Below are 144,179 nucleotides of genomic sequence, written 5' to 3'. Positions count from 1 at the left end.
CTGCTAACTATTCCCCTGATCCCACCCATGCTTCTCTACAGTCTGTGTTCCACATGTTTCCTACATATTTCAGCAATCTTATGTGCATTTTATTCATTTGGCAGACAAGGAAACTTGCATAGATAATTCTAGTTCACCTCATCTCACAACCCCTTGGTCCTCCCAACCCCCAACCAAGGGGGGAAAAACACCCGAAAGTGCATGAGCCTAAGTTGAACCATTCCCCACCAATAGGACTTGGGCCTTGCTCAGGCCTGGATGGGAAAGTGAGCCTGACCATTGTCTCAACCACCTTCAAGAGTCTCACTCACTTTCTTTGCTCAATTCCCAGCCTGCCAGGTGGAGAAAAAAACGCTTCATTTTGTTTTTTGTTCCATAAATCTTGATTGTCTCTTTTGGGACAGGTGCTGTCCTATTTACAAGAGACAGGATGGTGACATAAATGGTCCTTGTATTTTGGAGCTTACATTCTAATGAGGGATACTGACAAAGCAAGAAAATAAACAAGTAGAGAGTTCACATAGTGCAATAAGCACTAGGAAGAAAGAGTGTTGTGTTAGACTAGAAAAGAATAGGGAGAAGGGGCACCTGGGTGGCTCAGTCGGTTGAGCGTCTGACTTTGGCTCAGGTCATGATCTCACAGCTCGTGAGTTCGAGCCCCGCGTCGGGCTCTGTGCTGACAGCTCAGAACCTGGAGCCTGCTTCGGATTCTGTGTCTCCCTCTCTCTCTGCCCCTAACCCACTGGCATTCTGTCTCTGTCTCTCTCAAAAATAAATAAACATTAAAAAATTTTTTTAAAAAAAGAAAATAGGGAGGGGGCCAACTTAGACGGAGTGGTTGGCAAAGATCTCCCTGGGAAAATGACGTATAAGCTGTGACTCAAAGGAAGAGAAGGAGGGGTGGGGTTGGTGTATGGAGAGGCAGAAAGAGAACAGTTAAGTTCAAAGGCCCTGAGGTAGAACAAAAAAATTTGGCAAGTTCAGTAAACTGAAAGAAGAACAGAATGTTCTTGGTATGCAGTGTGCATGAAATGTGCCTGAGAGGTAGTCAGGAATCCGATTATGTAAGGCCTTAGTGACTATGGTAATAAGTTTGTATTTTATTCAAGTTACAATGGGAAGGTATTCAAGACTTAAGTAAGAAAGAGATATAGTCAAATATCTCTAGATGGTGTGTGGGAAGTAAATTAGAATGGTTAAGGATGACAGTGGGAGACCGGGTAGGCGCTCTGGTCAGGTATGTGATAATGGTGGTTGGGACTAGGCTGGAAGCCATCAAGATGGAAAGGATTGAAGGGATCTGAAGATATATTTTGAAGGTAGAATCAAAGGAAATTGCTAGAAAAAATCCACTTTTTAAAAAAAAATTTTTTTTAAGTTTATTCATTTTTCAGAGAGAGAGAGACAGAGTATGAGCAGGGGAGGGGTAGAGAGAGAGGGAGACACAGAATCCGAAGTAGGCTCCAGGCTCCGAGCTGTCAGCACAGAGCCTGATGCGGGGCTTGAACTCACAAACTGTGAGATCATGACCTGAGCTGAAGTCGGACGCTCAACTGACTGAGCCACCCAGGCGCCCCGAAAAAATCCACTTTTATCAAATAGTAATAGACTCATTTGTTTCATTAATAATAAAAACCCATGAAATGCCCCTAGGTCAAAATGGCAGAAAAATATATGTAAAGTGTATTCTAGAAAGAAAAATTATATTGCTCTTTGTGATTTAAATTTAAAGAAATTTAAAAAAAATTTTTAACTTTTTTTTTAACGTTTTTATTTTTGAGACAGAGAGAGACAGAGCATGAACGGGGAGGGGCAGAGAGAGAGGGAGACACAGAATCCGAAGCAGGCTCCAGGCTCTGAGCCGTCAGCCCAGAGCCCGACACGGGGCTCGAACTCAGGGACCGCGAGATCGTGACCTGAGCTGAAGTCGGACGCTTAACCGACTGAGCCACCCAGGCGCCCCTAAAAAAATGTTTAATAAAGAAATTATTCTGAAGGGTTTAGATGAAATATGGTATAAAAATCTGTATGAACCCTTGTATAATTGCCATCAGATTTGGAAAGAGATATCATTCTAATTCCTCTGAAATGAGAAAAAAGTTATATTCAGGCACTTACAATTAGAAAACTGATGACTCACAAACAAAATCAGTCAAATATTTGATCACTTCAAACATTTTTTCATTTAAAACATTTTTTTAAGTAGACTCTACCCCCACTCCCCCCCCCCAAAACGTGGGGCTCAAACTCACGGAGATCAAGAGTCCCATGCCCTACTGACTGAGACAGCTATGCTCCTCCATTTAACACATTTTAAAGAAATTGCTGATGGATTAGATGTAGAAAGAATCACAAATGACTTCAAAGTTTCTGGTTAGACAATCAGTTGGTTGGTACTAACTTTTTAAAAAAAAGTTTATTTATTGGGGTACCTGAGTGGCTCAGTCAGTTTAACGGCCAACTTTGGCTCAGGTCACGATCTCACGGTTCCTGAGTTTGAGCCCCACATGGGGCTCGCTGCTGTCAGCACAGAGCCTGTTTGCGATCTTCTGTCCCTCTCTCTTTCTTCCCTCCCCCTGCTTTCTCTCAAAAATAAATAAACACTAAAAAATTATATCTACAGGGGCGCCTGGGTGGCTCAGTTGGTTAAGCACCAACTTTGGCTCAGGCCATGATCTCGCGTTTCGTGAGTTTGAGCCCCACATCAGGCTCTGTGCTGACATCTCAGAGCCTGGAGCCTGCTTCAGATTCTGTGTCTCCCTCTGTCTCTGCTCCTTCCCCACTCGTGTTCTGTCTCTCTCTGCCTCTCAAAAATAAAAAAAAAAACATTAAAAAAATATATATCTACAAAAAAATGTTTATTTATGTGTTTTGAGAGAGAGAGAGAGCAGGGGAAGGGCAGAAAGGGAGAAAGAGAATCCCAAGTAGGCTCTGCACTGTCAGCACAGAGCCTGGCATGAGGCTTGATCCCACGAACCATGAGATTGTGACCTGAGCTGAAATCAAGAGTCGGCTGCTTAACCGACTGAGGCACCCAGGTGCCCCCCCCCACCCCAGTATTGACTTTTAATGAGATCAAGACAGCTGAACAGGACGTGAGGTAAAGGTTGTACACCGGGATTAAAAGTTCAGTTCTGGACATGGTAAGTTTCAGATGGGCTTAACCTTCTTGACTCTGGATAAGGTAAGCACAAGATGGTTCTCTGTGAAAATATACGTGACCTAAATTGGCACAACAACAAATTGGGAACCAATAAGAGGAGGGGGGAGAAGGAGGGAAATTTGTAAAAGACTTTCAGAAAATAAAACCACCCAGAACTGTTGTGGTTCTTAGAGTTTATCTGAAACTTTCAAATAAGACTATGAGGTAGGTACAGAATTATTGCTCTCCTATGTATGAGTAAACAAAAGGAAAGGAAGCTTAAGAAAACTCATCCAAACCACACAGCTAATAAGGGGAAAGAGTTAGTATTATATAAATTGTAATAATTTATGGTAAATGTAGGAAAAGATTACCTTATTTTTCTATGACCTTGTATCAAACAGTAAGTTATTGTCCCCAGCTCCAGACCAATCCTTCTATATTCTGGCTGATGATGCCAGGCCTTGGGACTCTGTAAACCACACATCTGCCAGCAAGGGGAGTGAGAGAGAAAGAGAGACAGAGACAAAAACAGAGATAGAGACAGAGACAGAGACTGTAAGGCTGGAAAAGGAGGAAGAAACTCGCCCTCCCTATCTGCTCCCTATAGCTTGGCAGCCGGAGTTCCTTCCTACAGGACCATCTGAATTCGCCTGGAAACTCTTCCAACATTTGCAGAACTAGCTTCATTGTTGCTGCCTCTCACTTCCAGAGATAGCAGCCCCAGTTAGCAGCACCCCTCCCCTGAAGTCTGGGTCCCTGTCCCCTCCTCTAAGTTTCTAAGTTGTTTTTTAAAACATATTTTATTTATTTATTTATTTTAAGTAAACTCTACACCCAACATGGGGCTTGAACTCATGACCCTGAGATCAAGAGTCCCAGGCTCCACCAACTGAACCGGCCAGGCGCCCCTCTAAGTTTTAATAATTCCAACTTCTTCCTTTGTTCACTCAGCCATGACACCTTAGAGTGTCTTTACCGTTTCATAGTTAACATTTATGTTAAATGTTTTTTTTCAAATTCTAACCTATTATTTATTTTAGAATGGAAAATGGAATTATAGGATGTCCCTTTAACAGTGATTTTCCCAGGTTCTCTTAAAGCTAAAGAGATAATTACAAGTTTTCAAGAAAATGTATTGGATAAAAGCTTTTTTTGCCCAACTGATTTAACACGACTCAGTTTGGATTCCAAAGGAGAGCCCTCTTCCAGAGACAGGTTTTTCCCTCCAGAACTTATTTATTTTGCATGAGTTTTTTGTACCCTTTGACCAACACCTCCCTGTGTCCCCCTCCTCCTAGCCCCTGGCAACGACCCTTTTGCTCTCTGCTTCTACATGTTTGGCTGTTTTAGATTGCACATATAAGTCAGACCATGCAGTCTTTTGTTTAAACAACCAGTGTGGTTTCTGTCTCCTAAATGACCCTGGTTGACACAGGCTTGAAAAATGATCATTACCAGCCAATGTCACTTATGAATACAGATGCTAAATCTTAAATAAGATTTTAGTAAACTCAGAAGGAAAAACGGTTAGAGGAACAGCCTGTGGGCGTGAAATGGATCATCCTGCTGATGCAGGCCTAATTGGCTAACCCGTTGATTTTGATACATTCTTATGGAGAACCACCTATAGGCAAGATGCCATCAGGAACAGGCCACAAGACTGGGAGAAAATGTTTGCAAATCATATGTCAGATGAAGAATTTGTATCTAGAATATATAAATAACTCCTACAACTCAGTAGTAAGAAGCGAAATAACCCAATTTAAAAACGGGCAGAGGATCTGAATAGACATTTCAGCAAAGAAGATAAATGAATGACCAATAAGCACATGAAAAGATGCTTAACCTCATTAGGGAAGTAGAAATTAAAACCACAGGGATATATCACTTCAACCCATAAAAATGGGTGTAATCAAAAAGACAGACAATAACAAGTATTGGCGAGATTGCGGAGAAAGTGGAACCCTCAGAGAATCCTGGTGGGAGTGTAAAATGGTGCAGCTGCTTTGGAAAATAATATGGCAGTTGATTAAAACATTAAACATAAATGTACCATATGGCCCACCGATTCCATTCCTATGTGAATACCCAATAGAAATTAAAATATGTCTATACCAAGACTTGCATTTGACTATTCATAGCAGCATTTTTTTAAAGATTTTCTTTTTAAGTAATCCCTGCACCCAACATAGAGCTCAAACTCACAACCCCGAGATAGAATTGCACACTCTAACGACCGAACCAGCCAGGCACTCCTATTTACCAGTTTTTAAAATACTCATTTAATTTTCTAACATGCACTAAAGATGACCAACGAGTTTTTCAGTGTTACATTTTTTTCAAGTAATCGTGATGAATTTATTAATTGATGAATGTATGATGTGTTTAGTTTCTATTCTTTTTTTAAGTTTATTTATCTTGAGAGGGAGAAAGATAGTAGGGAAAGGAACAGAGAGAGAGAGAGGGAGAGAGAGAATCCCAAGCAGGCTCCATGCTATCAGTGCAGAGCCCAATGAGGGGCTCAAACCCACGCACCATGAGATCATGACTTGAGCCGAAACCAAGAGTCTGAAAACACTCAATGGACTGAGCCACCCAGGCACCCCTGGTTTCTATTCTTAATAGCTTTCAAGTTGATACATACGCATGTAAAATACAGAAGAGAAGAAAAAAGTCATCCATAATCATATGCACAGAGGCAACCACTTAACATTTTGATTCATTTCCTTCCAGTCTTTTTTCTATGCGTATAGTTTTATTGGGTGTGAACATACTAGATTCCAAATACTTTAGCATTTATTCAACACAAATATGAACACTGCCTCATGCCAGTAGCACTAGAGAAAGGGCTAAAGACCGGTTTCTGGCCTTCTAAGAGCTCAGCACAGTGGTCCTGTTAGCTTGACAACAGTACAGTCATTTTCCCATGAATCCTGTGATCCAGGAGTCTGCACCCTAGCAAGGAAGAAAATATACAACTAACTATAATTCAAGGTAAAAACTATTCAGTGGCATGAAATGAAAATCATATGGGAGTTGAGAGGAAGGAGAGATGACTTCTACTGACCATGTCTCCTTCCCATGACACTGCCTTCCCAAGTGGAGCCACCTCTGCTCTGCGGCCGGCATCCCTTAAGATGTTACTATGATTATCCAGAAAAGAAACGAAGGACTCTAGATCAGTTCTTCCCCTTAGCCATATGTAAGATCACCTGCGGTGCTTTTAAAGCTCTTAGGGTGCACCACAAAACCAATTATGTCAAATTCTGAGCGGGGGAGAGACCCAAGCTTCAGCATTTAAAAAAAACTCCCAGGATGAGGGGCGCCTGGGTGGCTCAGTCCGTTGGGCGTCCAACTCTTGATTTCAGCTCAGGTCATGAGCTCACGGTTTGTGGGTTTGAGTTCCACGTCGTCGGGTTCTGTGCTGACAGCAAGGTGCCTGCTTGGGATTCTCTCTCCCTCTGCCCCTTACCCCCCCCCTGCCCTGCTTGCGCGCTCTCTCTCTCTCTCTCTCTCAAAATAAATAAATAAACATTTACAAAAAACTTCCCCAGATGATTCTCCAGATGCAAAGCCCTATGCCAAAGCCCTATGCCAAATTCCGTGCAGTGCTGTAGAAAAATATAAAATACATACCTGTATATGAAGGCACTTTTCTCTTTAATAACAGGCTGCTGTTACATAAAGTTATTTTCCTTGTGCATTTCTGTCCATTCAAGCAATTAAAGAGAAATACTTTAGCCATCGGAATTCATAACTATGTGTACCTTATTAATTGCCCACTCTGACAGAACAAGTTCAAAGCTATCAAAAAGTTAATGATTTATCCTTCCCCCTATTGCAGAAAGATGACTCCTTGATTACAAGTGTTTATTTTGAAAGCAAAGGATTGATACCTGCTATAAAGAACGATTCCTGGGGCGCCTGGGTGGCTCAGTAGGTTGAGCGTCTGACTTCGGCTCAGGTCATGATCTCACAGCTCATGAGTTCTAGCCCCGCGTCGGGCTCTGTGCTGACAGCTCAGAGCCTGGAGCCTGCTTCCGATTCTGTGTCTCCCTCTCTCTCTGCCCCAACCCACTCACATTCTGTCTCTGTCTCTCTCAAAAATAAACATTAAAAAAAATTTTTTTAAAAAAAAGAACGATTCCTATCTCCATTCCCTTCATCTAGAAGCCTAAAATTGTAGCCACCTTTTAAAAATGGTTTTATTGTGAAATAATTTCAAACTTACAGAAAAGTTGCAAAAACAGTACAAAGAAATCCCATATTCACCCCAATTGATCCATTGTTAACATTTTACCACATTTCCTTTATGATTGTCTCGATAGATAGATAGATAGTAGTAGATGGTAGATTGATGTAGATAGAAAACAAAATTCTTGACCCTTCGTAGAATAAATTTATCGTGTCCCTATTCCCCCTAAATATGTCAAAGTGTATTTCCCAATAATAAAAAACATTCTCTCATATAACCACAGTTCAATCACAAGAATCGGGAAATTTACTATTGATACAATACTATTATCCAATCTACAGTTCAGATTCACATTTTCTCTACTGTCGCCATAATGTCCTTTCAAGCCCTTTGTTTCCAGTCCAGGACCCAGTCCAGGAGTACTCTGCATGGCATTTAGCTGTCCTCTCTCTCCAGTCAGTTCCTCGGCCTCCTTTGCCTTTCGTGACATTGATAGTTGTAAAGAGGACAGGCCAGTCATGTTATGGAAGGTCCCTCAATCTAGGTTCGTCCGATGTTTTCACATGATCAGATAGAGTTTTGCATTTTGGGATGGGGATGCCACATAAAAGATCTTGTGTCCTCCTCAGGGTACGACACGGGGTCAGCTTGTCCCGTTACTGGTGAGGGTAACGTGGATCACCTGGAGAAGGAGGTGTCTCGTGTCTGCCAGTCTTCTCTGCTGTGAAGTTACTGATTTTCCCTTTCTAATGTCATTTTTGGGGACTTGCCGGGCCAGGACTAAGATGTGGTGAGTGAGGCACCTGAGGCACAAGACGCAAGGAGACACCCACTCTCAGAGGCATGTGAGCGTTAGCCCAGGCCCTGCTAGGGAGATACTATTCTCCCGTTATGAAAACATCTTCTCACGTTAGCAATTCATCTGCCGTTTCTCCTCAGGTTCAGGAGGAAATCTTGCAATCTTAACGTTATTATGTCATATTTGAAAATTAAAATTGAAGTCAAATTCTGACATCAAATTTAGTCTACTCGAGAAGAGGAAGCAGGAAGCACAATCTAGGTGGGTGAGGATAAAAACACCAAAAGCCAAAGCAGGTGGGAAAGAGTATGCTGGGCAAGATGTCACTGGTGCTCAGAGCAGTGAGCGTGACTCCGGATCCCTGTGCGGGCCTCCTCACTGGACACCTAAGTGCATCTCTGTCCCCTTTCAGCCCAACTCAACGCAGAAACTTGAAGCGCCATCCTGGCGATGGTCATGCTCTCCCACTGAAAGGTAAGGGCTCACCAGCCCGCCCCCGTCCACCTTTCTAACCTCTTCTCCCACCTGTGCCGGAGCTCGCTCGAGGTGCCGCTCTTTGCACGCTCCCTCCACTTGGCCTCAGGGACTTTGTGCTAGCTCCCTGGCCAGGGACACTGTGTCTCAGATAGCCACGTGGCTCCCTCCGTCCCCTCATCCAGATCTCTGCTCAACCTCCTGAGAGATGCCTTCTCTGACCACCCCCAGGATCCCTCCCTGCTCACGCCCACTCCCTAGCTCCCTCCCCCACTTGACTCCTCTCCAGAGCACATGCAGCCACCTGACGCACAAACGTGTTTCTCTGTTTTAGCTAGTTCAGCCCGCTGCAAGGTGGGCTCCACCAGGGGACAGATTTTTGTCAGTTTTGCTCACTTCTGGATCCCCAGTGCCTAGAATATGCCTGGCATGGAAGAGCTCAGTGAATATGTGTGTGTGTGCGTGCGAGAGAGAGAGAGAGAGAGAGAGAGAGACCGAGAGTGAGAAAGAAGATCCCAGAAGGCTGACGTGGGTTGGACCCTCTAACAGGATGTTTAGCGTGAAGCTAATGAGGCTTAAGGAAAGTTCCAGCAACGTGTTTACAGGGCCCTGTGTTTACATTTGCAAAACCAAAATGCATGAGCTGAAATCAGTTAAAAACACGGTCTCCTTCCATTCCAGTGTCCCTCCTGTCACACTTCCTGTGATGGCTTTGTCCTGCCTCAACGTAGCTAAGCTGGAGCTATGTTCTCTTCCCTAGATGGTTCCAAGTTCGCACTGGCCACTAGAGACATTTTGTGGGCGGCCGGTGTTAACTAGCAGTCACATTTTTGAAGGTCTGAAGGTCCAGGGTGCCAGGCACTGTGGCAGCTTGCATGCAGTGTCACTGATCTGACGCCCACTTAGCTGGGCCTGGGCAGCGCTCAGGCCCACAGCTCCTTCTGTCATCACCAGATGCCCTCCTACTTTCAGCTCTCTTTCCCACCTGCTGGTCCAGATGTCCTTATAGAAACTTCAGGTTGGACCACAGACACAGCGGCAGCCGCCTCCACAGCCTTGTCACCCAGCTGCCAGAGCTGCCAAAGATCTGACCCTATAACGTGTCCCTTACTGTATATCATCCATGGCAGTTCCCCTTCCTCCATGAACCCTGACTGATAACACTTCCCATCATGCTTAGTGGCACTGGAGCGGCCACAGGCATTTGGGGGCCCAGCTAAGGGGAAGTTGAGTTGGAGACATATTTTGCTAGGATTTGGAGAGACGTACTTACTTGGTTTATAATTGCTTCCATGAATGGTTAGGTCACTGATAGCCACCCCAAGTGGGAATGGCTCCCAGGATACTCCCATGGCCCACTGCAGAGGGCCCAGAGGGCATATGGTGATGTGATCATCTTAGAGCACCTGGCACCAGAAGTACATGGGTAGTGGAGAAGAAACAAGATTTAAAAAGTCCAGAGCCAGGGACATCTGGCTGGCTCAGTCGGGAGAGCATGTGACTCTTGCTCTCAGGGTTGTGAGTTCAAGCCCCATGTTAGGTATGGAGCCTACTTTTAAAAAAAGTTAAAAAAAAGATAAAATGTCCAGAGCCAGAAGCATGTCTGTGGAAAGTTCTTCCAATCATATCATGTGATTCTTTTTTTCAGATTTTTGTGATGTTTCTGGTATCTGTCGGCTTTTTAACATTTGTAATTTGCTATGATTTCTTCTCTCATTCCAAACAATTATTCACTTGTGTACCTGATGTTATGCTATTACGTCTGTATTACTGTTCTTTAAGAGGGCCCCCAAACGGCTTTGTCTTTGGGATCCGTGAGACCTGGATCATCCCCTACTTTTATTTATATATGTAGCTGGAGTAGTTAGCTTTTATCCCAGAGGCAATCAGGAACCATCATAGGACTGTGGCAAAAGAATGGGATAACCAGATCTGTATCAAGCAGTGGTAGGCTGGAGCAGGGTCCTATTGGCCTATGAGAACTAACCATTAAATTTTCAGGATTTAAAAAAAAAATTTTTTTTAATGTTTATTTATTTTTGACAGAGAGAGAGAGATAGAGCATGAGCAGGGGAGGGGCAGAGAGAGAGGGAGACACAGAATCCGAAATGGGCTCCAGGCTCTGAGCTGTCAGCACAGAGCCCAACGCAGGGCTCGAACTCACAGCCCGCCAGATCATGACCTGAGCTGAAGTCGGAAGCTCAACCGACCGAGCCAGCCAGGCGCCCCTAAAACTTCAGAATTTTTACAAAGCACTCGATGTCATATCAGTAGCTTAAAATCAGCAGCAGCTACTGTGGGTATATTTATGCCACAGGAATTGGCAAATGCTACAAATCGGGCCTTCCTCCACCCCCACCCACAGAGAGCTGGTTGTTAAACATACACCAACGCACCACTGGCACCAAGTGATCTCCTTGGCCGTGTATCTTTATGAGAAAATATACCTGTAATTAATTTACTCTCAAGTGTAGTTGATAGAGACGGGGGTTGGGGCAGAAGAAAGGAAAGAAGGCATCACGGAGGAGAAGTACTTCAGAGCTTTGAGTACCTAAAGAAGAAAAAAAAAAAACAAGAAGGATGGGACACCCGCGAGACAAACAAAACTGCACCCACCCCCAACTTCGCCTACGATTAATGCTGCTGATGGATTCTATGGGGTGTGGGTTATCACTGCAGCTGGAGTTTTGAGTGTGTGTGTTGCATGCCGTGTTTTAGCCACTTGGGGCAGCACTGATTTCGACTTATGCAATTTAATATTCTAAACTGGACTTAGAATCACATTAGAATGTCATTGTCTTCGCCTCTGGGAGGATTTCAAAATGTATACTCAAATAAATTTCAAGATAAATATTTTTACTGATACTCTAAAATTACACAGACCATATTTCATCTAGTCTAATGTGTCATGATTATAAAACACACCACTATTTCATATATATAACTAAGAAAAATTGCTGCCAACTATACTGTGAAGTGCCACTGACCATTAGATGAAACCTGGTGACAAAATGTAAGTCTCAGAATCAGTGAAATATGAAATAGCCCTTGGGGATCTCTTAGGCTAAAAGTGTTGTTTGAGAAATGAAGAAATCCTAGCCTTGGAAGGGCAAACTATCTACTTAAGGTTACATACAGGCCTAGTTAGTGACATAATTGGAGATGGAACCCAGTTATCCCTCTACCTAGGTCAGAGCTCATAGTGCTAGTTTCCTGCATCAGAGACAGTGCTAGCCGTCAGTCTGGAGGTCCCTTCCAACTCTGAGAAGATGATATGCAAAAACGTGCAAGTATAGAACAGAATGATAGCCTTTTCTAAAACGGCTTCTGTATCAAGCACTGGTTCCTAGTATAGATTTCCAGGGTCTATAATAGTGCCTAGCTGATATATTGATTGACACATTGCAGGCTCTCAAAAAATATTAGATGGGTATTTCTGGCTGGACGACTATCTCTGATGACTTTGGACCATGTACTTCATTTCTCCGGAGTCTGCCTCTTCCTTCATAAAATTGATATAGTAATATCCATCTCTTAGGTGCATAGTAAGGGTCAAGTGAGGTGGGTATATAAGTATGCCTGGCACAGTAGCTGGCCAGTGGTGGGAACATCTCAAGCTAGCGTTGTTAGGTCCAAAGTTATTTAAATGTCAGCACATAGGGACGCCTGGCTGGCTTAGTCAGTAGAGCATGCGACTCTTGATCTCGGGGTTGTAAGTTCGAGCCCCACGCTGGGTGTAGAGATTACCTTAAAAAAAAATAAAAATTTTAAATAAATAAAGTTTAAAAAAAATATATCAACACTTAAGCCACTCAGAAAAACCAATATTCCTATGGAGTCCAGTGCTCTAGACTTGCGTGGTCCAATATGGTAGCCACCGGGCACATGTGACTATTTAAATGTGTAAATTAAAATTAAAAACTCATTTCCTCAGTCACCTCGGCCACATTTCAAGGGTTCAATACCCCCATGTGGCTAGTGGCTGATGTACGGGACAGCACAGATACAGAACATTTCCGTCACCGCAGAAAGTTCTGTCAGACTGTGCTGCTCTAACAAGTGTATACAACACAGCACACGGTTTTTTTCTCAACCGAAGTCGGGATCGGCCCTAATTTTTTATACCGCACCTCACTTGATTAATGTATTTGTGCGCCCTCCTGTGGCTAGAGATGAAAACTAGCCTGTGAGGTGGAGCAGCACATTTGTAAAAGAGAGAGTTTGGAAAGCTTTAGTAATCTTGACCGCTACAAAGAAAAGGGACGTAAAACAGCGCCTGCACTTTGAGATCTCTAGAGACTACTAAAGAAAATCTGTTCGAGAAGGTCTGATCGTGTAATAATATTGGTCTTAAATCTCAGTATTTCGTGAACACTTGTGATATGGACACTGTGTTGAAACAAAGGACAGTACTATAAATCCGTTTAAAAGTGAGGGGAGACAAGCAGGATTATTCCATGAATGATCCCAAGAACTCTGTACGTGGCAGCTGGCAAGTAACTGAAACCTAAGGTTCCTCCTGTGTGGATGGTGGGGGAGGTGCGGTGGGGAGGGTGGAGGCCTGGGGGTGCTAAACCGAGCCTCCTCCCTTCCCACTGGATGAAGGAGACGCCTGTTTCTGGGAGCCGGCAGGTGGTCCTTCCTGGCACTCCCTTATACAGCTGGCACCTGGGCTCAGCCTGCTTAGCGTCTGATCCCCAAAGTTTATTCCCCACCTCCTCATCGGCCCTGCCAGAGTGTTCTCACGCTTGCACAATCAAAAGGGAGAACCGAGGCTGCCGTGGGGTAGGGCCTCTCCTGGAACAGTGAGCCCCGCCCAAGCTCCCTCTCCACTGCCCCGGGTTCCAGCCTCACCACTGAATCTCCTGGTGTGGGGAAAAAAAAAAAAAAGCGCTAAATTCTTTATAGAGGTTTATTTTCTCTTTCCTTCTTCTTTTTAAATTTTTGAAATGGTAATCTCTACACGCAACGTAGGGCTCAAACTCACCACCCCAAGATCGAGGGTCACAGGCTCTACTGACTGAGCCAGCCAGGAACTCCAAGGTTTGTTTTTTTCCGAAGACAACATTAATATATCATTTCCATCCAAAAAAACAAAAACAAAAATCAGAGAGCTTCTGGGTTGGTGAACAGGAGGAAGTGCTGTGAGGGTTGCTCTCTGAGAGGGAGCATGGAAACCCAACGTCCCTTTCCCCATACCTTGCCCTACACACCTCTTCCATCTGGTTGTTCCTGAGTTATATCCTTTCATAACAAAGCTGGAATCTATAACAGGTTTTTCCTATACTCAACTAACAGTTCCAGGTTATAGAAAAGCATGGAAAACTCTCTAATTCATTGTATGAGAACACTACAACCCTTAAATCCAATCTTGAAGAATATAGTGGGGGGCGGGGGGGGGGGGGAGAGGGAAGAACCAAGGCACTAGATGAAAAGCTATAAATAAAATTATAGCAGATGAGATTCAGTTTGACGTTCATAGAATCATTCACCATGACTACGTGGGATTTAGCCCAGGAATGCAAATTTGTGTTGTTGTTTTTCAAATAATTTTATCATAAACTAAGTAAAACCTTATCGATTACACAAATCAGAAAATACAGAGAAGTATAAAAAGAAAATACAGATCATCTGGAATTCTGTCACCCAAAGTGAATCACTTACCAATATAGCTAAACATAAGGTTGCGCTACACATTGTGGTATTTCTCCTTACACGCTAGTTTACATAGCTTTAACAGACACGCAGCAGGCCTTGCGCGTGCCAAAAAGCAGCTGCCTCCCGGGCTTGGGCCACGCAGTGAGGCGCCGCTTCCGGGTCCCTCCACTACACTGAGCATGCTCAGTGGAGAGCGTTGCGTTGAACCAGCGCAGAGTAACTTCAACTCGAGGCAGCCGCTCCTGCAATTTAGCAGCTCGGTGAACACTACGCTTTGGTGCATTGTCTCTGAACGCGAGTGCCAAGTCACATCCCTCCTAGTGCAGCTGCGACTCATCATCAATCAGGGTTTTCACAAACAATGTTTTTGGAAACCAGGTACAAACTGACCCGCTGAAGTTCCACAATTACTCTAGCTCACTACATTCTAGGGAGGAAATACCCCAGTGTTGCTTTTGTTTTTTTCTTTTCCTAAAGTAGCTTTATTGAGATATCATTAGCACACCGTCCAATTCATTTAAAATGTACACCTGGGGGCACCTGGGGGGCTCAGTCGGTTAAGCCTCCCACTTGGACTCGGGTCATGATCTCACAGCTCTGTGGGTTCGATCCCCACATTGGGCTCTTTGCTGACAGCTCAGAGCCTGGAGCCTGCTTCGGATTCTGGGTCTTCCTCTTTCTGCCCCTCCCCCGCTCATGCTCTCTGTGTCTCTCTCTCCCTCTCCTTCTCCCCCCCCTCTCAAAATTAAACATTAAAAAATTAAGATGTACAATTGACTGGGTGTTAGTATATTTACAGGTTTGTGCAACTATCGCCACAATCTAATTTTATTTCTTTATTCATTTATTTATTTTTAAATATTTTATTTTTCAGGTAATCTCTACACCCAACGTGGGCCTTGAACTTACAACCCCGAGATCAAGAGTCTCACGCTTCACCAACTGAGCCAGCCAGGTAATCTTAGAACATTCTTATCCTCCATAAAAGGAACACAGACCTATTAACACTCACTCCCCACTTCCTCCCAAACCTTTCAAATCTGGGCAGTCACTAACCTACTTTGTGTCTCTAATGGATTTGCCTATTCTAGACATTTCATATAAAGAGAAGCATACAGGGGCGCCTGGGTGGCTCAGTCAGTTAAGCATCCAACTTTGACTCAGGTCATGATCTCACATCTCTGTGGGTTCAATCCCCACATCAGGCTCTGTGCTGACAGCTCAGAGCCCGGAGCCTGCTTCGGATTCTGGGTCTCTCTCTCTCTCTCTCTCCTTCTCTCTCTCTCTCTCTCTCTCTCTCTCTCTCTCTCAATCCCCCCCTGCCCCTCCCCCACTCACACTCTTTCTCTCCTTCAAAAACAAATAAACATTAAAAAATTTTTTAAATAAAGAGAAGCTTGCTTCTTTCACTTATCATAGTATTTTCAGGGTTCATCCATGGTGTAAGACACAGAGAGCCTTCATTTGTTTTTATTGCCAAATAATACTCCATTGCATAGATACCACGTTTTATTTATCCATTCATCGATTGATGGGCACTTGGTTGTTTCCACTTTTTGGCTAATATGAACAAAGCCAGCCCTTCTTGGGGGTGTGAAGTGGCATCTTGTTGTGGTTTTATTTCTATTTTCCTCTTCACGTGCCTGTTGGTGACAGAACATTCATACCCTTTTTGTTTCATCACAGTTTTCCACGATTGTCCATTTTTCATCAAACCTAGCATAAAAGTACTCGGCTTTAACTGCTTCTTCAGGTCTGTGTTTCCTTACAAAAGTATTTGTGTGACATGAAACCTATATTAAATAAATTCGTATGCTTTTCTCTTGCCAATCTGTCTTTTGTTACAGGGCCCTGGTAGAAAATTCAGAAGGGCAGAGGGAAATTTTTTTTTCTTCCCCTACATCAGCCATTTATGCATCTTTATTCGAGAAATGTCTATTGAGATCCTTTGCCCATTTTGAAAATTGGGTTTTCTCTTATTATTGAGCTGTAAGGGTCCTTTGTATAGTCTGGATACATTTATCAGATATATGATTTCCAATTTTTTTTTTCACATTCATTGGGTTGTCTTTCCCCTGTCATTATGGTATCATTAGCACAGAAGTTTTTGATTTTTTTTAAATTTTTTTTTCAACGTTTTTTATTTATTTTTGGGGCAGAGAGAGACAGAGCATGAACGGGGGAGGGTCAGAGAGAGAGGGAGACACAGAATCGGAAACAGGCTCCAGGCTCCGAGCCATCAGCCCAGAGCCTGACGCGGGGCTGGAACTCACGGACCGCGAGATCGTGACCTGGCTGAAGTCGGACGCCCAACCGACTGAGCCACCCAGGTGCCCCAGAAGTTTTTGATTTTGATGAAGTCCAGTTTATCTTTTGTCACTTGTACTTTTGGTATCATATCTAAGAAATTGCCTAAGTCAAGGCCACAAAGACGTGGTCCTATAATTTATTCTGAGAGTTCTGCAGTGTGAGTCTTTCAACTTTGTTCACGATTGTTTTGGCTTTTCCAGTTCTCTTGGCCTTCCTTCCATCTGCATTTGAGGGTCAGCTTATCAATTTCTGCAAAGAAGTTTGCTAAGATTGGATAGGAATTGCACTGAATCTGGAGATCACTCATACTATTTTGTAACCTTTTTTTCCCCGTTAAATATATTGCAAGCATCTTTCCATTTCAATAATTACAGTCATGATATCTTTTTCTTATGTAATAATTCAACAAATATTTATTCAACAATTACAAGGCATAAAGTGGTCTGGTTGCTGGTTTATAGTGAGATGAACCAGGCACATATCCCATCTGTGAAAAGGAGCTTTCTACCTAGAAAGGAAAATAAGACATGAACATAAATATCTCTATTCCAAGTATGAGGAAGAGAGAAAATGCTTCAAAAACAGCTAGTTACAGATATGTAGGAAGGAGGTAAAGCTTCCACAGAGATACAGACATTTGGTTAGACTAGGGTCTGTCAACCTTAGCACTACTGATATTTGGGAACTATTCTTTGCATTGGGGGCTGTCCTGTGCACTGTAGGATGGGAATTAGCAGCCCTGGGCTGTACCCACTAGATGTCAGTAGCACTCCCCTCCCCCAGTCATGACAATCCAAAAATGTCTCTGGACGTTGCCAAATGTCCCTTGGGAGGCAAAACCGCCCCAGGTTAAGAACCACTGAGCTAGAACTTATATCATCATTTTTAAGGGTGGTGTAGTACATCCACAGGCAATCTACAATCTATACAACTGATACTTAATTTCGCGTTCTTGTTGTGTTCAATTGGCAAAGATGAAGTCAAGCTTTCGCTTTTTGCAGATGACATGATATTATACATGGAAAATCCGATAGACTCCACCAAAAGTCTGCTAGAACTGATACATGAATTCAGCAAAGTTGCAGGATACAAAATCAATGTACAGAAATCAGTTGCATTCTTATACACTAACAATGAAGCAATAGAAAGACAAATAAAGAAACTGATCCCATTCACAATTGCACCAAGAAGCATAAAATACCTAGGGATAAATCTAACCAAAGATGTAAAAGATCTGTACGCTGAAAACTATAGAAAGCTTATGAAGGTAATTGAAGAAGATATAAAGAAATGGAAAGACATTCCGTGCTCATGGATTGGAAGAATAAATATTATCAAAATGTCAATACTACCCAAAGCTATCTACACATTCAATGCAATCCCAATCAAAATTGCACCAGCATTCTTCTCGAAACTAGAACAAGCAATTCTAAAATTCATATGGAACCACAAAAGGCCCCGAATAGCCAAAGTAATTTTGAAGAAGACCAAAGCAGGAGGCATCACAATCCCAGACGTTAGCCTCTACTACAAAGCTGTAATCATCAAGACAGCATGGTATTGGCACAAAAACAGACACATAGACCAATGGAATAGAATAGAAACGCCAGAACTAGACCCACAAACGTATGGCCCACTAATCTTTGACAAAGCAGGAAAGAACATCCAATGGAAAAAAGACAGTGTCTTTAACAAATGGCGCTGGGAGAACTGGACAGCAACATGCAGAAGGTTGAAACTAGACCACTTTCTCACACCATTCACAAAAATAAACTTAAAATGGATAAAGGACCTGAATGTGAGACAGGAAACCATCAAAACCCTGGAGGAGAAAGCAGGAAAAGACCTCTCTGACCTCAGCCGTAGCAATCTCTTACTCGACACATCCCCAAAGGCAAGGGAATTAAAAGCAAAAATGAATTACTGGGACCTTATGAAGATAAAAAGCTTCTGCACAGCAAAGGAAACAACCAACAAAACTAAAAGGCAACCAACGGAATGGGAAAAGATATTTGCAAATGACACATCGGACAAAGGGCTAGTATCCAAAATCTATAAAGAGCTCACCAAACTCCACACCCGAAAAACAAATAACCCAGTGAAGAAATGGGCAGAAAACATGAATAGACACTTCTCTAAAGAAGACATCCGGATGGCGAACAGGCACATGAAAAGATGCTCAACGTCGCTCCTCATCAGGGAAATAGAAATCAAAACCACACTCAGATATCACCTCACGCCAGTCAAAGTGGCCAAAATGAACAAATCAGGAGACTATAGATGCTGGAGAGGATGTGGAGAAATGGGAACCCTCTTGCACTGTTGGTGGGAATGCAAATTGGTGCAGCCACTCTGGAAAGCAGTGTGGAGGTTCCTCAGAAAATTAAAAATAGACCTACCCTATGACCCAGCAATAGCACTGCTAGGAATTTACCCAAGGGATACAGGAGTACTGATGCATAGGGGTACTTGTACCCCAATGTTTATAGCAGCACTCTCAACAATAGCCAAATTGTGGAAAGAGCCTAAATGTCCATCAACTGATGAATGGATAAAGAAATTGTGGTTTATATACACAATGGAGTACTACGTGGCAATGAGAAAGAATGAAATATGGCCCTTTGTAGCAACGTGGATGGAACTGGAGAGTGTGATGCTAAGTGAAATAAGCCATACAGAGAAAGACAGATACCATATGGTTTCACTCTTATGTGGATCCTGAGAAACTTAACAGAAACCCATGGAGGAGGGGAAGGAAAAAAAAAAAAGAGAGAGAGGTTAGAGTGGAAGAGAGCCAAAGCATAAGAGACTCTTAAAAACTGAGAACAAACTGAGGGTTGATGGGGGGTGGGAGGGAGGGGAGGGTGGGTGATGGGTATTGAGGAGGGCACCTTTTGGGATGAGCACTGGGTGTTGTATGGAAACCAATTTGACAATAAATTTCATATACTGAAAAATAAAAAAAATAAATAAATGGCAAAAAAATAAATGAATAAACAGAAAATCTGAAAAAAAAAATAAAATTTAAAATAAATAAATAAATAGTCACCAAAGGGCGCCTGCGTGACTCAGTCGGTTGAGCATCTGATTCTTGATTTCACCTCAGGTCATGATCCCGGGGTCCTGGAATCGAGCCCCGTGTGGGGCTCCCTGCTGTGCATGGAGCCTGCTTTAGATTCTCTTCCTCTCTCTCTCTCTCTCCCTCTTCCCCACTTGCTCTCTCTCTCTACAATAAAAAAAAAAAATCACCAAAAAGACTTGATAAAGGAAACCTCTGCGTGAGTCTCTTTGCCAGAACACGCACAGCAAGTGATGCTGGCTCCACTGATCTGTCAGTGCAATCGCTAGAACGATCCTCAAGTACACACTGGGAAGTGCAGGGGGTGGCGATCATTCATCGCTACTTCCAAGGACCAAATTTCATTCTGAGATCTAGTCTAATTCCTCACTTTTGAGATGAGGAAACTGAGGCTTGCAGAGGATAACACTTTAATTAATAGACATTAGTTTTTTGAACAGTTTTAGGCTTATAGAACAATGAAGTCCAAGTTATCCGTTTTTTCTTTCGTGGATCATGCTTTTGGTATTATATCTAAGAGGTCATCGCTAAGTCCAAAGTCACCTAGATTTTCTCCTATGTTGTCTTCTAGCATTTTCCCCCAAACTTTGTTGAGGCATCATCGACAAAATTTTAAACTATTTAAAGTGTACAGTGGGGTGATTCTATACATATACATTGTGGAAGGACTTCCCCACACCGAGTTAACACGTTCATTACATATTTACCGTTTTAACTTTTTTGGTGAGAACATTTAAGTCCTACTCTCTTAGCAAATTTCAAATATACAATACAGTGTTATTAACCACGTTGTACATTAGATCCTCAAAACTCATTCATCTCATATCAGAAAGTTTGTACCCTTGACCAACTTCTCCCTATTTCGCCCACCCTCAGCTCATAGCAACCACTTTTCTACTCTCCGTTTCTATGATGTTAACTTTTTAATTTCTTTTTTAAAATTTTAAAAATTTTTATTAGAGTATTATTTTGTTTATTTATTTTGAGAGAGTAGTGGAAAGGCATAGAGAGAATCCCAAGCGGGCCCCACACTGTCAGCACAGATCCTGACATGGAGCTCGATCCCACGACCATGAGATCATGACCTGAATGGAAACCAAGAGTCAGACACTCAACTAAATAGGTGCAGTTTATTGTACATAAATTAAGCTAAAGCATACACTTTTATTAAGAGAAAGTCAATAAATATAAATGCTGGCTGGATATTGATATCAAGGAATAGCTACATTTTTTTTTGTATGTGAGAATGTATTGTTATTTTGAAGTTTTTCAAAAAAGGAACTTGGAGTGCCTGGCTACCTGGCTGCCTCTGTCAGTAGAGCACACGCCTCTTGATCTTGGGGTCGTGAGTTCAAGCCCCACGTTGGGCATAGAGATTACTTTTTAAAAATGTCAAACTTGGGGCACCTGGGTGGCTCAGTCGGTTAAGCATCCAACTTCGCCTCAGGTCATGATCTCGTGGTTCACAAGTTCAAGCCCCACATCAGGCTCTGTGCTGACAGCTCAGAGCCTGGAGCCTGCTTTGGATTCTGTGCCTCCCTCTCTCTCTGCCCCTTCCCCACTTGTACTCTGTCTCTCTCTCATAAATAAATAAAACATTTAAAAAAATGTAAAACCCCTATAACACAACATCCTTGGTAAAAAAAAAAAAAAAAAAGGAACTCTTACTTTTTTTTTTAAGGTTTATTTATTTTTGACAGAGAGAGAGAGAGAGAGAGAGAGAGAGAGAGAGAATAAGTGGGAGAGGGGCAGAGAGAGGGAGACATAGAACCCGAAGCAGGCTCCAGGCTCTGAGCTGTCAGCCCAGAGCCCAATGTGGGGCTCGAACTCACAGACCACGAGATCATGACCTGAGCCAAAGTCAGACGCTTAACTGACTGAGCCACCCAGGCGCCCCAGGAACTCTTACATTTTAGAGATGCATAAAGAAATATTTACAGATGACATAATATGAGATGTGATATGTACATCAAAATAATGAGGGATGGCAGGAGTGGATGGGGGTACAGACGAAACACCTTTGACCATGAGTGATAATTATCAAAGCTGGATGGTGTGCACATGGGGGTTCATTCAATTATTTTCTTTTGTATTTGTTTTCAATTGTCCATAATTAAAAAGTTTTAAAAAATCACACACGTAGAAACTATTGTCTTTACTTCAGTTAATAAATGGAACAAGACTGAAAGCATTGCTAAGGTTTTTTTATTGTTACTGCACACCATTTTTAATTTTAAGTTTTAATTAACAATTTTTAAGTTTATTTGTTTTGAAAAAGAGAGAGAGAGAGAGAGAGAGAGAGTGTGTGTGTGTGTGTGTGCGCGCGCGTGCAAGTGAGGGAGGGAAAGAGAGGGAAGGAGAGAGAGAATCCCAAGCAGGCTCCTTGCTGTCACCGCAGAGCGCAACTTGGGGCTTGATCTCAGGAACCATGAGATCATGACCTGAGCCAAGATAAGAGTCAGATGCTTAACTGCTTAACCAACTGAACCACCCAGGTGCCCCAACACTTTGTCCTTTTATAGTCACATTCACATCACATTCCTGAACCCCCACCCCCAATCCCTAACCCCTGGCAACTAGTGATCTCTCCTCAATTCCTAAAATTTTGTCATTTCAGAAATGCCATATGAATGGAATCATAAGGTACATAATCTTCTGCGATTGGCTTTCTCATGCAACATAATTCCCTAGAGATTCGTCCAAGTTGTGTCTATCAGTAGATTCTTTCCTTTTATTGCTGAGTGGAAATCCGTGGTATGGATGTGCCACAGTTGAACTCTCCATCTGTCGAGGGACATCTAGGCTGATTTCAGCTTTTGTCTATTACAGATAAAGCTTCCATGAACATTCATAGATGCATTTTTCATATAACATTTTGTTTTGCTACTAGTATAGTAATTTCCTCTTCTATTCATTAATCTTAGAAGACTAGTAATTTTGCAAACTTTCAAAATAAAATCTGTTGGCTTAATCAGTCTATACTTTTGAAGCATGTGTAATTTCCCTTAAGTGAAATTATAAAGTATCTTCTCAATGCTATAATGAATTTCTCTGGCTTTTCTCCTAGCATATTTTGAAAAGCAATTCTCAATAGGAATTTGTAAATGACCTTACAATAATAGACCTTTTGATGACTAAGATAGGTCTACATCAAAGCTGGTTTCCTCTTTGTAATAATCAAAGGGAACAATCTTGCTGTACCTCTTGTACCTCATAAATATGTATTAGGAGACAAATTTTCCAACTGATACATCCATATGCCATCACTAAGGGCCAGAGAACATGTTACAGGTTTGAAATTTGTGCCCTTTGTCTTTCAGCATAAAGTACACTAATGATGCAATTTACGTTTAGTCACAGATATATTGAAAATTTCCAATTGTCTAGGGAGTTCTATTTTCAAAAACCACTACTGATCCTCTTAAAAGCAAAGCATGCTTTTGTCGTGGTTATTTACCTGCCACCATCTCTCAGCTCTAAACTAACCCTTTTTCACTCTACTGCGTGATGCCAGGGCTGAGACTCTGCAAACTGCTTTTCCCAAACTCCTAAGCCCGTTGCCTCTCTACTAGGTTCTGTCAATGGAAGGTTCTGATGGGAGACAGGAAGGAAGAAGGGACCTCTGGTTGCTGGCTTCTGTGAACAGCCTCCCTCCATAGCTCCAGTCTCCAGCTTCTTTCTTTCCAGACTCTTTCAATCTTCCCAGCATACCACACCAGATCCCCACAGAGGCACCAACGCTCACTGGCCACCCCTTCCTTGGTGGTCTGACCTTGAGCTCCCCAGTACATCTGATCTGGGGCTGTGTGGAGTGCCTCCACCAAAGGTCCAAGAGCCAGCCAGAGCAAGACCTCTCCTTCACACTCCCCATTCTGGTAACCCCACTTCTTTCCTTTTGTTCTCCCAGCCCTGAGCGTGATAACTGCTTGCAGTCACTATATCAGCCCTAGGGGCACAGGAAGCAGTGACAAATATCTGGGTCACCTTGTCGTCCCCTCTTTCATCTAACATCGATGTACTCAATTCTTTGTATTGAATATGCTTTTTGAAATACTTAGCATGGCTTTGTCTTTCTGTAGCTTCTACACAATTGCAAACAAAATGTTGCCAACTTTTTTTTTTAATTTTCCCGCAACTTTTTAGTATCTTTTCTAGTTCCTTTCCAACTATAAGGGTCACATTCCTTATTCATGAGAATCTGTGGTTGAATTCAGGACTTGGAGCTGGAAGGGGATAGGGTTAGGTGACGATCGGGGATTCTGTTTGCATGCAACAAATGGACTCAGGCTACCTCAGGCAAAAAGGAAATCTATGGAAAGATATGAGGAACTCACAGAATCAAAGGAATCCATTTGGGAAGGGTGAGAACCAGAGCCATTCCAGAGATCTGGGAAGTGGGAACCAATGGAAGGCACCTTGAGGTATTTACAAGCATGAATCTATGGAATCCACATTCCAGGAAGGGTGTGGCTGACTGGCCCCACTGGGGTTAAGTGCCTACCGTTAGGCTGGTTGAGGGTGGGGTATCTTTTTTTTAATGTTTATTTATTTTGAGAGAGAGAGAGCTCTCCAAAGTGGGGGAGGGACAGAGAGAGAGAGAGTGAGAGAGAGGGAGAGAGAGAACCCCAAGCAGGTTCTGTGCTGTGAGTGCAGAGCAGAAACCAAGAGTCAGACGCTGAAGCGACTGAGCCACCCAGGCAATCAAATTGGGGCCCCAACATGGAGCTTGATCTCACAAACTGTGAGATCATGACCTGAGCTGATATCAAGAGTTGGATGCTTAACTGACTAAGCTACCCAGGTGCCCCCACTGTGGGGTATCTTGATAAACAATCCTACCAGCCTGTAAGAAGTGTGAAGGAGGAAGAGGAGCTCAGTCAAAGAAATTTAGCATGCTACTTCCTGGAGAAGGAAGAATGGATGATGGCTAGCAATTACAACCAATTTTCACTATTTTGAACTTCAGAAGCAGTCTTTCCTTGTAAATTACAATGCATTGTGTACTAAAAGGTTGAATAAAAGAACAATGATCTTAGGGTGGAATACTCAAAGCAATTTTTCTAAAACAAGGTTCTATGTGTGAAGTCTTGTCATCACTACTTATGGACTGGGACAGACCAGGAGGAGTTTCCTATTCAATATTTTTCGTTTGACAAATATTTATTTACTCCGCCCCAGTGATTCTAAGTCTAAGCCCCAGGGATTCTGGTCTAGGTCATTTCCTTTACTCACTGTCACCAATGCAGAGCTCATGTTGCTTAACATTAACAGCCAGTACAACGGGATAAGCTAGCCTTTCAGAAATCCAGAGGGACACCCACAAAGGTTAAATATTAACACATTTATAAGTATAAAACAATGACTTCACTTTCCCTAATATCACAATAGTAAATGAAAACAAAAGTACAAGTTCAAACAAGTACAGTGTATTCTATTTTATAATTATTTTCCTTCAACGTCCTCTTACACAAGTGCATTAAACAATATTTTAAGAGAAATTAGTTAGAATTCTATCACACCAAGACCATTCATTTGTGTGCATTACTCGTCAACCATTTTTTAATATTTTTTTCTAAAATGGGGGGGGGTGTTCCTGCTTTTAAGAGTAATGTCTGTCCATTGGAGATTTTTTTTTTAATATTTATTTATTTTGAGAGAGAGAGAGAGTGAGCACACAAGCTGGGGGAAAGGCAGAGAAAGAGGAAAGAGAATCCCAAGCAGGCTCAGTGCTGTCGCTGCAGTGACCGACGTGGAGCTCGACCTCATGAAACTGTGATATCAGTGTGTGAGCAGAAACCACGAGTCAGACGCAACCGAGCCACCCAGGCGCCCCTGGAGAAGTTTTCAAAATAGAGCAATATATGAATAATAAAATAACCATCATTCAAAATACCAGTAACCAAGACATGATAGTTATTAATGTTTTCTGTATCTTCTTCTGCTCCTAACAATTTGGATGAAATCGGTATTCTTTATGCTCCCTTTTGCTTGTGTGATTTTCAGATTTTTCTGTGACGAGCTTTGTTTTTGTAATAAGAAAAAAAAACAATAAAAGAATGTATAAAATAGAAGGGATATATGTACAAAAATAAAGGAATACAGAGCAGGAGCTCTGTATGTCTTATTTCAGGTATCTTCAGTTCCCAGAACAATGCATGACACACAGTAGGTATTCCACAATTTTTTTGAATGGGTAAGATTTTCACCAAAAATGAGTGAAGATTGCTTATGAACACAGAATATCCAGGTATTATTTCCCTCTCTTGTTTCTTTTGGTAAACAGTTCATTCTATCACATAGGATCAATTTTGCTGTCTTAATATAAGGCCAATTGAATTCAAATTCCAAGTCCAACACTCACTAGCTATGTGACCTTGGCGAGAAACCACCATTCTCTGCCTGAGCTTCCTCACGTGGTAAGCACTGGTCCAGGTTGGGAATATAAAAAAACACAGATCCTGCAATTTATATTTTTTAGTGTAGGGGGAATAACATATGAACAAACATTTGTCAGGTGGTGATAAGCGCTATGAGAAAAAAGAAGATAAAGGGGTTAGAATGTGATTACCTGTGGGGGTGGATGAGGGCGTGTTGCTATTTTATAAAAGCCAGGGACTGGCTAAAGGTTTCAAAAATATCCAAGTGTCCCTGTTTTTCAAACTTCAAGTTGTGACTAAGTGCGATCACAAAAATCAATGTATAGGGTGATCTGTATATTTCTCCAACAAAAGAAAATATCAGATTATATCACACATAGTAAAGGTCAGTACGGTTCTGTGTAACTCATTTCAGTTTATACACAAGTATAATAGTCTGTAAAACACTGTAAGCATGGAGAAAGTGGCAGCTGACAATACAGCCACTTTGATGTCAACAGTCTTAGAGAAAGTTACCTAAACAGAGCATCTTCAGTAAGAGAGCATACTTTGTGCATGCACCTGTTGGTGCCTTACTCATTTAGCAGACCTAGTTGAGTGGGAGACAAAGTGGGAGAAAAGATTAGGACTGGAGCTAAAAAGTTGGGGTGAAAAACAAAAGCAAAACTGAACAGTTCAGCAATTTGAAGGGAAACATTAATTACTGAGGCAAAAAGATACCTGGCCAGAAAAACAAAAGACCAAAAAAATTAGAGAAACAGAATCAACAGATTCTACTTAACAACAACAAAAAATCCAGTTAATAAAATATGTTGTACATGATACTTTTGGATTAGGTGTATGATAGTGCCTGAATATTTTCAGAAACTCCCAAAATATCTGCTTCATACTCCCCTCTCTGACCCTCAGGTGGACGGTATAAAGATTTTAAAGCCATATGGTCTGGGAAGATTTCTTTCAACCCTCTACACATGTAATAGGTTTTGGAAATCATGCCTACCCATCAGATATAAGTAAAATAGATTAAAGGGAGACTGGAAATTGTCCGCCAAGCCTTCTCTTGCCGTGCACATGAGGATGTTCCCATTGAAGCAAAGCCATAAGACAATTATTCTAGAACAAGGTGGGCAAACTAGGGTCCTCTGGCTAAATATAACCTACCACCTGCTCTAGTATGACCCACGAGCTAAGAATGATTTTTCCATGTTGATGTAGTTGAAAAATAAATCAATATTTTGTGGCACGTGAAATTGATGTGAAAATTATTTATATGAAATTTCGGTGTCTATAAAGTTTTATTGGAATAGAGCCAGGTTCATCCATATTGGCTGGGGCTGCTTTCTCACTATAAGGTGGCAGAGCTGACTGAGTAGTTGCTTCCAACGCCTGAAATATTTACTCTCCTGGCCCCTTGCAGAAAAACTTTTGCCAACCACTGTTCTAGAATATGAAAACTGTACTATTTAAACACCCTTCCAACCCTCGTCCCTTTCCAGCCGCGGCCCCCCCTCCCCCGCCCGGCCCTGCCCCAGCTTTAGTCTCTTAGGCCCGACACGAAGGCAGAGTGTTATAATAATGAATTGTAACCTACTGGAAAGCAGAGGCACCACACAATAAATTTCTATATAAGGTAATATTACTGGTTCTGCCATCGAGTACAGTAACGTCTGAGTGTGTTTCCCAATCAGAAAAGTGGGCATCACAGGGGCAACTGAACAATTTCGCTTGAGAATCACCATGGTCGCACTTGGAAAATATAAAGGCAGCAAATGTTCCGGGGTGCTTTTGCAGGGGGAGCCTCTCCCAGAGTCTGGATGCACACTGAGGTTCCCTATGCACGTAGGCATCTCGGCCACCTACCCCTACCCCGTACCCTGTGCTCCTGGCCCATCTGGCCTTGCAGCCCACTTTCTCCTCACCCCCGCGCCCGAACGCACTCCTCCAGGGCTACCAAGTTCCAAGGTAGAGCAGGGCTCAAAGCAAGCCATCCCGGGTCAGCTTAGGGCAGCTCTCCCCAGCTTCGCCAATCGTGGAGAGGGGTTGCCCTGGGACCCCTGCAGGTGACAAGAATGACTCAGCAGGGTCCCGGCCTGGGACGGAGACAAGAACGCCGGGGTAGGGACAAAATTCTCTGCAGTTGGAGAGGCCGCAAATCATTTTAAAGACCCAAATACGCGAACAAACGAAAATGTAATTCAAGTCAACTTCGGGCCGTTGGCGGCCTGTGCCAGCACAGGCCGCAGGTTTAGCCTAACAGGGAGGCCCGGCGGCTTCAGCAGTCGAAAACGCCCGCGGCCTCTCTGTAAAAGATTCCCTTCGCCTCCAACGAACCCCACCTCCACTCGACCGGGCCCCAGGAAAAGTCAGTCGGCTGGAAAGGAAACCTTTCAGGGTGCACCGAATTGCATGCCCGTGATTATCGGGGAGGCTTTGAGGGCACAGTAATCTCTCGAGACTAGAAACCATTTTCCTCTCTCGCTGTGAGATTTTGCTTGGCTAAGCGGCGGCAGTCTCCCTACCCCCCTCCCACCCCATCGCTTCGGCCTCTGCAAGCAGCCACGCCCCGTGGCCTCAGGGCTCGCGGCCCCCGCGCCGCTCGCACGCCGCGCCCCCATCCGCCCCACCCCCGCGCGCCCCCATCCGCCCCCGCGCCGGGCCCTGGGAGCGCTGGGCGAGTCCTCGCGCCTGCGCTTCGCCAACTTCCTGCCGCGGAACGCCCCGCCCACCCCCAGAAGCCCGCCTCCAAACGCCGCGTGAACCCGCCTGCCGCACCTCATTGGTCAAAAGCATGGAGCCGTTGGCTCCCAGGCCCGCCTCTCCACCGCCTCTCACTTTTCCCAGGGCGGATGCGCCTGCGCTCAGCTGCCTGGGCGGGCTGGGAGGCGCGGGTTGAAAAGTCTCGTTCCAAGTTTGGAGAGAGAGAGAAGAGCGCCTCAGACCTCGGTACCCGCGAGCGGGGAGGAGGCAGGAGAGAAGGACGCAGCGTCTGGGGAGCACCCAGGCTGTAAGACGGAGCTCCCGCTTCGAGAGCTAGAAGTGTGTGACGCGCCTGGGCGAGGCAGGAACGCCTGTGGTTGGGCTGCTGTTGGCTAGCGAGGGGAGTCCGAGGCGGCGGCGAGGGGCGAACGACCCGACGCAAGATGGCGAGTAAAGAGAGTAAGAGGCCCTGCGGGGCGGCGCGCGCCGGGACTGCGGGGGGCGGCGGGCGCGCGAGGCCGCGGCACGCGCCGGCGAAAGGCGCGAATTGGCGTGAGGAGCAGGGGGCGGGGCCGGGCGCGAGGCTAGGCGCGCGCCTCGAGGGGCCTACGCTGGACGGGACCGCGGCGCGGAGGGCTCCGAGCACTTCCGGAGCCGGGCGCGGGGCCGCGGGTTGGGCCCCCTTCCCTCCCCCGCCCCCCCAACTCCCCTCCCCCCTCCGGCGGCGGCGCTCCCTCCGGCGCCCTTGGCTCTCGGGCGGAGGCGGCCTCCACCGCCGGAAAGCGGGCACGGCAGCTCCTTCCACGCGCGCGCGTCGATCTCTTCAGGGTCGCGGCCCTTGTCCGGGGGATTCTGGAACACGCCGGCCTATGGCTGCTGACGCGGGCTTCGTGGGAGCGGAGGCCGCTCCTGGTGGGGGATGGAGGGAGCGGGCCGAGGGGTTTCTGCTACACGTGGATTCGGCTCCCCGGGTGGGTCGTGGAGCCCCTGTACGTACGAGTCGTCATCTTAGAACAGGTGCGAGCAGCTGTAACTGGCAAAACAGAATCGTTGTCCGTGTAATTACTCAATTCTGTACACACAAGCGGTATTGACTTCTAGGTGCAAAAAATAAGCTTCCTGGTGTTAATAAATATTTTCTCCGCGTTCTGGAAGAGCAGTTAGTTTGCGTCCAAATTAGATGTAAAGCTAAAGAGTAGGTTAGGTGTGGCCATCTCGAGGTGACCTCCAGCATCTGTGTACAGATTCTGACTTCGATTTTTCTCAGCCGCTTAACTGTATGGGCTTTCTCCAAATTTCAGTGTTTGAAGATACTGTGGAGGAGCGTGTCATCAATGAAGAGTATAAAATCTGGAAGAAGAATACGCCGTTTCTGTATGACCTGGTTATGACCCATGCTCTTCAGTGGCCGAGTCTTACCGTTCAGTGGCTTCCTGAAGTGACTAAGTAAGGGTTTCTGGCAACTTTTACTTTGCGTAAATTTAGCTATTGTCCTGAATTTCCAAATTTCAGCATTTTACACATAGAACATGAGCGTGTAATCAATTTAGCCCTTGGATGAACTGGCAGGTGATTTTTATTCTCAAAACTTGAGTGATTAGTGGGATGATTTCTGACATGTAAGCATGGGTGTAAAAGGGGGTAAAGAATGTGTGCGTTTAATGATATTTGTAGAAAACACCTAACATTGTTTCTTGGGTTTCAATACAGAGCAGCATTTTGGGGGGCCCTAGACTAATGGAGTTCTTTAAAACTTTATTGAAAAATAGAATATTTACAGGAAAAGTGCACAAATCGTAAGCATACGGCTTGATGGATTTTTACAAAGCGAGCACACTCATGTAATCAGCCCCCAATATGAATAGGTTTTAATGGACAAAGGGGAAAAGAATTTAGCAACAGTTCACTGAAGAAAAGAGGTTATTGGCTAATAGCGTGGAAAACACTTTGAGGTTGTTGTTGGTCTTCGTAAGAGTGTTCTTTTCGGCTGTTTCTTAAATTTCTCTGGCAATAATTGCTGTCATTATTGAACATTTAGAATAGGGTATGGTCCATGTGAAGAGTTTTGTGTCCTGCTAATTTGGTTTAATACTCAGAACAGTACTGTGATTTTATCCTCCTTTTACTGTGGTGGAAACTGGGATAGAGCTAAGTAACATGCCCAAGATCACACAACTGGTAAGTGGTGAAGTGGGATTCTGAGCCCAATCTGGGTGCCCCAAAGTTGAGGTAACTCCTGTACTAGACTACCTTTCTCATATGCTTGCACTTTTTCTAGTAGGAATTTGGCCATGAACTTTAAAACTATTCAATTTAGGTAATGTGAGTATATGACTTAATGAGGATTGACGACACTAGTCTATGAAGGGGATTTTGTGACAAGTTATGAAAATATGAGCAAGTTAATTGTATTTAATGTTTTTAAGTTTATTTTGAGAGAGGGGGGAAAAACATGAGTGGGGGAGGGGCAGAGAGAGAAAACTCCAAAGCAGGCTCCACACCATCAGCACAGAGCCCAGTGCAGGGCTGGAACCCACGAAACTGTTAGACCATGAGCCGAGCCGAAATCAAGAGTCTGACACTCCACCGACTGAGCCACTGAGGCACTTCAAGACCCAGTTAATCTTATAAGATAAAATAAAGGTCAGACTCCCATATGCAAACATTGTCCTACATACAGGTAGGGGCTTCCATTGGGGTTCCCAAAAATCACAGTGTAAATATACAGATGTGGGAAGAGTAGCCAAGAAATAAATAATGGAGACTTCTAAGCATTGACATAACACTTTTGAGCATCAAATACCTGAAGGTATTCAGGTTCTCTTTTAGAGTACCATGTACATTTGACTCTGTGTATTTCTGTTAAGTAAATTAAAAACTTTAACAGCTTAATTTATATTCTCTTGGATCTTTCTGACCTACCTGAACAGTAGAAAACAGTGGGGGTGGGTGAGACTGTAAGGTTAGAGACCTGAGTTCGAATCCTGCCCCCTACTTCTTAGTACCCAAATTAGGGCAGGTTGGTCAGCATTCATTCCCAAGTCGTCTGATGTGTAAATGGAGGTGCTTGAGGTTCTGACTGCCTGTATTTGAGGGCATTAAATGAGATTAGGCACTGTTAAAGTGCTGGCACAGAGTAAGTACACAGTAAGTGGTGACTGATGCTGATTTTCCCATCCCATTGTTGAGAAATAATTTATTAGAGTGTAGTAACTTTCTCCATTTGGATTTCAGTGCAAACTGCTTACTCGAGTCTTTTAAAAATGTTATCTGTGATATGTTTTGTGTAACAATTTTAAAAATGATCTCTATGTTCTTAGCCCAGATACTGCTTTTTTTTTTAAGATTTTTATTTTCTTGGGTTTTTTTATAATATAGTTTGGGGGGAGGGGCAGAGAGAGAGGGAGAGAGAATATCAAGCAGGCTCTGGGACTTCGGCACAGAGCCTGATGTGGAGCTCCCTCCCACCAGCTGTGAGATCACGATCTGAGCCAAAATCAAGAGTCAGACGCTTAACCAACTGAGCCACCCAGGTGCCCCAAGATTTTTAAGTAATCTCTACACCCAATGTGAGGCTCGAACTTACAACTCTCAAGATCGAGAGTTGCATGTCCCACTGACTAAGCCAGCTAGGCATCCTCCCAGATACTGCTTGCATATGAACACTTAGGAACAGAACAGAAAATACCTTAAATTATCTATTCCATGGTATTCTTTGCATTACAAAGAAAAGTGGGGTCTGGTTGTGGGGTGTGCAGTGGCTCTGGGAATGCAAGAAAATGCAGCCAGCCTGCCTACATTCTTGGATGTTGAGGATAGCTGTGTGGTGCTTTGCAGGATTCTGTTTGGGTATAAGGGAATGTGACTATGTTTTGTTACTATATGGAACAGTGGAAATATTGGCTGCTCTTACTGCCTGGGTCTTTGAGGAACTAGACTCTGGTCAACCTCATAAGGAAGGCCTGCCTTCTACCTACATACTTCCCAGTAACTACTTGTACTTTCTAAGCTATTGTCCTTAAACTGAGTTCGTTAGTTGTCCACATAGTGGATTTGCCTTGTAAAAATTTTCATTTAGGTATTTTTAAGAAATAATTTTAGGGGCGCCTGGGTGGCTCAGTTGGTCGGGCGTCCGACTTCAGCTCAGGTCATGATCTCAGTCTGTGGGTTTGAACCCCGCGTCGGGCTCTGTGCTGACAGCTCAGAGCCTGGAGCCTGCTTCAGATTATGTGTCTCCCTCTCCCTTTGCCCCTCCCCTGCTCATGCTCTATCTCTTTCTGTCTCAAAAGTAAATAAAAACATTAAAAAAATTTTAATAAAAGAAAATAATTTTATTCTGTATCTTTTATTCTTTTTAATTTTTTTTTAAATATTTACTTATTTTGAGACAGAGGGGGAGACACAGAATCTGAAGCAGGCTCCAGGCTCCGAGCTGTCAGCACAGAGCCTGACACAGGCCTTGAACTCAAGAATCGCGAGATCATTCCCTGAGCCGAAGTCGGACACTTAACCGACTGAGCCACCCAGGCACCTCTAACCCATATCTTTTATTAGATAATTTCTTAAACATATTGAGACTAACTTAAGTCTTTACCTAAAACGCTTTGTAATCATTCAAATTCAGATGGTACGAAGTGCATAGAGTAAAAAAAAATAAATCCCCTTTCCATGTCCCCTATTCTCTTGGTCTCATTACCCAGAGCAGAGACCGTCATTTTTTTTTTTTTAACTCTTCCTGCCAGAATAAAATACATTATACATATCTCCCCTCCATCTTTTTTATAAATTTTTAAAAATGTTTTTATTTATTTTTGAGACCCAGAGAGCATGAGCAGGGGAGGGGCAGAGAGAGAGGGAGGGAGGGAGGGAGAGAGAGAGAGAGAGAGAGAGAGAGAGACAGACAGACACAGAATCTGAAGCAAGCTCCAGGCTCTGAGCTGTCAGCACAGAGCCCGAACTCGCAGACTGTGAGATGACTTGAGCTGAAGTTGGACGCTTAACCGACTGAGCCACCCAGGTGCCTCTCCCCTCCATCTTTTTTTATGTAGCAAGTTATTCACTTGACTTTTCAATTGGTGGTTTACATGGGAGACTTTTTCCTATCAGCATGCTTAAATATACTCTTGGGTTTTGGTGGGTTTTTTTAAGTTTGTTTCTTTTTGAGACAGGGAGTGAGAGCCTGTGGGGGGTAGAGAGAATCCCAAGCAGGCTCCGCATTGACAGCACGAGGAACCGAATGAGGGGCTTGAACCCACAAACCTGGGAGATCATGACCTGAGCCGAAATCAAGAGTCTGACACCTAACTGACCACCCTGGCTCCCCAATACACTCTCCTGTTTTAAGGCCTCCACAGAATTCCATTTATGGATATACTATAATTTATGTCACCAGTGCCTTATTGATGGATATTTAGGTTGTTGTCAGTCTTTTGCCGCTAAGACAGTGCTTCTGAGAATAATAACCTTGTGACAATCTGTTATTGTTAGAGAAATTTCTTAGCAGTGAAGTCAGAGTGATCAAAAGATGCTGGCGCTGCAGAAGGACAAGGTCTTTTAACATTAGTGCTTCTGTGGCTTTAGGTGCCTCCAGCCTTGGAGGGAAACCTTGTAATATTGATTGGTTCAGGAAAATAGGTTTGTATTTTAATGATGGAGATGAAAAGATTTACAGGAAAAAAGAAAAATCCTTATATGGTTATAGTGTTAGGGAAAACCCAAATTGAATTTAGAGTCGAGGAATTTTTCAGGTCCTCCATTCCATGTTGGGACCGTGCTCCTTAGAACCTGTTATTTCTGTTTAACCCTATGAAAAGTGACTTCCTTTTATGTCAGCCTTAACATTGCTCTGTGGTGCCTCCTTTCTCCCAAGCATTTCCATTTCTTTTCAAATGGTTCTACTGAGATCTGTTGAAGTTCCCTTTTGTTTTGAATTAGTATTCCCTGTACAGAACAGATTTCGTTTTGTCTAAGTCCTCCTAAAGTACAGTTGCTTTGAGTCTATTTTCTAGGTATGTTTTTTTTTTTCATTTAAACTTAAGTGGGTGAGTGCTCCCATGCATTGCCTCTCCCTCCCCATGTAAGTTCACCTAAGATGGAACTATCTTTTTTGATAGCCATATGCTGTTCTTGGGCACTGAACATACATCAACTAAGACTCTTGTCTTTTTTCAAACAAGCTGTTATTGCTTAACCATGGTTGCTTTGTTCTGGTTTTGGAGTTGTATATGTATTTATTGTTCTTTTTTATTTTAAGCCAAATCTTAGTAAAATCTCACCATTTTAAAATTTAAAAAAAATTTTTTTTAATGTTTATTTTTGAGAGAGAGAGAGAGAAAGACAGTGTGAGCGGGGGAGGGGCAGAGAGACACAGAATCCAAAGTAGGCTCCAGGCTCTGAGCTGTCAGCGCAGGGACAGACATGGGGCTCGAACTCAAACTGTGAGATAATGACCTGAGCTGAAGTCGGACACCTTACTGGGGTGCCTGGGTGGCGCAGTCGGTTGAGCGTCCGACTTCGGCTCAGGTCATGATCTCGCAGTCTGTGAGTCTGAGCCCCGCATCGGGCTCTGTGCTGATGGCTCAGAGCCTGGAGCCTGCTTCAGATTCTGTGTCTCCCTCTCTCTCTGACCCTCCCCCGCTCATGCTCTGTCTCTCTCTCTCTCTGTCAAAAATAAATAAAACATTAAAAACAATTTAAAAAATTAAGTTATTACTAAATTACATTCATAGAAGCAACCCTCACACCTCTTTTAAAAACCACTAAATCCTTTCAACAACTAAAATTTAGGAACAAATATAAATAGCCTAACTTGTCTAGTGTTGGGGCCCAGAGCTGTACATCTTGGTCCTCCAACATTAAGCACCGTGAACGTCAATAAAGCGTTTTCTCATTATGCCATTTGCCCTCATAACCTGTTTTTTAGGTGAAGACACTGAGGCCCACAGGAAGTTGTGATTTAAGGAATTGCATATAGCTAATTTTAGTTTGATTCAGGATTTAAACCCAGTTTTTTGGACTCGATGCTTAAACTTAACATTCTATCTTGTCTCTTACTGGAAAATTAGGAATATCTAATGTACTAAGTTGGAAGATATTTTTTAAGTGAGAAGTCATGATCATGGGTATGGAGATTGGTAATGGATTGCATTTGTTAGTAACTGGTTTCCTGTAGGATTAGTGTGACTTATTTTCTTTCCTAAACAGACCGGAAGGAAAGGATTATGCCCTTCATTGGCTAGTGCTGGGGACTCACACGTCTGATGAGCAGAATCATCTTGTGGTTGCTCGAGTCCATATTCCGAACGATGATGCACAGTTTGATGCTTCCCACTGTGACAGTGAGAAGGGTGGTAGGTATACCATATATTCTATTGGTGTCTGAGGGAGTGTGCCTTTTTCTAGTTATAGGTTATTACAGTTTTCTACTAATCTCTTTTGGCTCAGCAGTTTAACTTTTAGGACTTTATCGCATAGAACTACTTGCTCACATGTGCACAAAGATTTCATGATATAACATTATTTGCAAGATGGAAAAATTAGGATCAATTTAGCAACCCAGATGTTAGTTCATAGGGAATTGGTTAAACACATTATGGTATGTTTGAAATACCATGCAGCAATTGTTAAGAATGAGGTAAATCTGAAATTTTACATAGACTCACAAAGAATGAGGCAAGTCTATATGCTCTTGTATGGAAAGATGTCCAAGATAAATCAAGTAACTTCTGTGTGATTATAGTACCAATTTTGGTAAAAGGAATAATATGTGTTGCGTGTGCATAGGAAAAAGCAGGCATACATACCAAACAGTTAACAGTGGTTTTTCTATGGAAGCTATTGACTTCCTTTTTTACCCTGTCAAACCTATATTCCCTTGATTTGGTATTCCCACCATCACCCAAGTTTGGTCATTGTGCTAGAGGGACTCACAATACTCCATAGCAAATTATACTCATGGCTAAAATTTGTTACAGTAAAGAATACAGAGGAGAAGCAACAGGAAAAAGATACGCATCAGGGAGTCTAGGGAGGTCTGGCACAAGTCTCGTCCAGGACCGCACACAATGTACTTTCTCTCTGGCAGCAGACGACAAGGACATGTGCGGAATCTCTCTCTCCTGCCCAGAGAAACCCATTTGAGTGTCTGGATGTGAGGCCGGGGTGGGGGGCGGTTCACAGGCACATCCTGCTGGCAGCCAGTTAAGACAGCTGAAACTCAGGACCCCAGTAATGAAACCAGGTGCATATCGTCAATCTTGATGTTTGTGCACAGCGACCCTGACAGACTGGTACAGCATGGTCTGTTGCTCCAGGTGTACACCACAGAACCATCAGTCCATCAGTAACGGAAAGAACATTCTGAGGTCTGTGTTCCCAGGACTCGGCCAGGGGTCATTCATGGTCCCAGTGTCCCTCAGAGCGGCGAGGGCTCAGCAGCCAGACCTGCTGGGTTAGTGCTTTCTGCACAGCCCTAAAAGGTTTCATCTTAACATTTTAAGGAATTTGCTTTAATTTTTTTCTTATTGAAAATAAAATATTTTATAGCTAAAGTCTTGCCACCCCATACCCCTTTCCTGACCCGCTTTCCTTGAAGACTTTATCACTGTGTCCTGAAAATCAGTGTGCCATTTTTAACTGTTATTACTCATACAGTAGTAAATATGAAGGGTTTTTTTTACAGCTTGTTTCATTCGATAATGTGTGTGTGTGCCATGTAGATGCCTGTCTTCTTTGAACTGCTGTTTGATGTTCCACTGTGATTAAACCTTACTTTATTCATTGTTCAACTGGGGGCAGTTGGATTACGTGTATGTGGTATTTTGCATTTACAAATGGTGCTTCGGTGAACATCCTTGCCATGTCCCCTTATACACATGTGGGAAGATTTATCTAGTGGAGTGGAATTGCTGAGTCGTATGGTGTATTCACTGTCCACTTAAAATAGTAGAAAACTATCTTCCAAAATGATTTACTCCATTTGCCACTCCCATAATTCACAGTCCGTTTCCCTATAACTTTATGCGTTATTTCTGTAAATATTGTTATAATCAGAAATTTCTAGTGGCTTTTAATCCTGAAGTATGTGTTTATTGGACCCTTGGCTTAAGAATTAGTCCCTCTGCATAACCTATGGATATATGAAGTTACTGAAGTCACTTGTTCAGTATATTCTAACAAGTGACTGAAGTAATTCAGTTAATACCTGTTTCTGTTTTCAGTTACAGTATTTTGTAATGGATACTAGTATTAAAATAGTGGGTTTTTTTTTTTCAAATTTTTAAGTTTGAGAAAACAAAGCCCTGTGTTCGAAGTAAATCTTACCTAGAAATCCATTTTTTTTTTTTTTAAAAAAGGAGAGCTGTTCAGGTTGTAATAAGTAAAGGAATTGGGGGACTTGAGTGTCTTTATATAGAAGTGTTAGAGCTGTTAGAGTCCACAAAGGGAGGGGGGTTGGGTGGTGGGTTGAAAATCAAAGTTGGGGCAGGTTTGGAACAGCGTCAGGATCAGGAGGGGTGGTCTTTGCTAGGGAACATTTCTCCCATTGACACGATGGAAAGGGAAGTGCTGAGAGGGAAAGAGGCGATTGTATATGGTTGTGTGGGAGTAGCTGTGGGGAATGAGAGATGATTTTCAGCCACACAGAGTAGTAAGCTCTGTTTGCCACGGAGAAGAATGGCTGAACACCAATACTAAACCATGGGAGCCAGTGTTCATTAAGCATTCCCATATAGCAAGAGCTGGCTGAAACAGAAATGGTTTGCTGCTTTCGGTTTGTTTCCTCCAGGCCCTGGCCAGTCTGTTTTACTTGTTACCTCCCTGGCTCCATTAGGCATTTGAGTTGTGATTCCCTAACCCGAGACACAGGGTGAACAAAAAAGGAATGGACAAGGAAGTAGCAATATAGGTCAGGAAGAAATGATACAGTTATAATGAGCCTCCCAACGTTTTAAGTGTCAGCAACTATTCAAGTTTTTAATCTATGGGCACAAAAAAGAAAATGTTCTCATTTGTCCTTATCTGCTTAGATGTTCTCTACTTGTATTCTTTCTGCTATCATCTTGCTGCTTTCTCAGAGGTTCTTCTACTTTTTATGTGACTTTGTTACTTTTCCAAGGCCTTTTTAATAACTACTCAACACTATAGTCTTATTCACACGCCAGGTAGGTTAGCCCCCTCGTTTTAGCTTTGGCACTCCACTAGCAGTTGAATTAGGTATGCTGGTGGAGCCAGCATATTTGTGTCTTAGAGTTGAGTTGGGGGTTAGCTAGTATGGATTTCTGATTTTAGGAATAATTACATCCTCTTCACAACTGAAAGAGGCCAGTTTTTAATTATTCTAAATCCAAGGTGAAACTTGCAGAAAATAGCGTTACCATTTTCCATTCCAAATGGGCTTTGAGAATAAATTAATTTCAAAGTGGCAACTGAACCCCTATTTTTGTGTTCTCTGGTTATGTTGTATTCTGTTAAAATCTGTTGGGTGTATTAAACTAAATGACTGGTGAATTTTAATCGTAAGTGTATGTTTATTTCTTTCTTCTCACATTAGAATTTGGTGGCTTTGGTTCTGTAACAGGAAAAATCGAATGTGAAATTAAAATTAACCATGAAGGAGAAGTAAACCGTGCTCGTTACATGCCGCAGAACCCTCACATCATTGCTACAAAAACACCATCTTCTGATGTGCTGGTTTTTGACTATACAAAGCACCCTGCTAAGCCAGGTATGTAGTAATGAAATCAGGCCATTGCTCCAACATTTTTGAAACTAGTGTACTGTATGGTTTTTAAAGGTTTAAACATTTTGGGACTCTATTAACCGTCCTCAAAATTCAGTTGATTGAACAGAAGGACCTCCCGGCAGGTTATGCTCCTGGCTAGGGTTTATCACCGCAGAAGATACAGAGCAAAAAGCAGGAAGAAAAGATACATATCAGGCAGAGTCCAGAGAGGTCAGGCGCAGGCTTCTGAGTCCTTCCCCACCAGGGCCATACGGAACGTGCTTTTTCTCTAGCAGCAGACCACAGGGGCATGTGATAAATGTCTCTGCTCAGGGAATCCTGTTTGAGTCTCCGGATCTGGCGTTTTTTATAGAGGTCTGGTCACATAGGCACATCCTGCTCTGACCTGCCATGCTGAGGGAAACTCGGGACCCTAGCAGTGAAGCCAGGTACATCATGAATCGCCAAACAATCCTGCAAGTCTTGACAAGCTGCTGCCGCATGCCTCACTGCCCTGGGCGTACACAACTTCATGTCAGTGATGACGATTTTTGTGAGGGTCACATTCCTAGGGGGTGGCTAAGGGTCAGTCATGGTTGTGGGCTACCCTGGATACGTGCAAGGGCTGAGCAACCAGACCTGCCGTGTTAACTCTTTCCTCACAAGAAAGTTGTAAACAATTTGATCCGTGGGAGGGTTGCTGCCACTCACATTTGAGGGAACAGCTGTAGTTTTCAGGGTTTTGTGTCGGAGCTAGTACTAGGTTTTGCAGAGGAACTAGTCATTTTATGGTCATGAGTCTTGGTTTGCATTGAGTATTTGCAATGAAGCACAGAACAGCTTTTCAGGGTGGCTGGGGGTCAGACCAAGTCCTAAGTCGTCATTCATATGTGGTGTTTTCCAGGCATTATAATGAACGTTACGGCTCATTCAGTGAGGAATGAAAATCGCTTTTACTAGTTCTGATAAACAGAAAATCACTTAGTAGTTAATGTGTTTCTTTTTCTCTTTAGACCCAAGTGGAGAATGTAATCCCGATCTTCGGTTAAGAGGCCACCAAAAGGAAGGCTATGGTCTTTCCTGGAATTCTAATTTGAGTGGACATCTCCTGAGTGCATCAGACGACCATGTGAGAAACTTACTCTTCCCAATCTCCTGTCTTTAAAGACTGTCAGGGAGAGTTCTGCACTGCAGGAGGTGTTCTAAGATAGTGCTGCTGATTATTGTGATAACATTTTTACAGGATTTAGAGCAATGGTTATCATATCGCCCTGGTGGAGCCTTGGGATTCCACAGAGCTCTTTTGAAGCAGCCTTAGACTAGAAGGAAGGTGGGCAAAAGGTGTCCCATTATTTAAAAGTATATCTAATGGAAACAGTGAAGTGTGAGACCTGACAAATAGAAATTACATTGAAAAAACTTTTTTATTTAAGAGTACATTTCAGTGGGTTTTAGTATATTCACAAAGCTGTGCAATCTTCACTACTAACTCAAACATTTTCATCGAATGTCACAAAAAGAAACTCTTGACCCATTAAGTAGTCACTCCCCACTTCCCTCAGCTCCTGCCAACCACTAATTTACTTTCTCTATAGAGTTGTCTATTTTTTTATTTTTATAATTTTTTAAATGTGTATTTATTTTTGAGAGAGAGCGTGAACAGGGGAGAGGCAGAGAGAGAGAGGGAGACACAGAATCCAAAGCAGGCTCCAGGCTCCAAGCTGTCAGCACAGAGCCTGATGGAGGGCAGGGCTCGAACTCCCAAACCTCGAGATCATGACCTTGAGCCGAAGTCAGACACTTAACTGAATGAGCCACCCAGGCACCCCCAGAGTTGTCTATTCTTGATAATTCACATAAATGGAATATGTGCTTTTTTTCTGTCTGGTTTCTTTTTTTTAGCATAAGTTTTTCAAGGTTGATCCATGTTGAAGTATAGGTCAGTACGTCGCTCCTTTTCATGGCTGAACAACCAGTTCATCAGTTGATGGACATTTGGGTTGTTTCTACTTTGGGCTTTGTTTTTTTTGTTTGTTTGTTTTGCTTTGCTTTGGGGCTATTTTGAACGATGTTGGCTGTGAACATTTTTGTACAAGTTTTTGTGTGGATGTAGGTTTTCATTACCTAGGGGTGGAAATACTGGGTCATATGGTAATTCTGTGTTTAACTTTTTGAAAAACTGCCATGCTTTCCCACGGCAGCTGCATCACTTCACATTCCTACCAGCAGTGTGTACCCCAGGGTTCCAGTTTCTTCACATCTTCCTCAGCACTTGTTATTGTCTCTTTTTTCTTAGAGCCATCCTTGTTGGTGTGAAGTGGTATCTCCTTGTGGTTTTGATTTATATTTCTCTGATGGCTAATGATTTTGAGTATCTTTTTATGTTTTTATTGGCTATTTATAGATCTTCTTTGGAGAAGTATTGTATTCAAATTCCTTGTCGAATTTTAAATTTTGTGGTTTTGTTTCGTTTTGTTTTTTTTATTAGAGAGCACAAGCGGGGTAGGGGCAGGGAGAGAGAGGGGGAGACCCAGAATCTGAAGCAGGCTCCAGGCTCCAAGCTGTCAGTGCAGAGCCTGACGTGGGGCTCGAACCCACAGAATGTGAGATCATGACCTGAGCTGAAATTGGACACTCAACTGACTGAGTCACCCCGTGCCCCTTAAATATCGGGTTTTTTCTTTTAGTGAGTTGTCAGAATTGTTTTTATTCTGGATACCAGTCCTTTATCAGATGAGATTTGAAAAGATTTTCTCCCACTCTGTGGCTTGTCTTTTCACTTTTTTGGTGATGTCCTCCAAAGCACAGAAATAATTTTGAGTCCAGTTTAGTTTTTATTTTTGTTACTTGTGCTTTTGGTATCCTAAGAAACCATTACATATAATCCAACATCACAAAGATTTACATCTATGTTTTCTTCTAAGAATTGCATACTTTTAAATCTTGCGTATAGGTGGGTCCTTTATCCATTTTGAGTTTAGTTTTGTGTGTGGGGTAGGGGTTCATGTTCCTTTTCTGCATGTGATTATCCTGTTTTTCTGGCACTGTTTGTTGAGGAGACTAATATTTACCTATTGAGTTGTCTTGGCATCCTTCATACAAGTATCTTAAAGGTACCACACAAATGCAAAGTGATCCTGTTATTATTGTAGATCAGTGTTTGTAGCATTCTTTTTTTAAATTTTTTTTTAATTGTTTATTTTTGAGAGAGACAGAGCACATGAGAGGCAGAGGGGCAGAGAGAGAAGGAAACACAGAATCTGAAGCAGGCTTCAGGCTCTGAGCTGTCAGCACAGAGCCCGACATGGGGCTCAAACTCACCGCGAGATCATGATCTGAGCCGAAGTCGGTGGCTTACCCAACTGAGCCACCCAGGCGCCCCCAGTGTTTGTAGCATTCTTGCCACCTGCAGCTCCATACATTCCTTCATGGAACACATACTGTAAGCAAAACGTGTTTGCTATGACTCCCCCCAGAGTTGAGAGTAGACTTCTGGAGCTTTTGAAATCTTTTATAACTTGGCCACAGGTTCTTTGCCTTCTTCCTTAGTATATCCTCCTGCCTAGAACAGGACCTGTCACATCACAGACCTTCTTTATGTTTCTACTGGTCACAATTTCTGTTGATGTTTTTCTAAATATTTAAGGCAGATAATTGGCCCAGTCAAGATTCTTTAGCTGCAGGCAATTGAAACCAACTCTGGCTGATGCAGACAGAAGAGGAATTTATCAGGAGGACATTGGGCAGGGTAGCTCACAGAATTGCTGTAATGGCTAGAAAATGGTCCAGAACAGAGAGGAGAGGTCAGATCCACAACTCAGAGATCAGGCTGGTAGATGTTATACTCCACTCCCTCTTCCCCACGCTTGCAATCCTGACAACAGATTTCCCTGTTGATGGTCACAGTTCAAAATCCTTGTCAGACTGCTGGAGCTGACATCATGTCCCAGTCACAAGGGAGGCTGGGAAGCAAGGTCTCCCTTAGTTCTCCAAAGGGAGGCTTTCCTCCCCTTCCCTCAAAGTGGGTGTGATAGAGTCTCCAAAACAGGGAGGATGGGTTATACTCAGTAACTTAATTACTAGTGCCTTTTGAAGACACTAGGCTGGGAGTTGCTAGTCATAATAAAAGCTGACATTTCCCAAGGGCTCTGCATGTATGTGCCAGGCATCTTGCTAATCTTCCCAGGATCCTTCTGAAGTGAGCAGGGGAGGATGGCAAGAGCTCTGCATGTTCCTTTCTCTTCAGTGCTTGTAAATTTTGCATCTGAGTGTGTACGTATCAACAAAGGCTAAGGTGTGTGTATTATGTAAAACTACTTTTTTGTTCATGGGTAAATAGCTGCTACTGGGAAATAGCTTTGTTGCAGAAACTCTTTCAGATAAGAAAGTGATTTTTTTTTAACTTTTTTTAATGTTTATTTTTAATGTTTAATTTTTTTTTAACATTCATTTTTTTGAGGGAGACCACGCAAGCAGGGGAGGAGCAGAGACAGACTGAGACACAGAATCTGAAGCAGTCTCCAGGTTCTGCGCTGTCCGCACAGAGCCTCATGCGGGGCTGGAACCCACAAATCGTGAGATCATGACCTGAGTCGAAGTCGGATGCTTAACCGACTAAGCCACCCAGGCGCCTCCTCGAAAGTGATTTTAAAAGAGATGAATCCCATGGCGCGCCTGGGTGGCTCAGTCAGTTAAGCGGCCGACTTTGGTTCAGGTCATGATCTCGTGGTCCGTGAGTTCGAGCCCCGCGTCGGGCTCTGTGCTGACAGCTCAGAGCCTGGAGCCTGTTTCAGATTCTGTGTCTCCCTCTCTCTGACCCTCCCCCGTTCATGCTCTGTCTCTCTCTGTCTCAAAAATAAATAAACGTTAAAAAAAAGAGAGAGATGAATCCCATACCAGTGTCAGTGGTATTACTGCAAATATACCTTAATGGACTTACCTTTGTCTTAAATTGTTTGGATGATAATCATTGCCCTATATAGCTTACAATGTTTTTTTTCATAAACAGTAAGTCTTTCCTCTTTGTGATGGTTGTCAATAGAAGACTCCACTCCCAGAGCCTGCTGATCTGTGATCTTTGAGGCCTGTGGCCTCTCCTTGGGTTCTGCTGATATTTTGAGGAGTACACTGTGGGGATCTGTCTGCAGGCCCTAAGGTTTGGCCCCTCAAAGTAGCCTAGTTGGGGTTTCTGGGCTATCCACCTGTCTCACTTTCTAATGTGCTGTAGTGGTTTCTGTAGTGGTTTCTGCTGTGAAGTGAGACTTAGTCTCTTTGCTTTTTTAAGAGGCATGTTTTAGTTTTAATTCCCAGTCTCCCAACCTTGCTTGAATTTTTAGGATGTGAATTTCTGTTCAGTAGATGTGGAATGTTGGGCTCTCAGTGTTGCATTGTGTAATCTAGATGAATTTTAGACACTTGACTTTTAGATACTTGACTGTATCTAGGTGGAAACTCAAATGTGATTGTCTCTTGCTGCCATCATGCTCGGTTTCCCCGTCCCTGTTACCGTTTCCTTTCCTTGCCCCTGCATCTCAGATCATGGAAGCTATACTACAACCATACACTCTTCTGTTTCTGAAGCTTTACTTTTATTTACATTTCCTCTCCCTTGTGTTTATTTCTACCTCTTATATAGTTAAATAGTTTTCTTAAAGTTTATTTAAATAATCTCTACACCCAGCGTGGGGCTCGAACTCATGACCCTGAGATCAAGAGTCGCATGTTCTTCCAACGGAGCCAGCCAGGCGCCTATAGTTAAATAATTTTTTAACGAAGGTTATTTGTTTTTTCCTTCCTTTAGACTGTCTGTCTGTGGGATATAAATGCAGGACCAAAGGAAGGCAAGATTGTGGACGCTAAAGCCATCTTTACTGGCCACTCAGCTGTCGTAGAGGATGTGGCCTGGCATCTGCTACACGAGTCATTATTTGGATCTGTTGCTGATGATCAGAAACTTATGATGTAAGGTGGAAGGTTCAGTGGGGTCTTCGTATATGGGTGTCCTGTATGAGACCATCAGTGATTCTGGTGGCATGTGGTTTGATTTTTTTTTTTTTTTTAAGCTCTATACTGGCGTTAAAAACTTGAGTGAGGTAGAATTGACATACAAGAAGCCATATAATGGCTGTTTTTGCATAAAAGTTACTGTGCTATATGAATGAACATAATTTTTATTTGAAAAAAGAAAATGTAAATGTGAAGAAACGTGTTTGGTTAGTGGTAAATATCAAAATTGGGAGTCAAGGTGACTTTGAAGATGAGCGCTAAGAATGATTGCATCAGGTCACAGCACAGGGCTGCGCTCAGTCACCTGTCATGTGTTTTATCTCGTAAACTAATATCTGAGGCTAATATGGCCAGATAGTAAAATTTGACAAGGCTAGGTTGTAGGAATCAAATTATTACATCATTCTCTACGGAGTAGTTGGCATATGCTTGAAATAGTTGGTAATTAAGACAGGAATCTAATCAACACGAAACCAGGAATGATAGCCCTAGTTTATTTTCCGTAGGTTTAGAATATGTCCTTTAGTGGTTGGAAGTCCGATGGCAGCTCTGTATGTGGTTGGGTTGTGTCTAAAGGGGCGAGCATAGCGGAGATAGGGTGGTGTGGAGCAGTGTGGACCTGGAAACGAGTGTGAGCGTGTGACAAGCTGGGGAGGGTCGGGTGGCTTCCTCTTGTGCTGTGTGCCTCGTACCTTTGTGTTGTAGATGGGACACCAGGTCCAATACCACCTCCAAGCCGAGCCACCTCGTGGACGCTCACACTGCCGAGGTCAATTGTCTGTCGTTCAATCCCTACAGCGAGTTCATTCTCGCAACTGGCTCTGCGGATAAGGTTTCTAAGTTTTTGTATATTTGGTGTTTATGGACCCAGTTGCCTTGTTCTATAATCAGATACTCTAAAATTCTTCTGTGAAGTGGAGAAATGAATTCCTTTTCATTTATTTTTTTCTTCAGACTGTAGCTTTATGGGATCTGCGTAATTTAAAATTAAAACTCCATACCTTTGAATCTCATAAAGATGAAATTTTTCAGGTACGTGACAGTTTTCTGGTGTCTCTGTCAGGTTTTTACTAACTTTTGGATGGGGGATATTTAAAATTTTTTGCTTTTATAGCAGACATGGTATGTATATATATTTTTAAGTTCCTCTTCTAGGTTAACTAGTGGGAAGTACCTGGGAGCTCTGTGAGATTATTACTTTAGAAGTAGAAAAGACCTTGCAAAACAGGATCAGTTTAAAAATTGAAACCCAAGGATTCTTCAGTTAAGGTATCCAGTGTGGGTGGGTCCTCTAGTGGAAAAAAAAAAACAAACCAAAACCTTGTATGTGGTTTCAAATGGAGATTTGGATAGGCTTAAGATGCACTTCATTGAAAAGTTTACAAGATTCTGGGATGGTTATGGGGCCGAGTAAGTTTATGGGGATTTCTAGCTGAGGTCCCCTGTATTGGGAAGTGTGGTCCTCCTCGGGGGGCAGGCTAGGGAGATGGGCCATTTAAGAGCACTTGAAAGGCTAGGACAAGGAAGGAGGGCCGCAGGCCACAGAGAGTATTGCAGAACAGGACATGGGAAAATCTCAAGGATTAGAAACTATCCACAAATGTAGGAACAGATGATTCTTTACACTTTCAAATCTGTATTACTTAGGTCCACTGGTCTCCACATAATGAAACTATTCTGGCTTCAAGTGGTACTGATCGCCGCCTGAACGTGTGGGATTTAAGGTAACTCACAATCTGGTGACGAGAAACTGCAGAAGTATGTTAATCTGGCAGATGATGTAATAATAAACTAGAGAGTAGTTTGCTAACCCCGGTTTAATAAGCCAAATATATTAAAGCAACTTTCATGTACCTTCCTTAAGAGTCTTTCTTCTGTGAAATAGAAATGAATCAGCAAATGGACTGCAAACTAGATTGATAAGATCAGTTTTTTTTCTGTTGATATTCAGGCATGAAGTTGGGGGGAGTGTGTGGTTTTAATATCCAGATAATTGTATTGTGGACACTCTTGCTGTAGAAAGGGGGTGTGGATTAAGTTCTTCTGAGAGAGATAAAGAGCAAGCGGGGGAGGGGCAGAGAGATGCGGGGAGAGAGAATCCCAGGCAGGCTCCGTGCTGTCAGCGCAGAGATCATGACATGAGCCGAGATCAAGAGTTGGACTTTCAACTGAACCACCCAGGCTCTAGTTTCTCCCAGTGTTTAAAGTTCCTTGATTTTTGAGTAGCTATTCTAAGAATTTCAGATTCCTTTATTTTTTTTGTCTGAACCTTTAGACCCATTAATAAAGGTGTTCAGTTATATATATTTCTAAGATGTCATTATCCTAAGTTTAAATCATTAAATTACCAAAAGATAACTTGTTTTCTACCTTCACTTAAATGTATTGCTTTGAAGTGGACTAAGTTTTTAGTTTATTAAAACTCAGGCCACCTTAATTACAGAGACAGGCAGGTCCTTCAGTGTAGAGGACATAAACACTGTGGAATACAGTGCTCGTATTCTAAACATCTAATGTTCTGTGTTCATGTGCAACAAACTCTGGCCATGATAGAATCTTGGAAATGTAGACGATCTTTAAAGCAGATATCTGACTATGTTCAGTTTTATTTGAAAACAATTTTAGTAGTAAAATTAGAAACTTAAAACTAGTGGTTGTATGGAGCGATGCAGCCGAATTGTCCCTATAGGTGCCCGTAATAAATTTGCAGGCATTATAAAATTTCTTCTTAAAATTCTTTCATGACTTGCATACTGTTAAAATTACATTAGATAAAATTATGGATTAAAATGGTCAGCGTTAGGGACACCTGGGTGGCTCAGTCGGTTGAGCGTCCGACTCTTGATTTCAGCTCGGGTCATGATTCTGGGGTCGTGAGATCGAGCCCCATATTGGGCTCTGCATTGTCAGCATGGAGCCTGCTTGGGATTCTCTCTCCTCTGTCTCTATCCCTTCCCTGTTCGTTCATTCTCTCTCTCATTTAAAACAAAACAAAAAAGGTCAGTGTTAGCGATTGGTACTCCTGACTGGAGGATAAACAGAATTGTCTAGCAGTCCCATGTGTTTGGTTTGAGTTTAATGGGAAGAAAAAGAAAGTATCACTTGGAAGGTTGTGTATTTCGGCTGCTTTGCAGCGGTTATTACTAGCTAAGTCCACGTTGGGGCTAGATACCAGGGCTGATATTTGGTGTGTAAAGAGATTTCACTGTTGGGCCTGCTGGCAAATTCTACAAATGGAATTTAAGAGAAGGAAAAAAAAAAAAAACAGCCTTCCCTTGACTGATGTGTTGTTTCACCTTTTAAATCCAATGCAGTAAACAGCCACAGTTAAGACTAATGAATTGTATTTATTTGAATATTGAATTGTAAATTAACTTTTACTAGCCATTTCATTGTGGGGTCTTCAGTTACGAACAGCTCTTAAATCATTTACAGGAAGTAAGCATCCCATCCTTCCACCAGTAATTAGTAGAGAAACCGTCATGGATACGGTATAGAAGTTGTTTCTAGCGTGTGTTTTAAGATGTGTTTTGTGGGCTGATGCTGGTTTTGCAAACATTCTTCCCATTACAAGAATTCCAATAACGAGAGCATTATATTCTTTCTTAATAGCAAAATTGGAGAAGAACAATCAGCAGAAGACGCAGAAGATGGGCCTCCAGAACTCCTGGTATGTTTTGGCTTTGTTATGCAAGATGAAATGTTATGTGCAGATTGGACAATTTGTTATTGATCCATGTATCTGGAAAATAAGTCAGAACTTCAAGCGCTAGCTCTTGAAGATGATTTCAAATTGGAGGTCTTAAAGGTTATTGTGATTGGGTTTTGACATTTATTGAAACTAGTAAATAGAGCACAGTAGGTTTTTACGAATGTTTCACTAAGAACCAGTTGGGTTCCTGGGAAATAGTGTAATTTCTCACTGATTCCCGATGGTAATATTTCTGAGGGTTTTTTTGGGGGGTGTGGGGGGGTAGGTATTGATACTCAGCAGTACTTCCCACTAACCATATAGACATGTTTTAGTGACCTGAGTTTTTGAGGTCCCTGCCCAGAAAATGAAGACATTCTCGATCTTGTTGGTGCCAACATGGTCTACCATCTCTCTCCTAATTGAATCACTTACATCTCCTTGGCCCTTGGGAGGTTTCTGTGGTGTGTCTGTCTTGTCGGTCTTCGTCCTTTAAGTCCCTTTCCTACTAAGCATGGCCAGACTTCACAGTGGTTCGTCCTCGCTCTGAATCCACGTTCGTTTCCACCAGTTACTTGGCACATAGTCACTCATTCCTCTGTAACGTGTTTTTAGTTCCTAGGCCAGTACTCAGTTTTAGTATACTTGTGCTTTGCCCACCACTTTTAAAAGAAGATGCTCACTAAACCTCCATGTTGCACGGACGTCCAAGATCCCCTTACTCCTTGTCCGATGTGTTCCCATGCCCACCAGCAATGGCAGAAAGTGGCAAAGGGGTATAAGGAGACTCTCACGTGCTAGCATGTTCTGTGTCCTGCTGATTAAAGGATAGCATTTCTTAACAAACTGTTGTCCTAGACAGATGATAGCACCTAAATGGTTTATTCTGTATTGAGTGGCTTAATCTAAAGTCTGTCTTGGGATGCATGGCTTCGTGGTTTTAAAGTATTTTCTAGCTGAGTCGTTGCTACAAGATGTTTTCGCCCAGCTGTTTGTACTTAATTTTGGTAAAACCTTCATTGAGATACAGCTCACCTATTTAAACTGTGTAATTCAATGGTTTTTAGTATGTTCACAGAATCGTCCAACCATTGCCACAAATCAGTTTTAGATCATTTCCCTTTCAAAAAGGAACTCTGTCCACTCCCGGTCTGCTCCTTTCCTGAGCCCTTGGCAACCAGTGATCTACTTTGTGTCTCTAGATTTGCCTGTTCTGGACAATTCCTAGAAATGGAATATAACGTCTTTTGTGACTGATTCGTGCACTTAGTATGTTTTCAAGATTTCCAGCTATTTTTGGATACCCTGTATCTTCTGGTTCTAGAACAATTTTGTAGTTCTTGAGGAAATCACTAGGATTTTGCTCCTTTGACAAGAGAGCCTGAAATCAAGGGACATTTACTTGTGGTAAACTGGATACTATAATTTTAGTGTAACAGGATCTTGATTTGAGGACTCCTTCTGTATTCCAAGCCTGTGGTCTGAACATACTTTCTCTTATGTCCCCCTTAACGTGATTTTGAAAAGCTGTTTTTTTCCTATTGTTTTTAAACTGAAAAAATTATTAGGTAAAATAGTTACCTTGCTTGTAACCTCATTGTCAAACGAGTCAAATCAGACTTGTCGGGAACTGTGACTTCTTTGTTCAAAATCGTGTATTCGTACTGTCCTTGTGAGAATGGGTTCTTCTGATTCTTCTGAGGTAAGGAAAGCCCAGTACTCTCTCATGAGGCTGTGTCTTGTAGGAAGTGAGCCTCTGCCCCCTTCACTTCATAGCAAAGCTCTCTGCCTGGCCTTTCTGGGGCTTTGCTTTTAGAGCTCCACCCCTCCGGCCCGGGTTGTTGATGGTGGTGGTTCTTAATCCCCACCTTGAGTGATGCGCCATGGAAAGATTGAGGGTGGCTGGGAGGTGTGCCTTTCTTTTAGCAAGGGGAGAAGGGGCACCTGGGGGGACCTACAGAGAAGAACCAGGAGACTCCTCAGGTGGGCCAGTTTTAAGAATGTCTGTAATAGAACATTATGGAAATTTATCGCCTTAAATATTGGTACCTAACTACATACATTTGATAATGAGGCTGAATTAACGTTAAATGTATTAGGTATGGAAATGGCAGTGCAGTTGTGTAGGAAAATACCCTTATTTTTGGGTGATGTGTGGCAAATTATTTAGGGGTGGTTCAGCAGGTGCGTCTGTGTAGGGAAACACACGTATTAACATTAGTATTTGGGAAATGTAGGTGGAGGGTGTCCAGGCATTCACTGTTAGGTTCTGTCACCTTTTCTGAGGGTTTGGAAATTAGCAAAATAAGTGGAGGGTGGGTTTACTAAGCCTGTAAACCCCTCCCTCTAAACCTCCGTTGCAAGAGTGATGCTCTGGAAACTTAAGATATGAAACAAAGGCTTTATTTTTCAACTCTTGTTAACAGTTTATTCATGGAGGACACACCGCCAAGATATCAGATTTTAGTTGGAACCCCAATGAACCTTGGGTCATTTGCTCGGTGTCTGAGGATAACATCATGCAGATATGGCAAATGGTGAGCTAAAATGTTTATTTTTCCTGAATGAAAAGGAGAGAGAAACTATTTACTCAAAGTATTTCTATTGTAAGTTGCGCATATCACACCAAATACAGAAAGGAAACAATCTTAAAAGACTTTTGTCCGTTTTAACAACAGTCTTTAGTTCAGTTATGTACCTGTCAGGTCAGGAGAAACCCGTGTGTGTGTCGTCCCCCCCCCCCCCCCCAGCTGTGGACACGGCATCTGGTCGCTCTGCACGACTGTTGCCCACTTCACCTGGGCTCTTGGCATCACTGCTGGATGTCCGGTGTCTGCTGTCGTCATAGGCAGCATTTGCAGGGTACTGAGTTAGTTCTCTGGTGAGGAGTACTAAGTACCTGACCTTTCTAAGGCGCTGTTAACCAGCCAAATCTCTTAACTTCGGGGCTACTGCTTCATCCAAATGATGCTTGAAATACTTTTGGAAAACACTTGTTACGACAGGAATAAGCAGTACGTGGACAGCTAGGTATGGCGGTGCGATTTACACACTGGCGAATAAGAACACCACCTCAGCGTGTCCTCATTAAAGTGTGGGGGGAAAACCTCTAAATTAACCTTAAAACTTCCAACACTGAAACCCATTGACCGGCGAATCCTAAAGTGTAGACAGAATTATCTCATGCTGTTTTAGACAATTTTATAAAAACGATGAGGCGTTTTTACCTATGCTTTTATTTGGTTGTCCTCTCCAGGCTGAAAACATTTACAATGACGAAGAGTCAGATGTCACAACATCGGAACTGGAGGGGCAAGGATCTTAAAACCCAAAGTACAAGAAACGTTTCTATTGAATGTAATGCTACACAAATGCTTGGTTTATCAAGCGCCAAAAAGGCATTGTATAGTAGGACATGTAAGTGGGATGGCATACGGCGTTCTTTACCTTCTGATTCTAGCACTTTCAAGTGAGCTATTGCGTACTGTATCATATTGTAGCTTTTAGGGAAGAAAGTTATGTTAAGAAAGAACATCACCGTTTTAAAATGCAAGTAGCAGGGTACTGCCTTTGATTCAACTATTTTAAGTCCTTGTTTTCTCAAACTAAGTGCTTGCTGTTCCCAGATATGCAAGAATAACTTTTACACTTTTTCCCTCCAACACTTGTTGATTGGCTTTGCAGAAATAAAGTTTTAAAATAAAGTCTGTTTTATTCTTTTAGAACCTGGGTAGGAGAGTATGTATGTGTGTGTCCGGTCTTGTGAGAAAGCTGGTACGTATGTGCCTTGAACTGACTTTCTCTCCAGGGTACGTGGACAATGTCCTACTGCAAAGGTAGGGAGAAGGTAGGTGTGTTCGTGGTCGATAGACTTGTAAACCCAGAACTACCCTGATCTTCCACGTCTCCCCACCCCCTCCCCCACGAAAGCTTGATTGCTTACATGGCAGGGGTCAGCAAAGCGGACAAACCCAGGTTCGCCCCCCAACCTGTTGTGTAAGACTTGCCAGCTAGGAATGGTTTTTACACCTCATTTTTCTTAAATGTTTATTTTAGAGAGAGAGGGAGAGAGGGAGAGAGGGAGACACAGAATCCGAAGCAGGCTCCAGGTTCCGAGCTGTCAGCATAAAGCCTGACGTGGGGTCAAACCCACCAACCGTGAGATCATGACCCGAGCCGAAGTCGGACACTTAAGCAACTGGACCACCCAGCGCCCTACACTTAATTTTACAAGGTTGTTTAGAAGAACGAAAACTGACTTTTACAAAGACTTTGTGGCCCGTTAAGTCTAAAATAATTACTGCACCTGACTTGTTTGCTGGCTCCTCTTCTATCTGTATGTGCTTAAGTACTTTTTTGCTCGTCTTCATAAATTAGGTAGTTCCTGGGGCACCTGGGTGGCTCAGTCGGTTAAGCGTCTGACTTTGGCTCAGGTCATGATCTCACAGCTCGTGGGTTCAAGCCCCATGTCGGGCTCTGTGCCAACAGCTCAGAGCCTGCTTCGGCTTCTGTGTCTCCCTCTCTCTCTGCCCTTCTCCCGCTCATGCTGACTCTGTCAAAAATTCAAGTTCCTTCTCTGCCTGTTACACCTAATTCTCTTGTTCAAATAGGTACACCCTGGAATGTTCTAGGAGCAGTCAAGGCTTGGAGAAATGCACCGTTTTGTTTTTTTGGGGCTCAACAGCAGCTAAACTTCTAGGATTTTTCTAGAGTCAAAGCTAAGGTACACATGGAGGCCTGCCACACGAAGTGAGGCTTCCACCCAGTCTCCATCCCTCCCAAGGCCTGAGAAACCAACTATGTACAGCTGTCTTTGGAATTCTCAGACACATTGTTAGACACATGGGGAACAAAAGACAGAGAAGCCGTTAAATTTATCATACATATTTACTTCATCTATACAGAATCGAGTAGATAAAATCAGATTCACATTAGTGAAAAATCTCTACAAAATGTCTTTGAAAAGCAAAACAAGACTGCCTCTGAACAATTCGTATCCTCATGAAAGACGTGGGCTGTAAAAAATAAAGCAGTGTGTTTAGCACAAACTAGAAGATCTCTGCATCTTTTTTTTTCACAGTTATTTCCATCTACAGTCTGAAAGAGGTAGATTTTTCTGCAACACCTGAGAATTGAATTGTGATAACCAGGTGTAATAAAGGCAGTTGCATACATAACTAAAAAAACACTGGTCTCAAGACTAAGAAATGTACTCCTAACAAGTCTGAGGGTGAAATGGTCCATGATCCAAGTATTCTCTACTCCTTGGAGTCTACCGCCACTAGAAATAATACACAGCAAGATCCCAGGATGGTGCAACAGATGCAACTGAAGTGAATTCGACACTTAAACCTTTTCTGGACCAGCCTAAGAGCATTACAGTGTTCTAGAATATGGTGGACACAGGGTGTGCTACAAAGCCACAACACTGAGCTGGTGAGGTGACAGCTTGGGGGTGGGGAGGAGATCTCCTCAGAGGGTCCCATTTGTTTTGATTCACAGGGTGGGGGGGGAGGGGGCAAGATTCTGAAAGGACACCTAGTGCATCCCAAGCAGAATCTACCTCCCTGAAATACCGTGATCGCATCTAGCTACAAATACATAGTAAGCCAAAAGCAGCAGGCCAAGTACTGTTAATCACATTGCTTTATAAAGCCCTTGAAAATATGCAACAGGTCCAAGATTTACATCTTCCACACAGGACAAGCACCACAAAGAAACGTGGTGGGCTACACAAATGGCTTCAACAGTAAGAGCTGTACATCCAGCAGAGTTCTTGTGAAACATCATTAGTACTAATTTCAAAGTAGATTATATTTGATATATACCTTCATTTCCTCTAGGGGAAACGAGTCCAACATTTCATCTAGTAGCAGAAAGGAGTATTTATAAGAAGAGGCCGTTGGAGGAGGGGTATTTGTTTTTGCTTCCGACTCCTTTTGACAGTAATGACAGAATGTGCTCTGTGCTTTTCTTTTTCTCCGCTGTCTGACCCCTTGATTTCGTATGACCGAGGGTGGAAGCTTCCTTTAGACAACTTTCGATTCTCTGAACCCAGTTTAGACTAGGACTGTGACAGGACTTTACAATTTTAAAGAGAAAACCTTTTTAACTAGACAGAACAAACTTCATTCAGTCCAGTGAGCAATTTCAGTTTGATAGTTGTGCTCAGTGGAATGTGCTTAGAGCATCCATTCTAGTAGAGCCTTTTTATTTCATAAAGTATTTTCAATGCAAATCAGAGCAAAGTCCAAGCTTTCACGGTGCGACCTGACCTCTCATTTGCATAACTCAGCCACACTCAACATGATTAAGAACAAAGGAAAGCCGAACAAATTCAGAAGTGACATGCTTCAGAGGGCAAGTTCCCCCAGTCCAAGCCAGTTGCAGAGACCTAGATTAATTAATACTGGCTTTTCTCTTAAAAGACAGTAAGAAAAGGGGGTGGTAGAGCCACACACCAAAAGCCTAAGTAATGGATCCTGACTACTTAAAACTCTCTGCCAAGTCTTCCCACAGTTAAAAATGTGAGTTCCAGTCTTTTCTGTTTTGGAAATAAAATGTTTCGGTCAGCATGATCCACAATTAAAATTCCCTTTTTAAAAACCTGGAGAACTGCTGTTGGGATTCACGCAACTAGCTGAACACCAAATTTCAAGTAGCCAGAAGGCAGCAGAGGAGGGGCTTCCGCTTGATGAAAGCTACACGCGAATTGAACCCTCCCCGGCTTAAAATGACAACTACCAGTGGCTGCTTTCTGCGGGAAGTGGAGGATGTGCACCCAAATCCCAAACAAAGCCAACAAACGACCATATTCCACGGCGGTCCAAGTGTCTAGGTGGTCCAAGTTCAAACACTGGTTCTAGTTCTAACCTGAAACCGAAGCAGTAGGATTGTTTTTAGTCACAAGATTAAGCCTGTTTGTCCGATGATTTGCCTGTATATACTATTTTAAAAGTGACCCCTTTATGTACATAATCTGCCGAAACTTTGAATAATTTGAGGCTTGCAGCCAGGTCAATTTGTCAAGTGATATAAATATTATCAAAAAGCTAATCTGAATCAAAGATGCTATGCTGGTTTCTGACCCAACCCTACTTTATTTTTACTTGGCATTTAAATGGACCGTTAAGACAAAGCTAATCGTCTTGATTTCTTTTTGAGTAATATTAATCGGGGGGCCAGGATGTTTAAATGAATATGGTTTTCACACCAAGGAACCATTATCAGAACAAAGTTCCCTTGTAATGATCGGTCCCATCTCGAGTGAAATGAGAGTAATTCTGTGCAAGGAATAGGGAAGATAGGACAAAGCAATGGTCACATGCGTTCCAATGGAGGGAAATGAGGCAGATGTGCAACACGGCTGAGGAAAACGTATCGAAGGAAAACTATTCAAAACTGCTAAGCAGCCTCCTGTACCATGTAAGTCCAGTAGTTCTAAGAAAATACAGATATGGTAGAAAAAGTAAGAAAATTTTCACCACAAAACCAATAGTTACTACTAACAGAAAGTTATACACAAAATATAGCTCTCGATACAGTGATCATACTTCATTTCAGTCGACGGACTCGATACCTGGCCCGGCGGACACGGCCGTTCTCTCCTTCGCCGCCTTGGGCGCGGCCTCTGGGGAGACTCCCGGGGCGCTTGCAGAAGCAGTGTTCGGCTCCTTGGGGGACACCGGGGCAGCGCAGGGCCGCGTCCCAGGCAGTGCTAGGTCCGCACCTGCAGCCCTCCCCGAGACCTGCTCCTTCAAGACTTCCACCTTCTCGTTGAGCTCGTTCCGTTCCGTTTGAAGAGCCCTGCACAGCTTCTCTAACCGGTCCAGTTTTATCTGAAAGGCCTTGTACTCTTTATCACGGACAGTTTTCTGTAAGGAAAAAGGATCCCTGTGACCTCGTGGAGTACAGTTTACGGGATACAAAATGTGAACAAATCGGGAGTCCCGTCAGAAACTACTTGTTTAATCCCCCTCTTGCACGGGCTCCATTTCCTCAAGCACCACCTAACCGTCTAGCCAGCTTCACTACATACCTAGCTACACGCACCAAATGTATTTAACACGGTCAACGTTATCCTAGGGTCCCGAAATATCCAAAATCCACTTTTTACGACATTTTGCGGGGCGCCTGGTGTGTAGCTCAGTCGGTTGAGCATCAGGCTCCGGCTCCGGTCATGATCTTGCTGTTCCCGAGTTTGAGCCCTGTGGCCGGCTCTGTGCTGACAACTCGGAGCCCGGAGCCCGTTTCGGATTCTGTGTCTCCCTCTCTCTCTCTCTCCCTCTCTCTGCCCCTCCCCCGCTCACGCTCTGTCTCTCAAAAATAAACACTGAAAAAATTTTAAAAAACAAAAAAACATTTTGTAGCGATCAACAATTAAGGGAATTCAAGATACTCCTCACAAAGCTAAAGATAAAAAAAGTTAAGGGCCTGATTAAAAACAGAAAATGACTCATTTCTACATACATTTCTTTTGTTAGATGAGAACAAGATTCAAGGTCGGAAAAAAAGCAGAAAGAAAGGCACTGGAGTTGTTCTCTGTACTCTACTCCCACACCGGGAGAACCGATCGGTGCTTCTGGAGGTGGGCCCTGCACCGGCAGCCTCAGGAGACTGGTTCGAAAGGCTGATTCCTTAAGCTAGTGAACCGAACTCTGGGTGGAACCCAGCCATCTTGGTCTTAAGACCAAGCTTGTTAACAAGCTGGAATCTGAGGCAAGTTCCAGTGTGAGAACTGACTCCCGTAGAAGAAAGCGAAATCCACATGCCTTCCGGCGATCTCCAGCAGAAGCCTGGACCGACTGAGCGGGTAGTAGGAAATCTGTTAAGGCCTCCCTCGGGGCCCCCCACCTACAACCCCGAAAGATTCACTTGCAGATTTTGCGAAGCCGTCCCCCCGCCCCCGGTTCTGGCCAGAGCCCTCGACTCCGGCCGTGGTGTCCCCACACGCCCCCTGCCCTGTTAGGGCCTGAGCTCCACGAGTCCCCGTGACTACAAACACCCCTTACTCACGGGAAACCACCTCACCTCTTCAGCCATTTGCAGAAGCGCTTTGTTGTTGTTTTCCCATTTGGTGCGCCATATTATTGTTTCTTTTTCCAGTTTTTTAATTTTCTTTGTCATCTGGCAATCAACACAATTGCAAATGTAAATTCTAAGTTCCATTTCTCAGCCGTACACCCTGTCCCGCCACAGAAAAGTTTGTTCCGTTCCGCCCCGCCCCTGTCACTGCACCTGCCTTGCCCAGCTGACAGCTGTGCCTGTCCGTTGGCGGCAGAGCTGATCTCAGAAGCATCTAGGGCGGCAGCAGCGGGAACCAAAGTAGGGGTTTCACATTATGAGACAAACAAATCTAATCTCCTCGATTTCAGAGGCAGCAGCACATGGAGGAAGCGGTCAGACACCACACTGAATTCTCGGCTTAGGCTGGAGTGCGTCTCTCAATCCAGCTGAGAGACCTCCTCCCCAGACTGTACAAAAACATGTCCACGTTAGGAGTCTTCTGTTCATTAAACTAATTCATGATTCTTGGAAGCACAGGGGTTTCTACAGCTCCCCGCAAAGAAGAATTAGCGACGTACCGCAAGCCCCAAGACCGTATCAGTTTTGGAACTATCGGCAGTGTAACTTCGCGAGCACTCCAGTGAGAGAGAAGGATGAAAGTAGTTCATCCTTAGCTCTGAGCATCCTCACACCTCACGAGACTGTTCGACTTCAGGTTTTGCTAACAATAAAATGGCTCCAAAAACTAGAGGGACGTTTTTAAACTTGCACTACAAGAACCCAGTTTTCAGAAATTCACAATGAGAGTTATCTGTGCCTGTCAATGAGTCCCGTTTTCGAGATTCCTTCATGCCCTGTTGACCGTGCCCCAGCCCCGACCCCAGTGAGGCACTGAGCCAGGCGCCGTTAAGGGAAACAAGGGTACGACAGAGCCAATGCCCGGGGCGGTGGGTTGTCACCCACAAAACGAACACCACGCAGAGTGGGACAAAGGCCATGCGACGAGCTCGTGGAAGACCGGGGTCGAGTGCTGACCGACAGCGATCTCCAAGCCACGAGCGGCGAGGACAGCGACTGGAGAGCCCGTCTTAAACGGTTCTGCCCCAACAGCGTGCTCGGGCGCACGCTGTGCAGAAAGAGCACCCCTCAACTTGAGCCCCAGCTGGGAGGACTGGCAGGCAGAAGTGATCCACCGCTCACCAAATTCCCTAGATTACCGGGTCTAAAAATACCCGAAGGCGGTAATTTGAGCGCTTAACATGGCCAAGTACTGTCGGAATTACTCGGCTTTACAGAGGATAGGGATTTTTGTTATTTTTAATGAGGAAGGCACAGCAAGGTTAAACCACCTGTCCAGTCACATTACACGGGACCGGGACGCTGCCTGGAGCACACACTCCCCGCCACTGCACACGGTCCAGTCACAGTCATGACACACCCACCGAATGCTCACAAAGTGCCAGGCGCCGCCGTACTTGTCTCCAACCCGCCACTCTTTTCTAAGGACCCATTTTAAGGGGAATATGCCACGAAAAAGGAGAATGAGTGGACAGATTTAGGGATATGTGTGTACATATTCTGGTTCTCAGCTTGGTATCAAGGATATCGCTTTCCTTAATGTGGGCAGGAAAATTAAACAGAAGCCAAAGACCGAAAGGGTTTGGACGAAGGAGAAAGAATTCATTGGGGGTGTAGTTAAAAGAAAGCGAAAAGCTAAAAATGTAGAAAACACTGGGGCGCCTGGCCGGCTCAGCTGGTGGAGTGTGCGACTCTTGATGTTGGGGTTGTGAGTTCAAGCCTCATGTTGGGTGTGGAGATTACTTAAAATAGATAATTAAATTTTTTAAAAAGGTGGAAACACTGATATATATATACATATATATTGATTACACACATATATATAAATAAAAATATACATAAATGTGTTTGCCTCTCTGTGTATATATGTAAATAAAAAAATATATATAGATATATAAATATATCTATATATATAAAATCAACCAACCAAAATGTGTTCTGGGCTTGGATGTCTTTAAAAAATTTCCAAAAACACAGAGCTTTGTGAAGGAGGGGTGGGGTGTCACCTGAGTGAATAAAACAAGACGCAACAACAAAAAAAAGAAACCATTTATGTGTAATGACAAATTGTATTTGACAGAGGAATTCACTTTAATAAAGCTAGTACTTAAGAGCACAGAGCTCACTAGCTACACGGACTACCACTCCAAGGGCAAAACGACCACACAGGATGCCACTAGAGGATAAGAACAGGGCAAATGAAGACTGTACCAGAACAACATCAGCTCGTCCAGGCAGCGATCATGCTTAACATAGCTTCTTCTACTAATTCCCTTTTACATAATATTCTACTAAAAATACGCAAATACCTTTTCCATCTCCTGCCGGAAGGTTGTAAACAGTTCATTGCTTTTTGCCATGGTAGTCTGGAATTCTTCAAACTTATCCATATAAAGAGAAAGCTACAGAAAAAAAGTATGAAATATTCTGAGTTCCAGGTAAACCATTTGAAATCCCAAAAGACTTTCCAAAAGAACATTCTATGTTTAAGCATTAGTTACTTGTTATAAGTGACAGAAGGAAGAGCAGACACAAAGCAGCCCTCGGGTGCTGGACAGAGACAGCTCAAGTTCCATAACCCACTGAGATCCACTGAAACTTAGCAAGTTTCGTGGACTTAAACATCTTTAGAAGTAAATGTTTAAAATGTACAAATATTTACTAGCTCCAATCCACCAATTATAATAAAAACTCCTGTGGTTGGTAGAACTGCAAATTTCATACAACTAACTGTTCCCGAACTACTCCCTCTCCTTAGATTTGAAAAACTGTCCTTGGAAAAAGAGCATTCTTTTACAACATCACCTGCACAGTTCTTAGCTTGGTATCAAGGACAGCTCTTTCCAGGGGCGCCTGGGTGGCTCAGCTGGTTAAGCAACCGACCCTCGGTTTCGGCGCAGGTCATGATCTCGTGGCTCTTGAGATCGAGTCCCGTGTGTGGCTCCACATTGACAGTACAGAGCCTGCTTGGGATCCTCTCTCCCTCTCTCTCTGCCCCTCCCCCGCTCATGCTCTCATTCTCTCAAAGTAAATAAATAAACGTTAAAAAAAAAAAAAAAGGTGGGCACCTGGGTGTCTCAGTCGGTTGAGTATCCGACTTCAGCTCAGGTCATGATCTCACCATTTGAGTTCAAGCCCCACATCGGGCTCATTGCTGTCAGCCTGTCAGCACAGAGCCCGCTTCTATCTGCCCCTCTCCCGCTTATGCTCTCCCCCCAAATAAATAAATATTAAAAAAAAAAAAAAAAGGGTAACTCTTTCCTTAACATATACAGGAAAATGAAACAGAAGGTGAAGCACTGGTTTGGTGGGGAAAGAAAGAATTCAGTGGGATGGGGTTTTTTGACTTACTTGATTTTGACCGGTTTGGGTCTTGAGGACCATGGCTCAAAGTACACTTTAAATACTAGAAACTACCCTGCTTGTAAGGACCATAATAATGTCCCTATTGCATTGTATAATCTCAAAAAGCTTAAAATGCATGTTCACAGCTTTTTTAAAATTCTATTTGGTTTTTTATTTTATTTTTATTTGAGAGAGAGAGAGGGAGGAAAAAGGGCAGAGGGAGGGGTGGGGGGGTGGGAGGAGAGGGGAAGGGGGAGGGAGAGAATATCTTAAGCAGACCCCATGCTCAACACGGAGCCCAACGCAGGGCTCAATCCCCTGATCCTGAGATCACTACCTGAGCCAAAATCAAGAGTTGGGTGCTCAACCGATGCCACCCAAGCACCCCCACAGCCACTGTTACTGAAGATGCAACATCCAGGTAGACTGTCCCATCCGAGAGCTCAATGCTGGCCCACACTGGGTAGTTAGTAAGTGGCAACTACCATCACACCTGGCCTTACATGCCTGGATTACAGAACAATGGGTCAACAAACACCAATTCGACTCTATCCTCAACAAATGCTGGAAACTGACATGGTAAGAACACAGAATGAGACCAACTCTTGGAAAGGACAGCCACATTTAGGGACTAGGAAAAGGAAGACGTGACAGCAAAGGAAACTAATAATCAGATAACACGACCCAGGGTGACACAGACCGCAAACAGAAGTTACAATGAGAACAGTCCAACAGAATCAGAGCTGCCTGGGAGCTTCACAGAAGGGTCCTCTGGTGCTTTGCAGGGACTCCCACACTCAAGTCTATTTTCCAGGGGCGCCTGGATGGCTCACTCAGTTGAGCGTCTGACTTTGGCTCAGGTCACGATCTTGCAGTTCTAGAGTTCGAGCCATGAGTCAGGCTCTCTGCCATCAGTGCAAAGCCTGCTTTGGATCCTGTGTCCCTCTCTCTGCCCCTCCCCTGCTCGCTCGCTCTTTCTCTCTCTCTCCCTCAAAAACAAATATTAAAAAAAAATTTTCAAGTCTATTTTCCAAAGCTGTACACAGATAGACTTTATATACCTTTTTCATATCAATTCTCTTCTCCACTTACATGGACAGCAGAGTTTATGGAGCTAATAAGGGGTTCAAATTTCCTAAAAGCAATCTACCACAATCCTAAGTTATAGTGGGAAGTTCAAAAGACTTCTTGAATTTTCACTCTAAAGTTAGTCTAACTTCATAGGAAATGAGTATCAATCACCACACTGTAAAACAGGCCCGAAGACAAAAAGCACTGAAAAAGAGGTGGTCATAAAGATTCACAGCAGTCTCAATGTATCAATGCATTTTGGAACTAATTTAGAGTCCTTACATTAAAACAGGTTTATTATATAATAAACTTTTAAAATAGGTAATACTTTTTTCAACTGAATATAATCTAGTTACTTGGAAAAGGGTGAACTACAGGTAAATACCTAATTTCACCTGTCCATAAAGACACAGGAAGTCTTTTCTCTTTTCTTTGAGTGGGGAGGCAGCGTCTGCTAGCCTTACTCCACAGAAGACAAACACCAAGAAAGGTGTGCATTAGGACAAAACTAAGGGGTCTGGGTTGGAAAATAGGGAAGCAACATAGAAATGCCTCGGCCCACATGGTTTCATGGATGAATTCCACCAAACGCTTAAAGAAGAGCGAATGCCAATTCTTCTCAAACTCTTCCAGAAAACGGAAGAAAAGGGACACTCCCCAACTTTTTTTTTATGTAAGGTCCGCATTTATCCTGAAATCAAAGCCAGATACGAATACTATAAGAAAACTACAGGCCAAAATCCCTGACGGATAAACTTGCAAAAATTCTCAACAATCAACAAAATACTAGCAAACCAAATCGAAAAGCACATTAAAAAGATCACATACCATAAATCAAATGGGATTCGTCCTAGTGATGATGCAAGGATGGCTCAACATACACAAATCAATAAACGTGGTATTTCACATTAACAGAATAAAGGAGAAAAACCATATGATCATCTCAATAGATACAGAGAAAACATCTCACGAAATACGACACCCACTGATGATATAAACACTCAACAAATGGGGTACAGAACGAACATACTGCAACGTAATAAAGGCCATATGTGATAGACCCACAGCTAAAGGTTTAAAGCTTTCCTTCTAAGATCAGAATAAGACAAGGATGCCCACTCTCACCACTTCTATTTAACACAAGTACTAGAATTCCTAGCCAAAGTAATTAGGCAAGAAAAATAAAAGGCATCCGAATCAGAAAGGAAGAAGTAAAATTATATGTTTTCTGATGACACAATCTTATGCACAGAAAATCCTGAAGACTCCACCAAAAAACTGTTACCAAAAAGAAAAAAAAAACCAGAACTCCTATTTACAATAGCATCAAAATCAAGAAAATACTTAGAAATAAATTTAACCAAGGATATGAAAGATCTACCTGCTGAAAACTAAGACACTGATGAAAAAACTTGAAGAACACAAAATGGAAAGATACCCTGTGTTCATGGATATGGATCAAAAGTCAGTATAATTAAAGTATCCATACTACCCAAAGCCATCTACATTTAATCCTTATCAAAATCACAATGGCATTTTTACAGAAATAGAAAAAATAATCCTAAAATTTGAATGGAACCACAAAAGAGCCAGAATAACCAAAGCAATCTTGAGAAACAACAAAGCTGGACAGAGAGGCATCACGCTCCCTGACTTCAAAGTATACTACAAGCTAAGTAATCAAAACAGTATGCTACTGGCATAAAATGAGAGACATAGACCAATGGAACAGAGCTGAAAGCCCAGAAATAAACCCATACAAATATGGTCAACTAATATTTGACAAGGGAGCCAAGAATACCCAATGGGGAAAGGACAGTCTCTTCAATAAATAGCGTTGGGAAAACTGGACCCCTATCTTACACTACTCACAAAAATTAAGGACTTAAACATAAGACCCAAAACCATAAAACTCCTGGAAGAAAACATAGGTTGAAAAAACTCTTCAACAATAGTCTTGTAAATTTTGGTTATGATACCAAAAGCACAAGCAACACAAGGAAAAATTAGTAAGTGAAGACTACACTGAACTAAAAAAGCTTCTGCACAGCAAAAGAAACAATCAACAAAATGAAAAGGCAACCTATGGAATGGGAAAAAATATCTGCAAACCACATACCCAATAAGAGTTAGTATACAAAATAAGGGAATTCATATAACTTGATAGCAAAAAACAAATATAGTCCAATTTAAACATGGGCAGAGGGCCTGTATAGACATTTTTCCAAAGACGACACACAGATGGCCAACAGGAACATGAAAAGGTGCTCCAACATCACGATTCATCAGGGAAACGCACATCGACACCACAATGAGATATCATCTCACACCCGTCAGGATGGCTATTATAAAACAGACAAGAGATAATAAACACTGGCGAGGGTATGAAGAAAAGGGAATTCCTGTGCACTGCTGGTGGGGATGTAAATGGGTGCAGCCACCATTAAATCAGTACAGAGGTTCCTCAAAAAATTAAAAATACAACATATGACCTAGGAATCCTACATCCAGGTATACTGTATATCCAAAGGAGATGAAATCACTATCTCAAACAGATCTATGCACTGCCGTGTTCACTGCAGCATTATTCAAAATAGCCAAGATAAAGAAACAACCTAAGTGCCCACAAAGAGATGAATAAAGAAAATGTGGTACATATACACAATAGAGTATTAATCAGCCACTTAAAAAAAAGAAACGTTGCCATTTGTGATAATATGGATGGGCCTTCAGGGCATTATGCTAGGTGAAATAAGCCAGACGGAGAAAAAACACTGTATGATCTCAGTTACATACAGAATCTAAAAAAGCTGAACTCCAACAGAAAGTGGAATAGTGTTGTCAGGGGCTGACGGGAGGGGGATACCTGAATATGATGGTCAAAGGGCAAAAACTTTCAATTAGGAGATGAGTAAGTTCTGAGGATCTAATGTACAGCATGGTGACTATGCTTAACAATAACGTTATCATATACTTGAAAAGAAAAAAGCAGGGGGGACCCGGGTGGCTCAGTCAGTTAAGCCTCCGACTTCAGCTCAGGTCATGATCTCGCCCTTCATGGGTTCAAGCCCTGTGTTGGGCTCTGTGCTGACAGCTCAGAGCCTGGAGCCTGCTTCTGAATCTGTGTCTCCTTCTGTCTCTGCCTCTCCCCTGCTCGTGCTCGCTCTCTCTCAAAAATAAACAAACAATAAAAAAGAAAAAGAAAAGAAAGAAAAGTAGGAAGGACCCCCATGAAAACCACCACCTCCACAGCTCTATCTAGGAGTAGAACTGTATGGTGGTTGACAGTTAGTTTTTAAAACTGCCTGTTACGTGCTCACTGCACAAAATTCTAAAGATTTTAGGTTCAACTATATGAAATTGCCATTTTTATAGGTCAAAGAAGTACCAGCAATTTTGTATAATTCATCTTAATACAAAAGAGCTACAATCTGAAGATTTCTCAGGTTTTCTTTAGTTGGAAATCAGCAGACACACATGGGAACAGACTGGGAAAGGGAGGAAATACCTGGGCTACTGGAAAGGGGGCACTGCAGACAGCATCACCAATTGTCCCCGTCTGCCTGAGACCTAAGTGTTTCCAGGGACACGGGACTCTGAATGCTAAAACCAGGAAAGTCCTGGGCAAGTCAGGATGAGCTGGTCACCCTAAGCAAAGAGGAAAACTCCAGGAGGGACACGTGATCTACTCTCAGTTCTGGCTGGGAATAAGCACGAGCATCTTAGAGAAAATTCAAGATACGTATCAAATGAACCACAGATTTTTCTTACAAACGCCGCTACCCCCTGCTGTCAAGTTACCTGCTGTTTTAGTTGTACTTCTTGCTGTTTCATTTGTTCATATTTGTGCCTTGATTCTGTTGCTTCTTTTAATAACTAGAAAACAGAAACATTCTGGCAGAATACTAATAGTAATTACAAATATGACTATTATGTCAAATGATCAGAGTCTGGCTTAGTCCTTCCACTCATTTTTTTAGCAAAAACTACAAGCCTATAAACTTTGTTACATCAACTGCTCATTACCTATCGTCTTCAATCTGTTCCCCTTGTTAACACTAAGGAATGTCGGAATCATCTTTTACTGCTTAGAAAGAGTACCGCTAGAGGCCTAATAATAGGTTTACAAAACTCAGGGTTAAATTGTTATGTTTCAGGTGAAAAGACAAGTCTGGTATTAGAAAACAGGGCTCAGAATCTTGACATTTATCTAAGTGACTTAGAAAACCACTGTACTCCTTGAGAACCAAGATGAAGCAGAGCGAAAGGGTATGGAGCAAAGCAGTGAAATCAGAGACCAGTTTCTGATCACTTTTTAAAAAGCAGGGGAGAAGTGGATGAGCGCTTTAATTTATATACTTGAGTTTTCAGGAAAATTATATAGCGAAGTTGCATAGTCAACAACTGTTGAAATTCAGTCCCTGAAGTAAAATGTCACACATAGTCCAAATAAGCCTGGAAAAGATATTAAACCAATTACAAAGTATAAACGTGCAACGTAGGCATGTGCGTGTGTGAATGTACAAAATTCATACTCCCGCTTTGGAAATGACAACCGTTTCTTCCATCATGCACAGGACAGCATTATCAGTTCACACAGAAGGATCGTGCTGTATGAAAAATCTCTCTCTCCTAAGCCTAGGCTCACACTCAACATGGTAAGTTCACACCATGAGGGGCACTGACGAACCAAGTCTTCAGAGTAGGCTCGCCTCAATGCCTACGGTACTTCCGCAGAAGCTGGATGGAACAGTCCTCACTGCCATAATCATCTCCCAGTTGGTTGGTTGGTTTGTTTTGGTTAAGCACATAGAGTCGAATTTGTGTGTGTTAAATGTACATACCCAGTGAGATTCCATGGTATTCATAATTACTGACGGGAAATATAGTCTGAACATACACTCTGGGAACGATGCGGAGTGATTAGGTAGAGAGAATTCTGTTAAAATTTTATCAGAATATTATGCCAGAATAAGTAGACAAATAGTTTCCCTACTTTCAAGTTATTTATTTAAAGAGAAAATATAACAATATATGAGACTAGTGTTCGGTAAGCTTGATATTAAACTGAACCGCTAAATACTGGTATAATTCTGGAACTTGGTGACTATTATTCTAAGCATGGAAAAGTCAAATGAGTGCAGGTCTTTCCACTAGTTGGTCTAAACTCTTCAGTGTATCTTCTGTATAAAAAATGGAAATAAAAAGCCAAATGCGTTCTGAGACACACATGCCCTTCTCAATCTAGAACAAAAAACCAGTTAGCATGACCCGGGTGCCGTATTAAATGTCGAATAAGTTTCAATGCTTCAAATGGCTTTGGTCCAATTTCGACAAATTTTTTGTTAAGAAAGAGAACTTACAAACTCTCTCTCTCTTTGATGTTTTTCATCAGCTTCTTTTATTAGCTGTGTCGTCTGCTGAAGCTTGGCATCCACAAGCTGCTGCTGTAACTCCTTATGTTTGAACACTTTATCAATATGCTATGGGAGAAGTAAGATTTCTTCCATCACTTAATGAAACAGGAACACAACGATGGGGCAACAACACAAGTTACGATACCACGCTCACGATCACCCTGCTCTTCCACCACAGCTGAGGACACCGGGTCCACGCGCTTGGAGAAGCGTGTGCCTTACATCACACTGCAGACCCTCCCACACTTGCAGGAAAGGTGCCTTCTGGCTACTACCCTGTACCCCTTCCCTTTTGGAGTTGGGCTGTCGAGGAGCCTCATCAGCCACACACCTGTACTTCCTATTTCTGCCCTACGATGAAAACGAGGCTCAAAGTGTATCAAGAAAAATACGGATAAAGAGATCAAACTGTTAACGCCGTGCATCGTACACATAATTCCTAGGTATTTTTCTCCGCAAATCTTAAATTTCCCCAAATTTCTCAGATGGAGGCAGCACGCTGTGACGCGGCCCCGGTCAAATTCTGGCTAGTGTGTGGCCCTGGACAAATCTCTCCGTTGCCGAATCTCTGTTCCCTCCTCTAAGCGGGGAGAACCACACTCTGCGGCAGAATTATAAGACCCGGTGCAATGGTTACACTACGTAAGGTGCTTGGTGCCTAGCACATACTAAAATTTGGTAAAAGGTTGCTATGGTTTCCAAATGAAATCGTCAGGTGGTTATTTATGTACAATAAAGTCATCAGAACATCCCTTCTCAGATGCAGAAAGAGTAACTCCTCCTGACCAAAGAACATCCGATTATATTCAAAATAAGGAAGTCTCACACGTAATGTGATTTAAACATACAGAATTTTCAAGTGTTCTACATCTATAATGTGGCAGACTGTCATATTAAACAAAACTAAAAGAATAATTTTAAGAAAATTGAGGAGTTTATAATCTAATACAAAATTTATTCTCTAAGACAAAAAAGTTCCTTCGATAAACCCCTTAAGAGGAAAAAGAGTTGGGGCGCCTGGGTGGCTCAGTCAGTTAAGCATTGGACTTTGGCTCAGGTCATGATCTCGCGGTTCTTGGGTTCGAGCCCCGCATCGGGCTCTGTGCTAACAACTCAGAGCCTGGAGTCTGCTTCTGATTTGGTCTCTCCGTCTCTCTCTCTGCTCCTCTCCCGCTTGCAGTCTGCCCCTCTCTCTCTCTCCCTCAAAAAATAAACATTAAAAAAAATTTTTTTTAAGTAAAAAAATTTTTACAAAAAGGAAAAAGAGTGAAAAGGAAATCTTCATGTTATAGACTTGAGACCTATCAACCAGTGAAACAGACTTTATTTAGACCTTGATTCAAATAGCTTAAAAGGGGGGCGCCTGGGTGGCTCGGTCGGTTAAGCGTCCGACTTCGGCTCAGGTCATGATCTCACGGTCCGTGGGTTCAAGCCCCGCGTCGGGCTCTGTGCTGACAGCTCAGAGCCTGGAGCCTGTTTCAGATTCTGTGTCTCCCTTTCTCTGTGACCCTACCCCGTTCATGCTCTGTCTCTCTCTGTCTCAAAAATAAATAAACGTTTAAAAAAAAAAATTAAATCAAATAGCTTAAAAGGGGGGTGGGGGGCATGGGGGAACCACAGAAATTGAATAATGACTCAATATTAAATGTTAAGTAATTGTTTTAATTCTCTTAGGTATGAAAATGATATTGTGGTTGTGCTTGAAAAAAGCATCCCATGGGGCATCTGGCTGGCTCAGTCGGTTGAGCATCCGACTTCAACTCAGGTCACGATCTCACACTTGGTGGGTTTGAGCCCTGCTTTGGGCTCTATGCCGGCAGCTCAGAGCCTGGAGCCTGCTGTCTCCTCCTCTCTCTGCCCCTGCCCTGCTCGCAACTCTGTCTGTCTCTCTCAAAAATAAACAAACAGTAAAAAAAATTAAAAAAAATAAAAAGCATCCCTTGTCTTTTTTGAGGTACACCGTCAAATACATATGAATGGAATAAACAGGACACCTTGAAGTTGTGTCAAAATAATCCAGGGCAAGGTGATGGGAATAAAGCTGAAACTATGGTTTCACCTGCTGAAACTATGGTTTCACCTGCTGAAACCAGGTAATATACTCTCTACCGTTAAGTGTGTAATTCTCCATTAACAACAACAACAACAACAACAACAACAACAAAAAGCAAAAGGCAGAGAGAGTGATTAAAAAGAAATTCTTTTAGGGGTGCCTGGGTGGCTCAGTAGGTTAAACATCTGACTTCGGCTCAGGTCGTGATCTCACAGCTTGTGACCTTGAGCCCCACATCGGGCTCTGTGCTGTCACCACTGAGCCTGCGTTGGATCCTCTCTCTCTGCCTCTCCCCTGCTTGTACTCTCTCAAAAATAAACATTTAAAAAAGAAAAAAAAAAAAAAAAAACAGAAACAAAAATCTTTTAAATAACAGCTTCTGAAGGGCTGAAAGTAAGTTAATATGATCTAAAGTTTTGCCTTCAAAACTGGATAAAGTGACCCACAGAGGTGCTCATCTTATTGTTTAATGTTAATCAGCTATTTTAATCTACTTGTTTGTGTAGGGTTAGTTACAACACACACAGAAGCACATTTCCCTAACTTCAAAGGCTTTTCAAAGGCTTTTTAAAAGCCTGATGCCTCTAGTCCTGCCCATTTGACCTCCAAAAGTAAGGAACCTTAGAAAACAGGCCATCGCCTATTTGCTTTTAACACAGACAGCACCTCTGAACTTCCCGACTAGCTTGAAAAAGTCTTAGCTGGAGGCCAATGATCAAGATCGGCAGGCATGGATCCTTCCAGTCAATTTTTTACTTTAATGGGTAGGAGAGTTGAGAAATAGGTTCTTTCTTATCCTCTCACATAGTATAAAGCCCCCATTTGAAAAGAAATGTGAGCGGTGCCTGGGTGGCTCAGTGGGTTAAGCGTCCGACTTTGGCTCAGGTCATGGTCTCACAATTCATGGGTTCGAGCCCTACGTCGGGCTCTGTGCTGACAGCTCAGAGCCTGGAGCCGGCTTCAGATTCTGTCTGTCTGTCTGTCTCTCTGCCCCTCCCCCCTCACACTCTCTCCACAAGAATGTTAAAAAAATTTTTTAATAAAATAGAATAAGTAAAATAAAAAGAAATGTGAGGGGCGCCTGGGTGGCTCAGTCAGTTGAGCGTCCGACTTTGGCTCAGGTCATGATCTCGTGGTCTGTGAATTCAAGCCCCGCGTCGGGCTCTGTGCTGACAGCTCAGGGCCTGGAGCTTGTTTTGGATTCTGTCTCCCTCTCTCTCTGCGCGTCCCCCGCTCACGCTCTCTCTCTCTCTCCCTTCAAAAATAAATAAAACATTAAAAAAAAAATTAAAAAAAAAAAAAAAAGAAATGTGAAACACAGGTGTAATACGGTGGTAATATAGACTGTCCAGATTGTCACATTTATCGAAGTTACAGCATATTTGGAGGCCAAATATTTATTATTAGTCTAGATAAGGGGAAAAACGTGCATGCTAAAAACACAATCTTCTACTATTACATGGAAGTCAAGTAGTACTTAACACGTCTCCAAGAAATTGCCTCACCTCCCCGAATCCATGGACTCTCCACTATCTAAGTGATGGTCCCCAAGACTCCTGTTCCCATGGTGGTTGAGCTTCTCCCATGAAATGTCCGGCTCCCCCTATGCATACAGAAGTCCCTAAACCTCCTGTGATGGCAGTTTTCCTTCAGTCGTGAATGGTGAAAACTCCTTGCTGATAATGAGCTGTCTACACCCAGAAAATGGCTTTACCTCCTCTCTCAGTGCATACTGTTCAATGAGCTTCTTAAGCTTCTCTCCCAGTTCGATGTTTTCCTGGCGGAGCTTGGCGTTGTGTATGTCATGTTGTTCAAGCTGTGCTTGGATTTCATTTAAAGTAATTTGGAAGTGTGCGGTGGCTTCCTTACGTCTTTCTTCCTCCTCTCGTGCCTGCTGCATGTTTTCTTCCTTATTATCCAAAATAAGTTCTGTTAATGGTATAGACCTATAGAGAAGATGCTCATAAAAGAAGCTGCTGCCACGGGGGTTCATTTATTGCTACCCTGAAGTATTCCTTCCCTGTATTTGTGACCAGAATGTTCTCATGTAATAAGCCAGCAGCTTTGCCTGAGTAGATAGAATAATTCGCTGTACTGAAAGGTAAGTAAGGAGCTGCTTCCCCACACAGCCAGCTCCCCCCCACCCTCCCGGCCAGTTACACAGCAGTATCTGAAACCAGCCTGCCGAAAGACTCCTCCTTGCAGCTCACTTTCTTGGTTACACTACTCCCTAGAAGCCAAGGGACAAAAGAAACCTGTATCTTAAAAAGCTTACTTTCAACACTTGCTAAGATACAAGTGTTAAAAGACTTCTATATGTCTAAACAGCTATCAGTCCAATCAAAATGTTGATCTGCTACAAGAAAAACATACCTCCTTTAATGATTATGTAAATACAAGGATTCAAAGGCCAAAAAAACTAACAGCTCCCACAGTAGGTGAAGATCCATTTCCTGAGTGCAACTATATTCTAAGGCCTTGGGCATTTGCTGTGCTGGGGCAGTTTGATGAGAGATCCTGCTTAGTCAAAATCATACCAAAGCTGTACATGAGGGCAGGCCTGCCTCTCCATGTCTCTGGCTCTTTTTCCTTCTTCCCCTGCTGGCACCAATTCATCTTTGGGTACCTGCTCCGTCTTCCTTTATATTCAGCCAAGATTTGAGCGCTATTCTAAAAGTACTTAGCAGCTGGGTGGGGGGGAAGCAAGGGTGGTTTGGCAATGTAGCTGATTAATAGCCCTTAAGGAGCTTGGCAGGTGTTTTCCCTTCCCAGGCTCAGTCTCTGCCTCAACTCTGTTTCTCCTCAGCTTCTCATTTCACTTCAACTTTTCATACGTGGTAATTAACTACATCAGTGCTCAGCAGAAAACTTGCAGCTCTGAGCTTCCTAGGCCAGGACTCCAGGCAGGAAAGCTGTCGTCTAAATATCAATCTCAATTAGATTCCCCATGACCAGGTATGAGGTTCATTAAGAAGCATCAGGCCAAGCAAAACAGTAGAATGTGGCTGGTATCTGTCTCCAGGCAGAGAGAAGCATTTATTTTAAATATGTACACAGTAATTATAAAGCAAGCTACGTCAGGGTCAGTACCCCTTGAAAAACAGAAAACTTAACCAACTAACCTTTAATGTCTTATTGTGACGCTGAAGTTCCCGGCAAAGAGACTCTAGTTTGCTTCTTGCCAAGATAGCCTTGCTGTGCTCACTCTGCAAATGAACTTTCTCTTTCACGATCTGGGCTTGTTTCTTCTGCAAAATCTTCATTTGCTTCTGAACATTCCTGCTTTCCTCCAGCTAAAATTAATAAGCACTTTACAATTAGGAAGTACAATGAAAACCTTTGATTTATGGCTGGAGGAAATACAGTAAGAACTATGGAACACATTTTCAAACACCAAATATTGTAGTACAAGATTTTCTTTAAATTATTTTTGTGTCATGCTACTCTGCCAACCTTGTCTCTCTTCCAGTTGTGATTAGGAGAGTAAGCAAATAATTTAGGGTAGGGAAAAAAATACATCTTTTTTTTTTTTTTTTTTAAGTAAACTCTCCCCCCAACATGGGGACTCAAAGTCACAACCCTGAGATCAAGAGTCTTAGGCTCCACCCACTGGGCCAGCCAGGCACCCCTTAATCTAATTTTATTAAAAATTTTTAAATGTTTTTGGAAAAACTTTAGAAACCAACACCATCAAGTTTTACTTTTCTGAAAAATACACACGAGCTACTCTACTGAAATGGTTACCCAAATTAGAACAAGCAGCACTCAGGATTTTTTGTGAGTGAGAGGGGAACTGCTGCAATTTTAGGTTTGGAGCAAATGAGTCTATTTCAAGGTTCAATCAACACTAACAGATAAGACAGCAGCCTTACGAACCTTTCACAGAAGGAAATAATGCAGTCAATTTCAAGAGCAAGAGCGACACCTTGTGGCCTATCAAAACATACCAAGCATCCTTACAGGCCATAGGCTTACAGCTATTAAAAACAACCTTAGAGAAATTCCTCCAGGAAAAATAATTTTCTTTTTGTAAAATACTTTTGCAAAGTAGATGGACTGTGGGCTGTGACAGTCCCAAGAAGCTTCCAGTCTGCACACACTATCTGTAACTCCACCGTGAGCTGGAAACTCCCCCTGCCCTCCCGGACTCAAGGTAATCACAATCCTGAATCCTGGGCTCACAATTCCTTTGCTCTCCCCTCTTTATCTCATCTGTGTGTGGTCCTTAAAGAATCGTTTTGACTTTGTTGTGGCTAGTACAACTGATGTGAATTTTTCATTTTCTTGAATTTAAATTAATTTAAGCTTAAATAGCTACACGTAGCTAATGGCTGCCCCATTTTGGACAGCACAGCTGTAGATTAGATTGCTGGAACTCATCCAAATTGTCTGCCAGCTCAGGGAGCAGCAAACCTTTTCTGTAAATGGCCAAAAGTAAGTATTTTAGGCTTTGTGGGCCACATACTGTGTCTGTTGTGTCATTTTCTTTTTTTAAACACTTTAAAAATGTAAAACCATTCTTAGCTGTGGGCAGTACAAAAACCGGCCTTGCCAGATTTGGCCCACTGGTCACATTCCACTTAAAAATATACCACACACAACATATTCGATCCATTCTCAAGGCAATGGGCATTTGGGTTGTTTCCAGACTTTATTACTTACAATGATATGAACACTGCCCTATGTGTTTCCTGGTAGACACATGCAAGAATTTCTCTGGGTGCAAACCCAGGAGTGGGACTGCTAGGCAGTGATTAATGGTCTATTTCACAAGACAATGCCAAACTGTTTTCCAGAGTGGCTGGCAAATTTATTCTCCCATCAGCGATTTATAAGAGGTTCATGTAGATATAGATGCACATCCTCTCCAAAACTAAGTACAACCAGAATTCTTAAATTTATGCCACTACAATGGACATAAAATTGCATCTCACTGTGGTCCAGATTTGCATTTCCCTGATCACTAATAAAGTTGAACATCTCTTTATATGTTTATGTACCTTTATGTTAAGGCAGATCTTTGAATCTTCATGTTTTTCCACTTCTACAAAATGCCTCTTAAATGTCTCTTGCCCAGTTTTCCATTGGGTTATTTGTCCTTTTTGTATTCATTTGTAGGTATTCCTTAGATAGCCTTGAAACTACATATTCTGTTTGTTGGAAATATATTCTTCCCAATTTTTTAATGTCTTTTGCTGAACAGTAAGTTAATTTTAACACAGCCAATTTTTGCAATCCTGTCTCTGATAGTGCTTTTTGTAAGAAATCCTTCTGTTAACTCCAATTTAGAAAAATATTCGCTTATTATCTAAATAAATCTAAATATCTAAAATTATTCAAGCTTAATTTTTGGCATTTAAAATCCTTAACCCATTTGGAACTAATCATCGTGTATGGTGTCTAAGAACCTAATTTCTTTCCCATAAGGATATACACTTTTTTTTTAAGTAATCTCTATACCCAATGTGGGGCTCAAACTCACCGCTCCAAGATCAAGAGTCACATGCCCGATGGACTGAGCCAGCCAGGCAACCGAGAATATATACTTTTTAAATTCCATCTACTTCAGGAGGATGGCGATTCTCCCCCAAATGCACCAACAGATTCCATGAAATGCTCTTCAAAATCCCCAACTGGTGTTTCTTCCCCCAATTTTCCCCAATAAGTTGAACTTAGAATTTTATATAAAGAGCCAAGAGTAGCCAAGATACTTCTGGCAAAAAGAGTAATAAGAAGGATACATACAACACCTATGCCACCAGATATCAAGATTTATTATCCCACTATAATAATCTACACAAACTGACTAAGGAATGGGAAAGAACAGCACTATAACAAGTACTTAAGAAGCGTGTTGTAAGGGGCGCCTGGGTGGCTCAGTCGGTTAAGCGTCTGACTTCGGCTCAGGTCATGATCCCACAGTCTGTGAGTTCCAGCCCCGCATCGGGCTCTATGCTGACAGCTCAGAGCCTGGAGCCTGCTTCAGATCCTGTGTCTTCCTCTCTGTCTGTCTGTCTCTCTCTCAAAAAAAGAATCGTGTTACCAGCCTAAGGGTATCCACACTTAGCAAGTGAAATGTGAGGATTTCGTGAACCTATGCTATCTGGTAAATGTGGAGGCCACAAGGTCTCCCCAGTGGACAATATCGATTGCAGTGCAACACGCCACTCTACCTGCTCTGCCTTTTCTACTCATCCATGCCACGGGCACCAGTGATGGCAGATAATGCCACCCCCTAAAGGGCAGAGGACAGTGATGGCAAAAGGTAAGGTCTCTAAATAATCCTTAGGAAAAGGCTACTCCATTCACGGTCTCACTGCTATATAGCCTATATACCTTTTAAAAGAAATGAGTGTTGTTTCAACAAATAAAACTTCAGTACATTTTCTGTAAACAGTACACATCTCGTCCTTCATAAATTCAGCACAAATCTAAGTCAGGTTACTCACTAGGCCAATCTCCAATGTGTTACGCATCCTGAAATGAATGCAGCTATCATTACTGGTACTTACAAAAATAACCATACCCACCTCCACACACACAAAAGCCACAAATAAAAACACCATAGACCCCTGCTACTTGAAGTGTGATCTCAGGGTTAACGGCATTAACATCATCACCAGCTGGGAGTTTGTTAAAATACAGACTCTCAGGCCCAAACCTGGACCCAGTGAATCAGAATGTGCCTTTTAACAGAAGTTCCAATGACATGCGTGAATCTGAGAAGGACTGCCGTAGGCGACTATTTGTCCTTTCTTCTTCTAACTTATTCACGGCAATCTGCCATCGTCACAATACTGGGGCAAGTAGCTAACCCTCTACACTGCTTTTTCTCTTTTCCCTTTTTTGACCTTGTCTTCTTTTCCCATCACTTCTCGCAACCAACAGCGACTGTCTTCTGCAGACGGAAGCGGTCCTTTCCTGAAGCCAGCAATCTGAACACACTGCGTTTTCTGCCATCTTTGCATCTGTGACTGTTCTGGGCCATTTATACTGTCACACAAGGTTTCCTGTTGCTCTGAATAGAAGGTGCTAGGCTGCCGAATGCCAGCCACGTGGGGGAATACACACACCCCTTTATAAATCAAGGGAGAGTAACTAGAATTCTTTGAGTAATAAAACAATTCGTTTTTAGAGCTGGTCAATGACAAAAAGTACTATTTATGACATGTAACAACTGCTTTAACAACAGATGAAAATGCATAAAAACTGTCAACAGTTCACACTAGTTTTACAAAAGGCATTACTTTTAGCATTTATATTACAACTACTCACTCTAAAAGTTTCCCACAACCCTTACTTCAAAGGGTTCTGACTTCCCTATTCTTCAACTTAAACAGGATGGCAGGGTTTTCATGTTGAGACTTCTTTCAAAAATTTAAAAAAAGAACTAATGCTACTTGAAATAACATAGGCACAGAACAAATGAGGTCAGTGTCTTTCGAAGATGGAAAAAGAAATCTCTGGCACACAGATGTGAAATAAAGATTTCCTGAGACAGTATTGTTTTAGTAGACTATTTCATCTAATTCACAATTTCATTTACAATGGGTAGAGCCTTTATCTCTAGAATTCCCTTGGGAAAAGTTAAGTACAGGAACCACTACACCCCAACTAGCATCTAAAGCATCACAACACAGTGCTTCTAAGTCAGCCTTTTCATTCCTAAAACTGAGTTTTAAAAAATCTATGCTGTATCTTAGCATTACAATGTTCTATATGTATCACCTTATAAAATGAAGTCATACAAGCAACAAAAAGCCCCAAGAAACGACAGTCTCCTCTCCAATTTTGGAATACAATATGTTACATCTAAAGCTACATCAAGTACGTACATATTTTACTGTATTTCATATGAACCTTACTACCTTTATTTAATACTCACAAGATCAGCATATTTCTTACAGAGAGCTGCCAGTTTCTCTTCTGGAGTTGAAAGGGTGTTTAGGGCTTGCATCAATAATAAAACTTCTTTTCCTGATGATTAACAAGATAAGAAATAAGTCCCAGAAGAGTGAGATCAAATTTAACCTGTAAATTCTATGGAGCACTTCCTATGTTCTGATAGCCATAGTGAAATAATTTGTACCTACAACTAGAAGTAAGATTTACCAGCTAAATTAAGAAAGTTATTTTTAAGTTCTGGATTAGCACACAACCCCCACCTACCCCAAATTTCTTCATTCACTAATACCACTAGCTATTTTTAAGAACTCTTGCTGAAGGCTTAAAAATTCCCTTGCTTAACCATTGGTGTCCAAGTTAAGACAAAGAACAAGTTACAAAGGGCAGAATATTTTTAAAAGCTTCCTCACCAAGTACAAATATAGAAGCAAGTTCAAAAGAAATTTCAGTTGGTACCTTCTATCTCAGATACACATAATCACTTGTGACATATATCTTTTCCATGAGCAATTAAAATAACTTCTGATGATTTAGTAAAAGCACATTCCATGTGTTAACCAAGTTTAGTGTATATAAAAGAATGTCATCATAACTTCTTTTCCCCATGAGAGGCACTAAAAACAGTAATTTTAAAACTTTTTGGCAGGGAGAAGCAGGTGGCTGAGATAGAGGACAAATGGTCTTTCAAAGTAAGTGGTAATGTTTTATTTTTAAAATCTTTTTTTTAATGTTTATTTATTTTTGAGAGAGAGAGAGACAGAGCATGAGTGGGAGAGGAGCAGAGAGAGAGGGAGACACAAAATCCAAAGCAGGGTCCAGGCTCTGAGCTGTCAGCACAGAGCCCGACACGGGGCTCGAACCCATGAACCATGAGATCATGACCTGAGCCGAAGTCGGATGCTTAACCGACTGACCCACCCAGGCTCCCCTGTAATGTTTTATTTTTTAAAAAACCATTCTTATTTTTAAAAATGTTTTCTCTTATATGTAGGATATTTCATTTAGAAATATATATGTGTGTGTGTGTTTTTTTTAAGTTCATTTTATTTGAGAGAGAGAGCGAGCAAGCGAGCGAGCATGTATATGTGCTCACGGGAGGAGCAGTAAGAGGGGGAGAGAGAGAATCCCAAGCAGTCTCTGCAATGTCAGCACAGAGCCCGATGTGGGGCTTCAACTCATGAACCATGAGATCATGACCTGAGCTGAAATCAAGAGTCCTATGCTTAACCAACTGAGCCACCCAGGAGCCCCTAGAAATATATATTAAAATGACTCTGTTACGTGGTACATAGACTGCTATGAAGAAAAAATGACTTTGGGGCACCTGGGTGGCTCAGTCGGTTGAGCGTCCAAGTTCAGCTCAGGTCATGATCTCACAGTCTGTGAGTTCAAACCCCACGTCAGGCTCTGTGCTGACAGCTCAGAGCCTGGAGCCTGCTTCAGAATCTGTGATTCCCTCTCTCTCTCTGTCCCTCCCCTGCTCACGGTCTGTCTCTCTCTCTCTCTCTCAGAAATAAACAAACATTAAAAAAAAATTTTTTTAAAGAAAAAATGACTTCAAAATGGAACACCTTCCTATCCACAATACCAAAACCTCTCATTCACAGCCCAAGGCCAGTAAGAATTTTAAGAGATGGCTAAACATGATTATTAAATAGGACTAGAAGTAGCCATAATATAACCTGCAATTTTTAATCAAGATTTAAAAACCCATACTCCATCTGGGTTTTCTTATTTTTTGGTTTTTTTGAGATAAAATCCACATACCATAAAAACCACCCCTTTATTTTTTAAACCAATCTCTCCACTCAACATGAGGCTCAAACTCACAACAATGAGATCAAGAGTCACATGCTCTACCGACTGAGCCAGTCAGGCACCCCAAAATTCACCGTTTTAAAAGTGTACAACTGAGTGCATTCACAAAGTTGTGCAACCATCACCACTGCTTAATTCCAGAACATTTTCATCACCCCAAAAAGCAGCCCCATATCCATTAACAGTCATTCCCTCTCGCTCCCACTCTAAGACCCTGGCAACCACTATTCCACTTTCTGTCTCCACAGACTTGCCAATTTTGAACATTTCATATAAAATGGAAACCTATTATATGGACTTTTGTGTCCGGTTCCTTTCATTTAGCACATTTTCGAGATTCACCCATGTAGGATGTTAGCAGTACTTCATTCCTTTTTAGAACTGAATAATATTCCCCTGTACAGATTCACATTTTGTTTATCCATTCATCAGCTGGTGGATAACGGTATTGTTTCAACTTTTTGGCTATTATGAAAAAAGCTGCCATGAATCCTCGTGTACACATTTTTGTATGGACATGTGCTTTCAACCTTTTTGGGTACATACTTAAATGTAGAATTCTGGGTCACATGGTAACATTATGTGTAACTTTTTAAGACTCCATCTGCTTTCACACAAATAATTGGGGCTGCCAATTTTGAAGAAATTTATTTGTAAGGAATTAAAATTATTTGTCTTTCTACAATAATTTTTAGGTTTTCCAAGTTGGCAGAAAATGGATTTAATAAGGATAATTCAGGGCACCTGGGTGGCTCAGTTGGTTAAGTGTCCAACTCTTGATTTCAGCTCAGGTCATGATCTCATGGTTTTTTGAGTTTGAGCCCTGGATGGGCTTCGTGCTGACAGTACAGAGCCTGCCTGAGATTCTCCCTTTTTCTCTGCCCCTCCCTCCCTCTCTCACTCTTTCTCTCTCTAAATAAATAAACTTAAAAAATATATAAGGATAATTCTATGGAGAAAACCATACAAATCTAACAGTATTAATCTTAGGTATAATAAGTATAAAAAACTTAGGGGCAATAAGTAAAGCTAAAATAAAAGGGGATTTCGGATTTCCTAACAAGATTTGATGCATTACCTTTTTAGTCCTAAATCTCAAACACAGCAGGAAAAAGAAAACATACCCTTGAAAGCCAGTCTTAACCCACTTTCTGAACTCCAGACATTATGTTTTCTCTAAAGTTTTAGGAGGAGTTTTCAAACAAATCAAATAAATATACAGTTTTCACAGTAAATTCCAGTCAGACTCCATTACAGATGCAAAAAGGCAAGTCAAACACTACCTCTGTCAAGTTGGCCCCAAATTTTGTCAAGAAAGCCTATTCTTGATTATTTAGGGAAAACAACTTCCTGCTCTTTGTCTCCTACACAAAAGGCAGCAGATACAGACTGACTCCACTGCAGACAAGAGTTGTGTTAGCTAAACAACATGTGTCTCAACACCGGCCATGTTCAAGATCACCTGCACTGAAGAAAGCAGAAGTAAAAAGAGCAGCATGTGAAAATGCCCAATCACTGAGCACAGATTATTACCTAATGTTTTCTCTTTGTTTCTGTTGCATTCTGAATCTTGCTGACCGTCAGGGGGATCTGTTCGAGCCTCTCGCCCAGGAATTTCCTCCCTCGATTCTTGTGTACAGTATGCTGGGCTCATCAAACTCCTGTTCCTTGTAATAAAATCACTGCCTTCATCCTCTTCCAATGAATGCTTGTTACTCGTACCACCACAATTTGAGTCTTGATGTTGAAGAATATCATTTGATTGAGAGTTGCGCAACATGTCTGCTTTTACCCCTAACCCACACATTCCAGCTTCTTCCATTGTGCCAATCACAAACTAGACGGAAGGAGGAAAAAAGATGGAAGAGGGGTTATATCAAATGTAATCAATGTTTACATCTAACGACATACCATAGGTTGACAGCTTTTTTTGTTTCTTACTGATTTGTAAAACTGATATAAACATGGTAATTTCTTTTTTTTTTTAATTTTTTTTTTATGTTTATTTATTTTTGAGACAGAAAGAGACAGAGCATGAACGGGGGAGGGTCAGAGAGAGGGAGACACAGAATCTGAAACAGGCTCCAGGCTCTGAGCTGTCAGCACAGAGCCCGATGCGGGGCTCGAACTCACGGACCGCGAGATCATGACCTGAGCCGAAGTCGGCCGCTTAACCGGCTGAGCCACCCAGGCGCCCCAAACATGGTAATTTCTAAGTTTCATAGACAGGTGATGTAACTATAAAGTATAAGAAAATTAAAGTAAATCACACAACTAAGTGGTACCAAAAGAAGTGAGAAATGACATTTAGTTGTAAATCTAAACTTAGCTCCATATAAAAATTCACTACTTAAAATAATTAGCATCTTAGAAGTGAAATTCTCCCAAGTTAGTGACCATTAATTATCCTGGTCTTATCCTTGATGAGATGGTGCAGCAGAGATGGCTCACCAGCTATCCAGCAAACACCCATGCTCCTCCAATATCCTGTGGAGCTGGCACTACTAGACAAATGTCCGCCTGGGACTACGTTGCCCAGGCCCCCATATGTAAGTGGAACTCCCATGTGAAGTTCCCACCAATAGAATATAAGACCAAGTAAAGACTGTCCCTTCTGCAACAAGACTTTTATTCTTAGAAGCACACATTCTTTCCCCATCATCTCTTCCCCACTCTGGCTGAATGCAGAGGTCTCCTACGCCCTGACAGATGGCACAGCCATAGGATGAAATAAGTGACAGTCTAGGCCCCTAAGTCCCATGTACTTACAAGGGAAGGCTGCCCTTCTTACAAAGAACACCCACACTGGATTAGAGGAGCATAAAAATAAATTTCTCTCACATTAAGCCACAGAAATTTTGAGAATAATGTTTTAAGCAACTATCCCTGCCCTAACAAATATAGACAGTAGGCATGGGAGAGAAGGCAGTATTCTAGTATTTTATTCTCAAATCAGTAAAATTTACCTTACTCTCTCTTCTATCCTATTGTTAACCCCATTCATTTATGGGATTCTCCCTCACCCCTTAACACTACTTGGTCATATGATGTGGCACAAATTTGAATTCTATACATTTCCTCTCTGTATGAAGGAGGGCATCTTCCTTTTTTTGAATAATACAATTGAGGGGGTAGCTGTCTAGTGTGTTTCTCTTATCACAAGTGGACAAAGGTTTACCTTCCAGTTAATAGGAGAGCAGAGACTTGTTATTTCAAGTTACAATAGTATTTCCAACTGAACAATTAAAAACAATTTTTTTAAGTTTATGCATTTTGAGAGAGAGAGAGAGAAAATGTGTGCCCGTGGGGAGGGGCAGAGAGAGAGAGGGAGAGAATACCAAGCAGACTCCCCACTGTCAGCTGTCCACGTGGAGCTGACGGAAGGCTCAAACCCAGGAACCCTGAGATCACGACCTGAGCCGAAATCACGAGTCAGACACGTGACCAACTGAGCCATCCAGGCGCCCCCTAAAAATAATTTTAAGTATCAAAGTAGCAGGGGATAGGGAGATTATGGGAACTAAATCTTTTGTAACGTTGATCAATCAGGTACTGTGCTTTTGGAAGAACAAATTGGTATAGTCACTTTGAAAAACTGGCAAAACGGATACCTTTCAACCCAGTTAATTCTACTCCTAGGATTTTACCCAAGTGTGTACACGTGTGCAGCCAAAGGCCAAGAAAGTTTAAAACAGTGCTATTTGTAATTGCCTCAACATGGAATCAATCCAAATTTTTTATCAACAGAAGGGATACACTGTACTATGCTCACGCCATCCAGCACCAGAACTACTTCTAGATGCAGTGACACAGGTAAGTCGCGTAGACCGAATGCTGTGCAGAAATCCATACTATAGTAAACCGTTTATATATAAAGTTCAAAAACAGGCAAGGTTAATCATTTGTGCTGGAAATCAAGTGGTTACCTTTGGGAGTAAGCTCTTCTGCGGTGCTTGGTAATATTCTATTTCTTGATCCAGATGGGGTAACACAGATGTTCACTTTATGAAAATACATTACACCTAAACATTTACAATTTGTGTACTTTATTGAAGTGAAACATACCTTCAGAAAAGTTTATTTTAAAAGGTGCAATTTAGGGACACCTGGGTGGCTCAGTTGGCTAAGCATCCAACTTCGGCTCAGGTCATGATCTCACGGTTTGTGAGTTCAAGCCCCGCGTCGGACTCTGTGTTAATAGCTCAGAGCCTGGATCCTGCTTCTGATTCTGTGTATCTCCCCCCTCCTCTCTTTTTCTCTCTCTGTCCCTCTCCCACTCGAACTCTCTCTCTCTCTCTCTCAAAAATAAACATTTAAAAAAAAATTTTAGAAGTGCAATTTGTATACTGTTCAAGAGTTATGAAGAACCAAAACATTTTCCTCTTGACAAAAAGATTAGAAACGTGCTTTAATCAAAAAGAATGAAATCTTGCCATTTGCAACAACATGGATGGAACTAGAGGATATTATGCTAAGCGAAATTAGAGAAAGACAAATATCATATGACTTCACTCATATGTGGAATTTAAGATGCAAAACAGATGAACATAAGGGAAGGGAAGCAAAAATAATATAAAAATGAGGACAAAAGATAAGAGACTCAAATACAGAGAACAAACTGAGGGTTGCTGGAGGGGTTGTGGGTGGGGGGATGTGCTAAATGGGTAAGGGGCATTAAGGAAGACACTTGTTGGGATAAGCACTGGGTATTACACATAGGGAATCAATCACTGGAATCTACTCCTGAAATCATTATTGTACTATATGCTAACTAACTTGGATGTAAATTTAAAAACAAATAAATAAAATTGAAAAAAAAAGCAATGTGTTGCTTTCCATGATACTTTAAAAATAATGTACACATAATACTTTCATTTCTTAAAAAAAATTAATGCATTAAGGGGAAATGGGTTGTCTATTTTCAGAGTTATGGTTTGAAACCACACTCTAAGCCTAAATGCTTAGAAATACTGCAAAGACTCATATTCTTTTAAAAAAGGTTTAAAATTCACTTCCATGCATAATGCATTCTGGAGAATGACGTTTCTCAAGTGTAACCCATAGGTATTAAATTTAAACTTAGAAGACATTCATGAAGTTTCAAGAAACATCTTTTGTTAAATTTCATTACTGCAGAAACCTGTAAAGCCACAAATCTGCCCAAATAACATACTACAGAAGTATTACTATCAAACGGAAATGTAAAGTGTTCATTTTAATGACACATTATACATAGAACTACTATTTCCACCTCTACTTTATATCAAATACTGAATTGCCATATACTATTGGGCACATGGATAATGTTAACAGATACTCTCTACACAAAAGCAGTACAGAGGAAAAATGAGTGCTATTAATATCATCTTTCCCAACTTTTAAAAAATAATTTTAAACCTGAAAACTATTAGCGTAAGAATGGGTTCAAGAAATCACAATATTGGGGCGCCTGGGTGGCGCAGTCGGTTAAGCGTCCGACTTCAGCCAGGTCACGATCTCGCGGTCCGTGAGTTCGAGCCCCGCGTCAGGCTCTGGGCTGATGGCTCAGAGCCTGGAGCCTGTTTCCGATTCTGTGTCTCCCTCTCTCTCTGCCCCTCCCCCGTTCATGCTCTCTCTCTGTCCCAAAAATAAATTTAAAAAATTAAAAAAAAAAAAAAAAAGAAATCACAATATTGGTTTTATTTTTTTTAATATATGAAATTTATTGTCAAATTGGTTTCCATACAACACCCAGTGCTCATCCCAAAAGATGCCCTCTTCAATACCCATCACCTACCTTCCCCTCCCTCCCACCCCCCGTCAACCCTCAGTTTGTTCTCAGTTTTTAAGAGTCTCTTATGCTTTGGCCACAATATTGGTTTTAAATACTGATGAAAGTCTGTTAAAAGATAACTAAAATAGGGGCACCTGGGTGGCTCAGTTGGTTGAGTGTCCGACTTCGGCTCAGGTCATGATCTCACGGTTCGTGAGTTCGAGCCCCGCGTCAGGCTCTGTGCTGACAGCTCAGAGCCTGGAGCCTGCTTCAGATTCTGTGTCTCCCTCTCTCTCTGCCCCTCCCCGACTCATGCTCGCTTGCTCTGTCAAAAATGAATAAACGTTAAAAAAAAAAATGTGTAAAAGATAACTAAAATGGAAGACTGCTATATCTCTAACACGATAGAATTTCTCAGAAGTGTAATAATAATAAAATCCACATAGTACCAGAAAATGTTTTGTTAAGCCACACCAAAAATATGAGCAAGCAATTTGTTCAAAGAAGCGGGGGCAGGAATAATTTTCACCAAGGAAAACCTGAGGCCTCTTCTAGGATCAATTTTAATAAGGGTACCTGAGGAATGGAACTTGTCAATTTCTAGTGTTTCAGTCCTATTAGTGATTTTGCATAACCTTTATTGAGATATAATTCACATATATTTCACCAATTTAAAGTGTACAATTCACTGGTGTTTAGTATATTCATAGAGTTGTGCAACCATCACTACAATCAATCTTAGAATACTTTTGTCACCTCAAAAAGAAACCCTCCCATTACCCCCAGCCTTAGGCAACTAATGCATGGTGTCTCTACAGATGTGGTTATTCTGAACAGTTCACATAAATAGAATCACATAATATGTGACCTTTTGTGTCTGGCTTCTTTCACAAAGCATTTCAAGGTTCATCCATGTTGTAGTATGTTATCTCTACTTCATTTTTCTTCATTGCCAAATAATATTCCATATAGTTTGGATATTCCACATTTATCCATTCATCAGTTGACAGGACATCTGGATTATTTCCAACTCTTGGCTATTATGAATAATTCTGTTACAAACATTAATGTACAAGTCTTTATGTGGACATACGTTTACATTTCTCCAGGGTATATACCTGGGAGTGGAACTGCTAGGGTCATATGGTCACTCTGTTTAATCTTTTGAGGAACTGTGACACTTTTTCTAAGTGCACCATTTTATATTCCCACCAGCAGTGTGTAAGGGTTCCATTATTTCTACATCCTCGCCAACACTTGTTATTGTCTGTCCTTTTGACTATAGCCACTATAGTGTGAAGGTATCTCATCTAATGACTGATGTTGAGAATCTTCTCATGTAGTTATTGGCCATCTGTATACCTCCTTTAGACAAATGTTTATTCAGATCCTTCACCCATTTTTTTACCTGAGTTATCTGTAATTTTATTATTGAGTTGTAAGAGTTCTTTATATAGGAAAGACACAAGTCCCTTATCAGAGGTATGATTTGGAAGTATCTTCTATTACTGTTCTCTCGATTTTGGAGAAAAGGTGCAATATAATATATTCACCAATTTCAAAATGTCATCAATGTAATTAAAAGTTACTCTGGCTTTCAGATTAAAAGCAATTACAACTATCAGAGACAGAAAAAGGTTTAAAGACTAGAAAGGCCAAAATGTTTACCTAACTCAAAATAATAGCCGGCGGCACTGAGCATAAATAAGGATGCAGATCTGCAGAGCACACAACCATCACATTCCACAGTGTCCTATTTCAACATTCTCTATTTTTAGTTAATACTACGTTGTTTTTTTTTTGTTTTTCCAGACACGCCCCCTTCACCTCTCAACTGTCACACATATTACATTATCACTTATTTGGTATGCATATCCTCCTGTAGACAGCAAAAGCTTATGCATAAAAGGTACTCAATTGCCAATTGATGGAGAGCACAAGGAGCCAAAATGGCTACTGAAAACAAGCCATGGAGAGTACCTAAACATTACTACACAGCTTAGAGAAAAATACCACTATTACTACTTTATCTTTAGAAGCAACACGGTATTACATGACAAAACTGGTGCAACTAATTTTGATATATTTTTCACATGTGCTAATGAAAGACTGACTTTGGCTCTAAAGATCTTTTTTGTTTATAAATAAGCCCAGGTCCAGCTGGACTCTTGAAATAGCAGGCCCCAATTTTTCTACCGTAAGGACTATTTGTTCAAGAACTTACTTGGGGTTCTGCACTAGGCCATGGTATGAAGCAAATTCTTAGGCCAACTACTTTATTTATATTGTAAATTATGTCTCAGCCCTCATCTGCTTAAGCAGAGACCTCTATACCATACAGCAAATACAAATTCCTACTCTGCTCTAATACCTATTCTGGATGCCTTTCCTTGAGTATCATCTCCTGTATAATCAATAGCAGCAGCAGCTAGTACTTATACAGCAAATACTACATCTTGGCACTACTGTAAGCACTTTCCTATATTAACTACCTTAATCCTCACAATAATGTCACAAGAGAAGTACTATTATCTCCATTTTACAAATGAGCAAACTGACATGATAAAGTATCGTGCCAAAGGTTACAATTAGTAAATAGCAGGGCAAAGATGTGAACCCTGGCAATCTGGTTTCTGAGCCCACGTGTTTAATCACAATGATATACTGCTTCATGACTACCCTATACAAACACCCTTATCCTGGCCTAGCCATCTTACAGAAATGTATTTAATAATGGGTAAAGATGCTCCCCAAATACTATGTATATAAAAAATTGCAAAACAGTACACACCAATTTTACATACATGCGTGTACATTTATGTATGTGTATACATACACAAAGAAAGTATTGGGAGGAGGAGCACCTGGCTGGCACAGTTAGTAGAGCATGCGACTCTTGATCTCAGGGTTTAAGTTCAAGCCTCATGTTGGGTGTAGAGATTACTTAAAAATAAAATTAAAAGAAAAAAAAAAGAAAGTGCCGGGAGGAAATACATCTATATATTAATAATGGTTATTTTTAAATAGTATAATTATGGGTAGTGCTTCTTTTTCCTTCACTATATTTTCTAGTATTACTACAGCCAATTTTTATTCCCATTGGAATTGAAAAAAATTCAAAAACTACTCATGCTAATAACATGGGAAGCATCACAGAACATATGTAAATGTTATTAAAACTTCTACACAAGTCATTTAAGATAAAAATTAATTTTGGGGGCGCATGGCTGACTTAGTCGGTTAAGTGTCCAACTTCAGCTCAGGTCATGATCTCATGGTTCACGGGTTCGAATCCTGCATCGGGCTCTACGCTGACAACACGTAGCCTGCTTCAGATCCTTTGCCTCCCTCTCTCTGCCCCTCCCCAGTTCATGCATGCATGTGCGCACTGTCTCTTTCAAAAATAGACATTGGGGTGCCTGGGTGGCTCAGTAGGTTGAGCGTCCAACTTTGGCTCAGGTCAGGATCTCACACAGTTTGTGGGTTTGAGGCCCACGTCAGGCTCTGTGCCGACAGCTCAGAGTCCGCTGTGGATCCTCTGTCCAGCTCTCTCTATGCCCCTACCCCACTCTCTCTCTAAAAATAAATAAACTTTTAAAAATAAATAGGGGCGCCTGGTGGCTCAGTTGGTTTAAGCGTCCAACTTCAGCTCAGGTCATGAACTCGCGGTTCGGGAGATCAAGCCCTGCATCAGGCTCTGTGCTAAGAGCTCAAAGCCTGGAGCCTGCTTCGGATTCTGTGTCTCCCTCTCTCTTTGTTCCTCACCTGCTTGCACTCTGTCTCTCTCTCAAAAACAAAGATTAAAAAAAAAATTTAATAAACATTAAAAAAGTAATTTTTATTTAACACAAATGGATACTCAAAGAATGCTAAGACCCACAACCCAACAAAAATGGGCAAACAATATGAAGCAAAAAAATCACAGAAAAGAAAATACAAGTGGCTAGTAAACATATGCTTAGCTTTACTCACAATGAGAGAAGTACAACTTAAAACTATCAGATAATGGGGCGCCTGAGTGGCTCAATCAGTCAAGCGTCTGACACTTGATTTCAGCTCAGGTCACAATCTCACGGTTCATGGGATCGAGCCCCTCATCAACTCTGCATGGACAGTGTGGAGCCTGCTAGAAATTATCTCTCTGTGCCTCCCCCACTCACACTTGCTCTCTCTCAAAATAAATACACATTTTTAAAAAATCTATCAGATGGCATTATTCACATCAAAAACATTGACCACACAATGTGGGAGAGGGTGTGGGGTACTGTCAAGCATTCCTGGTTGGGGGACAAACTGGTTTAACCACTAAGGAGTCCAATTCAGGGCAGGGATTGTGTGAGAAGGGGCACAAGGAAACTTTCTGGGGTGATGGGGATGCTCTATAACTTGACTAGGATTTGGGTTACAGAGTTGCATGCATTTGTTAAAACCCAGCATGTACACACCTAACATGGCTTCATGGGTGAAGAGACCAATAGATGGATAGATAAATGAAAAAGCTAGTAAACTATCAATGGAAGAATCTAGATGGTGGCAATATGGTTGATAGCATCAAATTCTTTCAACTTTATGTTTGAAATTTTCCGTAATAAAATGTTGAGGAAAAACTTATGCCACATAGCTTTGACCCACCAAACTCATTTCTTCTCAATTTCTCCTATGGACAAACCAATACATCTGTGAAATAATATAAACTTACGTAGCAGTATTTATAGTAACCAAAAAAAAATCAGAAATACCCTAAATGTCCATTAATAATGAACTGGACAGTAGTAACTTTGTATGGTGACAGATGGCAAACTGCAGTGGGCATTATGTAATGTACATAAATGCTGAATCACTACATGGTACAGCTGACACTAATATCGCATGTGAACTATACTTAAATCAATAGGGGCACCTGGGTGGCTCAGTTGGTTTAAGCATCTGCCTTCAGCTCAGGACATGATCTCACCATTGGTGAGTTCAAGCCCTGCATTGGGCTCTCTGCCATCAGTGTGGGACCCACTTCAGATTCTCTGTCCCCTCTCTTGATGCCCCTCCCCTGTTCACGTGTGTGTGCACGCTCTCTCTCAAATAAACTTTAAAAATAAAGTAAAATAAAATGAAATAAAATAAAATAAGATAAAATGACTACATACACCCTACCAAAATAACGGACTGGATAGATCAATGTGGTACATCCATACAGCAGAGTACTACTGCATCTATTTAAAAAAACAATAAGGTAGTTACATAATTACTGATCTGTAAGGATAAGCTGAAAAGGGAAAAAGAAAAATGCCCTGTACTATGTACTGTATGCCACAATTTGGGTGTGGGGGGGGGAGGGGTGGTGGTGGTGGTGGTGGTATAAGTTTATGATTGAGAATCATATACAATCTCTGGAAGGATACAAAGAAACATACTAATGGAGAGATGGCGAGAAACTGATGGGGTGGGGCTGGAGGGGAACACAAGGCTTTTACAGCAGGTCTATTTTTATCTTTCAAGTTAGGGATCATGAGTTACCTTCATAACAGTTTGTTGTTTTTTTAAAAAAAATACCAAGATGAATACAGTTCTCTAACATAGTACCTATCATTAAGAAAAATGAGGAGGAAATGTTTATTGAAATTCCAATCTCAAATGAAAATGAAACCAACAGTAAGTAGTTTCAAGATAAATTTCTATACGAACTTTTCCCTGAAAATCATCAAACATGAGCTATCACATTTTTGTTTTATGAGTCTACAGTCATAAGCAGCACACACAGCTCTTGCAGCTTGAAAGACACTTGAGAGAGCACGTCCATTCGGCCAGAGCAGTGTTTACTGGAGCCCTAAACCCTAGCAATCCTCCACCCCAGCCAGTCCCCTCCTGTCAAAGGATACATTTCTCAACCTTCCTTCCATTGTCTAAATACTTGGAGCTAAGATGACTCCTTAAGTGAAGAAGAGATGCCTTCAAAATGATAGCCACCAGTTCACCAATCATTAATTGTAGGAGCAAAGAATCGCTATTGCTAAAAATTTTTGCAAACATGCATACACTGTATTCATCTACTATGTGTAAAAGCTTTTTCCATCAATACATTTGAAACTGAGATCACATGGGAATTAAAAGCCTGAAGAAAAAAATATTTAAATAAATTTCTTTCCCTTATACTCTGTGAATAATAATAAAGAGAAAGGTGAACAATTTTCAAATTTAAAACTTTCAGTTATGCTCTTTCAAATATTGCTAAAGCTAAAGAACCAGATTTCTTTGGCTTATTTTGTTTTAAGCGCTTAAATGTTTTTTAGTAATGGCTGTTCTTTTAATAAGACTGGTCTAAATAAAAAACTAAAAAGCCAACACCCACATTCACTTCCTAATTATTTCAACTACCATTTGCTTAAATGAGATCGAATGCCTTCAACCAGTGCTAGGCATGTGCTGAAAGCAGAAATCACTCAGTCATTGCCACTGAGGGCTAGGGTGGCCCTTCAGAGGGAGCAGGTGGGAAAGACTGCACATGTATATATTTTCCTGAGGAGAGATCTTAGCTAGCTTCAAGTTCCCAAACAGTCGTGGAAAAATTTATCAAGTAGGCAAAGTGAACCTTCAGAACCTGCAAGCCCCTTACCCCCATTTAACCTTCCCCTCTGACAGGCGGGGCTTATTTTCCCCAATAAGGAAAATGAAACTTAGGGAGTTAAAGTAACTTGCCCACGATCATATTAAAGTCAATAAAAGGAGCTCACAAAATTCAAAACCAGGTCAAACTCAAGAGCCTATGTTTTCTCCATTACACAACTCCCCTCATTTCATACATTAGCCTTGAAAAATGAAAGGTCAAACACATCTCTCATGCAGTTTATAAAATAAGCCTAACAAATTAAATGGATGTCTAAAAATATATGGCATGTTAGATATACTAGGATGAATTTAGGAAAACACTGGGAAAAAGCTTTAAGATTTCTAGCAGTGATTAACTCTGGGACTTAGGGAGGGGACACAGGCCTAAGTCAGAGGTAGGGATATCTTTTTTTTTTTTTTTTAATTTAATTTAATTTTTTAAAATTTACATCCAAATTAGTTAGCATATAGTGCAACAATGATTTCAGGAGTAGATTCCTTAGTGCCCCTTACCTATTTAGCCCATCCCCCCTCCCACACCCCCTCCAGTAACCCTCAGTTTGTTCTCAATGAGTCTCTTCTGTTTTGTCCCTCTCACTGTTTTTATATTATTTTTGTTTCCCTTCCCTTATGTTCATCTGTTTTGTCTCTTAAAGTCCTCACATGAAGTCATATTTTTGTCTTTCTCTAATTTCACTTAGCATAATACCCTCCAGTTCCATCCACGTAGTTGCAAATGGCAAGACTTCATTCTTTTTGATCGCCGAGTAATACTCCATTATATATATGTACCACATCTTCTTTATCCATTCATCCATCGATGGACATTTGGGCTCTTTCCATATTTTGGCTATTGCTGATAGTGCTGCTATAAACATGGGGATGCATGAGTCCCTTCGAAACAGCACCCCTGTATCCCATGGATAAATGCCTAATAGTGCAATTGCTGGGTCGTTGGGTTCTATTTTTAGTTTTTTGAGGAACCTCCATACTGTTTTCCAGAGTGGCTGCACCAGCTTGCATTCCCAGGAGGTAAGGATATCTTTAAATAATTTTAAGTGATTATTTAAGGCATTAAGGTTTTTGTTATTTTACTTTTTTGTGTCTTAGGATAAACTAAATTATGTCTAAAAATCTCTTCAACCCTAGGTTTCTAATAATTTGCCCTAAGAGTGTCAACTGCCAAACAGGAATGTGAGGACAAGAGTACATACTTACCAGGCTCAGGGCAGGCCAGCAAAGGAAGGACTGCAGGAGGAAATCCTGAAACGTACCAAAGATACTCTGTATCTCTCCAGACATCCACTATCAGCCTTGGTTGGTTTTTAAAATATGAACCTCCTTCCTAAACATATCCATTCTGAGAAGCTTTTACATTTCCAAATACAAATTTTACAAACTTATTAAAAATGTACATTTTCATGTGCTTTTTAATTTTCGTAAATAGGTGGATGGAGTTGGTGGGTGTTTCATGTACTTTTCTAAATTAGAAAAGTGATTTTGGCTTTATATAAGTCATTTAAAATAGTTAATATAGTAAAGCTATTTTAGTCTTTAAAAGAATTATTCTGGATAGCAAACTTTTCCACACAGTTAACACTGTATCAATCATTCATCTCAAAATTCTGTTGCAATCATCTTGGACCAAAGCCTTTAAGATATGCATTAGATAACTCGATACCTCCTTTAGTAGATTTACTGTGTTAGAACAAAGAAATGAAATGAAAGAGTTTTAATTTTTAACAGATAAAAGGATATATTACCGTGTACTAGAATATAAGCATATTTTGGTGTACGTCTCTATAGTATGCCTATATTCTTTAAGACGATAAACTCCTAATATGTCAAAATACAAACTCCCACAGATGAGTCCTTATTTTTATCTCAGGCATGAAATACTTGTCTGAGAATTCCTAATTATATAGCACTGTCTTCCAAAACAGACCATGCAGAACCATATGTGGGAATTCACTATATTTTTTTAAATGGTGTCATTTCAAATTGGTAAAGAAAATAAAATGATTGGGTTGCCTGGGTAGCTCAGTTAGTTAAGACCTCAGCTCAGGTCATGATCTCACCATTAGTGAAATCGAGCCCCGCTTTGGATCCTCTTATCCTCCTCTCTCTCTGCCCCTCCCCCCACTCTCTAGTGTGCATGTGCGCTCTCTCTTAAAAAAAAAAAAAAACCATAAAAAAAATCAAACAAAACAAATTTCACCAATAAAATCACTTGAAAAGAAAGGAAAAGAAAAGAAAAGAAGTGATTTCCGATATTTTCCAAACCATTTGGGAGAAAAAGAATGATATCCTGTAGCATCCCTCCAGATGCACCAAGACTGAAAAAAATGAAAACCACAAAGCACTAGAAGTCCTAAGTGAAATTTTTTTCCATAATCTTGGCATGGGAAAGCCCTTTCTAAATAAATCAAGAAGCACAAAAGTTATTTTATTTTTTTAAAGGAGAGGAAGATCAATTTACTAAATAGTAACTGAAAACATTGGACCAGCCAAAAGGCCACATTTGTACAGGCTTCAAATGAGTCAGAGACCCAATTTGCAAGAGTTTGTGAACAAGCAGACCACAGTTAAAGAACATATTTAACCTCATTCAAGATCAAAGAAATGCAAATAAATAATCTTTAACCTACCACAAAACAAACCTTCACGTGGGCAAACATGTCCCTCAGTACAGTCCTGGGGAGTCTAAATTAGCAGAGTATTCATTTTGTAGGGGTATTTAGCAGTATCTACCAATGTCTGAGTACATATTCACTTTCACCTAGTGATTCCATGGCTAGTTTATTCAAGAGACATTCTCACTCAAAGGCAAAAAAGGCTATTCACCAAATTACTGACTCTTACCATGCAAAACCACCTGTCTACCAGTAAGGAATTGGTTAAATAAATAATGCTCATCCATACAAGGTAGAACTGCACAGCTTTTCAAAAGAATAAGGCAGATCCGCATCAATATGCACAGATCTTCAGGGGCGCCTGGGTGGCTCAGTTGGTTAAGCATCTGACTCTTGACTTTGTCTCAAGTCATGATCTCATGGTAATGAGACTGAGCCCCACGACTGGCTCCATGGAAGATTCTCTCTCTCCCTCTCTCTCATGCTCTAAAATAAAGGAGTAAGTAAATAAAATATGGACAGATCTCCAAGGTATAACTAAGGAAAAAGACAAACATCTAGTGCAGGATGAATGTCTCAGTATAAATTTAAGAAGTATTCATATACAAGCCAGTATATTGGTAAAAATTTTCTGAGGATATCCTCAAAATTGTTCACAATGGATGGGGGTTTAGAAGCTGGAAAAGAAGGAAGGCTTACTTTTAATTTTGTACTTTTTGGTTCTATTTTATTTTTTATTATGTGAATGTAGTAATTTCAGTAAAAAAAAAAAAAAAACTTTGAAGTTGACTGATTTAATTTTGATTAATTTTGGGGTGACATCACAGTATTATACCTATTATTCTACCAATACACCCCCAAGATTAGGTCTAAAGATGGCAAGAGTTCCTGTTTCATGTCATCTTTTCCCTTCACCCTGCTCTACACCTCTGGGTCTGTCCCATCTTTATACACACATCTTCTACTGGATTATAGAAGATCTACTAAGCATGAGGCTGGGTAGCAGTTCTCATTTACTTCCTTCTTAAAACAATTCTGAAAATTGGAATATCTCATTTAAACTTGGCCTCAATTTATAACTATGGCTAGGATATCTGCCAAATCACTTTATAAGTTAAAAAAAAAAAAAAAAACTGAAGGGAGTGCCTGGGTGGTTCAGTCAGTTAAGCGTCCGACTTCAGCTCAGGTCATGATCTCACAGTTCGTGAGTTCGAGCCCCGTGTCAGGCTCTGCACTGAGCGCTCAGAGCCTGGAGCCTGCTTTGGATTCTGTGTCTCTCTCTCTCTCTCTGTCTCTGTCTCTCTCTGCCCTTCCCTTGCTCGTGCTCTCTCTCTCAAAAATAAACAAACATTTAAAAAATTAAAAAAAAAAAGTAGAACTACCATATGATCCAGCTATTTCACTTCTGTGTATTTATCTCAAGAAAATGAAAATACAAATTTGAAAAGATATATGCATCCCTATGTTCACTGCATTATTTACAATAGCCAAGATAAGTAAACAATCTAAGTGTCCATCAGTGGAGGAATGGATACAGAAGATGTGGCATATACACAATGCAGTTATTATTCAGCCATAAAAAAGAATGAAATCTTTCCATTTGCAACAACATGGATGGACCTAGAGGGTATTATGTTAAGTGAAATAAGTCAGAGAAAGACAAAAACCCTATGATTTCACTTATATGTGGAATCGAAAAAACAAAACTCATAGATACAGAGAACAGATCAGTGGTTATTAGAGAGGAAGGGAGTTGGAGGTGGGCAAAAGGGTAAAGGAGGTCAACTGTATGGTGACAGATGGTAAATAGATTTATTGTAACAATCACTTCGTAGTGTATGCAAATGCTGAATTATTACATTGTACATCTAAAACTAATATGTGATATTACCATTTTACCTCAATTAAAATAAACTGAAAAAATCTAAGTCTACTGTTTGAGATACATGGAATTTACAAAACAGGGTTAACATAATATACATAAGGCTAAGGAAAGAATAAACCTAACATTTACTAATTGTTATACGTTAGACATTTTAAGTACATTATTTACTTTAACCTTACAGTTCTAAGATAGTGAGAACATCACCCCATTATACAGATAAACTAGGGAGAAAAGTAGGAAGAGGGGAAAAGCCCGTTATTTGAGACCTGCATTTACTGAGCTTGGAAGTAATGCCTCTATGGGGGGTGTCCTAAAGAATCACATTTGAAGTTAAGAATCATGACGAATACCCAAGTGTTCACGGACAGATAAATGAAATGTGGCATATAATACATACATTAGAATATTATTTAGCCTTAAACAGGAAAATTTTGACACATGCTAGAACATGGATGAACCTTGAAAATACCATGTTAAGGCGGGGCACCTGGCTGCCTCAGGTGGAAGAGCATGCAACTCTTGATGTAGGTGTTAGGAGTTTGAGCCCCAAATTGGGTGTAGACATTACTTAAATAAACTTACAAAAAAAGAATCATCTTAAGTGAAAAAAAGACAGACACAAAAAGACAAACACTGTATGATTCCATTTATATGACATACTGACAGTAGTCAAATACACAGAGAAAGAAAATAGAATAATGGTTGCCAGGGTCTGGGTCAGGGGGAATGGAATACAGAATTTCAGTTTGGGAAGATGAAAAAGTTCTGGAGATGGATGATTGTGTTGTTTGCACAACACCGTTAACGTAATTGATATAATTTATGCCACTGAACTGTATGGTTAAAATGGTAAGTTTTAGGGGCGCCTGGGTGGCTCAGTCAGTTAAGCGTCCGACTCTTGCTTTCAGCTCAGGATCTCACCAGGATCTGGTTCATGAGATCCAGTCCCTGCTCTTGTCCCTACTCTTAGCGAGGAGCCTGCCTGGTGTTCTCGCGTGTGCACTCTCTCTCTCTCTCTCTGCCTCTCCCCCACATGCGCACACATGCACTCTCTCAAAATAAACATTAAAAAATGGTAAATTTTATGTTATGTATATTTTAGCCCCCCCCCCCCCCGCGCGTGCACACACACACTCACGAATCATGATGAATGTATTTTGGTTTAGAATGTTCTTTAAGCCTTTAGCAAATAAAACCTAACTTTATATTGGCCATTAGGAATTGTAAAAAAAAAAAATTCTGGTTGCTAAGGATTACTGAATTGCCCCCTTAGCAAGATAAAGCACTTGAGTCAGTAATAATTGGGATTCCACATTCCTAGAACAAGTCTTAGGAAAAGGCCCAGGAAAAATAAACCTATTCTCTTCTGACAGAATTGTCTTGGGAAACAACAAGGAAAAGCAGAGCCCACTTCCAATAAAACTCATGGACAGTGGTTCTCAAAGTATGGTCCCCATGAACCCTTCACGGTAGTGTGCAAGCTCAAACATAATTTTCATAGTAATATGGAGATATTATTTGTCTTTTGGTGTTAACATTTGCACTAATGGTACAAAAGCAGTAAATAATACCAGTGCTGCCTTCTTAGAACAAAGTCAACATAGCGGCATCAAACTCTTAAGTCATCATTTTCTTCAACACCGTGTACTCAAAGTTGGGGGGGGGCGACTAAAAATGCCCTTGAGGAAACAGTAAAAATTACGAATTTTTATTAAATCTCAACCAATGGCTACACATCTTTTTATCTCGGTGTGACAACACATAAAGTACACATAAAGCACTTCTGCTGCGCACCAAAGCATGAGTGGATCTTGAAGAAAACCACTAATGTGGTTGCTTGAATTATAAGCCCAACCAGCAGCTTTTTTCATCACCTTTTTTTTCTTTTCTTTTCTTTTTTTTTTTTTAAAGATAACCAACCCGTGCTTGTTTATTCAGACTTGGGTATTTGGCAGATGTAGTCTCCAAAATATATACATTGAGCTTGTTACTTCAAGGCAAACAACTGACAGTATTTATTGCCAATGATAACAATTGAGTTTTTAAGCAAAATTGAGAATTTCTGAAAACTATGTGCTACCATAAGTTTGACAGCTTCCCAATACTTAAGACTTTACTGTACAACATAGGGAATGTAGTCAATAATATTGTAGTAACACTGTACGGTGACATATGGAGGCTACACTTAAGGTCATAAGCACTAAGTAATGTATAGAATTATTAAATCACTATGCTGTACACCTGAAACTAATATAACATTGTTAAAAAAAGACTCTGCGGAGGACATCAGTGGTGATATTAACAGGATTTTGATATTATATAACAAAATGTGTCAACATTTGGAAAATCAACACAATTTGGTAAACCAATTTTTTTTAATGTTTATTTTTGAGACAGAGAGAGACAAAGCATGAGTGGGGGAGGGGCAGAGAAGAATGCCATTCTTCTCACTTTAATTCCCTTGATCTATTTCACCCATTACCCCACCCACATCCCCTCTGGCAACACCAGTTTGTTCTCTGTATTTAGGAGTCTGTTCTTTTACTTTGGAAAATCAATAATTTTTAATTTTCAAAAAACATTAGGTTAATATGTGGTAGGCAGCTTCTGACATGGTTCCCAATGATCCCAGTGATCCTCCTCATATTCACAACCTTGTATAATCCCCTCCCCTCGAATGTGGCTAGACCTAGTGACTAACTTCTAATGAAGAATCTGGCAAAAGTGAGGGGATGTCACTTGTATGGTTATGTGACAAAAGACTGCAACTTCCTTCTCTTGTGCTGACATTCTTGCTCATTCTGATGAAACCAGCAGCCATGTTGAGATGCAGATGGAAAGGCCCATGTGGCAAGGAACCAAGGGAGGCCTCGATCCAACAGCTCATGAGGAATTGAATCCTGCCAACAATTACAATGAGTGAACTAGGACATGGATCCATCCCCATTAAGCCTTCAGATGACAATAGTCCACAAGATCCTAAAGCAGAGGACCCAGCTAAGCCACACCCACACACCTGACCTATAGAAACAGTGAGATCATAAATGTTGTTTCAAGCACTAAGTTATACAACAATAGATAACTGGTACAACATTAGTTCATTTTAAATGAATAATAATTTAAAATTTGTTTTAATATCTAATATGTGAAATACTAGCTGTAACCCACAAAAACAAAAGCACCTTGGGGTTCTCAAAAAAGATTCTGAAACCAAAAAGTTTGAGAACTGCTGTCCTGGCTGTGGCAGAACAGGAAGAGAGACAGACTAAAAGCCCAGCTTGGCCAAACCATGGTCTAAGGGAGGTCCTTATCTTGGCACCCTTAACCAAACAGATCCATCTCTAGAGAACATGGCCACAGGACCTAGTGTGAACAGGGAGAGGAGTGCCATTTCCTCTGGCTCATTCAGAAACCTCTCCAACAGTACTTGATATGCTTCTCCTCATTTAATCCTCAGAACTGTCTTACAGGCAGGTATGATGAACAAATAGGCTCACTTGATAAGGCAATTTTAGCTAGTTTGTGTTCAGTCATGAACCTAGGGCTTGGAAAGCAGAGACTGAATTCTTAGTTTTCTCTGTATCATTCCAGAGAATACGTTCTTCCAAGGTTATATTAAAAAATAAACGTGGGGGGGGGGGGTGCGCGCACCTGGGTGGCTCAGTAGGTTGAGTGTCCGACTTTGGCTCAGGTCATGAACTCATGGTTCCTGAGTTCCAGCCCCACATGGGCTCCCTGCTGTCAGCGTGGGGCCTGCTTCGGATCCTCTGTCCCCCCCACTGCTCACACTCTCTCAAAAATAAATTTAAAAAACATTAAAACAAAAATTAATATGTTGAGGCACGTGGGTGGTGCAGTCAGTTGAGCATCCAACTTTAGCTCAGGTCATGAGCTCATGGTTCATGAGTTCGAGCCCTGCGATGCTGTCAGCATGGAACCTGCTTCATATCCTCTGTCCCCCTCTCTGCCCCTCCCCTGCTTGCTCTCTCTCAAAAGTAAGTATTAAAAAAAAAAGGGGGGGAACACTTCCCAATTCAAAAAATAAAATAAATGTGGTGATGGTCACACAACTCTGTGAATACACTAAAAATCACTGAACTGTATCGTTTAAGTGGGTGAATTGTATGGTATGTGAGTTATACCTCAATAAAGTAGTTACCCAAATAATGAATAAATTAAAACATAAATAAAGCCAGAGAAATAAGAGTTCTGAGGAGGGATAAAAATTGGAGGTAGTAAGTGCTAGTTGTCCCAACTCCTAATTTTTGGCAGCAAAAGGCTCCAGGATGATCTGTTGCAATATGTTTGGAGGACGGAGAGCACATGGAGGCATTAATAGTAAATGAGAAAGAGGGAAACCAGTGCTGAAGTTAGGATGAGGGAACCTGATTTCCCCCACTGGTGAAGAAGCCAAGAGTGAGCAAACAGATCCGGAAAAGGTCTAGTTGCGACACAGCTTCTGTAGCCTTATGGCCTCCCTGGCAGTAGTGTTACCATCTCCAGTGGTAGGTGCTAACATCTATATTAGAATGTGCACATCATTTGCCTTTTAAAACAAGGATGATGGCATTAGATTTCACGTGTAACTTCTATGGCTATTTATTTTATAAAAATAAAGGGTGCTAGACTCTGATTTGTAAAATCACTTCTAGCTCTAAAACTGTAACCCAATGATAATCTGCAATCTGAGAGATACCTGCATTAACTTAAACACCTATCTAGGAAGCTAAAGTATCAGGAAACCCAAAAATTTTAATGCCCAAAGCTACTGAAATATGCTTGGACTTGACCGATTTTGCAGAGGGGAAGGGCCTGGGTCACAAAATTAGCATCTTCAAGCCACAGACTCCTGAGATGTAAAATGATCTCCTACTTTTATGAGTTACCTAAATGGAACACCCCATCCCAATTTCATGAAGTCACACTTCACCAGCTCCACATTTACCAACTATGATGCACCTCTGAACATCAAGCTATTTCTTTTTTCCTGTCCTACTTACCCAGACCACTTTAGTTCTTTGTTAACACTGTGTTGTGTGGACTTTAAGACAGGTAATTTAGGGGAGCCTGGGTGGCTCAGTCGGTTAAGCACCAGACTCTTGATTTCGGCTCATGTCATGATCTCACAGTTTGTGAGATCTGTGCTGAGCACAGAGCCTGCTTGGGATTCTCTCTCCCTCCCTCTCTCTCTGCCACTCCCCTGCTCATGTGTGCGCAGTCATTCTCTTTCAAAATAAACATTAAAAAAAAAAAAAAGATAGGTTTTTAAAAAAAGGACTTTCTAAACCCTCTTTTCATTTGTCCAAATTACATTTAGAGGTGTTTCTGCGGGGAATTAAAGCATTCTTTATCATTTATCTTAAAGTCGACCATGAAACAAAAGCTATGAAACCTGTAAGGCTCAAAACTCCCCTCAAAACTTCCTAGATTACAATAGCTTTTCTATACCCCCAAAGATCCGACCCACCCTTTATAATCTGTTTTCATTTAGCAAAAATTATTTCTCTTTTCACCCACCACCAAGTTTTGCTTACATTTAACAAGGTGGATGTTTGTATTGACCATCGAGAAATGCGCTGAAAACACAAGACACATGGCATATGAGTGATAATTAGTTTAAAACCAAGCAAAAAAGAATTGAGGGAAGGGAAAAGGACTGGGAAGGGGAGGAAAAGGTAAAGGAGTTTCTTTGGGATATTAGATTAAAACTTGCTAGGTAAGCAGAAACTGTCCATGCAGTAGGGCCTATCAGTTGCACAATTATATATCAACGCTGGGCCAACTTCACCAACTCTGTGCTATGTTATTTAGGCAAGTTTTTTTGTTTTTTGACTGAGCCTCAGATGTCGTATCTATACACCTGGGGATACCACCTACTCTGCAGACACTAGAATGGAAGCACATTTTAATTCCCAGCACACTGCAGGAAACAGTGAGGACTCAAATTTCTTTCCTTTGAAACACACCTCTCTGTAAAGTGTTAAAATCTGAACAGAACATCTATTGAAAAATCTATTATAGTGAATCCTTCTGTGAAGAATCCCACACAAAAGCAAATCATACACACCCTGTTTCATGACATCTAGATTTGACATATACATTCCTCCATAAAATTTCTCTAATCAACTGTATGGTGCTAGAGGGCATTATGGTAAGTGAAGTAAGTCAAAGACAAATACCATGACTTCATTGTATGTGGAATCTAAAAAAAAATAAATAAAAAGCACGAACATATCCATAAATACAGAGACCTGAGGACTGCCAGAGGGGAGGGTGGGGGGGGGGGATGGGCAAAATGGGTGAAGGGGAGTGAGAGGTACAAGCTTCTAGTTATGGAATGAATACGTCACCAGAATGAAAGGTACAGCATAAGGAATACAGTCAAAGGTATTATAACAGCACTGTATGGTGACAGAGGGTAGCTTCACTTGTGGTGAACACAACATCAAGTACAGACTTGCTGAATCACTAAGTCGTACACCTGAAACTAATGTAACATTGTGTGTCAACTATACTTCAATTGAGAAAAAAAATTCTCTAGTCAAGACCGATATAAATGAAACACATAATATACAAAACATCTTCCAGTAACAGTAAACAAATGTGGCATATTAAGATCTAAAAACATGGTATTAGTAAAGGAATGTGTTATATCTGGTCTGCTCTCATTACTGCTGCCTCTTTGGTTCCCCTTGAAAATGAAATTTACCGAAGTTTGATGACAGACAACAATGTTGTCAATAGAAGATCACTTCGATTCTTATTATTTAATCTCTGTGCCAAAAGAGTGGATATTCAAATCCACAACTGGGGAGAAAAAACAAAATAGTGAAATGGTTTCTTCCTACCCCACACTCTTGCTACACCCTGACTGGACTTTTCCTCATTTCATCTATCACAGAGAGATTCTGGGAAGAGAGAAGAATACAAAGGTTGGAAGATGGATTTACAAAATTAATAGCACACTAAAAGCAAGAGGAATGGATCTTTCATATATTCTCCCTGCCAGATCAAATAAAATTCTACATGCCCAGTCCCAGGACTGTGCTGAACACTCTCCATCAACTGTTACTCTTCACAACAATCCTATATGGTAGGTGTTAGCATCATCATCACTTTACATATGATGCAATGGAGGCTCAGAAAGATTGAGAAACTCACCCAAGCTTGCACAGCTACTAAATGGCAGAGTCAAGAGTCTTGACTCCAAAATCCATACTATTCACCTGATAGTACAGTACTTATTACCACAGTCTAGATGAAAGGGTATTGGGTTCCAGACTCGGCTTCATCCCTTGGGCAAATTATTAGACCTTGCTGAGTAGTTTGTCATCTTTAAATGAGGGCAACGACAGCTGCCCAGCCTTCTCCATAGCATCCAGTAATGCTGAAAGAGTTAACGTATGTGCAAATATGCTGTAAAAATTATGGGGCACTATGTAGATGTAAGATTTTGCTAATTTGAGCCTTGGTTACCTATCTTTATCCTTCCAAATGGTTTACTGACCTAAAAATAAGTTTAACAGTAGTTAAATAATTTTTAATATTCCCAAGCAAAAATCTAGTATTGGGAAAAAAAAAAAAAAACCTACCTTAGACATTCTGGAAAAATGCAAAACTACAGAGACAGTGAAAAGATCAGTGGCTGCCAGTAGTCTGGAGGGAATAGAGGGAGGGATAAACAGCGGATTTTCAGGGCAGTGAAAACTATTCCATAGAATACTATAATGGTAGATACATGACATTATACATTTGTCCAAACTCTCTGAATGTATAACCCGAAGAATGAACCCCAATGCAAATTATGGACTTTAGTTAATAGCGATGTATCAAAATTGACTCACCAATTCTAACAAAAGCACCATACTACTGCAAGATGTAAATAATAGGGGTAACGGGCTGTGTGAGGGAATGTATGGGAACCCTGTAATTTATGCTCGATTTTTCTGTAACCTAAAACTGCTCAAAAAGAGTATGAATTTTTTAAAAATTCAACCTTCTAAAACAAATACTATATAGAAATTTAGAAAGTAATGATCTTGGTGTTCTAAAAAATGCCTGGAGAAAACCGCCAGAAGACTAGCAGAATGGACTCTCCGGAGCCAAGCGTAGACAAGAGGCCCACGGAAGAGGGTAAAAAATGCCTGGAATACATGACCGCGTATATCCTATCTTTTCAGACCAATGTTGTCAAACACAATTTTATGCCATGATGTAAATATTTTTGATCTGCTCTAATACGGTAGCCACTAGCCACACTGGCTACTAAACACTTGAAATGTAGCTAGTATGGATGAGGAATGGAATATTTAATTTTATTCAATTTCAATTAATATTTAAACCACCACATGCAGCTAGTGACTATCATCATGTCAGACAGCACTTTAGACAATTCAAGAGATCCCTAGAAATGTACGAGTATTAACTTCAGAAGAAAAGAGTTACCTCAAGAGACTATTCAATGAATGTAGTTATGAAACAATGACACAATTAACTGAGCTGGTGAAGGACTAAGTAGATGGTTCAAACAACTAGGAACCAATAAAGCCCATCTGCGATTGTTTTTCACTTTAAGTCCCATAATGTAACCAAAGTGACCACTTTTCCTTTAATTCTTTCAATATTTTGAAAACATGCCAATTAGTTAAACATCATTTGTGCTTCCTGAAAATAGAGTACAAGTCAAGTTATAATTAGGAATATATTTTTCAAGTTGATAACCCAGAGAAAATAAAAAAAATTAAGGGTCATAAACAAGTGATTTTTGCAGACACAAGATAGTCACCTAGTTTTTTTTAAACGAAAATTCAAAAACTAATACTTAATCATGTATTTCAATTCCATGTCATAGTCAAGTGGAAATCAAAAGGAAAAATGATGCCCAGAAAAACATGAGCAAAAAAAAAAAAAAAGGTACATGAGATAAGTAAACAAAAATGAGACAGTACAGACACACATGACTATTCATATCCAGCTGTAACCCAGAGTGCTGCCTCAAAGGGTCGTTACCTCTTATCTTGGTCATTTAAAATGCTAGTTGATTAAACCTCAGTTCCTAATTCAGACTTCTGGTCCTTATCCCAGTGGCATAAGAGGGAACTTATGTCCTCAACTGTAGTGGCTTTTTAATCGGAGTCCTCCCCTGGGAGGCCTATGAAATCAAACACTGAGATTGGCTCCCCACTCTCAGGGAATAAATGAAGTGTCCAAAGTGACAGTTCTGAATCCCTAGAGTACATTCGGTCCACAGCTTCTCTTTCATTCCTTCAAGTACCGGATCTTTATTTTACAGTACAAAGAGAGGGAGAGAAAAAGAAGTAACAGAAGTAGTAACACCCTTATGCAGAAAGACATGAAAATACCCGACCTTAGAAACAGGCCCCCCAAAGCCAATTCTTGACACTTTGCTCAGATGTAAACCAAACCTTTGTTCTTTTTCAAGATGGTAAATTCGCATTAGAAAAATATTTCGTAATTTCACACAGGGGTGATTTTTGAGAGTATTCAAACACATAACTAAGTAATATTAAACAGCCCCGAGTGATCAAGCAGGACGTCCAACAGGTTGAACGTTTCAATATGTTCCACCGTAAGGAAAAAGAGACAGGGTTTTCACCTTTCCAGCGCCTTACCCTGCGGATTTCCACTCCTGGGTCCTGAAAGCCCTGTACCCCATTTGTTGTGCAATCTTTTTCGAACTCCACCCACTGACTCCAGAACAAGTGGAATTCTCCCATTCTGAAGGTCTCGATTTTCCTGTATCCAGGGAGACACTGAAAACTCCTTGACGTGAGTCAAGTAAGGCAAGGGGAACGGTCCAGCCTGCCTCCCAGATTAACAGAGACCAAAGGCCAGGGTGGGGGAGGCGGTCAAGTTTCCGTTCACCCCCCCCAAAAAAAAGAAAAAGAAAAAAAGGAAAGAAAAAAAAAAAAGGAGGGGAAATAAAGAGCAAGAAGGAGGAGGGAGGCTAAAATGGGAAGACCGGCTATCACGCGATGCTGCCCCCAACTCTGCGGGACCCAGGTCCTCCAGCATCGTCTTCCCATCGCCGGCCCCACGTGTAACCAGGCCGGTGGCGCCCAGAGATGAGCCCCAGGGCCGGGAGCCGAACGGTCCTCCCAGCCCCGCGGCGCTCGCCCGCCCGCGCAGTGGCGGGGAGCGCAGAGGGGGCGGGGGAAGGGGGGCGCAGTGCAACCCCGGCTCCCGCGCGGTTATCTTACTGCGCAACAGCCTCGCTCGCGCCGCCCCGGCGCACCCCGCAGCGCGCCCTGCGCACCTGCCCGGTAAGAGCAGGACCGGTCACTGACCCGGGCAGCCCCCCGACGGCGGCGCCCAGCGCGGGGAACACAGGGAGCACCGAGAACACGCCGAGGGCGGGGGCTGGGAGAAGGAACACCTGGCGACCGGGGCTCCCCGGCGCCGGCCGCACGTGGCTGTCACACCTGGTGCGCCCCCGCCTCGCACCCCCTCCCCCTCACACGGGGCTGCGCCCCCTGCCCTCTCCCCGCGTCTGCCACGCGCCTCGAAACCCCAACCATCGCTTCCTCCCACCCCATCCATCCCGGTCCCAGTCCCCCCCCTCCACCTGCTCCCACTGTCGTCACCCCCGGGAGGGAAAAGGGCCGGATGTTCGTCCCGTGGCTAAAGGTAACCGGAGAGAGCGAAGATGTGGACCCCGAAAGAGCTAGCCCGAGCATTTCCCCTGCCGGCAACAACGCGGACGCCTCCCACACTGACCTTCTGCCGCGGGCTGCGTCGCCGTCCGCCCCGTCCGGTTTCAATAGCCTCTTCGGCGCCGCCGCCTCTTCCCCGCGCTGCCTCCTCTACTCGCGTCGCCATGAGGTGACGGCAGCAGCCAAACAAGCGGCCCGACAAGGGGCACGGAACCTTTCAGGGCCCCCGCGCCCCGCCCCTGAACCCCCACGGCCAATCGCCGCATGAAAGCTTGCCACGTGACCGGAGGAGGTTGGCCCCCGAGGGGATGGAGCGGGATGGGGGTGGGGAGCATTGAAGCCTGGGCTGGGCTTTTGCAGGGCCGAAGGGCGAACACAGGCCGCGCGAGCCTGCGCAGACAGGGAGAGGGACTCTGAAGCGGACTGCAAGTCCCAGCAGGCCGCGCGGCCACGGCTCACAGACCCAGCTCAGGATTGGAGCATAAGGCGGCATTCTGAAACGGGGAGACTATCCTCTGAGCTGCGCATGCAGCCTACTGGGACTTGTAGTTTTCTGGAATCGATGAATCGGTACCGGAAGGTACTCTTTATTATCCTGAGGGAAAAGTTTAGAAATATTGCAGTGTTTGGGAGGGAGCTGAGTGGGCATACGTTGTTGTGTTTTTATTTCTGTTGCTCCTCTTCGGAATTGATGCTAAATTATTTAGGGATAAGGGGAAATCGTGACTTTCGCGGCGGGAGAGATGGACTAGCTTTCAGAATTTGAGGTCTCTGGCTGGGACACCTGCCCCGAGTCCTGCTCTTCTACCAGAGCTGTTTACCTGTCCCGAGCTGCGGGGTGGGTGCTGTGTCCTATTCACCTTGACTGAACCGCCCGGTCTTCTAACACAGTTCTCCATACTTAATACATGTTGAATGTATCCTATTTTCTCCGCTAGTCGTTTCGTTATTGAAATTTTTAAACGGAGTTTGCTGAATCGATTTTATTTTCTTGACAGGATTGGGGCGGGAGGTGCAGTTTTGCTCAGAAATATTCCCTGTTTCCATCTGATGGAACCAGATCTCTAAGGACCGAGTCGCTGAAAGTCACAGACCGTCATGAAATTCTGATAATTAACTCATTATGAAAATTTGTGTAAATCCTTTACCATTTTTTATTAGAGTTGAATACAAAACAGTGGTATCAGACGCTAAAAATTTAATAATAGACCTGAGAGTAAATTTCAATATTGTGGAAATTCCATCTATGAATTTTAATTATTTCTGTAAATTTGGGGAAAAGTACCTGTATTTTCTTTCATGGGCAGAACACCTCAGTCCAGCTTTGAGATTTCAAAACTAGAGCAGTAGATAATGAACTCATACCCAGATTCTATATAAAGCTGATGGTCTCAGCCACCATGCCTCACCTTCTTAAAGGTAAAATTCCCAGCAAGATGCATAATAAATGTGTGGGTAATGCTTTTTCAAACCTGTTCAGGGAATGGAATGTTAAAATGCACAGTAGTTAAATTATGGTACAATAGAACACCATGCAGCTACTAAGAATGATCAACATTTTTAAAATATGACCTAGAAAATATACATAGCATAGTGAGCTTTAAAAAAAAAAAAAAAAAAAAATTCCAGGAGCGCCTGGGTGGCTCAGTCAGTTAAGGTGCCAGCTCTTGATTTCCGTTCAGGTCGTGACCTCAAATTTCTTGAGATAGAGCTCTGCTTGGGATTCTTTCTCTCCCTCTTTCTGCCTCTCTCCTGCTTGCGCTGTCTCTAAATAAATAAACAAACTTAAAAAAATAATTTTTTTAAAATAAAATAAAAATTCCAGGGGCGCCTGGCTGGCTAAGTCAGTAGAACATGCAACTGTTGACCTCCAGATTGTGAGTTCAAACCCCATGTTGGCTGTAAAGCTTACTTAAAAAAACAAAACAAAACAAAAAAAACATTCCAGGGGTGCCTGGGTGGCTCAGTTGGTTAAGCATCTGACTCGTGATTTCGGCTCATGTCATGATCTCACAGTTCGTGGGGGCCAGCCCCACGTGGGGCTCTGCGATGACAGTGCAGAGCCTACTTGGGATTCTCTCTCTCCCTCTCTCTCTGCCCTTCCCCCTACTTGTGCACACACTCTCTCTCTCTCTCTCAAATAAATAAACATTTTTTAAAATTCCATTTGGGAGGGATGGGAGATGGGCAAAAGGAGTGAAGGGGAGTGAGAGGTACAGGCTTTCAGTCGTGGAATGAATTAAGTCACAGGAATGAAAGGTACAGCGTAGGAATATAGTCATTGGTATTGTAACAGCACTGTATGGTGACTTGTGGTGAGCATAGCATAAATGTATAGACTTGTCAAATCATTCTATTGTACACCTGAAACTAATATAACATTGTGTGTCAGTGATACTTCAATAAAAAAATCCATTTGTGTAGAATTGCCTGTATGTTTATAAACAGATATTTAGAAGGATATTGACCGAAATGTTAATAATGTGTTTCCCTGGGTGGTGAGATTTGGGAGTATTTTTACCTCATGGTTTTCCGTATTGTTTGAGTATAAGTATGTATGGGGGGAAAGTCAGTAATTATCTTTGTTAAGAAAACAAGGGGCACCTGGGTGGCTCAGTCAGTTAGGTGTCTGACCTCGGCTCAGGTCATGATCTCACAGTTCGGGAGTTCGAGCCCTACATCAGGTTCTCTGCTGTCAGCACAGAGCCTGCTAGGAATCTTCAGTCTCCCCCTCTCTGCCCCTCCCTGCCCCTCCCTCTCTCTCTCTCTCTCTCTCTCTCTCTTTCAAAAATAAATAAACATTAAAAAGAAAGAAAGAAAACAAAAGAACTAACTTACCTCAAGTCTTAAAAGATGAAAAATACTGTATTTTATTTATACATGTTCTTATTAAACGTTTTTTTTTTTTTATTTATTTTTGGGACAGAGAGAGACAGAGCATGAACGGGGGAGGGGCAGAGAGAGAGGGAGACACAGAATCGGAAACAGGCTCCAGGCTCCGAGCCATCAGCCCGGAGCCTGACTCGGGGCTCGAACTCACGGACCGCGAGATCGTGACCTGGCTGAAGTCGGACGCTTAACCGACTGCGCCACCCAGGCGCCCCAATACATGTTCTTATTTCAAAAGGGATTTAGGTTGCTTGTAAACATATACACCATATGCCACAACACACGTGTGTATGTAGATATATAGATCTATATCATGTTATTCATTCATTCGTAAGTATAAAAGGGGGGGAGGGAAATGAGAGTGAAAGTAGGAAAGGAAAAAGAAGATGAAGTCATGGGTGACTTGAATCCATAGAACACATGCCTTGAGGTCTTGTACACAAGCTGGAGGTGAGCCAAATTTTTATTCTGAGCTTCTTGACAGCTGAAAAAAGAGGAAAACACAATTTACAGAGTGATTCACAACACTGTAACATAAAAACAAAGTGGTTGCTCAAGAGAAACATAGCTATTACTGCTCCTGAGAGAAATGTGAATTTTAGAGGACCTATAACATCTTTAATGTAGGCAATGGTGGTTTTTAAATCTGTTCACAGTTCTTTGATGCTCCTTTCTTCAAAAGGTGGAGTTTGATTCCCCTCCTCTTGGGTGTGGGCCAGGCTTAGTAAGTGGCTTCTAAGGAATATAGCATAGCAGAGGTGATGCATAGCTTTCAACACTGGTGAGACAAATAGCTTCTGCCTGGCCCTTTAGGTCTTGGATCGTTCTCATATTCCTTGGGTCAGACTAACCTGATTGTTTTTCATATACCCTTTCTTTGTTTTGATTTTTATCTTAAATGTCTTCCAAAGGGTCACTGGCAAGCCTTAGTCGAAAGCTCTATAAAGCACTTTGCTGGGATCCATTGTTGGGGTTATATTTTAGGTTTTCAGGGGCCATCATTTTTTTCTTTCTGAGTCTTAAAAAGATACCCCGTAGTCTGTCTTCATTAATTATTTTCACATTTGCTCAAGGAATTGTCATCTGTTAAGAATTGTGCCTACCTTTGGGCACCTGGGTGGCTCAGTCGGTTGGGTGTCCGACTTCAGCTCAGGTCGTGGTCTCACAGCTCACGAGTTCGAGCCCTGCATCGGGCTCTGTGCTGACAGCTCAGAGCCTATAGCCTTCTTCGGATTCTGTCTCTCTCTCTCTCTCTCTCTCTCTCTCTCTCTCCCCTCCTCCACTCATGCTCTGTCTCTCTCTGTCTCAAAAATAAATAAACATTAAAAAAATTATTTTAAAAGAATTGTGCCTACCTTGGAGCACCTAGGTGGCTCAGTTAAGCATCTAACGTCAGCTCAGGTCATGATCTCATGATTCATGAGCTCAAGCCCCTCATCGGGCTCACTGCTGTCAGCTCAGAGCCTGCTTCAGATCCTCTGTCCTCCTCTCTCTCTGCCCCTTCCTCCATGCATGCGCTCTCTCAAAAATAGCTAAACATTAAAAAAACAAAACAAAACTGTGCCTGCCAGGAAAGTGAAGGTCACAAGTCCCTCCTTGGTTAGGGGGTATTCTCCCCAGGTGCCCTAAGGGCTATGTATATAACTTAAATATGGGCCCATTTATTCAGATGTTTATGAAACAGCCATGATTCTGTGGCACAAAACAGTTTTTATGAATAGTAAGTTCAGTAATGCCCCAGCTCTCTGTTGTTTCACGTACTCTGATAACCGTGCAAGGCACTCAAGACAGACTCACCACTATTACAGAGCAGGGATTCTGTTGGCCTCATAGACATTATCAGGGAACTGGAACCCTTAGAATTCATAGCTGGACACAGGGCCATTTGGAGGTTTAGCCTATAGTATTATCCCTAAGGAAACAGGCTTCCAACTTGTTAGGTTCTCATACCCTGTCATTGCAATGTTGAGGACAGTCTCACATATTCTAAACAATACACATGTCTTCAATATCATTGATTTTGCCAATTCGAGCCCATCTCTCTCACCTGTTATACTAGCTAATAAACTACTAATTCCACCAATGAAAACCAATTTCTAACCTTCATTTTGCTACCTAGCAAAGCTGTTGGCTTGAGCTGTGGCTGACAGAAACATCTGTAGGTGTAATATGGCATATGGACTCTCTGATTGATATAGCTGACCACCTGTGGTGTGTAAAGTCCTGAGCAGAGTCATTGGTAGCCCATAATTTAATGCAACACACACACACACACACACACACACACACGCTACTAAGACCACACTTCTTGATGACAGTAAATTACAGACCTCATCATACTGTAAGGGCCAAGGCCAGACTGCCCCAAAATGTGCCACTTTAGTATGCAGATTATTTCAAGCTAAAAATAACCAAAGCCCAAAAATACTCAGGAAGAAACTTTGAACTTCCCCTAACTGCCTAAGAGAACATAGAGGGCCTGCTCCAGAAAGAGAGCTGGCACAGTAGGTAACTATATTATACTGTGGACTACGTATGGTAGACAAGAATGAACCCAGCAAGCCTGTTTGACCAATTTCCTCTTTGTGTCCCATTGTTTGAGTGGCCCAGCAAATATTCGTTTACCAAACATTTACTCTTTCATCTTTGGGTAAGTTGCTTTCCTTCCCTTTGTGGTCCTAGACCCCTACCCACTTCTCCTTAGTTCTGGAGGACCTTTACACTTCATTTTGCCTCTCATGTCTGTGTGGATTCCATGTACATACATAATTAAATATTATTTTCTCCTGTTAATCTGTCTTTTGTCAGTTTGATTCTTAGACTACCTAGAACAATGTTGAAGGATAGAGGGAAATTTTTCTTCCCCTACAATACCCTATAACATAATCAAAAGTATTGACAAATCTAGAGAAGCAGTGTGTCTATTAGAAGAATAGAAACCTAGGAGCACCTGGGTGGCTCAGTCCTTTAAGCTTCCAGCTTCGGCTTAGGTCATGATCTTACGGTTCAGTTCGTGAGTTTAAGCCCCGCGTCAGGCTCTGCTGACAGCTCAGAGCCTGGAGCCTGTTTTGGATTCTGTATCTGCCTCTCTCTCTGCCCCTCCCCTGTTTGTGCTCTGTCTCTCTCTCTCTCTCTCTCTCTCTCTCTCTCTCTCTCAAAAATAAATAAACATTAAAAAAGAGAAGAAGAAGAATAGAAACCTAGAAAAGGGAGAGTCAGGAAAGCCTGGCTCATAAAACCATCTAGGCAATGTTTGGGGGGGAGAGAGAATCCTAGTCAAAAAAGAAAAGAGAACTTCAAAAATAATGGCCCTATTCACAAGCCTAACTCCTAGTGTGGGGATGGTGGCCCCATCATCCAAATGTCTTTGAACAGGGAAAACTGTGTTGATGTCTTGCCAAACAACTTTACCATTAGAATCTGGCTCCCTCTGTGGATCTGACTACAGACAGTGAATGTAAATATGTGTGCATTTCCATTCACTGAACCACTTCCCTTGCTTATTGTTAATAAAGGGACATTTTGACTTTGTAAATCAGGCCCAAGAGCTGTGTTCTGGAAAGAACGTATTGCGAGTGGTCCCTCCGGGAAGCCTCTCTGGTGCCCAGAGTGTCTTAGATGCACCACGTTATCCATCCCTATCAGGCTGTACTACTCATCCCGAGTCAGCCCCACTCTGCAGTATAAAGGCTTAATTGACTCTTTCCCGCAACCAGGTGATAAATGAAGTGAGGGTGAGGACTGTGCCCATCAAACTCCTGTATTACCAGTGCCCAGTAGAATGTCACACTGAGAGAAAGCTCCCATTACATACTTGAGAAAAAGAGCCTCTGAATAGATAAAATGTCCTGATCCCTCATTTTTCTGAACCTGTACAGATGAAGACCAAACCCTCAATCCCCCAAAGTGGTATTCCTTTGTGCAACCTCTTGGGGAGTCTCCTGGTAGCAACACTTCCCCCACCGCCCACCACTACACTGAGAAGACGTCAGCAAGCCGCAGGACCAAGATCGGCCCAGAATAAACTTGGTGGCAATAGAAAGTTTTCATTCATCGAGTAAACATTTGAGCACCTACCACATTCTGAGCTCTTTATTAGACACTGGGCATACCACAGTTTAGGATAAGGGCTCCCAGGCCAATACTAGACAGTGACATACACAAATGATGTAATTCATAAGATACAGGTATTGCAAAGGAACTTCTTGAGGGTTATTTTCTACTGCTGGTGAAAAGATCTAAGGAAGGTTTAAGGTAACATCTAAGCTGTGTCTTAAAGGGTCAATGGGAGTTAAATTAACCATGCCAGTTTAACTAGTCCACCTCAGTATTTTCAGAGAAAGAAAAGCTCCTAGTAGCCTATAAAGCCACCAAGAGTATTACTTCATCAACAGTTAAATTTCTTGTGGCACCTGGGTGGCTCAGTTGGTTAAGCGTCCAACTTGGGCTCAGGTCATGATCTCATGGTTTGTGAGTTCGAGCCCCGCGTCGAGCTCTGTGCTGAGAGCTCAGAGCCTGGAGCCTGCTGTGGATTCTGTGTCTCCCTCTCTGTTCCTTCCCCGCTCACAGTCTGTCTGTCTCTCTCTCAAAAATAAATAAAGATTAAAAAAAAAAGAGTTAAATTTCATGTTTGTTGGATACTACTGGGGCTGGAGGCAGTGGAAGGAGTATCTGCCTTGTCATAGAACAGAGAGCTTATTGTTTAATTCGATTACCCAATAGCATCCTTGCGAGCTAACCCTGATTTTGGTGCTTATAGGAATTTGGCCAATTGCAGGATTTGCTATACACTTCCACATTGCTGGCAGACGCTAAAAGATTTAGGCAATGATTTTACTTTATACCCGGATTGCTCAAGCATATTGATGGCAGGTCACGGAGTGTACTATCAGACCGGCACACACTGGGGAGCCAGCTCCAGCAGGAGGTGGATGCTTCCAAAATTCTTATCATGTCTGGAATATTGGGAGAGTACACGCGTTTCAAGAACTCAAATACGTATATTGCACATTTGAGTATAGGCATTCATGAATTTTTGTTCTGATTTCCCCAAGTCTGAGCTTTAATTATATACTTTCAAAGAAATGGAAACTATGTATATAAAGACAATAAAGAGCACAAAACATTCATGGGTTAGGCTCTATTAAAAGTCACCATATAGAGGAGCCCACTGGCTCGGTCAGTGGAGCGTGTGACTTTTGATCTCAGGATAGTAAGTTCAAGCCCCACATTGGGTATAGAGATTACTTAAAGACAAAATCTTTTTAAAAATCCCTGTATAAATATCAACTTTTCCTTGAGAAAATATTCTACCTGAAATATTATCTCTTTTCAATGTTTTCCAGAGTTGGTCTAAGAGCCCCAATTTAAAATTTTCCTTGGATGATAAATTACATATTCCAGGTCTCCCTCCAAGATCTAATTTGGAGAAGAGTGGCATCTTTAGGAATATTTGTCTTTCCATGCATGAATACAGTATATCTTCCCATTTATTTAAGTGTTCTTTAATATCTCTTTACATCGCATATACGTCTTTTGTCAGATTTTTTCCTAGCTTCCTTATATTGTTTGTTGCTAAGTGGTAAAATAAAAGTAAATGAAATATTTCAGACATAACAACAAACTGTAAAGCAAATATCACTGTCTGCAGGTGATGCATCAGTCCTCTTTTGCCAAAAGAATGTAACAATGTAACCAAACCCAAGTTCACCTGCCGGATGCACAAAGAGTCACTGAGATATGGAGTGTGCAGCAAGGAAAGGGTTTGAGAGGGAGCCAAATGAGACAGGAGAGCAAGACTCAAATACACCTCCCTAAAGGAGAGTCAGGGGAATTTAAAGGGCAATGAAAAAGTTGCAGCTGTACTTTATTAAAAAAAAACTTTTTAGTGTTCATTTAAGTAATCTCTACACCCAACATGGGGCTTGAACTTACAGCCCAGAGATCAAGAGTCGCACGCTCCAGCAACTGAGCCAGCCAAGTGACCCTCGATTGATGTCTTCAGAGCAGCTCTCCTGAATAGTAGTTTCAGGTTTGTCAGAGCCTTGCTGGTCCAAGCAGTGTTCTTTTTGGTGCTCTCCTTGCTGAGGGTGGAGGGAACCTGCGTGAGGAAGCCACAGCTTAATTCCCTTTAGTGTCACTCAAGAATGGGTGGTCAGCAGCACCTCATAAGGTCCTATCTAACGAGGTTGGAGCCGGTCCTCTGGGCACTTTCTCTTCCAGGTTTTTAATAGCACCAAGTCTCCAGGATTCAGGCAGTACAAGGGCCCATATGCGGGGCTCATCGACCTGCTAGAAGCAAACCTATTGAACATATCTGATATATATATATATTTTTTTTAGAGACAGAGAGTATGAGTGAGGAAGGGGGCAGAGGGAGAGAGAGAGAATCTTAAGCAGGCTGCATGCTCAGCACCGAGCCTGACACGGGGCTCAATCCCACAAGCCTGGGATCACAGCCTGAGCCGGAATCAAGAGTCTGATGCTCAACTGACTGAGCCACCCAGGTGCTCCAGGATATATCTGATAGTATCCGATTCCCTAAGGTGAGCCCCATCGGGAACTCCTAAGTCATGAAAGGGGTGTAGAAACAGTCTTCTATGTAACATTTCAGAGGAGCTTAAACCAAGCCGACTTCTACAGGCCACTCTTAGCTGGAGCAGAGCAGCGGGCAAGGCTTTTTCCCAATTTGAGTTGGTGTCCTGGCATCTTGACCAAAGTTCATTTTTGTTTTGTTTTGTTTTTCCAGTTGGTTGGGGTTTTTAGGAAGGATGTAATATCCACTGGGTGCCCCAGGCATTGGACATTGCTTGTGTGACTTGGGCCACAATTGCCACTCCATTGTCCCTCTCAACTATTAGCAGCAATCCAAACCTGGGAATGATTCTGCTTAACAGTGTTTGACAACTTCTGAGGCCTTCTCTGAACAGCAGCGAAAAGCTTTAATCCAACTTGTAAAGTTGTCTACAAACTCTAACAAATATAAAAATTACCTGTTTTGGGTGTGCCTGGCTGGCTCAGTCACTAGAACATGCAACTTGATCTCGGGGTCATGAGTTCAAGCCCCATGTTGGGCATAGAGTTTACTTTTAAACAAAATTACCTGTTTTTGGCATCATGGTCTAGTCTGTCAGTCTTCTCCAGGTTTGGTGCCTCTAAGTTATATACCTTTTAGAACTGGTGGGGGCCCAGTCTTAGGATTACTTTTAACATAAATGTCTTATTTCAGAATTGTTCTTTGAAGATTGGGACCCACCAAATACTTCTGGATCCACTGAAGAGTAGCATCTCACCCATGATGGGTTTTGGTGAATATGGCAACCAGGATAAGGATTCATTATATTTCCAGCTGTCTTTAGTGCCAGCATCGTATCCAAATCCCCATTCTTTAGCTCTCCTGAGATTCTCCCAGGAATATTGGGGCGGATACTTAATTAAGTCTCTGTCCAGTACTAACGCCATTATAGATGGTTTTGGAGTCTTTGTACAGACTGCCAGGTTGGCGCATTGGTCTCCCTGATTATTCCCTTGAGCAGTCAAACAATTTGGGGTGTCCTTGGCATTGGACCATAGCTGATGGGTCACCACTCCATCTAGCTCTTTGTTGTCCCTAATCCATAAAACTGCTCCCATCCATGATTATCTCAAGGTCTGGAATTTCCAGTGGCGGACCCATCAAATCAGGACACAGGAATAAACTTGTTCCAGCGATCTGAGTGGCCCACGCAGCAACAGGCAAACATGGGCTAGTGTGGCCATTTTCTCTGAAGTTTACTTCAAGTTTTCTAGCCTCAGTTTGCAGGTCTTCTGGAAAAAAGGGCTAGCTTAGTTCTCAATGATTTCAAGACAATGGGAGAAAATTAGAAACCTCAGTTTAATCAGAGACCTAATAAAGACAACACATACAAATTTTGTTTTTCTAGACAGATTAAAGATAATGGCCTTGGCTTACAATTCAGACAAATAATCTCAAAAAACTGTCATTTTAACAGAGAAGAAAACCAAATCCCAATCTCGTACAGTGTACTGGATATTAAAACTCTTATTCCAAGACGAATTTTTTTTTTTTAATTTTTTTTTCAACGTTTTTTATTTATTTTTGGGACAGAGAGAGACAGAGCATGAACGGGGGAGGGGCAGAGAGAGAGGGAGACACAGAATCGGAAACAGGCTCCAGGCTCCGAGCCATCAGCCCAGAGCCTGACGCGGGGCTCGAACTCACAGACCGCGAGAGATCGTGACCTGGCTGAAGTCGGACGCTTAACCGACTGCGCCACCCAGGCGCCCCCCAAGACGAATTTTTAACGACTTTCTGCCATCTCTTTTTTCCCTCCGTGTCTCCTCCCATGTTGACACACAGTTACTTTGACGAGAATGTCCAGGGCACTGCATGGATCTGAGTTGTGGATGCTGTCAGGGACTGTCTTGGCTGAAGACTGCTGCCTCATGAAGGCCATGCCCTCTTCCCAGGTGGTCACATCCAATGACTGGAAGGCCATGGCTTCTTCTCAGGTGGTCACATCCAATGACTGGAAGGCCATGGCTTCTTCGCAGGTGGTCATATCCAATGACTGGAAGCCCAACCCTTTTGCCCCCATTTTGGATGGTTCTGAAGGCTAGTCCAACTTTTGCAACTGCTGAGAATCAGCTAAGCCTTCTGTTAATGTTTCATCACTGCTCAACTTTCACCTCATCTTGCCCTTTTACTCTCCCTTCTCTTCCCCAGGTGTTGATCACTCCCTAAGAAACTTTCCTCCATGCTCATTCTCTATAAGCTTAGTCCAAGTGGTGTACAAAATTCCTTACCAAAGATTCCCTTCTCACAAGCCTTCTACAACTTTCCTTTTTTATGTTTAGATTTTGCTCTAAGTTTTCCCTCTTTAACCAGTCTCACTTTCCTTTCATACAGAGTTGTTTCCCTTACTACTTTGTCTTAGATGACCCAAAAAACTTCATGAAGCAGTAGACAAAGCTCTAAGTTTTTTTTTTCCTTTTCTGACAAATTTTGCAATGGAGATAACATGAACTTTTACATTGATTTAAATTTTTTTTTCTTATTTTAGAGAGAGAGGGATAGAGAGGGCAAGTAGGGGAGAGGGGCAGAGGGGAAAACAGAGAGAATTTTAAGCAGGCTCCATGCTCAGTGAGGAGCCAGAGGTGGGGCTCTATCCAACAATCCTGGGATCATGACCTGAACCAAAATCAAGAGTTGGACGCTCAAACGACTGAGCCACCCAGGCACCCCATGAACTTTTACATTTAATGCTGATAATTCTAAATATATGTCCATTTTAATTAAACTAACAACCTTAAATTAGCTTTAATGCCAAGTGTTTCCCAAGATCATGTGAACTTGAAAACTATCTGAGTTTTAAAATTCCCAATTCTTGGGGTGCCTGGGTGGCTCAGTCGGTTGAGCATCTGACTTTGACTCAGGTCATGATCTCATGGTCCATGGGTTTGAGCCCCGCATCAGGCTCTGTGCTGACAGCCCAGAGCCTGGAGCCTGCTTCAGATTCTGTGTCTCCCTCTCTCTCTCTGCCCCTCCCCTGCTCATGCTCACTCACACGTGCTCTCTCTCTCCTTCAAAAAATAAACATTAAAAAAATGTTTTTAAATTCCCAATTCTTACAAGTATTTGCCTTTAAACCAACTAAATAGAGCTCTTTTACAAATTAATTTTAGCGATACCATCAGGAGGTAGAGAAAAAGATCTCACATTTACGATATACATGGACACATATGCGGATACACAAGATGCAAACAAAATCTTAAAGGCCCAATTTCTCAGTATCTCTCTCTTCCAAAACAAATCTAGTTGCAAGATGGTATTATAATTTATGGATCTGTTAATTGGTCATTTTTCTCCAGAGTCTAGCAAATATCTAGCCAAGCAGCATTGCAAAAAAACAAAAAAAACAAAAAACAAAACAAAACAAAGCAAAACGGTTGCCCAATTTTGGAGAATGCAGCCCAAAGAGCTGCATGCAGGGATCAAATTGTCATTTCCCATTTTCCAATTACACCATGGCCAGTTTTATGCAAAGACACCAAAAGATGCAGCAAGAAACAAACCAAATAAAGTCCAGAGTAGCTCTATGAGCATTGGTTCCTCCCTGAAAAGTTGGCATGTCACTGAACCAAATGGCTTCCTCTCTAGCCTTAAAAAAATTTTTTTTAAATAAATGTTTATTTTTGAGAGTGAGAATGAGTTGTGGGGGGGGGGGGTGTGGGAGGGGCAGAGAGAGAGAGAGGGAAGCAGGTTCTGAGCTGTCAGCGTGGGGCCGGAACTCATGAACTGCGAGATCATGACCCGAGCCCAAGTCAGATGCTTAACCGATTGAGCCACCCAGGCGCCCCTCTAGCCTTTTTTTTAAGCATACAAGAAAAGGAGGCTAGGAGAATCAAACCCCTTATGTGGAGGCAAGCAAATGAGAGGAAGAAGACTGAGAGAGCCAAGCCAAACGGGAGGAAGAAGCTCCTGTCACACAAAGTACTCACCAAGAGAAGTCTGTCCAGACCAAACCTCAAAACCATTTCCAAACCGCAAGACTTAAATTAGGTGCTTCGGGTCAGCCGTGCTCAATCGGGGTGGGGCCCTGGGGACAGTCCCGAGGACAAAGATCTAGGCAGCTGCTGAGACTCTTCACCAGACTCCTGTTACCGGTGGGGGGCCCCGAGGAACCATGGGCACGGAACTCCCCACTGGCTTGCCAAATTTGTAACCAAACCCAAGCTCCTTTGCCTGACGCACAGCAAAGCCGATCAGAGACATTGAGTATGCAGCAGGAAAGGGGCTTATTCGAGAGCCGACCAAAGGACAAGAGAGTTAGCCTCAAATCCGCCTCCCTGACGGAGGAGACTCGGAAATTTAAAAGCAAAAGAGGGGTACAGTGGGTTAAGCGGCTGACTCTTGATTTTGGCTTGGGTCATGGTCTCGCAGTGAATTCGAGCCCCTGTCAGGCTCTGCGCTGGGATTCTCTCTCTCTCTCTGCCCCTCCCCTGCTCTCATGTGTGCCCACGCTCTCTCAGAAATAAATAAACTTAAAAAAAAATAAAGGCAAAGGAAAAAGTTCTGGGTAAAAAGCTGCACCTGTGCTTATTAGTCTGCAGCTGCAGTGCGTCCCATTAGCCACATTCGGTTACCAATTTCAACAAGACAGTTATGTCACAGATCAAATTTAATGTGAAGATGATTCATCCACATATTGGAGAGGGAAAAGGGAACCCTGAGGTCGCACTTGCCGGAAACAGCTATTGCTCCTAGGACTGGAGGAAACAGAGAAGTGGGAAGTACTGGGGTGACCAGCGTGGAGGGGGGTCCGCACCTCCGATGAGGGGGGCACTGTCGATACCGGGGTCTCTCAGGGAAAAGCTGCAAATGGGAATTAGCTGCTCCCGTTGAAACTAACGGCAGCCAGGTGAAATCGATGGGGACAAAGCTAGAAACAGGTCCTCTCTCCAGCACGTGGCATTGGCAGGGCCTAATGGAGAGCAGCTGGCCCAGGAGAACCAAGGCACCTGGAGGGGAGGGTGTGAAGTTCTGAGAGGGGAGCTTAAGGCTCAGCACAGGTCGTCAACTTCTGGCTGCCCGGGGTCCTGGAGGCCCTCGGCTCAAGGTGGCTATAGTGGTGTCAGTGGCTGGATCATGGGGAAGACTAGGGAGGGGAGTCCTGGCAGAGGGGTCTGAGTGACCCAAAGGGCAGAGGGACATATTCACAGTGTCATTATCAATGCTAAATTTCTTTTTTTTTTTAATTTTTTAATGTTTATTTATTTTTGAGAGGAGAGAGCGAGTGAGCAGGGGAGGGGCAGAGACAGAGGAAGACACAGAATTCGAAGCAGGCTCCAGGCTCCAGCTGGCAGCACAGAGCCCGATGTGGGGTTTGAACTCGCAAACCGCGAGATCATGACCTGAAGTCAGATGCTTAACCGACTGAGCCACCCAGGCGCCCCATCAATGCTAAATTTCTAACAGTTTTTCATCTAATCCAATGTCCAGTCCGTTTTCAAATTTACTGTCTCATTTTTTTTTAATTTTTTTAACGTTTATTTTTTATTTTTGAGACAGAGAGAGACAGAGCATGAACGGGGGAGGGTCATAGAGAGGGAGACACAGAATCTGAAACGGGCTCCAGGCTCTGAGCTGTCAGCACAGAGCCCGACACGGGGCTCGAACTCACACTGTCTCATTTTAGATATATGATACACAATTAATATCTAATACACATATTAGATATAAAATACATACATAATGTATCTGCTATATATTTTTAAATTTATTGAGGTGAAATTTGTATAAAAGTAGCCATTTTATTATGATTTTTTTGTTTAAATTCAACTTAGTTAACATACAGTAGTCTTGGGTTTAGGAGTAGAACAAAAGTAGCCATTTTACAGTGAACAATTCAGTGGCATTTGATACATACACAACGTCATGTCACCACCACCTCTATCTAGTTCCAAAACATTCCCATCATCCCTGTAGTCATTAAGCAATTTCTCCCCATTCCCTCCCCCAATGAGCAATCCTTGTTCTGTCTCTATGGATTTACCTATTCTGAATATTTCATATAAATGCAATCACACATGGGGTGCCTAGTGGTCTCAGTCAGTTAAGCATCTGACTCTTGATTTTGGCTCAGGTCATGATCTCACGGTTTGTGGGTTTGAGCCCCGCATCGGTCTCTGTGCTGAGCAGTGCCCGCTTGGGATTCTCTGTCTGCCTCTCTCTCTCTCTCTCTCAAAAATAAATGGATAAACATTAAAAATAAATAAATAAATAAATAAATAAATGCAATCATACGTGACCTTTTGTCTGACTTCTTTCACTTAGCATGATGTTATATAGATATCTATACATCTATATATATCTCAATACCTTTAATACCCTGAAAGAAAATTTTTTCCCACCAAGAATCATATACCCAGCCAAAGCATAGATAGGGAATGAACTCAAGAGTGGCTATGTAACCTGCTTTGGCTATTGGAAAGTAGGTAGAATAGACAATATCACTTCTGAGCAGAAGCTTAAGGGTCATCTCTGGTTAGCTACATTGTCTTTTCCTCCAGTTTGACATTGATGTCCCAGCCAGGGGCCTCTCCATCCCCTTGGTCCTGGGAAGGAGAGGCACAGACCTACAGCCAACCCATGAGGGACACATAACACACCTGAGAAAGGTTTGTTGTTGAAGACCAGACAGGTGTTGGGATCATTTGTTACCAAAGCGTAACTTAACCTTGGGTAACATACAAAGGGGTAACTCAGAAAAAAGAAAAATATGAAATCCAGAAAAAGGGACCCGATCGAGCAAACCAGAGAAAGGAGGCCTTGACTGGAAAGAATGAACAGTCCAGATCAGAACAGAAGGGAGTAGGTTTCCTGGAGGGATGTCTCCTGAATCAGATAAAATGACTCAATTACCTGAGGTGTTAGAATGTATTGAAAAGAGACTGCATTGAATGTATTCGTAGCAGAGACTCTAGAAGAGAACTGGGTCATAGAGGTATAGAAAATTAAGCACATAGGGGCGCCTGGGTGGCTCAGTCGGTTAAGCGTCCGACTTCGGCTCAGGTCACGATCTCGCAGTATGTGAGTTCGAGCCCCGCGTCGGGCTCTGTGCTGACTGCTCAGAGCCTGGAGCCTGTTTCAGATTCTGTGTCTCCCTCTCTCTCTGACCCTCCCCTGTTCATGCTCTGTCTCTCTCTGTCTCAAAAATAAATAAATGTTAAAAAAAAAATTTAAAAAAAAAAAAGAAAATTAAGCACATAAAAACATAAGGCAATAGTTAACTCAGAGACAAAAAAAGTTGAACAAGAAAACTACTATATTCATAGGGCACTATATGACTAAGTTGTAAATAATATTCACATGGAAATAATGTAAAAAGGAGATTAACAAAATTAAAACACAGTTATGTTTTTATGGGGAAGTGCGTGTGCATGTGTGTGCTTCAAGTTTCTTTAATTGTTTCATAATCTTCTCTCCATTTTGTTTTCTCTTTCTGGACTTCCTCAAGCTAGAGGTTGTACATTCTGGAATGATCCCCTAATCTTTACCTTTTCTCTTCTATTTTTCTGCCACTTATTTTGCTCTGCTTTCTAGAAGATCATCTCAACTTTGTTTTCTAATACTTTAGTGAAGTTTTGACCTATGCCATCATATTTTAATTCTCTAGACCTATTTCCTGCTCTCTGAATGCTCTTTTTCTATAGCATACTGTTATTTTTTCATGGATGCAATACTTTCTAATATCTCATTTAAGATATGAGAGTTTCTGTTTGTTTTAGGTTCATTATAGTTTCCCATCAACCTTTCTTCTAATGGTTTCAGCATCATTGGTGATTATTAACTAAACCCTTACTTCATTTGGCACCTTTTGTATTTATTAGCTGGAGGGTTTTTGTTTTTTTTTTTTTTTATAAAAGAGAACTTTCCCTCATCAATTCTTTGTGTCACTGACTCTTCTTCAAAACTCCATCTATGTCCTGAATATAGTAACCAAAGGGCAAAGAATAGCCAAGACAATTCTTGAAGAATAAATAGTTTGTCTAATCAAAAGAAACCTGGGCTCTTGGAGAATTGCCTGATTCTATATCTGAGTCAGGACATATAAAAGACGAGTATGAAACATCTTGTGTACGTGTGCATGCCTGTGTGTGGCTGTGCGTGTGTGTGAGTGTGTGTATCCAGCAAAACAATGAAGCTATATCAAAAGCTACTAACTTGAGTCAAAAGGGCTCCGGGGCCTACTCGTAGAAGCACCTATTGAACTAAGATAAGAATTTACAAATCAGCGAAGAGAAAAACTGTAATGAATAGACACACATCAAATATATTTAAACCCATAAGTTCATACGGATACTTAACTGACCCCTGGTCTAGAACCTCAATTATCCAAGTTGAGGTTTTTGTAATTCTTTGACTTTTCTTTCTTGGTCTCAAGGAGGTACCTGTAGCACCAGCCATCACATACAGGTTCCAGGGAGCAAGAAGGAAGAAAGAAGGAGGTTGATTCAACTTTTCTGAGGATTCCCCTAAAGACTTTTACTTGCTTCTCATTGGCCACTCTCACTGGCTAGGAATGCTGTTCTCCCATTTCTTTCTTTCTTTCTTTCTTTCTTTCTTTCTTTCTTTCCCCCAAAGCGTATTTATTTATTTTTGAAAGGGCGGGGTAGGGGCAGAGAGAGAGAGAGGGAGACAGAATCCCAAGCAGGCTCCACACTGATGTGGGGTTCAAACTCACCAACTGTGAGATCATGACTTGAGCCAAATCAAGTCTAACTGACTGAGCCACCCAGGCATGCCCCTATCCCATTTCTAATTCCTAATATTATTTGTGCCTTCTTTTTCATCTTGATCAAATCTTTCAAAAAAATTGTTTAGCTTCTCTGATTCTTTGTCTTGTGCTCCTGCTGCTTATTATTCTTCCCTTCTAATTTCTTTGTCTTCGCTTATTATGAAATCATTTTATTTTTCTATTTTGTCTTACTATGCCCAACACAGACATTTCTGAAAATCTAGACAAAAACAGAGAGTTTTTAAAAAGGCACAACCAGCCTTAACATTTTGGTGTAAGAATCATTTTGGTGTAAGCATTTTTCTATGCACATACATGCGCAATGCACACATACACGTGCGTTTTGGGGGAAGAAAAAAATGTAACCTTATTAAATATATTTTTGTTATTTGCCTTTTATATTTCATCTAACATACTGTGAACATTCTTTCCTGTCAAATACAGACCTCCGACACCATTTTCTTAGGCAGTGAACAAAACGCTTTATCCCAGAGAAATCACACCCAGAGCCTCCATGAACAAACAGATGCAATAGGGTCTGGGCCGACTAGGGAGGGGGCCTTTCTCTGCCAAGCAGGCATCAGCCAATCTGGGGAGCGTTAATCTCCAGGACGATGACTCAGCTTTGATTTGCATCACCATAGTGCACCGCAGGCAATATATTTTCCAGTTAAAAGCCAAAGGTTTCCTTTAAACCTATTATTTCAAAGAATGAGACTTTTCTTTACCCAAATGGCTGGAAGAGCTGCTGCGGGCTCTCGAGCTGGTTTTAACTTCACCCTCAGAGCACCAGGAGTGACAGCACCTGGCAATCCTCTCTCTAATGGTGCCGCTCTACTCCTGCTTCTCTTCCGATAGTACAAATCTTTTGACTTTCGTTAAATATCTCTGTGGATTGGAAACAAGCTTGAGTATCGATCTTTTTTGAGCCCTTGTACGTGCTGGGCTGATATTTGTGTATAATGGTCGATCTTGTAGCCACGTACTTTTTACGCGGTTGTGATTTCCTATCTTTCTTTTTCTGTCTCTCCTAAATTGTGAGAGGGCCCTCATTTTTCTAGTTCTGTAGTATCTGATTTTCATGGTGGTTGTCTTTGTTGTTGTTTTTTACTGTTTACTGTGTTTCAAGATTATGCAGACGAAGTCATTCTGCTCTTTTGGGTCTTGCTTTTTCTGCTCAAACATTTTGAGATTCATGGATTCGTTCACATTCCCGGGTGTAGCTGTTATTTATTCATGTTCTTTGCTGTGGACTCTGGTGTATATTTCCATTCTGTGTTGATGGTCCTTTGGGTTGAGGGCAGCCTGAGGCTCCTAGAACAAACACTATTATGGGTATTTTGGCACATGTCACATTGGATATATCCTGCCATTTATCTTCCATTTTACTAAGTAATGGTAACTTTCTTCACAAGTAGTTATATCATTTTATACTCCCCGGGAGGGGACTTGCTGGTCAAAGAGAAGTGCGTATTCAACTTTGCATTTAAGTAATGCCAAGTTTTGCTTTCCCTCAAAGAGATTGTACCAGTGGACACGCTCGCCAGCAGTATATCGACCGTCCAGTTGTTTGACACGCTCCCCAACTTGCTATTTTAAGACTTATACATTTTTGAGCATCTGGTGGGTGTGAAATCCATCACTTAAAATGTTTGCACATCGTTCCATTATATGGATGAGCCGTCACTTGTTCAAACGAAGATTCTGATGTAGAACATATAGGTAGTTTCCAATTTTCCTCTTTTATAGCCAAAGCAGCACTTGTCCAGTTTGTCAGGATAAATTCCAAGAGTGAAAATGCTGGACTAAATGTTCTGCACTTTTAACATTTTGATCCATATCATCCAACTGCCATTCTGACGGATTTTACAATTTTGCATTCTCATCTACAGTATTTGCATTCCTTTCTCCCCATACCCTGGTCAAAAGTGGCTTTAAAAAAAAGATCAGGGGGGCCTGCGTGACTCAGTCCGTTGAGCGTCCAACTCCGGCTCAGGTCACGATCTCACGATCTCACAGTTCGTGAGTTCGAGCCCCCGCATCCAGCCCTGCACTGACAGCTCAGAGCCTGGAGCCTGCTTCAGGTTCTGTGTCTCCCACTCTCTCTGCCCCTCCCCCCGCTTACGCTCTGTTTCTCAAAAATAACTAAAACATTGAAAAAAAACTTCTCTTTATAATCTAATCTTAATTTTAGAAGTCAAATGATAAAGGCTTTCAGGACAGCAGACCCCTGACTTGCCCTTCCCTATCCCCACTTCCCAGGAGTCATCATTTTTTTTTCCATTTATTTGTTTTCCCCCAGGGGCCATCATTTTAAACCCTTAGCAGTTTCATCTGTTTGCTTCTGTAGCTCATAATATGCTCATACCACCCTTTCTTGATTTTTCAGTTGTAAATTGTGGGAAAGGTCTCTCTAGTCGCCTATGCCGATACCAATTTTCCCTGTCTTTAGAGGGGGCACACCGTTGGGAATTCTGAGCCTTTCAGGGTTCTGAAACATCAGAATGTCTTCCTCATCATCTGGTTACTGTTGCCTGCTTTCCTGTTTTTGTTACTATGAATTTATACCTTTTCTTTTTACTGCGTTACTGTCATTTAGTGGGATTTGTGGATGGGGTGGAGCTAAACGCATATACTTAGTCTACCATATTCAATCTCAAAGCCCAAGATATCGTAGATTTCAGAAAACTAAAAACCACTTTGAAAACAGAATTAAAATCGTATCTATTTTACAAAGGGTAAAAATAGGGTAACATTTAGGACATGGGATGGACTTTGAAAACCATCCCATGGCTGGCTCTGTCAGTAGAGCATGTGACTCTTGATCTCAGGGTTAAGTTTGAGCCCCACACTGGGTGCAGAGATTTCTTTAAAAAATGAAAAAACAAAAACCAAACAAAAACAGGAAACAGGCAATTCTACCCTTTCATTTTTCTAAGGAAGTAACTCAGCGCCCCCCTGGTTATTTTGCCGGAGCAAATCTTTTTATCCCAGGCCTCTTCCCCCTAGGCCCAGAGCTTTGCAAATCGGGCTGCTCATCGGAAAGACTCAGGGAGTTCATTAAAACAAAACAAAACAAAACAAAACAAAACAAAACAAAACAAAACACCTACGCCCAGGCTACATCCGGAACCAGTTAGTCTCTCTGGGGGTGGAGGTTGGGCATCAGCATTTTTCAAGCTCCCAGGTAGTTCTCAAGTTCAGGGTCACTGCCCTAGGCCAATAAATCTACTGGCTCAGCCGGTTCTAAAAGTGTGGTACTTCGGACTCTTAAGACGTGCATCCCAGGTTCTTGTTAGGAAATTACTTTGTGTGTTGTCAGATTTAATAGTGTCTCTTTTCATGCCTTAATTTCACAAGCACGTGTTCTGTTAGTTCAATTACCAAAGGACACTAATCTTTCTGGTGGCATTTTTTTTTTTTTTTTTTTAAGTAAACTCTACACCCAATGTGGGGCTTGAACTCACGATGCCGAGATCAAGGGCCACATGCTCCAACTGAGCCAGCCAGGCAGGTGCCCTAATGTATCTTCTGCCACACTCTTTCGGTAGTGGGGTACGCAGTTCTCACATCACATTTATAGCCTACAGTGTCTTCATGAAAGAGTTAATATTGTTGAATGATGTGGCCATTTTGCTGCATCTGGATTTTTGCGCTAAGTGATGGCAGAGAATAATATTATGTTCTTAATGGCTATTTTCATGATTATCATGTGGATGCATCAGTAGTAGTCACCAAAATCCTCTATTACGTTGAACTGATCTGTTCTATTAGGTCACAGGCTTTTTTATTTTCTTTTTTAAGTAAGCTCTAGGGCCAAAGTGGGAAGCGAACTCATGACCCCAAGAGTCGCATGCTCTCCCCGACTGAGCCCGCTGGATGCCCCTGTTAGGTCACGGGCTTAATTTTTTCCCTCAGCTTTTTAAAAAAAAAAAAATTTTTTTAACGTTTATTTATTTTTGAGACAGAGAGAGACAGAGCATGAACGGGGGAGGGGCAGAGAGAGAGGGAGACACAGAATCTGAAACAGGCTCCAGGCTCTGAGCTGTCAGCACAGAGCCCGACGCGGGGCTCGAACTCACGGACTGTGAGATCATGACCTGAGCCGAAGTCAGACACTCAACCGACCAAGCCACCCAGGCACCCCAAGATCTGAGTGGGTTAGAATGATTTTTTATTATGAAGGACAACCCACTGCACTTGAGTAGAAGTCTACAGTGAAAGCAAAATATGTTCTTAAAACTCAGTACTTTCTCAAGGAAGTTTTAATTTTTTTTCCTAATGTTTATTTTGGAGAGGGAGATGAGGGCGAGCGGCAGAGAGGGAGGGAGACACAGAATCCAAAGCAGGCTCCAGGCTGTTGGCACAGAGCTTGATGCTGGGCTTGAACTCACGAACCATGAGATCATGATCTGAGCTGAAGTCGGACTTTTAACCGACTGAGCCACCCAGGCGCCCCGTAGCAGTTTTAATCCTAACACAAGCTTACATACCAGATAACTTTGAAATAACCGCATGTGATTAAAGCTTCATGAATATATATTTGTCATCTGTCATGACTCATTAGTTTTCTAAGCACCATCTTTTTCGGGTATTGTAACATGCATTTTGTAATTTTATTTTCCTATCAACATAGTCTGGAGATAATCATTTATTAAAAAGGACTGTTTCCCCCTCAATAAAACTGATTATATAAACGGTACCCAAATTTCTGCCACTTATATTTTTAAAAGCTGAAAAATAAATTTGCTAAAATTAAATGCACCTAATTTTCACAGGTGAAAAAGGTTTATCTTTACTTTAAAATGGAGGGAAAAATCTCACTATTACTGGAAAGAACTCCATAAAATTATTTAAATTATATTGGGGCACCTGGGTGGCTCAGTCGGTTGGGCGGCCGACTTCGGCTCAGGTCATGATCTCGCGGTCCGTGAGTTCCAGCCCTGCATTGGGCTCTGTGCTGACAGCTCAGAGCCTGGAGCCTGTTTCAGATTCTGTGTCTCCCTCTCTCTGACCCTCCCCCGTTCATGCTCCGTCTCTCTCTGTCTCAAAAATAAACAAACGTAAAAAAAAAAATAAAAAAAAAATTATAGAAGCACATTCACAGTCCTGATTTTTATACCAAAGCTGTCAAGGAGGGAAATGAAATATTGCAAGGTAGATGTGATCATGAGGGGTTTTTGTTGTTGTTGTTTTGTAAACCTTTAAAATGTCCTAAAAATCCTATTTGTAATAGTTTGAGCATGAAAAACCATCTTGGTTACTGCAGGGCATCTGAAAGCACTGTGAGTCACAAGTATAATTGCTGCTTTATTTCCTAAAAGATAAGGTTCTTTGGTTTAACTTTTCAAAAATTACAAATGGAGATTTCCCACTTTGTAGAAGTTACCACTCTTGCACAAATGGAGTTCCGACCTTGTAACTGAGTTGGCTGCGGCAACGGTTTTCACCCGCTTGCCATAAACTGCTGGGACTACAAATAAACACAGTGCAAATTTCTACACAGTAACACTCATGTACCGAAAATTGGCTTTAAAGACATAGGTTGATACTCTACTACCCTTTCGACTATTTTTACTTGATTTCATGTGCATAAACATGCCATACACGGCGCCACCCATCATCCTTTTTAGCCTTCAGGGGACATGAGCCCTCTGATATCGCTCAAGAACCTCAGAGAAAACTCATCAACGTGTGAAGCAGTTCGCAGAGAGCCCGATCTCTGCACTTTGTAGTGTTGTCATTTTCCTCTGGAATGTGTGATATTAGAGATATCTGACTGGACAGGAGTAGTCCTGGTCCCCCTGGAAACCTGGAACAGCAGAGGGGTCTGTAACACCAGCTAGAAAGATACCATCATCCAAGGACGCTAGTGGAAAGGGAAAAGTAAAAAGCACCAACAACCTTGGCTGCCCTGAGTGCCTTAGTACGTTAGTCCAATGTGCCTCAAACTGTAAAGTTCATCCTTTTTCTCCCCAAAGACTTATTTTTAAGTAATCTCTACACTCAGTGTGGGGCTGGAACTCACAACCCTGAGATCAAGAGTCGCACGCCCCACTGACTGAAATAGCCAGGCGCCCCTGTAAAGCCCATTCTAATCCCTGAGGATCTTGGTAACGTGCAACCTGGGGCAGCAAATCTGTGGCCGGGCCCGAGACCCTGCAATCCTAGCAAACTCCCAGGGCAGGCCACTGCTGGCTCCTGAGCCGCACTCTGAGTAGTGAGGTATAATCCCCACGAAGAAGTAGGTTTCCATGTCAGCGTTCTAAGAAGCTTGCGTGTTCTTATGCTCAGTATGGCTTGTTGGCTACCCCCAAGGCATGTAATAAATACAAATCTTTCACTAAACACAGTTACAAATTATTTCTCCCTTTAAAAGAATACACTTCAGGGGCACCTGGGTGGCTCAGTCGGTTGAGCGTCCGACTTCAGCTCAGATCATGATCTCACAGTTCCTGAGTTCGAGCCCCACATCAGGCTCGCTGCTGTCAGCACAGAGCCTGCTTGGGATCCTCTCTCCCCCTCTCTCTGCTCCTCCCCCGCAAGCACTCTCTCAAAAATATTAAAAAAAAAAAAAAAAAAAAAAGGAATACACTTCAGTTACCTGTGTCATTTATAAAAGCATAAGTTTACTCCTATTTGAATCATAAAAATAGAGCATAACTGTATTTTTATGCTGTGTATAAAATCATTTTATCCTTTTATTTTCATAGAGCAGTGGTAGTTAGGTTGTTTTTAAATGCAATAAGAGTATAATGTAAAGTTGACAGTAATAACTGTAACATGTCTATTGTCATTTTAAGTTTTTTTTACTTTCTCTGAAAGCTTTTTTTCTGTTTATTCAACAATATGAATTTTAGTGCATATAAGAGCTAAGTGCTATCATATTCTGATCTGCTTACATCCAGGATTTTTAGCTACTTAAAGGCATTTTACATGTTTCTTGCCCTCCAGAAAACTTGATTAAAAACAAACAAACCAAATTTTCCCCTCAATAGGGTTATTTTAGAAGTTGCCAATCACAGTCTCTGAACCCGAACTCAGTAATCAGCAACTGTGACACCGCAGTGGAAATCCCTCGATAGTGGGGTCAGTGGTTTCGTAGAGTACATGCGTCTATTGCTATAATCCAAGGGATCCTACCGAGACAGTCTGGTTCACTCACAAGCGTGTACACCAAGCTCCAAACAAGAGCAAAGCTCTTGGACCCAGTTCTCTCATTGACTATATCTTTGCCAGAGGACCAGGGACTAATTTTTATGGTGTCCACAATATAAATATGTACATTTTTCCTATAAAGGATTGTCATAATCCTCTTCCCTTGTATGAAATAAAGGTTCCTTGCAAAATATAAAAGTTTCAGGAAGTAAATGCCTTGGAAGTGTTGTGACATTAAGCCACCTTGTTCTTTTAAAATAACCATATTCTATGAACACGGGCCTGCTGGTGTGCTGGGATTGAGCAGTGAAGTTCCCTAAGTTGTACTCAGAGGAACACACTTTTATAAAGACTGACAGTTTAATTAAGACAAACAAAGCTGAAACATTTATATGTGGTGATGATTTTCACAAAAACAAGAGACTGTAAGGTGAATGGGCTTCTTGAAGATCATTAATATAAAAAGGACGAAATGCCCCGCTTTCTACAAAAACCGTGATGTGAAATTTAGGAAAGCAAAAATATTAAGTGTGGTATAGTTAAACAAACAAACAAACAATACAATAAGAAAGAAAGAAAAGGCCCCAGAGGGAAAAAAAAATGTTTTTGCACAGTATTTCTCAATGTCAAATTGTGTGATGTTTATACCATTAAAATTAACAATTATCTTATCCTTAGGTTTCTAGATGGAATTTTAGAAAATAGCAAGAAAATAGTCTTGAAAGTGCTTCTTTTTAAGTTCTTTGGTACAATTTGGTCATTTTGATAGTTATCAATCCGTTAAGTACTGTAACATACATGTAGCAATGAAAATGCAACAAGAAGTACAAATGTTTAGAAAACCACAATTGAAGAATAAATTATAATTCTGACCTCACGGAAAAGCGTTTCTGTGGCAAAGATACCATCCTGACTACATGAACATCTCTAACTAGATTTATATTAAAGAAATATTACATAAAACATCTTTTTGAATATTAGAATAACTGTCCTATGTTTTTTTTTTAAAGCAGAAAAGGCAAATTTCAGCTTGAAAAAAGAATAATTTTGAATTTCATAAAGTTATACCAATCTTCTCTGCCTTCTAATTCAGTGAGCGTCATCATCTAGAATTTAATGTCAGTTACAGAATGTTAAGGATTATTCTTTTATTTCAGGAAAGAGCTAATTTTCCTCCTGCAGCATTTTCTCTATTTCCTTATCCCAGTTTTCATCTCGTTTCTCTGATTCTGTCACCACTTCATATTCTTGCAATTCCTGTTGTAGTTCTTTTTCCCAATCTGCAGACTCCTCTGAAAGAAACAATTGAGAAGGTAAAGATTCATAAGGCCAGTTTTAACAATTCGGTCGCGTATAATTACCTGTGGAAGTCCCTGCCATGGTAACGTTTAACGTCTCAGGTTTCCTCACTGCGTGTGCTCAGAAAAGTGGACCAAATTTTAACAATAACCAAAGGGAAATAGGATTAGAAAGATAAACTTGTTAAGAGCCCTAAGTTCAGGTGTTATTTTGCTTTACTAAAACCTCTGCTTTTCCTTATATTTAAGTGGATAATTGATAATTAATATGCGGTTGCAAATTGAGTTTTACTGCTATCAATGACGACGATGGCAGAAAAAACAGCTAATGTTTCTTGAGCACTCAGGGCCAGGCACTGTACTAACTGCTTTCTACATACCACTTTTTTTCTTTCACCCTGAGAACAATCCAGGGACTAGATATACTGCTGCACATTTTACATGGTGGAAAACAGAGGCTTAGAGAGGTTAAGTGGCTTGCCTAAGAACACACAGTTTGATAGCAACAGACATACAGACGGAGGCAGATCCGGAGGCTTCAGTCTCTGTGAAAGCACGTTAGCAGTGGTCTCCCTAGATCGGCAACAATTACCAGAACCTGAAGTCAGGAGGTCTCCTGCTGAAGCCTGGCCCCTCACACTGGGTTTACTCCTCTTCCGAGCCAACATTCAGAACTGCAACTTTCTGCTTGGACATTCAATATAGGTGTAGGGGTGTGTGTGTGTGTGTGTGTGTGTGTGTGTGTGTGTGTGTACGTACATGCATGTATGTATGTAGACGAGAAGGCATCTGCTATGTTGTGTTAAAAAACAGAAAACAAACCAGCTATTTAAAAAGCAAGGCTAAAATTGATTTCATTTTTAAGTGATCTCCTATGGCCAACATGGAGCTTGAACTCACAACCCTGAGATCAAGGGTCACATGCTCCAGTGACTGAGCCAGCCAGGTGCCCCCATTTTTATTTTTTAAAAACAAACCTTAAACTTAGTAGCTATAGGGAAAAGAAAAACCAAAACCAAATTTTTAATTTTTTTGGCAGCAGGACCTCAAGGGAAAGGACACAGTATGCTGCTTACCGGGTGCCAGACTCCATGTTGGTGGGGTACCGTGGGGATAACAAGAACAAGGTGTAACTCCCTTGAAGAACTTACAGTTTAGGTGCGGGGGCAAGATAATGAATATGTATAAGAATATTACGTGGTCCAAATTAAAAGTCGGGCAGGAATTCAGTGAAAGAACAGATTGCTCACAGCAGCCAGCCAGCACCTAATGAATCCTGCTGCAGGGAGACTTCCAGTTTCCTGTGGGGCCTCTGCTACCAGCCATCGCCGGCAAAAAGGGAAGCGGTGCACAGCCTGCCCTGGGACTGCCTACAACACGCGGGGCTCGTGGGGCTCTTGCGCGCTGTCCTTGTGAGGGGTCCGGCAGCCAGCTTTATCAGAAAACAGATGGGGGTGGGAGGGGTCTGAGGCACCTAGTGAGCCCGAGTTTTCACTTCCCCTCTGGCCTTCTCTTTCCCCCAGAAGCTCTTCCCTCCTCCTCCCTTCCCAAGCCTCTCCCCCAGAGTCCCTCCGTGGTGCACAAACAGGGTTCCAGTTCACCTCTGGGAGGCTACTTTTCTCACGGGTGCTCTCTGTACAACCGGGTGAATAGCTGACTCTCTGGGTGCATTTGAAACCTCAGAAGGCTTCATAAACACTCTTAATGTGATGATGATTAACCTGAGCCTTTGCTTTTCATCCAGTAGAAAGCCAGTCGTTCGCCCTGATGTGCCAAAGAAAGCAGCCTCCCCTCCTTCTACTTGTACTTTGTCTCGAAATTCTTTTTGTTTTTTGAAAGCAGCCTGCTCCTTCCCAGAAGCAATGCTCTTGTGGCACACAGCAGTGAGGAAAAGAATCTTCTATATGTAAGTATAAGCCCAAGCAGAAGGCTGGAGGGCAGTGTCTCTAAGTGAAAGGGCATGCACTGTCGCCTGTTGCTGTCCCCATGTTCTTGGGGCTCAGGTGCCTTGGACCAATCATATAACCTCTCTGGGCTCAGTTTCTCCTCTCTACACTCCGGTGCATGCTTCAGGCAGGGGAATGTGAGGTCTGGTCACACTTGCCAGAAGCTACCTTCTAACGGCAAACAGAGAAGCAATTCTGATGCAGAAGTTACAGTATGTCTGTAGATCTGCTTCAGAATGACATTTTCTACAACCAGCTTTGGAACTGGAAAAGAGCACAGCTATTTGCTTTGTTTGGTACCTTCTACTACGGCTGTCTCCTCCTCTTTTTTGTCAAGAACCAGTTGCTCCATTTCCTTCCTTAGATCCTCCTGATTTAAGTTACAGCTATCAAAGGCATCGCTGACAAACTCAGAAACCCCTGGGCTGGTAGAAATCTCCTCTTCATCCTGAAATGCAACAAACGAGCTTAGAATGGTTTTCTACGTGGCATTTAGCACAACATCACTTTCATGTCCTTCCTCCACTAGTCGGATGCTCGCTGTTCTCCGGCCTTCTACCCTACACGGCTGCGTGGGCACCAGATGAGCTACCACCTGAATCCACTGTGCTCTCCCTCAGTTCGGGCCACTCCAGTCATTAGGTCCAATTCCTGAGAGCACATCTAGAATGACTGATGCCAAGGAACCGCCTTCGGTCTCAGCTACATGTCCCTAACTGTACAACTGCTGGAACCCTCTTCAAAACAGCTAAGACCCGTATTCATAAGTAGTTTCAAATGGGATCTGAGACAGTTAACACAGAGTTACTTCACTTCCAGACATCAACTACTAGGTACAATGTAAAACTGTATTACCTCTTGAGTTTTAAGCTGAGATTTGATTACGACAGGCGGTGTTTTGGGCCGTACTGCCTCTAAGAAGTGAGAATAAAAGAGATAAAAATGGCTTGATTCAATTCTGAATACATATTATAGTAACAACTAAAGTAGCCACAAATATGACGATACTAAATAATTTTCATAAATGAGCTTTTATGTTATGCTTTTAAGAAAAAGCTAGGTGACACCATCTCAACCTCTTTCTTTTGGGGATATTTTTACAGGTCATCCTATTTGATGCACCTCTTTTAAGATTTCCAAGCAAGAAATAAATTTTGACCTCAGTGTTAGCCGAAGTCAAATTCAGGAAGAGTTATACTTCTTCTTTTAGGATAATGAGAATTCAGTTATTTATCAGATTTTCCTTTTGTCATGAATGCTAGAAAGCACAAAGCAAAGTGCAATGCTCAGTCACAGCATTTTCTACCTTGTGAACCTTACTAGGTGTATAGTCTTTATCGAACCCTGTCTTAAGCCTGTTTTGTTACACAGGCAGTATTTGGTTACATGGCATTTCCCAATAAAATTAGTGAAAACAAAAAGCAAAGAATAATACACAACTGGGATTCTTTATATGCAAAATGCCAAATTGTGCTGTGTAGAGCAACCTCATTCCATTTCCCTGACCCTAAATGCAGTGTCAAGTTCTTTTCTAGTGGTCTGTACAGCCTGTGCCTTAGGATACATGGTTTTGCTTAATTATTTAAAATTCTATGAACAGGTAAGTCTCTAGTTGTAATTAGCACCTATACACAGGTGTTCATTAAACGTGACAAATGTGACATAAAATACCATTCTTATTTTAATTGCTATTACAGATCTTCAATTGTTGCTAATATTTTAAAACACTTCCCCAGCAATGAGGGGTCAATTGTCCCAAGAGTGCAATGTGCAACGGGATGGTTCCTCGGTCTGAGTCAGACACTGGCAACCTGGAGTGGAATGGAGCTCTACAGATTACAGTACTAGGAGAACACCAGCTTGAACAGAAGGCAGAAAAACCAAGAAAAGCGATGGCCTGAATCGGTGGAGGACACAGGGTATGAAATGCTATGCGGTAAAGGGCCAAGAAAGAGATGGAAAGAGGACTAGTGACTAAGGGAGAAATAAAAAGGAAGAGATAAAAAACCCGAAGAACAAGAAAAAGAAAGCGAAGGAAAGGAGAGCTTGGGGGAAGACGTAGGAGCAGGGTCAGAGAGAGGGCAAGGAGAATGACTCTTTCCTCGGGAAAGGAAAGAATTTTCCAGAAGATGACAATGACATTTTTGGTATACACAAGATGACAAGCTCATGAGAGTCTCTGAGTTAAAAATATTTTTACAGTAACTCTTTGTTTTACACCGAGTCAAGTCTTCTCCCAGCATACCTGTCATTGGCAAGTCTTCGTCTCTGCCGTGGCTCTTCTCCTCCTTCCCGGCGGCCTGCTGCTGGGCGGCCAGGGCGGTGAGCTGGGCTGACTGCTTTATCAGGGAGACGCGGTAAAAGTAGTTCCTCCAAAACACTTCTTCCCTCACGCTTTTCAAGACAGACAATGACACATTTGAGAATGCACGCAACACATACAAACACATGCAGGGGATATTTGTTTCAGCAGAGGTGGGAAGAGATGTTTAGGGGCGTTACTTGTCTGCATGTGAAAATCACCTGGCAGGGGGTGCTGGTGACCAAGTCTTGTAAGGTAAGGGTCCACGTGGGGGTGGCGTGGAATGGGGAGTGACAGCCTGAGCTGGGAGAGGAGTATGTCTGAGCAGGGAAGGGGGTGGTGGTGAAAATGGAAGACTGGTTACACGCAGGGGGTTGATCAATTAAGTAAAAATATTAAGGATAGTCGGAACCAAGTTTCTCACAGTCAGGAAAGGGAATGAGAAACATTGAAAGAGAAAGTTCTAGAGTGATCCCTGTTGTGAGGTAGCACTATGAATACATAGTTTTCATTTAGTAGAGATGCAAATGAGTATATGTGTATATACATGAGCACACAAATATTCCCCAGCTCTGTCCACTGAGTGAACCAAGGAGTAGTGACACCTCAATAGAAATGAGCATGCCTAAGTGCTCAGATCTTGGTGTCTATACACCATTTTCCACTAAAATGAATCAGAGTTTTTTGGGTAAATAGCCAATTCCAGGGTTACAGCAGGGAAAGAACAAGATGAGCCTAGACTACTTCATACCAGAAAGTAAGAAAGCACTCAAAAAATGAGGATGAGTCAAAAAGACACAGAAACCAACTTGAATGGGCTCCCACTGGCCAAGTTGGTGATAATTTGAACATCAAAATAAATAATGATAGCAACAGATTATATCCATTGCATAAAACAGGACCATGAGTCTATACAGATACAAATAAATACATGAATACATTCAAAGTCTGATGAGGAATGCAGTATTTTTAAAGAGTTTCAAAGTACCTCCCCAGAAAATACTTACTGATTTTAAAGAGGAAAGAAATAACTTTATAGTCAAGAAGTCTGGCAGAAACCACCTTCATCTAGTGACCAAAGTGTAGACAGTAATGGGACAAAATGGCAGCGTGCACCACTTGATAGGATGCAATAGATTGAAGGAGACCAATGAGACATGAAAACTAAATGCAACAAGTGAGCCTGTACTAGATCCTTTTGCTAGTACAGAGGACACTGGGACAAATGGTAAAACTTGAATGCAGTTGGGTGCCTGGCTGGCTCAGTCGGTAGAGCATGTGACTCTTGGTCTCGGGGCTGTGAGTCCGAGCCCCATGCTGGGTGTGGAAATTACTTAAAAAAAAGAAAAGAAAAGAAAAGAAAAAGGTAGATGGTGCCTGGGTGGCTCAGTTGGTTAAGCACCCGAATCTTGATTTTGGCTCAGGTTGCTGTCTCACGCTTGTGGGATGGAGCCCCGCGTTGGGCTGTGCACTAGGCATGGAGCCTGCTTGGGATTCTCTCTCTCCCTCTCCCCCTTCCCTGCTCACTCTTTCTCTCAAAAAATACCCCCCAAAGCAAAAAAAAAACAACCCCATGAAACTTGAAAGGGGTCTGAGAATCAGAAGGTAATAATGCATAAGTGACCATTTCCTGATTCAGGTGGTTACAAGGTGTTTATGCAGGAGAAGCCTTATTCGTAGGAAACAGACATTAAAGCATTCAGGAGTGATGGAGCATTAGGTCTCAAATGAGTGAGAAAAAAGTTTTCATGTTATACATCCAACCTTTCTATATAAAGGTGTGATTGTTTAAATAAAATAATAATAAACATTGATGAGTATGCTTATCTCAGAGCAATTAAAGATCTCGAGGGTGGAAGGCAGAACAAAACTCAACAAAAAAACATAAAATGCACTCCCCTCCCCACCAAGTCACTGAACCAGCAACGGCTTTGGTGACCCGCGGAGTTGTGCAGGGGCACACGTACTGGAGGAGTCACGCATTTTGTGTTCCCAGAACATGTTGCTACAAGTCATAAGAGGGTGGGAGAATGTGTCTCTATCTCCCGGTTTACTAGAAGGGATGGATGCAGGGTCTTAGAATGGGGAGAAACCTGAGGAAGAAAGTATAACTGAAAAAGATTTTGAAGGAGGAGAAGAGTATCAATGAGAACTAAGAAAATTCTGAGACCCAGGCTTACGGATGAGGACAGGACCTGCCTTAGGGTTGCCACATCTGTGACTGGTGAAGCTGGGCCAGGAGACGAGCTTTTTCAGTGACTGGGGCAAAATACAAGATTAGCGACACGAGCTGGGCTAGATAAGAAGCTGACGTGCTGCTAGACGCAGCCCATCTTTTCTTTCATTAATTCCACCAATGTTCACCGAGTGCCACAGGCATCAGACCCCGTGCCAGGTGATTCAGGGACGAATAAGCCAGATTATCTGCCATCACAGATGGTCACAGGAATAATGACCTCTTACTTGTTAAGTTCCTACTCGATGCCAAGTTAGCATGTCCCAACCTCGTGTGGTCTCACAACTCTCTTTTTCTTAGAACATCTCCTGGAAGTAGTTTGGCGGGAGGGAGACCCAGCTTAACAGCAGTTGGCGTGGGGTTACAGTCAAGCACAAGTTTACCTGAGCAAACAACAGTATGCTGCAGCCATGAGAATAGCTAACAGAACCTTAGGTGGCACTACAGAGCGACCCAAGGTACACTCTAGTGTGCTCTACTGCAGGCAGACAGCACTTTACATTCCTTTCGGAGGACTCACTTTTGGACCGGTAAGCACCTGCATGTTGCGGGGATACAGAGATGAAGACACCTGGGGAACAAAGAAAACAACTGGGGCTCTTTACCCAGTTAAGTTAAAAAATCTTCAACTGTTAACATCACGTTGAGACAGAAGGGAGCTTAGCTACCCAGGAGGTAGTGAGCTCCCTGAATATCTTCAAGGTCACTCTTAATTCTGACCTCTATGAAAAGTCCAAAATGAAACAGGTATGCCGGCAATCTACAACAGATTACGGGCAATCTTCGTTCTCTCAATAAAGCTAAGCATCTGGACTGTTTTCTTTCCCAGACTCTCTCCCTCTTGATGGACGAGGAAGTGGTCACGGAGGCACACTATAGAAACACTACGTGACCCTCTGGAGAGTCACAATGCAGATGACATATAAAGGTTCTGAGAAGCTCTGTGATAAACAAAACCACGGGAGTTAGCAACTCCCAAATGTCTACTATCTGATCACTTAGGCTTTCATGAACTATTTTCAGGCACTAGTATGCTGTGAATACCCTCTGGGAAACAATGAGCATAGGTCACAGTCCAAGGCCGGAAAGGACTTGTGATTTCTCTGCTTTGTCAGAGTAAAGACCTCAGAGGGCGTCTGTGATGCAAGAGCAGGGCCCGTCTCATGCCAGCCCTGCTGTCACAGGGAAGCGTTAACACACTAGGAGGCATTTTGAAATACAGAGCAAGTTTGTTTTGATTTGTTTTCTAAACTGTTCCCCGGTTAGTGATGGCTTCTGCTTAGAAAAAGTGTCTTAAAGGACCAAAGCAGGAGTCCTAGATTTGTGTGTGATGGCTCATGTGTTTTATTATGGAAATTTGAACAAAAACAAAAGTGGAGAGACTAGGACAAAGAAGGCCCCTGTACCTGTGACCTAACCAGCAATCACCAGCATTTTGCCAATCACACCTCATGTCTGTCCCTCTCTTTTCCACGCATGCCCTTCTCTGGGTATGGGTTGGAATATTTTAAGGCAATGCCAGATATCACATCCTTCCATCCACAAATATTTCAGTAAGCATTTCTAACGGGTAAAGACTTATAAAAAATGATAACCCTAATTTCTAAATGATCCCTAACAGAATTAGCAATAGGAAACTGGAATTATATTACTCAATAGACCATTTAACTAGCTAGCAACAAACCAGAAATACTACTTGCCAAATACCAATTCTCCCAATCTTTTCAAGACTCTAAAATTACTGTCAGCAGTAAGAAGACATCCAGAATTGTCACTAACCAACGCTGTGGACACCTAGCCACATGCCTGCCATGCGTAACCCTGGGCCACATGCCCCACTGCCTCGGGGTCTCGGGACTGTCCTGAGAGCATTGGCAGAGAGCCCGCTGTGTGACCTAAGGTGATTTGAATGGTCTTCAAGTTGATGGAGCCTTCAGGTACAAAGCCCACCCAAACCCCAGAGCTTTGCTACTCTTCTCTCAGAAAGAGGCAGTTATTCAGAATAGGTACAACCTCGGGGCGCCTGGGTGGCTCAGTCGGTTAAGCGTCCGACTTCAGCTCAGGTCAGGATCTCGTGGTCCGTGGGTTCAAGCCCCGCATCAGGCTCTGGGCTGATGGCTCAGAGCCTGGAGCCTGCTTCCGATTCTGTGTCTCCCTCTCTCTCTGCCCCTCCCCCGTTCATGCTCTGTCTCTCTCTGTCTCAAAAATAAATGTTAAAAAAAAAAAAAAAAAAAAGAATAGGTACAACCTCAAATTCCAAGATGAAAGAGCTTCTATCAGATATATACACATGAACTGTTCAAAAGCCAACTCTCAGGGTTTTGTGAGCATAATAGTGAAAAAAAGATCAGTTGATAATTTTTTTTATATATTCTTCACTAAAAATAGCTACTTTATCTATCCACCTATCTACCTATTTATTTTTAAGTCATCTCTACACCCAACATGGGGCTTGAACTCACAACCCAGAGATTAAGAGTCATGCCAGCCAGGTGCCCCCAAAATAGCTATTTTGGACACAGTCTAAGGATTAGATTTGTAATGAGATTTGAGCCATTCTAAAATAATAGAAAAGGAATTAAGTAAATCAAACCCCCCAGGACAGAGAGAACTGGCGAGGAAAGCACAGTGGAAGGGGAAAGGCCAATGGGCCAGCAGCAATCTACTCTGTAGACCAGAGAAAGCTGTGGTAAGCCGCCTGCAGGAAGGGCGGCTGGCGAGAACGGGCCGGTTCACCCGGGGTGCGCTCGGACAGAGCCAGGGACGGGAGGCACAGGCATCTCTGAAGGCCGGGTGCAGGTCGGGCTCGAGACAGGAGGCATGGTGGTGAGGCCCCAGAGGAGCAGCGAGCTGGCTGACACCCTCACCGCCCCTTCCAGCTGGGGACTGTGCTTCCATGTGACAGAGAGCCACAGTTCACTGTGAGCTGAGCCACTCCACACTAAGGCAGCTGGCGTGGCTGAGACTGGTCAGGCAGGAGGTGGAGTCCTCTCAGGGAAGCCACCCTGCCCGAAAGGCCTGTGGGAACACACAGCTCTAAGTGCCCTTTCCGCAGGGTGCCTTCAGATACGAAGAAGGACGGATAAGGAAAGCCTGCAACATGAATCACAGAGCCCAAAACAAACACAAAAATTCAAGAAAAGCACCGAGACAAAAGGGTATTTCAAGAAAACTAGGTTCTCAGAGACCAGGAAGATACTGTACCCATCCAAAAAGAATAGAGTGCTATAATAATGGAAAGCTCACGGAGTAAGAAAGACCATGGACTAAAAATGCAATAGATTCAAAACAAGGAATTGGAATTAAAAAAGGTGAGCAAGAGCCCATGATGGCAGAGGGGAAGGGAGGAGACCCACCCACCGTGGGGGGCCTCTGCTGATCCCGGTCAGGGCTGTGTCCCTGAAGACATTATGCTTGCACGGGAACTGAAGGACAAGCAAGACTTTCAGAGGAGAACAAGGCCTGCGGGCAGAGGAAAACTTTGGGTGGGAAGGAGAACAAGAACACTGTTGCTAGAGAGCAGAGCCAGAGTGTAAAAAGGTGGTGGGCCAGGTCCTAATGAGCCCCGGGGACCTTAATTTTATTTGGAAGACACGGCACGTTGGTTGTTTCTATCGGAAACTGTGTTTTAGCTTCTAACTGGGGATAAAACAGCGCATCTTAT

At 42.1% G+C, this 144,179-nt stretch overlaps 3 protein-coding genes across 10 annotated transcripts in view; 1 reads left to right on the top strand and 2 right to left on the bottom strand.

Annotated features, from left to right (window-relative positions):
• Positions 1 to 28,866: 28,866 nt before the first annotated feature.
• On the top strand, positions 28,867 to 52,855 carry RBBP7 (RB binding protein 7, chromatin remodeling factor). 3 transcript variants are annotated; one of them, XM_049643517.1, is made up of 12 exons: positions 28,867 to 29,193; positions 30,036 to 30,180; positions 35,938 to 36,083; positions 39,311 to 39,457; positions 40,468 to 40,583; positions 45,255 to 45,415; positions 46,166 to 46,292; positions 46,415 to 46,492; positions 47,108 to 47,184; positions 49,073 to 49,130; positions 51,578 to 51,688; positions 52,408 to 52,855. In XM_049643517.1, the coding sequence occupies exons 1-12, from the start codon at positions 29,178 to 29,180 to the stop codon at positions 52,474 to 52,476; spliced, it is 1,251 nt and encodes a 416-aa protein (XP_049499474.1). In that variant the 5' UTR covers positions 28,867 to 29,177; the 3' UTR covers positions 52,477 to 52,855. The 3 variants fall into 3 exon arrangements, with proteins under 3 accessions (XP_049499474.1, XP_049499473.1, XP_049499475.1); XM_049643516.1 differs by having other exon boundaries at positions 28,868 to 29,193; positions 39,284 to 39,457; XM_049643518.1 differs by lacking the exon at positions 28,867 to 29,193 and adding an exon at positions 29,513 to 29,751 and having other exon boundaries at positions 39,284 to 39,457.
• A 1,164-nt stretch (positions 52,856 to 54,019) lies between these two features.
• Positions 54,020 to 107,609, bottom strand: TXLNG (taxilin gamma). 6 transcript variants are annotated; one of them, XM_049643509.1, is made up of 10 exons: positions 107,452 to 107,608; positions 81,378 to 81,681; positions 78,007 to 78,098; positions 73,244 to 73,414; positions 71,836 to 72,030; positions 68,015 to 68,134; positions 66,453 to 66,527; positions 60,545 to 60,637; positions 58,182 to 58,277; positions 54,020 to 57,025 (listed from the first exon to the last, which is right to left on the bottom strand). In XM_049643509.1, exons 1-10 carry the CDS (start codon positions 107,551 to 107,553, stop codon positions 56,711 to 56,713), a joined length of 1,563 nt encoding a protein of 520 aa, XP_049499466.1. In that variant the 5' UTR covers positions 107,554 to 107,608; the 3' UTR covers positions 54,020 to 56,710. The 6 variants fall into 6 exon arrangements, with proteins under 6 accessions (XP_049499466.1, XP_049499472.1, XP_049499467.1 ...); XM_049643515.1 differs by lacking the exon at positions 107,452 to 107,608 and adding an exon at positions 106,347 to 107,138; XM_049643510.1 differs by lacking the exon at positions 107,452 to 107,608 and adding an exon at positions 93,415 to 95,492.
• A 24,565-nt stretch (positions 107,610 to 132,174) lies between these two features.
• SYAP1 (synapse associated protein 1) overlaps positions 132,175 to 144,179 on the bottom strand; it is a 31,428-nt gene continuing 19,423 nt past the window's right edge. Inside the window, exons 6-9 of the mRNA XM_049643508.1 lie at positions 138,223 to 138,371; positions 136,833 to 136,891; positions 136,278 to 136,425; positions 132,175 to 134,025 (exon numbers count right to left, since the gene is read on the bottom strand). Of these exons, the coding sequence (XP_049499465.1) occupies positions 133,898 to 134,025; positions 136,278 to 136,425; positions 136,833 to 136,891; positions 138,223 to 138,371 (484 nt within the window). The 3' untranslated portion in view covers positions 132,175 to 133,897. The remainder of the gene's footprint in view (positions 134,026 to 136,277; positions 136,426 to 136,832; positions 136,892 to 138,222; positions 138,372 to 144,179) is intronic.

Source organism: Panthera uncia, chromosome X (assembly GCF_023721935.1).
Source record: "Panthera uncia isolate 11264 chromosome X, Puncia_PCG_1.0, whole genome shotgun sequence".
Classification (NCBI taxonomy): domain Eukaryota; kingdom Metazoa; phylum Chordata; class Mammalia; order Carnivora; family Felidae; genus Panthera; species Panthera uncia.
This window is presented reverse-complemented; position numbering and strand designations above follow the sequence as displayed.

Coding starts and splice junctions, on each gene's coding strand:
- RBBP7 (XM_049643518.1), top strand. CDS start 29,604: ATGGCTGCTGACGCGGGCTTCGTGGGAGCGGAGGCCGCTCCTGGTGGG. Junction 30,181..35,937: donor TGGCTTCCTGAAGTGACTAA/GTAAGGGTTTCT, acceptor TTTCCTAAACAG/ACCGGAAGGAAAGGATTATG. Junction 51,689..52,407: donor TCATGCAGATATGGCAAATG/GTGAGCTAAAAT, acceptor TGTCCTCTCCAG/GCTGAAAACATTTACAATGA.
- TXLNG (XM_049643515.1), bottom strand. CDS start 106,451: ATGGGAGAATTCCACTTGTTCTGGAGTCAGTGGGTGGAGTTCGAAAAA. Junction 81,682..106,346: donor CAGGAGTGGAAATCCGCAGG/GTAAGGCGCTGG, acceptor CCTTCCGTCTAG/TTTGTGATTGGCACAATGGA. Junction 66,528..68,014: donor ATCAAAGAGAGAGAGAGTTT/GTAAGTTCTCTT, acceptor TCTGTTTTCTAG/TTATTAAAAGAAGCAACAGA.